General features: G+C 47.3%; 1 protein-coding gene across 2 annotated transcripts; it reads left to right on the plus strand.

Moving 5' to 3' along the window:
• Window positions 1–7530: 7530 nt before the first annotated feature.
• On the plus strand, window positions 7531–98767 carry wnt3a (wingless-type MMTV integration site family, member 3A). 2 transcript variants are annotated; one of them, XM_038808871.1, is made up of 4 exons: window positions 7531–7763; window positions 82267–82508; window positions 90856–91121; window positions 94896–98767. In XM_038808871.1, the coding sequence occupies exons 1-4, from the start codon at window positions 7687–7689 to the stop codon at window positions 95373–95375; spliced, it is 1065 nt and encodes a 354-aa protein (XP_038664799.1). In that variant the 5' UTR covers window positions 7531–7686; the 3' UTR covers window positions 95376–98767. The 2 variants fall into 2 exon arrangements, with proteins under 2 accessions (XP_038664799.1, XP_038664798.1); XM_038808870.1 differs by lacking the exon at window positions 7531–7763 and adding an exon at window positions 8044–8143.
• The last annotated feature ends 45412 nt before the right edge of the window (window positions 98768–144179 follow it).

The raw sequence follows: 144179 nt of genomic DNA on the forward strand, positions 1-144179 counted from the left end.
CTCAAGAAGTTAAAAATGGTACGAGATTACAAGAAGAGGCTTATAGGGTTGCAAAGAATAGTAGCAAGTCTGAAGTTTTGGAGTGTTATAGAAACCAACAAAAGGCCACCAAAATGTTGATAGAAAGGGAAAAAATGGAATGCACGCAAATTAGCCAGGAGTATAAAAGTATTGTAAGTGCTCTTACATGGATGTAAAGAGGAAGAGAATAGCAAAATAAAACATTGGTCCTTTAGAAACAGAGACAAGATAAATTATAATAGAGAATGAGGAAATTGCAGAGAATTTGAACAAATATATTGTGCCTGTTGTATAACAAGTTGTATAAAAGAAATAGGAGGTTTCCCTTGGTGCTAAGCATGTAAGGAAATTAAGGAAATTAATATGTTATTATCCCAGTAACTTTAAAAAATAAGATTGATTTATTGGGAGGATCATAGAATATTAAAAATTTTAAGACTTTTATTTTTATTAACAAACTATATGGCAAATTTAACTAAATACTATTTTTTGTTAGCAACTTATACTATAAGCTGCAGAAATGTTTCCTCATTTACTTTCTAAAGTGACCAATAGTCCTCTGCTACCATTAAACTTCAGGCTGTCCCTTAAGTGGGGCAGCACAGTAGCACAGTGGTTAGCACTATTGCTTCACAGCTCCAGGATCCCAGGTTCAATTCCCACTTGGGTCACTGTCTGTGAGGAGTCTGCACGTTCTCCCCATGTGTGCGTGGGTTTCCTCCAGGTTCTTCGGTTTCCTCCCACAAGTCCCGAAAGACATGCTGTTAGGTGAACTGGACATTCTGAATTCTCCCTATGTGTACCCGAACAGGCGCCGGAATTTGGCGACTAGGAGCTTTTCACAGTAACTTCATTGCAGTGTTAATGTAAGCCTACTTGTGACACGAATAAATATTATTCTTATTATTATCATTAATATATATAGTGAATAGCTAGGTTCCCAGCACCGATCCCTGCAGTACCCCACTAGTCTCTGCCTGCCATTTGGAGAAAGACACTTTTATTCTCCTCTTTCTTTCCTGCCAATCAGTTTTCTATCCATCTCAATACACTACCCCAATCCCTTGCGCTATAATTTAACACGCTAATCTCTTATGTGGGACTTTGTCAAAAGCCTTGTGAAAGTCCCCTTCATCACACCCCCTCACTTGCCAAACTCCAACTTAAGCATTTTAATGCTGTGCAAAGCTGTATTGCCAGATGAATCCAGCAGGTTTCATGAGAATCACAAGATCAAAGTCCATTTTGTTCACCTTCTACCAACTCAGTAATAATTGTCCAATAATTTTGGAGCTGCTGACTAATCATAGCAATTACTCTGGAGATCCAAACATAATGGTTGGAATCTTACCATATTTTTTCAAAGTGTCAGTCTGAGACTGAAACATGACGTGTCAGCTCTCCAGCTGCACACACAAGTTTTCACTCCAGATCATGAGTCTCTCTGAGTAACAAAAAAATGATTGGGTGGGGTTTGCACCATCAGTCTGGTGAGGCAGAGCCTGATGGAGCCGGTCAGGCTGGCTCCAGGGTCAACAGGGCGCCATCTTTAAAGGGTCCCCCGATCAGCACGCAAACTGAACGGCTCACAGCTCTGCACAACCCCCCCCCCCCCCGCTTAAACATTATGATCGCTTTCACAAGCATCAGAATCTACCCCCTCCCATCACAGCAGAAGCAATGGGGCTCTCCCCCCCCCCCCACCTTTGCAGGCATTGGCGAGACTGCCCTCCCCCACCACCACCGATTATGGGGTACTCCCCCCCTCACAGGCATCAGTCCTCTGCAGCACACATAAGGGAGAACCCCCCCCCCCCCCAGGGAGCTGCCCTGAGGACCCACCCCAGGTACAGTGCCAACCTGGCAGTTCAAGCTGTGCTGCGGGCAGTGACAGGGTACTGCCCAGACATACCCCACTCCCCCGGTGCCTATACTTGCCAATGCACCCCTGGACTGAATCTCGTTTTTCAAAATCTGTTGTAAACTTGAGTATTCAGTGAGGAGGGGGGATTGTGGGGCGGGGGGGGGGGGGGGGGGCACTGGCTAATTATATTTAAATACAGACAAAACCATTAAAATGAGGTTATCAGCCTTTGTGGGCATAAACTTCATGACATCACCAGCAACGGCCATGGAAAATTGAGAATCAGGATCCCTCTGGAGAGAAGCACATTTCCCAATTCTCTGCGGATTTTCCACCTCCGTCTGCGATGCCCCACATAGCTTATGCAGGCTCAAAATTGCCCCAATGTGGGGAAAATCCCAGTTGTGAAAGGTTTTGGAAACCATCGGTCTTAAACCATCTGGTCCTCCCAAGCATGTTACACTGAACACATGTCATTCTGAAATTACTCTCACTGTGCATCCCAAAATGTTATTTTCTGAAAGGAATGTATCTAATTTGCATTTAAATGTATCAGCAGGAAATGCTTCCACTTTATGTCCAGGGGTTTTCCTTTGGTCCCAATTGACCAGATATATTGAACTCAGCTTCACAATTAGCCTCGGCGGTATTTGAACTGCCGACCCTGAGGCGTTGACTGTGGCTTGTTTTCCAGAGCATGCCTAAGATGACAAAGCATAGAAAACACAGGCTGGGCTTTGTTACGGAGTTCTGATTACAATCTTGGCTCAGGGGTCTTATAATACGATGTCTTGGCAAGGGCGTGGGTCAGGCAGAAAATAAGGTAGAAATAGGAAGACGGCAATAATATTATTCCTGAGTCAGTATCCAGGGCAACACTCCAGTGTGGTACTGAGGGAGTGTCACACTGGCAGAGTTGCCGTCTTTTGGATAATATGTGAAACTAAGGCCCCAACTGCTCTATCAGCTGAATGTGAAAGATCCCATGATACTATTTGAAGAGAAGGATAATTTTCCTCAGTGTCATGGCTGCAATTTTCCTTCAATTGCACCACAGGAAAAACAGTTATTTCTGATTTACCTCACTGCTGTTTGTGGGATTTTATTTTGAGCAAATTTGTTGCCATGTTTTCCAAATTACAAGTGACTAGACTTCAAAACTTAATTAGCTATGAAATATTTTGGGACGTTCTGAGGGCATGAAAGGTGCTATATAAATGCAGGTTCTTGCATTCATTGAAATGCATAGGGTTTGTTTGAATGATGAAAGGCTATTAGCATTAAGCAGGTAATAGCAGAGTGAAATGTTGCAAACCTGTAAAAAGAGTTTGAGAACGAAATTTGACTTCCTCAAAAGGTATATATTTAAAATTTGGGATTTTGTTTCTGAAAGCTCAGAAAAGGGAAGAAAAAGTGAAAACTCACAAGCTGCCAGGGGACCCGGGTTTGAGTCTGACCTGGGTGACTGTTTGTGTGGAGTTTGCATGTTCTCCCCGTGTGTGCGTGTGTTTCCTCCGAGTTCCGCGTTCCTCCCATAGTCCAAATATGTGCATGTTAGGTGGATTGGCCATGAAAAGTTGCACCTTAGTGTCCAAAAGGTGAGACAGAGTTACGAAGATAGGGTGCTCATTCGGAGCGTCGGTGCAGATTTGATGGACCGAATGGCCTTCTTCTGCACTGTAGGGATCCTATGATTGTGGATTGTGGATGAATTTTCACAGCCCAATGGAAATGGTATGGGGGGGTGGGTGTTGGGGGGGGGGTTGGGGGGAGACTTCGAAAAAATTGTGTTGGGCCAAATCCGCAATGTTTCCTCAGCTTCTTACGCTTTTCCTGGAGGCAGGTTTGCAGCAGCGAAGGCAGCCTTGCTGGCAGCAGCAAGAATCCAATTAAGGCATTTAATGAGCCAATTAACACTGATTTTAACCACAGCTATGCAATCTTCCAAGTAAGCAGGGAGCACCGCTGTATTAGAACACTAGCAACTTAGAGCAGGCAGCTGCACAGTGGGAAGTCAGAGCTGCGATTGATTTGAAGGGTTTTAAATGTGCACCTGCAAAATCTGGCAAGTATGGTGTCTTCCTAGCTCAGAGGCACCAGGATCTCCTGCAGACTGATATATCTGGTGGTGCTGTGACTGATACAGTGGCAGTCACTCCCTTGGCAGAAATAGAATATCTATTGAGCTCCTGCTGCTCGGCCCTGAAAAGTTTTCTTTTCTTTATTCTTTCATCAGATGTGGGTGTTACTGGCAAGGCCAAAATTTGTTGTCCAACCCTGATTGCCCTTGATCGGAGTGGTTTGCTAGCCTATTTCAGAGGGCAGTTTACAGTCAACCACATTGCTGTGGATCTGAAATCACATGTACATTGGACCAGGTAAGGACAGCAGATTTCCTTCCCTAAACAACATTAGTGAACCAGATGGGATTCTAATGGCATTCGATGATAGTTTCATGATTGTCATTAACAAGACTAGCTTTCAATTCCAATTTAATTCACTGAATTTAAATTCCACCAGCTGCCTTGGTGGGAATTGAACCCATGTCTCCAGAGCATTTGATTAAAGCAAATTACTGCGGATGGTGGAATCTGAAACCAAAAAGAAAATGCTGGAAAATCTCCGCACGTCTGGCAGCATCTGTCAGGAGAGAAGAGAGCTGACGTTTCGAGTCCAGATGACCCTTTGTCAAAGCTCTGACAAAGCTTTGACAAAGGGTCACCTGGACTCAAAATGGTAGCTCTTTTTTCTCCCTACAGATGCTGCCAGACCTGCTGAGATTTTCCAGCATTTTCTTTTTTGTTTCCACAGCATTCACCTGGGCCTCTGGATTCCTAGTTGAGTGACATTACTGTTAAGCCACCAGCTCCCCTTAAGTGTACTCTCAATGTTGAGACAGTGGAGGCTGCTGGTTGTCCTGACAATGTTGTGTGATGTGTCATTCACCCACCTCCGGAACCCACTCATTGTTCCAAATTGGATAGTAGAGGCAGCCCTGTTAATTGGCTGTCTCCTGTAATATTTCTCTGTGGGTGCACCACTACAAGAAGTAGGGTTGGGACCCAGAAATCAGAGAATCACAGCATTGTTATGGTGCAGAAGGAGGCCATTTGGCCCATTGTGTGTGCACCAGCTCCCCAAATAAGCATCATGACTTAATGCCATTCCCCTGCCTTTTCCCCATGTTGTGAACAGAGGCAAGGACTCCACAAGAGGACAGGATACAACTCTCTCTATTCACACACAGCAATCACTTCTCTCCACTCCCCCACAGGGTCACCTTCCTCAACCTGCTTCCAGGTCAGGGTTTATATCCTGTGAGAAGTTCCTCCAATTGGGAGAAAGCTCCACCCCCTATTCACCTGAGTGTACTCTGAGGAAGAGGAAGGGAATCGGATGCAATACAAGTTCTGTCCCCATTGGGTGTCATAATACCCCATACCCCTGCTCATTGTTTCTATTCAAAATCATCTAATGCCCTCTTGAATACCTCAATTGAACCACAATAATGTTTTTTCTCACATCACATTTTCTTCTTTTGCAAGTCACTTTAAATCTGTGTCCTCTCGTTCTTGATCCATTTAGGAACAGTTTCTCCCCATTTACCCTGTCCAGCCCCCTCATGGTTTTGAACATCTCTATCAAATCTCCTCTTAGCCTTCTTCACTCCAAGGAAAACTGTCCTAACCTTTCCAATCTATCCTCATAACTGACGTTTCTCATCCCTGAAACCATTCTTAGAATCCATAGATTCCCTACAGTGCAGAAGAAGGCCATTAGGCCCATCGATTCTTCACCAACTCTCTGAAAGAGCACTCTAACTAGGCCCACTCCCCTGCACTATCCCCGTAACCCCATGCACTGATCATGCCTATCCACCTAACCTGCACATCTTTGGACTGTGGGAGGAAACCGGAGCATCCAGAGGAACTCCACGGAGACATGGGGGAATGTGCAAACTCCAGACAGACAGTCACCCAAGATTGCAATCGAAACCGGGTTCCTGGTGCTTTGAGGCTGCAGTGCTAACTGCAGTGCCACTGTACCACCCCTATATTGTCTCGTCACATTCTTCCTAACAAAATGTATCACCTCATACTTCTCTGCATTGAGCTTCATGTCCCACCTATCTGCCCAATCCAACAACTTCCTTTTGAAGTTCTACACTGTCCTCTTCACACTTTACAAGACTTCCAAATGGTCCCAAAGGTTGAAATTTGCTAAGTGCCAAAGTTTACAGACTTGCACCTTTCCCATAGTGCTACAAATGTCTTGCCATCAAGTGTTTATCCAATTCCTTTTTGAAAGGTATTGCTGTACAGAATCTTCTTCCACCAGCAGTTCATTCCCGATCACAACTCGCTGCGGAAAACAATATCTCCAGATTTCACTCGGTTCTTTTGCCAGTTATATTAAGATGAAGAGAAATCAATTTAAGGGATGAATGCTCCCAGTGCTTCTGTTAAATGTCCTTTGCAGCTCCAGGCATGAGCTGCATGGCCCTCAGAGAAATGATATAAATGCTTTTTTCCAGGGCATCTGCAGCTCTTTTTGCTGAAGTTACGATGGTTGAGCACGAGGTTCCCTGAGAAAATCCACTCTCTCCTATGTTGTAATTACTTTATGAGAACTTCAACAATTCCACTGTCCACATTTATCATGGCAAATGTCGGTGTAAACCTCTGACACTGCATTTGCTTCATTGTGCCAGTGAAAACATTGGAGTGCCATCCCTAACAAATGGCTGCAATTATAAACGAGAGTCTTAATAGGCAAAGGAATTAACAAGAGTTAATATAATTAATACTTTTTTTCAATATAGAATAATAACTCCCTGGTGTATTCACTAATACAATGTCTGAACCAACCAGAGGTGACTTGTCAACCTATCAGTGCCCCTTTTCTCAGGCAGTATAAATTCTTGTTGCCTTTGAAATTTGGTATTCTTGCTTTTATCCTGAAGTGTTTTCAAAGTTGTCTCTTTTTCAGCAATTCTGATGTTCTGAACCACCAAATTACTATTAATAATAGAAATATAAATTTGATGCTAGAAAATAAAAGTTACTTTAATAATACAATCTGCATGCTCTGGTTTGATTATCCCTCCAATCTGAAGACGATTGATGCACTGTGTTATACCATGGGATGTCAACTAATATTATAAATATATATATGCCTGGTGAGGTGCCATTAGGACTTTAAGAGGGATATTCATGTTTGCTACATTTTGCAATTTTATAGGAGCTTTAGACTAATCAGTTTAGGGGCTGCCACCCAGGAGAGCGAAATATACAGGGGTACAGGATCGTCAAGCACAGAAACACTCCCGTTTTCCCATATGTACAAATGAACTCCCCTCTGTTCACTCCCGTTCACCACTCGGTAAAAACCCACCAATTTTACTCGAATACAGTTCAAACTGGTAGTAGCCCAGGACAGGCTGTAATGACTCTAAAGATATTTCTTTCCAGCTAGTTGTCTGGTAACGAGCTCCCTCCTGATTGACAGTTGCTGACTGTACAATCATCCTGTTCCCTGTGGCAATGGATCCTGATTGGACACCCTTCGTCAACTCTCCTTTTTTTGGGGAGTTAATATTTTGCTCTGGCATAATTTAGTCCCTATTGTTGTATTCTGTGCTTTGCGAATCACTGCCTATTTGGAATTGGGAATTTTTTTTTCCATAAATGTTGAATGGGATTTATTGAACGTTCACGAAAAGAAGACCAAATAAAACCACACATCAGCTCCGGTTGAAAGAGCTTTTATTTAAAGGAGACGATTTTAAAAGCTGACTAGTTATGGAAATGCGACTGTTTGGATATTACCTAGTTCTACTGAACTTGAAGCAAGTCATGGCAAGTTACCCAGTTTGGTGGTAAGTTGGGAAAAGTTTCTTAATGCTTTTGTTTAAACTGTTTTTACTTTGGGGTGTTTGCTCAGTTTTTCCTTGTAGATTTTCTATTGGATAATGTCAGTACAATATATATATACATGTAAAGAGAGAGAGAGCGCTTGTTCTTTAATTCTCAGCATCCTCCAGTTGTTTTGGTTACAGGAACAGTATCAGGTGTTTGAGCCGCACACCCCACTCTTTGTTGGGAAGCAGGAAGGGGAAGAGAGACGGGGGAGGCGGCAGATCCTGACACTTGGGGCTTTGAGGAGTCGCTCTTTTATGCGTGTGTCTGTCTCTCTCGTGTGTCAGTGTACTGGTTTGTCAGTTCTTACAACTATTTGCTTGGAGCAAATCGAAAGCAGGTAAGTTCAGATCTGACGCCCAGGTGGACCGAGAGCAAAAAGTTTTTGTTTTGAAGAAGGAAAGGGGCGAGGGCGGCAAATGGTGCAGTGACTTCACATCCATTGATCTGCAGTGTGAGGCCGGCCTGACCCTCCCCAGATAGCACATAGATTGAGAAACATATCGATTACACTTGGCTGGACAGACCAACTTGGAGTGATGCTGGGCTCGTTCTGTTTGTAGAACATGGACAATGCTGCTGGAAGGAGGGGATTTCGGAGATCAGGTTGGCTTGAACTGGGTTTGCAAACTGGGTTGAAAGAGGGTGGGGAATGTGAGCAGGTCTCTAAAGACGGGCTGAGTGCCAGAATATGGATATCCCTCTTACCCGCACTGTCCCTATAGAGACTCCCCCTCTCTCTCCAGATTGGTTACATATTCTCAATGCTGGGATATTTCCATGTTTTATTTCGGATTTCCGATCACATTCAATTATTCTACAACATGCTTTTGCGACATGCCTATGCAGCGCTGCCTATGTGTATGTGAGTTGTGTGCATTTCTCTGAGGTGTAAAGGGGAATAAAGCACAGGGCCAAGCTTTAGACCATTCTCTCTGTCCCTCGCACTTATTCTCGTCCCCTCAGTTGTCCGGGTCCCTCTCCAACCCTATTCCCTAATTTCCCTCTGGATGGCTATTCGTTCATTTCCCCTCCTCGCCAATGTCTATTTATTGTCTGTGTGCTTGTATCTTCTTTTCAACGTTGACTCCCCGCGCTCTCTATATTTCCGCGCTATCTGTAAGTCCCTCCTTTCACTATCCCCTCCTATCCCCTCCGGGCGCCCAGTCTATTTAAATTTCCACTTTGTTTGGGCAGTGTTGCATTTTCAGTGTGAGCTTGAAGGACACGTTTCCCTTCAGCACAGCGAGTAACCAGCTAGTGTTCCCTGAGGGGAGGGAGAGAGACAGTGAGAGAATGAATGAAAGATCAGGGTGAGATTGAGATACAGAGAGAGAGAGAGACTGGGAGAGAGACTCCGGTACACAGCCATGGTAAGAGTCACAGGGCGAACGGGAGAGCCACACAGATGATGCAGACAGAGAGAGACAGGCAGTGAGATACCGAGAGACAGGAATCAGCGAGGGTGAGGTGGGCAGAGATACCGAGAGACACAGAGATGTGGCTATCGCACACACAGGCTAACAACACCTACCGCAACCCAGACACAGAAACGCAAACATCAGGTGCACAGGAAGACACTCAAGAGGCACATCTGAGTGTCTAAGCGCATTTGAAGGCACAATTCTATTTATACCCAGACATGCACAGACACACAGAACTGAATTCTGAAACATGGGCCAGATTCTCCAATTCTGAGGCTAAGTGCAGAGGATCCGTGGCGTTTTACGTGGAACAAATCGGCGGCGCCCCCTCACCGATTCTGCGACCGGTGAGGGGCTAGCAGCCACGGCACTGCAAAATGCCCATCCTCCAAGAAATAAACGTCCGAATAATTGCCGGGCCCATGGCCGTGCATGCGTATGGCAACGACCTGCAGTGGTCGTGCCGTACAATATGGTGCCGGCCGTGCCTGACCCAACCAGCCAGACAGTGCACCCCTGGACTCTCCCTTGCCACCCCCCACCAGTCCCCCCAGCCCTCGCAGAAGCCCCCCCCCCCACCCAACCAGCAGCATGGCTCCTGCCTGATGCAGTCCGCAGCCGAAACACCGGGTTCCCGCACGGCTGGGACCACACGACCCCCATGGCATCGTGAATTCGGCCCTTCGAAAGTGGAGCATCGGGAGTGGGCATTTAGGTGACGTCCTGAGGGCGTCCCAATGGTGTGCTGTGTGTGTGCTGCGCGCTGCGATGGCATAAAACAGATGCCACCCCCTATTCCATCGTAAAAAGAGATTATCGATCTGATCACCAATTACAAAATCAGAGTCGGGAAATGGAGAATCTCGCCCCATGTGTCTGAACTCAGACAGATGTACAGAATGGCCCACACCCACAAATACACAGACATAGATTATCATAGAATTTACAGTGCAGAAGGAGGCCATTCAGCCCATCGAGTCTGCACCGGCTCTTGGAAAGAGCACCCTACGCAAGGTCAACACCTCCACCCTATCCCCATAAGCCAGTAACCCCACCCAACACTAAGGGCAATTTATCATGGCCAATCCACCTAACCTGCACATCTTTGGACTGTGGGATGAAACCGGAGCACCCGGAGGAAACCCACGCACACACACGGAGGATGTGCAGACTCCGCACAGACAGTGACCCAAGCCGGAATCGAACCTGGGACCCTGTAGCTGTGAAGCAATTGTGCTATCCAAAATGCTACCGTGCTGCCCACTGTTAATGATGTTTCAGTTTTACACATGGGGGTTCGATCCCACATAGTGTACTGCTTTCTCGTTTGGACACTTCACCCCAGGAAGACTGTGGCCTTGAAGAGGGAGAATTGCACATTCACTAAAATGATAACAAAGCTTAAATGTTATTGCTGCATTGGTGTATTCTCTTGACATTAAGTGAGGGACAATTTAACTGGGGTGTTTAAAACTTCGGTCGGGGTATGCGGCGAATCTCTGGCATGGGCTGGCGCACCGATTCTCCGGCCCGAATGGGCCGAGCGTCGCAGGCGCCGTTCTAACATCCTCTGAGTAGGCTGGAATTCGGCATTGAAGGGTCCGGGGGGTAGGTGGGGATCCGACCCTGGGGGGGGATGGCCTCGTAGTGGCCTGGCCCGCGATCGGGGCCCACCTTTCAGCGTGCCAGCTTCTCTGCCACCCGACCTCCTTTCTTCCGCACCGGCTCCTGTCACCCTGCACCATTTGGCATCGGGGCCGGTGCGGGGAAAAAGGCCACTGCACATGTGCTAGTTGGCGCCGGCCCAACTGCGCATGCGCGGACCCCGCGACACTGGGATCGGCAGCTGGAGCGGCATAGGCCGCTCCAGGCCGTCCTAGCTCCCTGTGGGCCGCAGAATGGGGTCCCGGAACGGCCGCCAACGCCGGAGTAAAACACTCCCGTTTTTACTCCGGCGTCGGCACTTAGCCGCCCATTGGGAGAATCCCCACATTTTTAGTGTGGAAACAACTAATTTTCAACTCCAAGGGACTGCCTAAGAAGAAGACATGGATTCAATAGGGTAGATAGAAGCTATTTTCTCTACTAGGGAAGGGGGAGGGGAAATTTCCAGAATAAAGTGTATACAATTTAACATGAGGGCAAGGCTATTTAGGTACAAACTTTGGTTGTACCTTTCTCACAAAGGGTAGTAAAAATTTGAAACTACCTCCCTCAAAAGACAACGTGCGGATGCTGCTTTGAAGACTGAGTTCAAAAGATTTTTGTTGGGTGATGATATCAAGGGACATGATGTTTAAATTAAGTTGAGGGACATTTACCATCATCTGATGGAATAGTGGACCAGGAACAAGAAACACAGTGGTTAGCTTCACAGCGCCAGGGCCCGAGGTTCTATTCTGGCTTGGGTCACTGTCTGTGCGGAGTCTGCACGTTCTCCTCGTGTCTGCGTGGGTTTTCACTGGGTTCTCCGGTTTCCTCCCACAAGTCCCGAAAGACATGCTGTTAGGTAACTTGGACCTTCTGAATTCTCCCTCAATGTACCCAAACAGGTGCCAGAATGTGGCGACTAGGGGCTTTTCACAGTAACTTCATTGCAGTGTTAATGTATGCCTACTTGTGACAATAAAGATTATTATTATGTGTACTGCCATACAAAAATGGTGAAACACAATGACCCAGTAATTTTCTGGCTTATTATTCATATCCCAACATAACTGTGCCATGCAAATGATAACGCAAATAAATGTCTGTTCTCAGCTGCTGACACTATTGCTAGTGGGTTTATAGGGTGCACGGTAAGCAATCAGTCTGTTCTTTGACATTCGGTGTTCCTGGAAAATCTCTCTTTAAAGCTTAAAGCGGGGATTTAAGTTGTAGGAGAGAACAGTGGAGGGAAGATGTGTCCAAGGTTAATGTTACAATGGTCCAGGTTGACATCCTGTGGTATTGTTTCTGGAAAGTTAGAGGAAAGTTTTGTAATATGGAGAACGGGGTTGTTCAATCTGATGGATAATGTATTATTGCTACTTAGTTCAATTCAAATGCTGACTTGAAAAAGCAAGAAATGAATATACCATAATTGAAATTAAATAAAATATAATTGAAAATTGAGACAAAGTTACGCATTAGCTGTTCTCTTTGTAAGTAGACAGAGTGCTGGTTTAGCACAGGTTATTTAGCTGGCTTTTAAAGCACCAAGGCAGGCCAGCAGCACGGTTCAATTCCTGCACCGGCCTCCCCGAACAGGCGCCGGAATGTGGCAACTAGGGGCTTTTCCCAGTAACTTAATTTGAAGCCTACTTGTGACAAGACGCGATTTTCATTTTTTTTCAGATTGAGGAATATGGAATAAGATATAAATGAAAAAAATGTGAAAGCTATATAATTACACATTCTAATATATTTACAAATATATACTAGCAACTCTTCAGTACTCATGCTGAGTCAGGGACATACTGTCTTACAACAATAGGAAGCTGTGGTATGTCATATATGATGAGGAATCAGGGCCATTGATTAATAGGGACTCAATTTCAAATTAGATTTATTTTAGAAGTGATATGTGGTATACTTCCTCCTATTTAGAATAAAATTCCATGGTTCAGACCAGTATTCTCTGAAACCCATATATTAGTGACCTATCTTTTTTCATGTAGAATCCTTATTAAAAAAAAAATGTTGAAAGCTTATCCCAGTTTTTAAGCCAAGGACAGGTAGCAAGATTATTTGGAAAGTACCAGATTGGAGATTAATACCGGAAAGTATCAGAGGCAGTGAGGGTTTAGCAACTTTGGTATAACTGAGGTGGGGGTCCTTGAATTTTGTATTACTGTGGTTGAAGTTGTCAGGCTTGGCAAAATGGAGAGTACTTCTGCAGGTTGACACAAGTGCAAGGGCAACATAGAGTTTGGCAGAACCAAGGGTAAGAATTTGGGTTTGACTGACTGGTGGATTCTTGGCTTTTGTCAACAGTCGGGTGGAGCAGGGTGTGGACCTGACAACATGGCTTTGCAAGATTCAAAGAGATTTCTGCGGGCACTGACTGAAATGTTTTGGTTACTGGAAAATAAGTAATTACTGTTTTCCTGTAAAAAATAAATGCTCTATCTGCGTAAATAAATATACAGATTACAGTCTGTTTCTGTCTGTCCAAAACCGTAAATAAACACAGGACTGGAGAATCACTTACTCCTAGAATTTTGCAGCACCCATTTGCCCCATGATGACTTTGCTAGCTCCCTGATGATCTGTATATTTAGTTGTTTTCCTCTGCTCACTGCATAAGCATTCATTTTACAAATGGCTGTCCATTTCTCTTTGAAAAGCCACTTGTCAATCGCTTATGACTTTGCACACGGCTGGTCATCTCCTGTTTTTCCCTCTTTCTCTCCTCTTACACTTTATGCCTCACTCTTCTGCTCCTCTACCCTCAACTCTTCTGTTTGCTTCTTGCTGTACTTTCCTTCCTGGTAGCATTGTAGTGTGGTGGAAAATAAACCACTAGATTGCTACTGTGGTGCTGAATTTGTGCTGAAGTTTATAAGGAAAATGTGGCCCGTGGCATTTTCCTTTCTTTCCATTCTCCCAATCACTCATTTGTTCACACAGCCCTTACTTCCATTGAATAGCAATGGTGCCCTGGGCTTCCCCCTTTTTTTTTTGACACAAATGTACCCTTGGGACCATTCGGTGTCAAGACTTGACATTCATGCTATTCCCCTTCGTAACTGGGATTGTCTGCAAGGAGGATAGGTGTTCTGATTCTCTTAACTGTAGTATCACAGCACTGGAACATTAGCGCCCACAGGCGGTTAGCAAAGGACGTGTGTGTCCCCTTTCTTTTGCCTGCATTTAGACCTTCTCTCAGGTCCTCTCTACTGTATCCCATTGCCATTAGTATGGCCATTTTAATTCCCTTGAGTGTTCCCCCTGGATCTAGTAATACTGAGCAAACAGTCAAATCTAGACACATCAGCAAACGTTTCCTCTCCTCATCTGCATCTAAACCGTGAAGAACCCTCCAATGATGGACGTAATTAAAGAACTCCTGAGGATCTGCAGATGGTTCATATACAGGGATCTTTTTTGCTATTTCTGCTAACAAAGTCACTGTGTTAGGCGTGTCATACTCCATGACCCGGTCTGTGTTATTGTGACGGGATTCATGGGAATTGGTTGCGGAGTGATGGGGCTAGGACGTTCAGACCGAGGAGGAGAAGATTCAGGCCTCTGAACATCCTCCCGCTCACTGTATTTTTGCGTGGCTTCATCCAGTACATCCCAATCTACCTCACCTCCCTCTGTACTCTTTGATTCTACAGCCCCAAAGGTGAACATCAGATCCCTCCGGATCTGGAGTTGTGATTTCGACTTATCAATCTTATGCTGACATCTATGGTTAGTGGTTTGATGCCGAAAGGTTTTACTTGTTTGATGCAATGCTTTTACAGTTGCCTGTAAATTAGCACTTCTCTTATTCAACCTGGGCTGAGCTTTATTCACTGACAGCTCGCTCCTTTTCCAGATAAGCTTTCACAATTTTCATTTGGAATTGGCTCATATGTACCAAATTCATTTGATTCTCTTGCACCTCTGTGCATATATATCTGATTTTGCAGCTTTCAATTGATTTTTTTAAAGTTTCTATCTCCATGTTTTTATTATGTCTCAATTTTTCCATCTTACTTTCTTTTAACTCTCGCAAGCAATTAAGTATAGCTATAGCTGTCTCATATTTAGTGTTTTCCTAACTGTAAGTCAACTTCTTCCCACTGACTCTATCCAACACGTCCCAGACCCAACTTTTGACCAAAGCTGTCTATCCACTTGACTATTTACAGTTTAGGTACTCCCTGAGTGTCTTTTCCCATTCTGACTGAGATTCAGCCATTTCTCAATTCAGTTAATCGACACGCTAATTGCCCATTTTGGGGGTCCAGCGCTGACTTTTTGCAGAGAGGAAGAGAAGAGAATGTGTCTCTTTAATGGTTTAAACTCCTTTCCAGATATCCTTGCCTCTAACTTCTCATCCAATCTCTCCTCGTCTACTCACTTGAGGTTTGCTGAACACCCCTCAAGGCTGATTATTAGAGTTTACTTGTGCTATTAACTGTTAGCCACTCTAATATTTTATCTCGAACAATTTTGTCTGCAACATCTGTAGTTCAAACACGCCCTCAGAGCCAATCGGCTACCCAGTTCTTTGTCTATGCTCCCTTTACCCACTTAATCCTGAGCATTATGTGGGGCTACTGCCCTCTTAATTCAGGCTCAGTCTGGGTGGTTGAGATGTTTTGACTGAGAACCGGATCACCAATCACCTATAAACTTAGACATGTTCCATCTGGGGTGCCAAAATGTTGGTGCCTCAACTGTCGAATGCAGACAGAATTGAATACTCACTGTCAGTTGAATTAATACAAGTTTATTAGTTTATTAAAGCTATGAAATCATTTAAACAGTTACATAAATTTCACAACTTCACAACACAAACTCACAACTTTAATCAAAGATAAATTACCCGATTAGAGAAAATTTGGTCAGGTTCACTCTGAAGGGTGCATGTTGATGAACCTTTAAATTTGACCTTATGTCTTGCGAATGTGGTTCCGTGGGGTTATCACTGTTGTATCTTGGATGCCGTTGTGTTTTATAATGTTTCAATTAAACGATACATTCAGCTTCTAGACACCATTTAAGTCTTGTCCCCAATATTCCGAAACCAAAAGTGTTATCAGTGAAATGTCCAGCTGTAAGTCGTCGCTCTGTCTGTTCCCATAAAATGCATTTTGCCGCAACCTGCAGTATTCTCTGTTTGCCTGTTTAATGTTAGCCACTGTCCTCTTTTCCCATCTTGCCTTACAGTGCAATATTACCCATTGTCCTCTTTTACCATCATGCCTTACACTTAATGTTGGCAATTGCCTCACTCAGCATCATTCAATGACATTCATCCTCTCCCTCCAGAAGCCACTAGCCCTCAGTTCTGCCCAACACCCTCATTTCCTCACGTTTAGTTCAAAAATATGTTATTTCCTTTCAAAAAAGAAAGCAAAATAATAGGGTAGGGAAGGACATTCATCGTGATAAGATAGAGAAATACAGCACAGAACAGGCCCTTCGGCCCACGATGTTGTGCAGAACTTTTATCCTAGGTTAATCATAGAATTTTGGACACTAAGGGCAATTTATCATGGTCAATCCGCCCAACCTGCACATCTTTGGACTGTGGGAGGAAACCGGAGCACCCGGAGGAAACCCACGCACACACGGGGAGGATGTGCAGACTCCACACAGACAGTGACCCAAGTCGAAATCGAACCTGGGACCCTGGAGCTGTGAAGCAATTGTGCTATCCACAATGCTACCGTGCTGCCCTTAATAAGTGATGTAATCCAGAGAAAGTGGGGTCCCCGAATCCCACCATGCCATTTGAAAATTTGAATTAAGTTGGTGCACATAAAAATGATCAAAAGCTGTTAGATTATCACAAAGATCTAAATAATTTGGAGAAACTGTTGTTGCAAACCTGGGTCAATGTTTGACTCTAGTCACAAATCAACCTAGTTGCTTCTTACCTTTCTTCTGACATGACCTCCTAAGTAGTTGTATGCACCAGTTCAAGATCATTATCTTCTCAACACGACGAAGGTTTGGCAATAAATGCCAGCCTTGATAGTGACACCCGCATCCCGAAAGTGAATTTCAAAAAAAGAATGAGAGTAAAGTGTTCATCTTTTTCTCAATTTGTATCTGTCCCTTCTTCCCCCTTTGTCAGGAGGCAAAGAGTAGAAGCAGGTCTGTTCCTCCTGGCTCCTTAGGAAGGGTATATTTAACAATAAATAGACTTTTAGATGGCAGTCACTGCTTTGACTTCAGAGTGTTGAAGAATCCTGAGTAGTGAAGGCCCAGAGCTTGTTTCCCTCATCAATATCTAATTAATCAGAGTGGGCTGAAATCCAACGAGGAAAGTATGATGTCCAAGGTTAAATGTTAGAATGGTTGTGGTTGGTTTCCTGTGGTATTGATCCTGGAAAATAGGTGGCAGGTTTTAGAATATGGCGAGTGAGATTATCCAATGTGATGGAGAATGTATTATTGTTCTTGAGTTCAATTCTAATACTGACTTCAAGAAATAAATACATCATACAGTAAACGATAAAGAGACATTAAAATTAAAAATGGAGATGAAGTTGTACATTAGATGTTCTCTACATACATAGTTGTTAGGCTCTTCATTGACAGTTTTAAGAGGCCTAACATCTGTTTTAGCCTATTGCCAAGAATGGCAAAAAATGATCTGACCCAATATTGGAACAATCATCTTACATTTGTCCTTGGGACTCTCTTGGGTATTAAAAGAAATAAGGGAAGAAATTGCAGGTGTACACTCATTATTAAGAAGGATGAGTAGAACACCACAAATAGAAAAAGCATGTCCATCAGTCAGATGTGGACAGCGAAGTAAAGGCAATTACAAGGGTACAAAAACAAAGTTGGCAACAGCGAACCGGGGGAATAGGTTAAAAAGTAAGACAGTAGAGATGAAGTGGCAGGCACTTATATTTCACGATTCTCAGCAAAGATATATTCCATTGAGAAAGGAAGACTCTAGTATCATCTGTGGCTAGTTAAGGAAGTTAAGGATAGTTTCAAATTGAAAGGAAAAGCATACAATATTGCAAAGATTAGTGCTAGGTTAGAAGATTGGTCAGATTTTAGAAAGCTGAATTTAATGACTAAAAAGAAAGAAAGTCTTGCATCCTCGAGTCTTAAAACAAGTGACTGCAGAGACAGTGGATGCATTGATTGTGATCTTCCAAAACATTCTAGTTTCGAGAACGGTCCTGGCGATTGCAAAATCATTATGGACACTTTTATTCAAGAAAAGAGAGTGACAGAAAGAAAGAAACTATAGACCAGTTAGCCTGTCATTTGGAAAGTGCTAGAATCCGTTATTCAGGAGCTAATGGCAGGACATTTAGAAAATCATGGTGCAATCAGGCAGGGTCAAAATGGTTTGGTGAAAGGAAATTATGTTTGACTAATTTATTAGAATTCTTTGAGGAGTTGCAAGCAAGGTGGATAAAGGGGAGCCTGTAGATTAGGGAGGGATTGTCCAATCCCCAACCGCGTGTTTCTCAGTGCCGCTCTCTGCTATTAATGAGATTTCCCATTGAATCCACCCCCCCCCCCCCCCCCCCCCCCGCCACCAGGAAACCCAGGATAGGGGCTCGGTTGTCAGTGGGAATGGATGACCCCGCTGGCAGGAGCAGCTGGAAAATTTCCCCCTTCCCGCGGTGTATTTGGACTTCCGGACGGCATTCAACAACCTGCCGCATCAAAGGTTCTCTCACAAAATAAGAGCTCATGATGTAGGTGGTAACAAAGAGAGATAGGTGAGTGAGCAAAAAAGTGGCAGACGGAATAATCATGGAAAAATGTGAACTTGTCCACATTTGCAGGAAGAACAGAAAAGCAGTCTCTTATTTTCATGGAGAGAAATTGTGGAATTCTATGGAAATTGTGGAAATCGAGCCCGGGTCTCTGGTATCTGGATGTCCTTGTACATATCACAACAAGTTATTGTGCAGACGCAGCAAGCGGTTAGGGAGGAAAATGGAATGTTGGCATTTATTGCAAGGGAAATAGAGTATAAAAGTAGGGAAGCGTTCCTATGGCTCTATAGAGCCTTAGTGAAACCACATTGGAGCACTGTGTACAGTTTTGGTCTCCTTACTTGAGAAAGTATATAATTGCATTTGAAGCAGTTCAGGGAACGTTCAGTTGACTGATTCCCAGGATGAAGGGCTTATCTTCTGAGGAAATGTTGGACAGATTGGGCCAGTACCCATTGGAGTTTAGGAAAATGGAAGGTGATTATATTGGAGCATATAAGATCCTGAAGGGACTTGACAGGGTGGATGATGAGAGGATGTTTTCCCTTGTGAGAGAATCTGGAACTAGGGGACATTTATGACTGAGATGAGGCGATTATCATTTTTTCTCTCTGAGGGCTATTCATCTGTGGAATTATCTTCCCTGGAAAGCAGTGGAGCCTGGATTATTGAATATATTCAAGACTGAATTAGAAGTGGTGTGGGGGACAATTATGAAAGTGGAGTTGAGGCCACAATCAGTCAGCCATGATTTTATCAAATGGCTGAGCAGTCTCGAGGGGACGAATGGCCTATCCCTGCTTCTTGTGTTCTTTGACAGAATTCAACCTTTCCCAGAAAAAACAAACATCAGTGAAATACAAAGCAAACTCTAGAGGTAGATTTTTTGATACAAGGAAGCTTCTGACAAAATCTGTTAATGAAGCGCACTATTATTTCCAAGGTTATAAATATATTTAGCATTTTATCTTTACTGTGTTAGTAAGCTTAGTTTGAAGGTTAAATATATTTCCTGCAGAACAAAAGATGGCAGGTGAAACTATTAATTTTTTTTCAGTGACTTGATTGGTTGCATTCCTATTTCTATTTCAAATTGGCGGGTTTCCTAATTATAACCATAGAATCCTTACAGTGCAGAAGGAGGCCATTCGGCCCATCGGATCTGCCACAACCCTCTGAAAGAGCACCCCACTGAGGCCCACTCCCCCACCCAATTCCCCAAATCCCACTTATGTTTTGTATACTAAGAGACAATTTAGCATGGCCAGTCCACCTAACCTGAACATCATGGGACTGTAGAAGGAAACTGGAGCGCCTGGAGGAAACCCCTGCGGACACAGGGAGAATGTATAAACTCCATGCAGACAGTTGCCCAAAGTCGAAATCGAGCCCGGGTCTCTGGTGCTGTGAGGCAACAGTGCTAACTGTGTCACCCCAGTAACTGAGATTTGCCTTGATGCATCCAAAAGGAATTAAATAAAAATAGTCATGCAATCTACATAAATCTACATGAGGAGGCGGTGGCATAGTGGTATTGTCACTGGACTAGTAAACCAGAGACCCAGAGTAATGCTCAAATCCTACCACTGCAGATGGTGAAATTTGAATTCAGTAAAAAACAACTGGAATTAAAAGCCTCATGAAACTATTGTCAATTGTCATAAAGAAACATCTGGTTCACTAACATCCTTCAGTGAAGGAAATCTGCTGTCCTTACCTGGTCTGGTCTCCATGTGACTCCAAACCCACAGCAATGTGGTTGATTCTTAATTGCCCCCTCAAGGGCATTGAGGGACTGGCACTAAATGCTGGCCTGCGATTTCCACATCCCATGAACAAATAAAAAAATATATCTTAATTTCTTTATCAAGTGGCAAAAGATTGTGGCTGAAAAGAGTGACACTCACATGACAGGAAGTGTGCAAGCATGATAGAAATGCAGAGAGTTGTATAGACATAGGACGAGACACAAACTGATAATCAGATAATATTGCAAAACAAAAATCATACACGATATTGACAGAATATCACTCAGCCAAAGACTAATCTTATCCGTTTGGAATAATGAACCGTAATCTTGATTTTAAGACAATTGTGCGTTCCATGATGTACACACAGAATCGAGTGGCTGGCAAAAGAGGTTAAAGGTGAACTGTCACACACAACTGATTTCATGGACAAGAGGAACAGAGTTTTTGAAAGGAAAGTATGTAACTATGATGCCCAACTTGTCTGTTTAAACTGACTCTTAAAATACATAATAGGCTCTGCACTTCAGACCAAAGCATAGCTGTTTATAAATGAACTGGGAGTTTGTATGCTAACAATTGCAATGCCACAGTCAGTGGTATGAGACGAAGCTCCAGGCTCTTTGCTTTCAGGGAGTGCAGCACATTTTAATTTTTGAACTCCATTCTTAAAGTTACAAAGCCAATGTGCAGAGTAGACAGGTCTTAATCTTTGCTTGCTCCAAAATCCTATTCAAATTACCGTGCTCTCAATTTCACAGTCAATTCTAATCAGGATCAATTCAAGTGCTTCAATTAAGGGACGCCTTAAAGAGAAGGAAAAGTTGCCACATTCAATTGGTCTGAATTCTATAGCTGTTTTTTTAATGTCCTGAAGCTACCTAGTGGACAATTCAAAACCTTCCCAACCTCACCCGCATCAGCTGGAATATGGTGGACTGTTCTGGGCACCACACTATAGGAAGGAGGTGAACGCATTCGCGAGAGTGCAGAAGAGGTTTACAATAATGGCTCCAGGGAAGAGAAACATCAGTTATGAGGATAGATTGGAGAGTTTGGGACTGTTCTCCTTGGAGAGAAGAAAGCTAAGAGGAGTTTTGATAGAGGTGTTCAAAATTATGAGGGAGCTGGACAGAGCAGATAGGAACACGCGGAAAAACAATCAAAAATGAGAGGACACAGAGTTAAAGTGATTTTCAAAAGAAGCTACTGTGATGTGAGAAAAAACCTTTATCACACAAGTCGTTGGTGTCTAGAATGCACTGCCTTGCCGTGTGGTGGAGGCAGGTTCAATTGAGGTATTGGAGAGGGCACTAAATGATTACTCAAATAGAAGCAATGTGGAGGAGTACGGGGAAAAAGGCAGGAGAATGGCACAAAATCATGATGCTTGTTTGGAGAGTCGGTACAAACACAATGGGCCAAATGGTCTCTTTCTGCACTGTAACAATTCTGTGATCGCAAGAAGAACGGTTTAAAAAAATAATATGATGTGGAGATGCCGCACTGGACTGGGGTGGACACAGTAAGAAGTCTTACGACACCAGGTTAAAGTCCAACTGGTTTATTTGAAATCACTAGCTTTCGGAGCACTGCTCCTTCATCAGGTGAAGCAGCATTCCAAAAGCTTGGTGTTTAACTTTATGTTGTGAAAAAAAAATGAGTTTGAAATTCTAATTAGCATTCTTTGTATAGGATACTAATTAATATACTTATGCAAGTAACAGAAAAAACACCAGATTTCTGGTGCGGTGCACCCCCGGGATTCTCCGTCTCGCCAGCTGGCCAATGGGGTTTCCCATTGTGTGCAGCCCCACGCCGTCGGGAAATCCCCGGACTACTGGCAAAATGGAGAATCTCAACAGCGGGGAATCCAGCCCATTGCACTTATACAGCATATTTTGCCACTTGAGGCAGTCGCAACATACTGTTGTATTATCAGAGAACGCAACTACCGATTTACTCAGAGTTACATCCCACAAATGACCAGATTATCTGTTTTAGATGTTGGCTGGAATTCTCCGTTTGTTGGGAATCACTTTTCCAACTGGGAGCGCACCCCACCTTGCGGGTTTCGTGGTGGTGTGGGCTGGTTACACTGGGAAATTCCATTGACAAGCGACGGGAAGATAGAATCTCGCTGCCAGTGAATGGTGCATGGCTGAGAAATGCGCGGCTGGGGTCCAGGGAATCCTGCACATTGTTTGAGGCCGGAATGTTGGCTAGGAGAAGGGAAAATCACCTGAGCGTCTTTGAATAGTGCCAAGGAATCTCTAGTTTCTTTCCAATCTCACCTCAGGCCCTTTCCAAACGATATTGTCCATGAGACCCAACTTTTGCCGCCTTCCCACTAAACTGCTAAACAATCAACTTTTCTTTCTGATCCTTGAGCTTGCAAATATTGCAAATGCTTCCCTTCCCTCAGCTGGAGTCCACCTCACTTTCAAATCTGCTGTTACCACTCCTCAAAAATTCTGCCTTTGACAGTTGAGTCTTTACAGTCTGCCCTGCCCCACCCCCTCTCTTAAATTTTCACAGCTGCTGTCAAACCTGCTGAGTTTTCTCAGCACTTTCTGTTCTTCTTCTATCTGATGCAAATTGTTGTTTTATTGCGTTGAAATATCTGCCAACATTGTGTGCTCAAGTCTCTGGAGTTAGGCTTGAACCAATATCCTCCGAACTTCGAGATGACATTAATAAGCCAAGGCAGATTCCTAAACATTTCTTCAGTGCATTGAAACTGACCAGAAAGGCCTATCTTAATCAGGCAAAGTATAATGTAATAGAATATCATGATCTGTTAATATACAGGTCTCTACAAGCAAGCCTTTTATTTCCTCTTCTCTTTCAATACCTTAGAGATGGGAGTCAGATTTTAAATTGAGAAAGCTTGATGCATGGCGCCATCGAAATGGACGAAAAGTTGGGAGAAATCAGCACAGAGGTGATCAGAGAATCTACTCCCGCTGAGGCAATGGTGTAAAATAAGGCTGGTTCCTTAAAAGAAACATCAATTATATACACAACAAGAAGCAATTGCCTTTTATTTCATTATTGAGATATCAAGGTGAATGGTCAAGGCCTATGTTGCAGGTGATGGAATTTAAACTCAATAAAATATCTGGAATTAAAAGTCAAATGATGACCATGAAACCATTGTCGATTGTTATAAAACCCATCTGGTTCACTAATGTCCTTTTGTGAAGGAAATCTATCATCCTTACCTGGTCTGGCCTACATGTGACTCCAGACCCACAGCAGTGTGGTTAGCTCTTAAATCCCTCTGCAATGGCCTAGCAAGCCACTCAGTTGTATTCAACTGCAAGGAAAACACAAAAAAGGAATGAAACCGAATGGACCACCCGGCATCGACTCAGGCACCGGAAACGACAACGGCAAACCCAGCCTTGCTGACCCTGCAAAGTCCTCCTTACCAACATCTGGGGGCTTGTGCCAAAATTGGGAGAGCTGTTGAGAGTCCACCCCGATGCTGCTGCTAGCGAGGACGGAGAATTTGACCTCGCCATTTGCTGGCTGCGGGATTCTCTCCTCCTGCCACTTGTTAATGGGATTTTGCATTGAAGTCACCCCAAGCCACCGGGTGGAAACCCATGGGTGGGGGTACATTGCTGGTGAGACCAGAGAATCCCGCCGCCAGTTAATGGCTGGAGGTCCGGCCCTATATCTGTATTGCAGTGAATGCCTGGCTATAGTGGTGTAAGACTAAACAAATAACATTTTCATTGCATCTTTCATTATTTCAGGATTTCCCAAAGCATTTTAAAACCAATGAAATATCATTGAAGTGAAGGTACTTTTGGAATGTAGGAAATAGGCAGCCACGTTGCACATAGCAACATCCCACAACAGCAATGGGATAATGACCAGATTATCTTACCTTTAGTGATGTTATCTGAAAGTTAGACATTCACCAGGACACACAGGTGAACATCCCTTCCTCTTAGAATAGTGCCTTGGGAGATTTTATATCCACCCGAGAGGGCAGACATGCCCTCAATTTAACATCACATTTGAGCTTCCTCAGTCCTGCACTGTAGTGTCAGTTTTGATTTTCCTTTAAGGCTCTGGGTTTGGACTTGAATTCATACATCTGACTCAGAGACTATCCCCGAGCTATGGCTAACATGAGTAATCTCCACAAAATCAGTCAATCAGGTTTGTTTATTATATCTGTGGGTGAAAGTGCAATTCAGTGAAAGTGTGACACAGTGAATTGGTAGCCTGTTTTACACCATGCCTAATCTTGATCTCTGTCAAAGTTGGGTTGCCAATTTGCTATTGCCCATTCCATGTTTTTACCAAAGACCAACATCACACTCTGCTTTTCTTTGCATTTTACAGTTTTCAGTTTATGGGATATTGGTGTTGAGGAAGGGAACACTTGCCCTGCCACACATCCAGTGTCAGCACCAAGCACACCCAGGTCAGGTGTATCACCATCTGTTTTATTAGGACATAGAACGATACAGCGCAGTACAGGCCCTTCGGCCCACGATGTTGCACCGACATGGGAAGTCAAAAACTAAAGGCTCTTCCATCCCCCTATCCAAGCTCTTGGTAAGGCTCTTCAAGCTCAGGTACAGTAGCATCAGGTGCAGAGTACATTCCTTCTACACCAACTAACATCATGCTTCAGGTAAAATCTCCAAGGAGAACCTGTTCCATAACCTGTGACACCATATTCTATGTTAGCCATGTGCTCTCTCTCTCTCTCTCCCTCTCCCTCTCTCTCTCCACACCCTCTCTATCTCTCTCACAGTGAGACTGTCAAATGCCAATTCTGTCAATGAAGGATTAGGATCAACATGGCCAACCCTGTCCAAACCCACTTCATGTAGAATCTTCACAGCAAGCAGAAACTTTCATCCATTACTCGGAGCTAGATGTGATCCCAGGTCCCTGATGTGAAAAGTCAGTGCGTAACATACTTGGGCTGTCCTGGCTGCCCATAGACTGCAGTTATGTCCAATTTATTTTATCTTTAAACCCTCCAGGCCCCTTGAATAGATTTAAACCTGGACCTCACTTTCAGATATTCCTAATTCTATATATAAATCATCTGGGCATTTTGAATGGATTTTGGCATTTAACCCCTGGTTTCCCATTATTTAGGGAGTGTTTAGTTAATTCATGGTACTGTATAATAGTGCTACTGTAACTTATATTTTCTCAGTTGAGTCACTGCATTGGTTTTACATTCCTGTAAATCAGGTTTATGAGTGTTAAAGAGAATTGAGGAGTTATCTGATCTGACATAAACAAAGTAATAAGGTTCTGATACAAATAAAATACTGCAGATGCTGGAAATCTGAAATAAAAACATAAAATGTTGGAAAAACCCAGCAAGTCTGGCAGCGTCTATGTAGAGGGAATCAAAGTTAACATTTCCAATCTATATGACCCTTTTACAGAATGGAAGAGGGCGAGAAATGTAATGAATTTTATAATTGGATAGGGGGATGGAAGAGGAGCAGGAGAATATGTCAGGGATAGGTTGTCTAAACTCAGGAGGGATTGACAAAGATTGACACACTACCGTTAATTAACTGTTACTAAATGCTCACTAAACAGTGGGAAACCAGGAATTGTCACTGAAATCCAATCGATATGCCCAGATGGTTTATAAATAGAACGATAAATACCTGCAAGTGAGATACAGGTTAAAATCTATTTGAGGGGTTTGGAGAGTTTAAAGATAGAATAAAGTGCCGTCTATATGAAGGCAATAACACCATTAACACCCCTTTGTCTCAATCCTATGACAGCTGTGTCAATCTCTCCTTAACTCCAACCTTTGCCTGAACTTCTAATCTGCCCCACCACCTCCAGCCCCCTTCTGCAACCTTAACTCTGTTTCTCTCTCCACAGATGCTGCCAGACCTGCTGAGTTTATCCATATATAGTAAAAAGGCTCATCTGCTGTCAGTCAGTTTGAAGGGGGCATTCAAAAATCAAGCTGTGTGCATCTGCATTGGGGGGGTGGGGGTGGGGGTGGGGGTGGGGGGGGTGGCGATCGTATGTGTATAACATCTGCATTCTAAACATTCTCTTTCACCGATGGGGGGACATGAATGTGCATCCAAGGATTTTGAATGCGATTGGTTGGGGGAGAGAGAGCCAGCAGGCCAAACAAGAACTTAAAGTTCTGCTCATCACCTCATCTAGAATTTTTATTTAAATTATACTAAGGTTTTTGGCTCTGCTACTATACCGACGACTCTGAGACATAAAGCTTCCTTGCATCTGTCCTACATTAACGCTAAATTTGGTCTGAACGTGTGTCTCCTTATCCTCCCCTTATGGCCCAATTTGGTTTAGAGATTGAGCACTATGCATATTAAACATGACTTACTCAAAGGTAATAGTGATTAAATGTGGAACTTTAATTTCACTCAGTTTAAATTCAGTGCCTCTGAATTGGTTTGAGTAACGCAGGAGTGATGGGCATGATAATCCGAGGTTGCAGCAGTTTCCCAGAAGCAGGTAGGAAGCACTGAAATGAATGCCCCAGGACAACCTAGAAATTGTCTTTCCGCCATTACTCTGCATCACTTCAACGGAATGAAGAAAGGAGGTAGAAATTCAAAGGAATAGTATACTTGTTGAGACTGAACCATGTGAATTCCCCCTCCCTACCTTAATGACATGATAATGGGAAGGCTGGATTAATCAGGATTAAACATAGCATGCAATTGTGAATGTCTGTTAAAGGAGATTAAATGTTAAAGGAAAAAACTCAAGACATCCCAAGTGGTTCACAACCAATTACTACTACAATTCAGAAAAACGTCACGGCCAATTAATACACAGCAAGATCCCAGAAACAGCAATGAGATAAATGCCAATATCATCGGTTGATTCATGGTGCTATTTGAGGGATTTAAAAAAAAAAAAATTTAGAGTACTCAATAATTTATTTTTCCAATTAAGGGGCAATTTAACGTGGCCAATCCACCTGCACATCTTTAGGTTGTGGGGGTGAAACCCACAGACACGGTGAGAACGTGCAAACTCCACACGGTATTTGAGGGATTTTAATGCTGGACAGAGCATATACACTTCTTCAAATCATATTGTGTACTTTAGCGATCATTCGCCAACGAGTATAATTGCCCAGCTAAGAAACTCTGTGTTACTGGTCATGGATTGTGTGTGTTCTTACATGGCTGATGAGCCCGACCCTAGAGCCGCATCATCAACCGCACACTAGGTGGGTGTTTCAGTGAGGTGGGATCAGATCTTGGACTCTAGATCACTGGTATTCCTTTCTTGGGCTCCTACTCCAGGCCTCCTTTTTGCCGTTGGGCGTTCTTGAGGAATTATGGGCACGATTTAACCAAAGCATTTGTCATTTTGGAAAAGTTTGGTTGGGTGTTTCTCGTCGGCTTTTTGGGTGAGACCCACAATAATATATTCACCCACAATAATAATATTCACCCACAATTAAGGCTTGATGGAACGGCCCTGTCGCGCCCGACTTTGTAGCGCTATCAGGCCATTAAATGATTTGCAATGCCTGGGACGCCTCGAAAGTTCTAACGGGATCCGACGAGATGCCATGATATGGATCCCGGTCTCGCTGGGTGGTATCCAGATTTGCATATTTAAGTGAACAGTTAGCTCAACTAGTCAGTGTAGGAACAGATCGGGGTGCCATTTTTAAATGCCGCTCTGAAATCCCGAACTCCCACAGACACCATACCACAGCCTCCGAAACTCCCCACAGTCCCAACTTACCTTTTAGGGGTCCTCGAGGGCCTGGAGGTTTCCAATGACCTTGGAGACCCCCCCCCCCCCCCCCCCCCCACACCACCAGGTGCTATTATGTCTGGTTCACCTTTGTATGGACCAGTGCCAAGATGAGGGTCGCCGAGGTGCAGGCATTAGTTCCTGGGTCTTGGGGGAATCAAGTGTCAACATATTTAAATTAGCCTCATAGTTCACTTGAATATGTTCATCTGGATATCACCAGCAAAACAGATCACAATGTCTCACAAGACCCTGTTAGATGCCGCAAGGAGTTCCAAGTATCACAAATACAGTGAGAATCCTCTCGCGAGAATTAACGCCCTTTTTGCGTCACTTAGTTGGGCATAACGACACTGTTCCATTGTGCCCTAGGTCTCATTTGATCAAAGGTCTCCCAGCTGTTGACGTCTATATTGCATTTCATGAGGGAAGCCTTCAGGGTGTGTCTGAAGCACTTTTTTTGTCCTCCTCTTGGCTGGATGGCTTCCTTGAGCTGGGCAAAGATTTTCTTTAGCAGCCGGGACTCTGACATCCTAAGCACATGGCCAGCCCGGTGGAGTTGGTTTTGGATGATCATGGCCTCAATGCTGGTGCTTTTGGTTCCTTCAAGGGCACTGACGTAGGTACGCCTGTCCCCCAAGGTGATGTGGAGAATCGGTCTCAGACAGCGTTGGTGATACCTGTCCAGGCCCTCGAGGTGTCTATATAATCTAAGTTTCTGGGCTGTATGGAAGAGTTGTAGTGAACTCATGTTGTAGACCCTTCTGTGTTCACTGTAGAGGGCACCTATGACATTGCAGCACTCTTTCAGCACCAGCCTTGAAAGTTTTGTTGTGTTTCTTTTGTTGTAATGACAATGGGTAATGTGTAAGACAATTAAAACATTACCTCAGATTTAAGGTCACTGCACCGCATAACTTTGTCAGATGCCTGGCATCACACTTGGAAATAGAATTTCCCCAACACATCCCCAGTAAAGATTTAGCAACACAGTGGCAGAAGGTCCAATGAAATTCGGAGCTCTAGTGTGTAGAATTGATTATGATAATTCCCGTATTATCATTACACATCAGGCTCAACCTCCTTAAAGACATTTTTTTATCGTCATTATATGTTAATTCTCCCTTACTTCCAGAAGTTCAGTTGAAACATTGGCGATAAGATGGAAGGGGACATTTCTGTCTATCAATTGAATATGGTGTATATTGATAATATGGAATATTTATTAAATTATCTTGGAGGAAATTTTAAACAAGAATCTCCCTGAGCCTGAAGTACTGCCCCTAAACATTGTTCAAATTCAACTACCCATGTAAATTTAGTTGATCGTGTTAAACTTCACAGCAGTGAAATTGTTAATAATGTAGGTGGGGCAAATATATGCTTCAATTCATAATACAATAGAACATAGTGAAAGGTAGTCCCTGGGATTATTTTGACTGCACTATAAATGAGCTTCTCAAACATTGAGGATTAATGCTGCAAAACATTGGCTTTGTGCCAAAACATGAAGAAGCCTGCTTGACAGCAAAAAGCTCAAGCACTCCCACAAGATGAGAAACAGTTTCCTTCAATCAAATTACTTCAAAATCATTTGAAGCTGCATTGTTCAGATAGTTAATACGGTTGGTAGCTGAGTCATAAAAATGGAGAAGGTCCCAAGTTTGACCTCAGGTCTATGGTGAGTTTGTTGAACCTCGTTACCATTGACCCCAGCATCTCAGAATAAAAATGTAGAGGAAAGACACTAGCATCCCTACTGTTGATCATGACAATAAGAGAAGCTTGAATTTATTTACACTGTTAACAGAGTAAAGAGGTTCACAATACTACACAGGAGCAGAATCGGATAAAACTTGACACTGATTCAAAGATGGAGACATTAGGGGCGTGATTCTCCCCCCCACACACCGGCTGGGAGAATCGCGGGGGTGCCGGGTGAGTCCCACCACGCCCTCCCGGCACCTGCACACGATTCTCCTTCCCCCCCCCCCCTTCCTCCCGGCACCCACACACGATTCTCCTTCCCCCCCCCCCCGCCCGCCCAAAACAGAGCGACAAGATTTACGGCAGGCCGCTTGTTTGTAACGGGCGAGCGGCGATTCTCCGGCCCGAATGGGCCGAGCGGCCTGCCCAACACGATGTGTTCACGCCGGCGCCAACCACACCTGGTCGCTGCCGGCGTGAACATCGTGCAAACGCTGCGGGGGCGGCCTGTGGGGGGGGGGGGGGGGGGGAAGGGAGGATCGAGCACGGGGGGGCGCTCAGAAGGGGTCTGGCTCGCGATCGGTGCCCACCTATCGGCGGGCCGGCGTCTCTGATGGACACACTCCTTTCCTCCGCCGCTCCGCAAGATCACTCCTCCATTTCTTGCGGGGCGCCTGCGCGGAGGATGGCAACCGTGCATGCGCGGCTTGGCGCCGGCCAACCTGCGCATGCGCGGGTGATGTCATTTACGCAGCGCCGGCCGCGTAATTTACGCGGTGCCGCTTTTACGCGGCGCCAAGTCCCGGCGTGGGTAAATGACGCGGCTCCGCCCTTAGCCCCCCGGGGGTGGGAGAATAGGGGGCAAGGAGCGGCCTCCGACGCCGGAGTGAAACACTCCAGTTTTCACTCCGGCGTCGGCACTTAGTCTCCCGATGGGGGAATCCCGCCCCAGGTCAGTTGGCCAAATTGTTGGTCAATGCGTTCGGCTTCAAGAAACAAGGAGGGAGACAGGTGAAGAGGTTTCTGACAGATTTTCAGATGTTAGTGCTCAGGCAGCTGAAGGCCATTAATAGTGAGGCGAAGGGAGTGCACAAGTAATTGATAAACATCTCACACTTGGTGTATTGTGACTATATGAGGAAACATGGCTGGTTCATTGTTTCCTATTGTTATTCAAAGAGAAGTTGCATTGATTCAATTAAACCTGCCCAAAAGAAGCATGATATGTTCATTAGCTTTTAAATATTAATGATTTGTATCTGACCTCATTTTACTAAGTGTTATTTTGACCTGCCTTCAACAAGGCAGAGTAGAGAGCATGCAAAAGGTATGAATACCCAGATCAGATCAATAGGGTCACTGTCCATTTCCACCCAACCTTCCAGAGATATCAGCAATGCTGGTATGTCCTTGAAACTTAATACCACTTATGAGAGTAATTAGAACTGCTATTACTCTTGAAGGTGTTGCACAGAATGATACCATGGAGAGACCTCAGGTAAGTGAAGAGATGGTAGATGCTTTGATTTCTCTCCTCAAAACAGAGATGTAAGTTAAGGGAAGATTTAATAGACAGATTTTGAGTAAATGAGGGTACAAATGTTTCCACTGGCACATGATTTGCTAACCAGAGGACACAAATAATTGACAAATCAACCAGGGGTGGAATTCTCAGACCCCCCGCAGGGTCGGGGAATCGCCCGGGGCTGGCGTAAATCCCGCCCCCGCCGTGGCCGGAATTCTCCGCCACCCGGGAATCGGCAGGAGCGGGAATCACGCCGCGCCGATCGGCGGGCCCCCCGCGGCGATTCTCCGCGATGGGCCGAAGTCCCGCCGCTGACAGGCCTCTCCCGCCGGCGGGAATTGGAGCACCTCTGGTGCCGGCGGGATTGGCGGTGCGAGCGGTCCCCGGGGTCCTGGGGGGGGTGCGGGACGATCGGACCCCGGGGGGTGCCCCCATGGTGGCCTGGCTCGCGATTGGGGCCCACCGATCGGCGGGCGGGCCAGTGCCGGGGCACTCTTTTTCTTCCGCCGCCGCCACGGCCTCCACCATGGCAGAGGCGGAAGAGACCCCCCTCTACCGCACATGCGCCGGTGGTGACGTCAGCGGTCGCTGACGCACAGGCGCATGCGCAAACCGGCGAAAGCCTTTCGGCCAGCTCCAACGCCGGCCCGGCGTCAAAGGCCATGGCGCCGGTTTTGGCGCCAGTCGGCGTGGCGCCAACCACTCCGGCGTGGGCCTAGCCCCTAAAGGTGCGGAGAATTCAGCACCTTTGGGGAGGCCTGACGCCAGAGCGGATGGTGCCACTCCGCTTCACCGGGTAAGGGAGAATCCAGGCCCAGAAGAGAGATTAAGTGATTTTTATTCCAGGCAGCAAGTTATTCTGGAATACACTGCAGGAAAAGTATATGGAAGCAAATTTCATATGGGAATTGGATGTAAACTCTGCAAAGAAACGGTTGCAGAGCTATGGAATTAATTGGATGGCTCAGATCACAATATACATTAATGATCTGGACAAAGGTAATGAAGGCACTGTTGCTAAGTTTGCAGATGATTTAAAGATCTGTAGAGGGACAGGTAGTATTGAGGAAGCAATGGGGCTACAGAAGGATTTGGACAAGCTAGGAGAGTGGGCAATGAAGTGGCAAATGAAATACAATGTGGAAAAGTGTGAGGTTATGCACTTTGGAAGGAGGAATTTAGAGATAGACTATTTTCTAAATGGGGAAATGCTTAGGAAAGCAGAAGCAGAAAGGGACTTGGGAGTTCTTGTTCATGATTCTCTTAAGGTTAATGTGCAGGTTCAGTCGGCAGTTAAAAAGGCAAATGCAAAGCATGCATGTCAAGAGGGCTTGAATACAAGACCAGGAATGTACTTCTGAGGTCAGACCCCATTTGGAGTATTGTGAGCAGTTTTGGGCCGCGTATCTAAGGAAGGGTGTGCTGGCCTTGGAAAGAATCCAGAGGAGGTTCACAAGAATGATCTCTGGAATTAAGAATTTGTCGTATGAGGAACGTTTGAGGACTCTGGGTCTGTACTCGTTGGAGTTTAGAAGGATGAGAGGGGATCTTATTGAAACTTACAGGATACTGCGAGGCCTGGATAGAGTGGACGTGGAGAGGGTGTTTCAACTTGTAGGAAAAACTGGAACCAGAGGACACCATCTCAGACTAAAGGGACGATCCTTTAAAACAGAGATGAGGAGGAATTTCTTCAGCCAGAGAGTGGTGAATCTGTGGAACTCTTTGCCACAGAAGGCTGTGGAGGTCAAATCACTGAGTGTCTTTAAGACAGAGATAGATAGGTTCTTAATTAATAAAGGGATCAGGGGTTATGGAGAGAAGGCAGGAGAAAATATCTGCCATGAGCAGACTCGATGGGCCGAGTGGCCTAATTCTGTTCCTATGTCTTATGGACCTGATGGACCAATTGGCCCCCTTCTGTACTTATAGGTTTCCATACGGTGTGGTTGTGTGCCACAGTTCACTCAGGGAGTCCAAGTTGCAGTGGAAACATACACTTTTACATATATTTGGTAGTCTGGAGCTATGGATAGTGATGGTCGAGGCTCCAATTTCTTTCCATCACATGGCTGATCAGGAATATCTCCCATTTGTATCGCCCGCCATTGACATATATTGGAAGGAATTGTAGGTTGATATTTGTTATTTTCTTTGTTATAGCCACAAAGAGAAAGAATCAGAGGTCGCCCACGTCGGGTTATTATAACACAATACATGGGTATACTTACAAGATGCTTCTCAAACAGGGTACATTGGTGAACTCCAGAAAAGCCAGCTAAATACTCCGATTATGTCATTGCGTAACACCTGACATTACACCAGCAAACAATACTCAACCTGTTTGGTCGCATTATGAATGCACCTTCCTTGGCCATCAAGTTGTAGGGTATAACCTGGAGCTTCTAGTTCAGAGGCAGGGACACTACCCACTGTGCCACAAGACACCCCCCCCCCCCCCTTCCTTAAAGGTATACTTTGAAAATATGTCAGGCAATAATATCTAAGGCATTTCCAAACTTGTACTGCTGAGATATTTTGTTTTATCTTGTTGATGCATTTTATTTTTATTATGCTGATAGTACTTTTTTTATTGTTTGTTTATTAAACTTTTAAATTTTTTCATGGAATGTGGGCATTGCCGATTTATTACTCATCCCTAATTGCCTTTGAGAGGTGGTGGTGAACTGCCTTCTTAAACTGCTGCAGTCCATGTTTTGTTGGATCATGCACACTTCCATTCGGAAGAAAATCCCAGGATTTAAATTGAGTGAAGGAATGGCAACACAATTCTAAGATATGATGGTGTGTGACCTGGAAGGGACCTTTCAGGTGTTGGTGTTCCCATGTGTCTGCTGCCCTTGTCCTTCCAGTTGGTAACGTCCCCAGGCTTAGAATTTGCTGCTAAAGTAATCCTGGTGAGCTGCTGTGGTGCATCTTATAAATGGTACACACAATCTAAGGGGAGCTGCTGCCCTTGTCCTCATAGGGGTAGAGGTTTGGAAGGTGCTGTTGAAGGACTTGGTGAGCTACTTCAGTGAATCTTGCAGATGGTACACACTGCTGCCAATGTGCATCAGTGGTGGAGTAAGTGAATATTTAAGGTTGTGGATGGGGTGCCAATCAAGCCAATGGTAACCTGGGAGTTATGGAATGAACTAACAACAACAAGATCTTGAGTTTGAATTCCAACAGCGTAACTTGTGAAGTTGAGTCCATTATTGAGACTTAATGAGTCATTTAATGTGAACCTCAGAGTGCCAGCTGTGGATTTAATACCAATGGAATGTAGGTCCCACTCAGTATTCTTAACATGTAATTGATAGATTGCACGAGAGGCGAACCAAATGAACCGCAAGAAGAGGAGGGCTTCAGAATAAAGTAGAATGAAGCTGAATACGGAACAATGCCCCAAGGCATGAATCTCCACTGGCTGCAAAACAATATATTACGCTCTAGAATGTTCCAATCCGCCCCCACAGGAAACACACCTTGTTTCCTGCTGGAGACCACACTTTGACATTTTGTGGGAAATGTATGCCTAATATTTATCACATGATTTACAGATCATTCATCAAAACTTTGTTCTCTCCTCTCCAATATGTCCATCTCAATTCTGTTTGTGTACTTACATTTTTACTTTACCCATTGGTTTATTGAACTTGCTAAAGATGCCTGTTTTATTTATTTTCTTCATCCTTACACCCTCTCTGAAATATTTTCTGCTCAGAAATATGGTGATAAAGAATGTTTTTCGGACCTTTACTTCCCACCTTATATTTGGCAGTTCTTGCTAAAAGGGAGGCTGAAAAGAGGAGTTAAGGGCACAATTGTATCAGCAATGATCTTATTGGATGGCAGAGCGGGCTTGATGGGTTGAATGACTTACTTCTATCCCTGTTCCTCATGATCTTATACATGATCGGTTCTCTAAACGGCACAAAAAAAATCCAACAAGCAACACTGGAGTTAAGAACTCTTACTTAAACTCTGTGAAACAGTTATCACCCACCCTTTGACATTTTGCCATTGTTTGTGATTTTCTCATGTGACACCATTTCTCTGGTGTGCTCTGGGTACTGTAGTTCCACCTAGGGTAAAGACAACCCCCATGATGCATCTCTCTCTCACATACAGAATTTATCCACAGAAGCTTGAATTCCCCAGCACCCAAGGTTCAGGTGAAATTTCCAACTCTGGGACTGAAGCAAAACTCAAGCCCTAGGCCACAGAAAAAGGGGCAAACCTCTGCGGAGGAACCATCTAACAGGGATTTCTAACTTAAGTGATTAATTGTATTGGTAAGTTTAATTATTTCCCTGTGAATTATTTACTCTTATTTTGAAGTAATAATTAATGTTGCAAAATGTTAATTTTTACAATTAAATATTTAGCTGGGTCAGCAATTCTAAGTAGCAATGGAAACAGTTCTGACAAAGCAAATTCGATTGAAGAATGTGATTTTATGTGCAGTCTTGGTCTGGGTCTCTTAAATCAAAAATCATTATGGTAAACTGTTCCATTTGATGGTATCAGAAAAGTGCATCCCCTGATTTTTAATCTTTATCCTTATTCCATGTACCAACTCAGATTCATATGATCTGCCTAATTAAACACTTTTTAAACATGTGTTTTAGGTGTTCTTTCAATGTTGATGAGCTCCTGGTCTATTTTAATATTGGTTTGTTGCTGGTACAATTTAATTTAGTTATGTCCCTAGTGCAGCAGTGGGCAAGCTGGGCTAGTGAGTGGGCTGCATGAGTGGCCCTTCTTCATCTCCATGATTCAAATCAGGTTTGTTCATTAACCATGGCCCCATGAATAAAATTAAATCAATTTAAAGCACGCTAGAGTTTGATTTTGAGACCACAGTGTCCGGGATCTGGGGCACCAGAGCTGTGTCTGGGATTGGCGACGCAGGTGGAAAATTCGAGTGAATCGAGTTTCCTGATTTTCCCCGCCCCACGAAGGGCGGGAACTTCATTTAAATAGATTTTACTGAATTTAAATAATATGATTAGGTCCTTGCCACATGATCCCCACCCGCCAAACAAAATATTGATTCTGTTTGGCCAAACCTGTTTTAGCGAGGTTTACAACAGGTTTGGCCAAACAAAATTAGTCGAAGGGATCCCTCTGGGGATGCAGAGCTAAGTATAGCCCCTCCAGAGGGGGGAGAGAGGCATCCCAACCTGACAGTGCCAACATGTGCGGGGTGGGCCTCTCTGGCGCCGAGGAGTGGCTGGCCGGTGCGGAAGGGGCTTGGAGTGTGCTGGCGTCGTCCCAGCGCATGCGCAGGGGGGTTCATCTCTGCGCCGGCCATTGCGGACTGTTACAGTGGCTTGCGCAGAGGAATAGAGTGCCCCCACGGCACAGGCCCGCCCGCGGATCGGTTAGCCCCGATTGCGGGCCAGGCCACCATGGGGGCACCCCCCCGGGGCCAGATCCCCCGGCGCCCCCCAAGGACCCCGGAGGCCGCATGCAGAGTCAGGTCCCGCCGGTAAGTACCTGTCGTAACATACGCCGGCGGGACCTTGCCGAAAACGGCCACTCGGCTCATTGAGGGTCGGAGGATCGCCGGGGGGGGGGGGGGGGGGGGGGGGGGGGCGCTGCCAAATTTCCAGTCCCACAGAATTAAGCAGCCGGCGACGGCGGGATTCACCCTTGTTTCATATCTGCAGAAAAAAAATCTACATGGACAGAAATCAGTGAAATGTGGCAACGTGGGAAATTATCACAAAATGTCTTGTGACCCGCACTCAAAACCCCCCCCCCCCCCCCCCGAGGACTCCGGTAGACGGCCTACCAGCCAGGTCCCGCCATGGTGGACCATGTCCATTTCACGCTGGCGGGCCTGGCCGAAAACGGGTGGCCGCTCGGCCCATCAGGGCCCGGAGAATTGCCGGGGGTGCCGCTGCCAAAGGCCCCCAACCGGTGCGGCGTGAACCCCGCCCCCGCCCAAAACCGGCTCCGGAGAATTCCCCCGGTGGGGGGTCGGAGAAGCCCGCCCAATGAGGGTGGTTAGATTTTGGAATTCTCTTTCCCAGAGAGCAGCGCCAGCTGGGTCCTTGAATATATTCAATGCTGAAATAGACAGATTTTTGATTGACAGAATCTTAAAGATTATGGCAGGAAAGTGAAGTTAAGACCACAATCAGATCAACTAATTTCTTACCAAATTGTGGAGCTGGCTCAAGGGGCTGAATGAAGTACTATATTTTTTGTTCTTTATGTCGCTGGTGGACATGATTATAGCAGAGAACGAGGCCAATTAGGCCACTGCATCAGTGGTTTCCAAAACTAATCCGAATGACCTGCTCTTATCATTATTCCCTATCTCCGACAAAAGCATTTTTCCCATAAAGGTAAAATGGCCTCTGCCTCAAATCGCTTATTGTCACGAGTAGGCTTCAATGAAGTTTCTGTGAAAAGCCCCTAGTCGCCACATTCTGCCGCCTGTTCGGGGAGGCCGGTACGGGAATTGAACCCGCGCTGCTGGCATTGTTCTCCATTGTGCTAAACCAGCCTCAAGTACTCACTGTCGCAAACTCCATTCACCAATAACCCCCTGTATAATGACATTTCTCCTAATTCTTCTCTTCATTCTCTCAGACACACTTGGAATTTATGACCTCATCACCGACACACCATCATCGGAAATAGTTTTCATCCATCTTTATAATGTTAAACTCCTGTTTTGGACTTCTCTGTTCCTGTGGAAATAATCACAGTAAATCCATTATTCTACATAATCAAAATTTAATCCCTTTTTTGTTAAATTCATTTTGTACAGCACGTGTCACTGGCTGGGCCAGCGTTTATTCCCCGTCCCTAACTGTCGTCCATTTCATAGAGCATTTAAGAGTCAACCACATTGCTGTGGGTCTGGAGTCAAATGTAGGCCAGACTTGTTCAGGGTGGCAAATTTCCTTCTCTAAAGGACATAGTGAGTTTTTATGACAATTGACAATGTTTTCATGGTCATCATTAAACTTAAATTTCCAGGAATTTATTGAATTCAAATTTCACCATCTGCCGTGGCAGGATTTGAACCCGGTGCCAACATTCTTTCATCTTCATCCATGAGTAAATTCTGTCCTTCCAGCAGAATTGATGGAGAAGAAACAGTAGGGCACATCAGGGGGGTCATTCCGACCCTGAAAGTCCTCAGCATTGAACCCAGCACCTCCCCACCCACAGTGTCATGGTTTCAAGTCAACCATGGCCAAGGAAACCTCTTGCTGATTGCCACCTATCCCAAACATATATCAGTAAACTTCCATGCTGAGTATCACTTGCAGAAGGCACGAAAGAAGCAACGGAACAGAAGTAGGGGGGGCTTCATTCCTGACTTGATGCTATGTCCACTGAATAAGCTTCTAAATCATGAAAGACATACCAGCCAGACCTGCCTACTATTGCGGCATTTGGGAACCAACATAGGAGAGTGACTCACATGACTCATCCTTACTAATGTGCACGTCACCATCACGTGTGCCTAAAGTAACATTGATAAGTATAGCCACAAGATAATCCATGCAAAGCTGTATCTCCGTGGTAAGGGTGTGCTGTATCATTGAATTGGTACCTGAGTTAAATGTGTCAGACTAAGAACAAACCTGACAGTGCAGTACTGGGTATCAGGAGGTACAGTGAGCAATCAGCAGCTGGCCTATCCCTATTCTGTTATTGCCAACAAGGGCGAGACTAATTCTGGCTCAACTGGATCATATAATGATGTGCTAGGAAAAGCAGGAACCTTCCAACAAAGTAACAATCCAGTGAGATCCATCATAGGGCTCGTCCATGGTAAATACCAAACAAACTTTGCAATAAACAACTAAGTTATCCCACAACTAACCGATCAGCATAAAGCTCTGTACCCATACCCTATCCAGTACACAATAGTGGGGGACAATCTGGCAACCTGCAGGAAGGAGGAGGAGGCTCCATAAAACATCTCTATTCTCAGTCACAGTCTATTGGTAATTTTAGCTAAGAGGCTTGCAAATATTTCACCTTCTTTTGCATTTACACTCATGCATTGGGCCTCCTAAGCTTCCTATTCTTTCTCTCAGTTACGTTGTTGGAAGAGAAAAAACTAATGTACTTGCAAGTACCTTTTATAAAAAAGTACCAAGTTAGTTATCCTACTTGATCAGCTCTCCATGTCCAAACAACTATGGATGACATTAGGCAGCACCGTGGCGCAGTGGGATAGCCCTGCTGCCTCATGGCGCCGAGGTCCCAGGTTCGATCCCAGCTCTGGGTCACTGTCCGTGTGGAGTTTGCACATTCTCCCTGTGTTTGCGTGGTTTTGCCCCCACAACCCAAAGATGTGCAAGTTAGGTGGATTGGCCACAGTAAATTGCCCCTTAATTGGAAAAAATGAATTGGGTACTCTAAGGGCGCGATTCTCCGCAAATGCGGCGAGTCGTAAAGGCTGCCATGAAACTGGCCGTGTTTCACGGCAGCCTCTGCGCCCCCTCCCTGGACCCGATTCTCCCCCCAGGGCGGGGCTAGCAGTGGGGCCCCGTGAAGCACGGCATCGCGGGCTTAGCGACCGTCGCTAAGTCCGCGCACCAAGCGTCATGCCGGCTGACATGCACGATGACGTCAGCCGCCCATGCGCGGGTTGGACGGCTCCAACCCGCGCATGCGTGGATGACGTCATCACGCAGACGCGTCAAACCCACGCATGCGCGGGCCGTCATTCCCCTCAGCCGCCCCGCGGACTGATCCTGCGGGGCGGCGGAAGAACAAATAGTGCGCGGGTATCGGACCCGCTGCCCGTGATCGGTGCCCACCGATCGCAGGCCCATGCCACCCTTGGCACGGCCGTGGTGCGGCCGTGCCAATCGGTGCCATGGTTGTCCGGGACGGCACTTTGCGGCCGTTTTCACGAACGGTGAGAGCAGGTGTGATCGCGTTCATGAAAACGGCCGTAAAGGCCTGGGAACTTGGCCCATCGGCCTGGGGAGAATCACTGTTCGCCGTAAAAAACGGGGAGCAGCGATTCGTGTCGTGGGGCGGCCGTGGTGGGGGGGGGGGGGGGGGGGGGAGAATAGCGGGAGGGCGTTAAAATTGTCGGGTAGCCCCTCCCGCTATTCTCCGACCCTGTAGTGGGCAGCGGAGAATCGCGCCCTACATTTTTTTTTAAAACTATGGATGACATTGGTTAGTCAAATTGTTTTATTCTTCATAATAGGAAACAGTTGATTACATTAGACAAGATTATGGATCTTGACAATATCCAGGCTACAGTGTAGAAAGATCTGAACATCAGTTCTAATCATGCATTTAGCCAGGCTCTTCCAATACAACTATGGCATAGAAACGTGGAAAATGCTTCTGTTAACAAAAACTGGATAACCTGGCCAATTACTGCCCTTCTAATTAGCAACAATAATGAATAGATACTATTGGACCAATCACCTTAACATAAATTATGGTTCAATGTTTAGTATTCATAATGTAGCATAAAATTAATGTGTACTTTGGAATATATGAGTCTTAGGACAGTGAACATGGACTTTTGAAAGGCATGTTATACCTGAGATTTTTGATTAAATAATACACACCTAAATTCTCAAAAAGCCTATGATGCCACGTGGGAGGCTTCATGATCAATTTAAGGCATATAATATTAAAGAAAGGAAGTTTAATAAGAAACAGCACAGAGAGTAGTGACTAATTGATCTTTTTCAACTATTTATGCAGAAGATGGTATTTAATGGAAGCGACAGTGATCTTGCCCATTGGGTAGAGAGCTGGCCAGTGCCCACTTGCCTCTTTTCAGGAGGGCCTGCTGAATTAATTACCAATCAGGCACTAAGCAGCAATCAGGCACTAAGCAGGCAGTGGTAGACCTCTCCCAGGATCAACAACACCAGGGACGGGTGTCCTGCCTGCCAGGAGCTGCTGGGAGCTACTTTGCTTGGCTGTTCCACCAGGGGGGCAATGGCTGCTGCAGGTATTATGTCTACATAAAGCCTGGAAGTGGCGTGGACATAGGCACAGCAATGATGGATGGCGATCACAAGGTGTGAGCCACTGGAAAGCACGATCACCAGGAAGGCCTGGGAATGGCTATTAGCTAATGACTGCTCCCTCAATCAAGTACGGAGTACCACTGAAGAAGGGAAGTTTGCTGGAAGCCTGCTAACAACCCTGACAGGGTTTGCTTTTCGGGCTTCTTGCATGGTCAGTTCCCTGCCCACCACTGAACACTTGTGGCAGTAGGATGAGGTCCTTAAGTGAGCATCAATTGCCCTCTTAAGGGATACAATTGACTTTGAAGTGGGAAGGTCACCATGAACCTTCCCACATTGACCAGGTGGGGGTACTGGTTACGGGGATAGGGTGAAAGTGTGGGGCTTAAGTATAGTGCTCCTTCCAAGGGCTGGTGCAGACTCGATGGGCTGAATGGCCTCCATCTACTCTGTAAATTCTATGTTTCTATGATTTAATCGGGGCAGTGGTGGGAAGGCAATGGGGTTCCCATGTGCCACACCTCCACCCGATCAAATACCCCACAACACCAAACTCGTCACTGGGGAGGGGATAAACTCTGTCCAGTGAGTTGCTGTGACCCGAAATGCACCACCTGGAAGTGCAGTGGAAGTATATTCAACAACATCCAAAGGATACTTGTTTAACACAGGGCTAAATTGTTAGCTTTGAAAGCAGACCAAGGCAGGCCAGCAGCACGGTTCATTTCCCGTACCAGCCTCCCCAAACAGGCGCCGGAATGTGGTGACTCGGGGCTTTTCACAGTGACTTCATTTGAAGCCTACTTGTGACAATAAGCAATTTTCATTTCATTTCATTTCATATTGGGTAAGTACTTGAAAGGTACAAAATGACAGGCTCTGTGAAGAAAATGCAGGGAAATAGTTCTCATTGGATAGCTATTTCAAGGAACTAGCAGATGGGTGATGGACCAAGTGATCTCCTTCTGGCCTACATTATTCTGTGATTTTCTCAACTGGAGGACTGTAAACTCCAGGGCAATTGCTGGGATTAAAATACTATTCACATATAAAGACTTGAATCTAGAGGGAATATTCTCTGGCCTCCCCAAGGCACGTTTCTTGGTGGGGGTGGCGGGGGGGGGGGTGGCCTGTTGTCGGCAGGTGACGGGATCTTCTGGTCCCACTGCTGTTAATGGGATTTCCCTTGAATCCATTCCACATCGCTGGGAAACCTGTGACGGGGGGGGACCGGCAGTGGGGGGGGGGGGGGGGGGGGGGGCACCGACGGTGGGATGCGAAGACCCTGCTGGTGTAAATAGCCGGAAGATCTCACAAATATCCATGATGATATCAACATTCGGAATTGACACAAAATTCTGAAAATCATTATGTGGATTTCAAGGCAACGCAAGTTAGTAGGTTGGGTAGATAACTGCCTTGTGAAATTTATTCAGGAAAATGCAAAATAGTTAAGCCTGAGAGAAAGAATAGGAGGCTTAGGCACTCAGATACACCACTCTTTAACAGTGGGGTGAACATGTGGACAAAGTTATAAATGAAGACATATGTATTCTACACTTTACAATTAGTGCAATGTCTGCCAGTGCGTTGTCAGATGGGCTTTTTTTTCTGTTGGACAAATTGGCCTGCTTTCCTTTTCTTTTATTTGCTCTCAGAAAAATCAGAAAGATCTGGGCGGGATTCTCCGTTCCGCCATACCTGGGGCGGGATTCTCTGCGAACCGGCGGGGCGGGCCACTCTGATGCCGAGGAGAGGCGTGAACCACTCCGGCATCGGGCTGCCTCGAAGGTGCGGAATCCTCCGCATCTTCAGGGGCCGGGCTGGCGCCGGAGTATTTGCTGCCGCGCCAGCTGGCACGGAAAGGCTTGGCATCACGCCAACCGGCGCTGAAGGGCCTCCGCTGGCTGGCACAAGTTGGCGCATGCACGCGAGTGGCAGCGTGTTCTGGTGTCATCCCAGCGCATGCGCAGGGGGGGTTCTTCTCCACACCGGCCATGGTGGAGGTTGACAGCGGCCGGTGCGGGGGGAAAGAGTGCACCCACAGCACAGGCCCGCCCACGGATCGGTGGGCCCCGATCGCGGGCCAGGTCATTGTAGGGGCACCCCCTGGGCCAGATTCCCCCGACCCCCCCCCCCCCGCCCCGAGGACTCTGCAGGCTGCCTGTGGAGTCAGCTCCCGCCGGTAAGGACACATTGTGATTTACGCCGGCAAGACCCGCCGGAAATGGGCGGCCACTCGGCCCATCGTGGGCCGGAGAATTGCCGGAGGGGCCACTGCCAGTGGCCGCCGACCAGCGCGGCGCGATTCCCACCCCCGCCAAAATCCCGACGCCGGAGAATAGGGCAGCTGCCGGGGGCGGGATTCACGCTGCCCCCTGCCGATTCTCTGACCCAGCGGGTGGTCAGAGAATCCCGCCCCTGTTTTCTAGCGTGGCGCGCCGCTGCCGGCAGCGTCATTCTCCGTCCAGGCAGCTGGCCAATATGGTTTCCCATTGTGGGCACGCCCACGCCGTCGGGAAATCCACGGACGTGAGTGTACAACCGGTGAAATGGAGGATCCTGCCAATGTAAAATCCAGCCCCATGTTGGTTACCCATCCCTAGCCGACCTGAGGAGGTGATAACAGGCCTTGGGCAGGATTCCCCGTTGGCCGACGCCAAAATCGGGAACAGCGATCGGGTGGAGAATAGCGCCTAATGCCGAAATCACGGCGTGCACCGGTTTGATGCCGAATCGTGATGCACCAGCCCCTCCAAAACAGCGTCATGGAAACGCACGGCACGCGTAGTTGCAATCGCGCTCGCATCTCGTTATTGGGCCCACCCACGATGCTCCGCTACCAGTGGGCGGAGTTCCCGACGGCGCGGTCCGCGTGTGCTCTCAATAGTAGTGAACCTGGCGTGGTGGCTGCGGAGAGAGAGAGAGCGTACGGACAGTGTTCAGCTCCGCCATACTTCGCTGACAGTCGTGCTGCTGGCTGGGGGCTTCTGCCAGGGCATGGGGGCATAGTGGGAGGTCGGACTGGATTGGAGCACAGTTAAGCACAACCGGTACCATCTTTTTAGGCACGATCGGTTGTGTGTTTGTGTGGGGTGTAAAGTGTGTGCACGGCTGCAGGTTGTCAGCCCTGCGCGTGTCTATCACAGACCTGCCGATTTCCGCACCGTTTTTCATCCGTTCTTCGGGTGTTCCACGTGGCGCCGGTGTGTTAGTCCCTCACCGGTAGTGGAATCAGTGCGAGCGTGGCGCTGATTTTTCTGACTTGGAATGCCACAGATCCTCCATTGGCTCCAGCACTTAGACGCAGGAACGGAGAATCCAGCCCCTTGTCTTTGAACAACAATTAGATTCACTAGAGTTTAATGGGTTAAATTTGAAGGGCAGGTTGGATAAGCTTACGTATTGTATCAGAATTAAGATATTTTGACTACCTTGAAAGACTGGGCATGCTGGGGATTTTGTCCAGTACATGGGATTCTCAAACTTTTTTAGTTGAAGGACCATTTTACAAATGGATTAATAATCACACCCCCCTCCATATTTAAAAAGAAAATATTAATTTACGGGATGTGGGCGCCATTGGTTAGTCCATCCCCAGTTGCCCTTCAGAAGGAGGTGTTGAGTTGCTTTTGCCCTAGCAACAGTGAAGAAACGGCCATATATTTCCAAGTCATGGTGATGAGTGACCTGAAGTGGAACCTCCAGGTGGTGGGGTTCCCAGGTATCTGTTCCTGTTGTCCGTTTAGATGGTAGTGATCGTGGGTTTGGAAGGTGCTGCCTAAGGAACCTTGGCGAGTTACTGCAGTGCATCTTTTAGATGGTACACACGACTGCCACTGTTGGTCGGTCGTGGAGGGTTTGAATGTTTGTGGAAGGAGGAGATATTAAGCGGGCTGCTTTATCCTGGATGGTGTCAAGCTTCTTGAGTGTTGTTGGAGCTGCACTCATCCAGGCAGGTGGAGAGTATTCCATTACACCCCTGACTTGTGCGTTTTAGATGATGGACAGGCTTTGGGGGTCAGGAGGTGAGTTACTCGCCGCAGATTCCTAGCCTCTGAACTGCTCTGGTAGCTACAGTGTTAATATGGTTCGTCCAGTTCAGTTTCTGATCAATGGTCACTCCCAGGATATTGATTGTAAAATTATAAATTCCAAACTATGGAAGTGCTGCAGGTAAAATGTGAAAAGATATTTAATTACAGATATTGGACAGATAGGTCTGCCTGATTCTCACTGCAGTCTGTCTAACCTTGGCAGGAGTGTGAAGACAGCACAGAGGGAGACAGGGAAGTCAGGAGCAATGGGGAAGCTCTCCACATTGAGAGCAGGAGCCCTGAGATCCAGCAGCATGGACAAAACACGAGAGGACTGGGGGGAGTGAAAGAGCATAAGGGGAACAGAGTGTCACCACTGCTCCCTTGCTTACCCTTGACCAAGACACCCTGTGTTATCACCCAAATCACCCAGCCTTGAGCTGATCCTGCACTGTGGATCCCGGAATGTTCCCAAACCCTTAGTTTGGGAGCCACTGATCTAAAAAAGGAAAGGCTGAGGTGTTGCTTTAGAACATAGAACATAGAACAGTACAGCACAGAACAGGCCCTTCAGCCCTTGATGTTGTGCCGAGCAATGATCACCCCACTTAAACCCACGTAACCCGTATACCCGTAACCCAACAATCCCCCCATTAACCTTACACTACGGGCAATTTAGCATGGCCAATCCACCTAACCTGCACATCTTTGGACTGTGGGAGGAAACCGGAGCACCCGGAGGAAACCCACGCACACACGGGGAGGACGTGCAGACTCCACACAGACAGTGACCCAGCCGGGAATCGAACCTGGGACCCTGGAGCTGTGAAGCATTGATGCTAACCACCATGCTACCGTGAGGCATTTACCGTTAGTTATTTAAGTAACTAAAGGGTTTGATAGATCGGTGCAGAGCGTTGGGGGTGATTTTGAGCCCTCCGGCTGGATTGGCTTTTGGAATCTTATCCCATCCCCTTGCTAATGGAGTAGTGTGAATGGTGCAATGCGAACTCAGGAACCTCGTTTTAATACATTAGCATGTCATTAATGAGCACTCTCTCCAGACCCTCACCCCTCACGGAATCTTAACCTTCCGCCGGCGTGACATCACGCCAGTGTCACTTATACCAAGTCTGGCCAAGCGTGAGGTAGTCGAGGGCATTCCTCTGGGGACACAGAGGTAAGTGTAGCTTCCAGGGGGTAGAGGGACATGCCCGAACAGGGCTCAGGCACTGCCCCGGGCACAGGCTGGCACTGCCAAGTTGGACGTGCTGACCTGTGCCGGGGGCAGTGCCAGGGCAGGACCCTAGTGGGAACCCCATTGGAAGGGATGCCTATATGTGTGGTGGGGTGTTCTGTCAGCAGGGACTGTTGGTGGGGAGGTTGGCGGGTTTCTTCTGGCAGTGATAGTCAGGGATAGGGTGGGGGTGAGGGATCTGCCAGCGGTGAGTGTCGGGGGTGGGGGGTGCAATCTGCCAACGGTCGGTTGAGGCCGGGTAGGGGATGATCTTCTAGTGGTGACTGTTGTGGGGTTGGGGATGGATCTGCTGGCAATGCCTGCTGGGGGCGGGGGTGGGGCGGGAGCTCCGAGATTGCAGCCTGGGTACTGTTTGGCTGAAGCGCTGCTCAGGACAGACTTTAAAGATGGCTGCCCGGTCTGTTTGAAGCTGGTTCTCGGCACTGAGAGTCACCGCCTCACCAGGATCGTTTTCACTATGCCCACTCACTTATATATTTTCTAAGAAGCTCAAGATTCCATGAGAAACAATAGGATTCACACACTTTTTTCTCACTGGGACTGAGACTTTACTATTTTTTGATAAGATTCCACCTTATATTTGCACTTCTAGGGGAGTACAAAACAAAGGATTATTAATGTAAGACATTCACTAATAAATCAATTAAGGGCTTCGGAAGAAACCACTTTACCCGGGGCAGTTACAGAATAAGCTCACTACCACATGATGAGTGGACTGTCATAGATCTATTTAAGGCGGATCGATTTACCAAACTCCAGCTCCTCTTTCTTATGTTAAAACAATTTTGATTAAGTAGGCACACAGAAGCTATGGGCTGAATGTTCCCCGGTTGGTCGTGGTCCTGACGTTGGCCTCAATTCGAGGTTAGCGATGTTGGACACGGTCTTCCAGGAGGCAGCCAAATAAGAAGCTGCTTCTGGGAACCCTCCCCAACTCGGGGGACAGTCTGATTCCAGCATTGCGATGTTCTTCAGTGTATCCCATGGGTAGGGCCAGCTGCACTTCAGTGTGGGTGCGACTAAGGGGACAGCAGCAGGAGTGCCAGTGGTACATGGAGGTGCCAAGAGCTACATTATAGAACAGTACAGCACAGAACAGGCCCTTCGGCCCTCAATGTTGTGCCGAGCCATGATCACCCTACTCAAACCCACGTATCCACCCTATACCCGTAACCCAACAACCCCCCCCCCCCCCCTTAACCTTACTTTTATTAGCACACTACGGGCAATTTAGCATGGCCAATCCACCTAACCCGCACATCTTTGGACTGTGGGAGGAAACCGGAGCACCCGGAGGAAACCCACACACACACGGGGAGGACGTGCAGACTCCACACAGACAGTGACCCAGCTGGGAATCGAACCTGGGACCCTGGAGCTGTGAAGCATTTATGCTAACCACCATGCTACCCTGCTATAACAGAGATATCAGACTCCATGAAGCAGCTGCAAAGATGTGACTTATGCTTGAGGAGGCCTGAGCTCTTTAATTTAAAACCAACAACTTAATTAAGTTTTGACGAGCTGTCATCCAGACTCGAAACATTAGCTCCCTTTTCTCTCCACAGATGCTGTCAGACCTGCTGAGATTGTCCAGTACTTTATGTTTTTGTTTGAACTTAATTAAGTGTCTCTTTTGGTTTTGGAGTTCCAGCCCCTCTGTGAAGTCACCAACCCTCAATTTCCTTGCTCCTGACCCAGCAAAGGGATTGTGCGGCAACAGGAAAATCATGTTCCCACAGTCATGGTTAATTACCACAGTAAGTATCATAACAGGCTACCACTGCTACAAGTAGGAGAGCGAGCCTGACAACAGGAGTCAATTTCCATTTGTTCACCTGCTGTCTCCAATGCTGGTTCTTCAGGGCTTGCAAAGTTCAGCCCCGTATCTTCTTGGGCAGTATTCTGCAACAAAATGGCATAACATTAAAATTTGAGCTAGACCTTTAAGAATGAAATAAGGAAGCACTTTTTCATAAGGGTTGTATAAAAATCTGGACGGGTCGGTAGCCGAGTTGGTCAGAAGGTGCTTAATACTGTATCACCTCTTCTACCTGCCCCACTGTAACATCATGGCTTCATGGAGATGATGGAGATAGAGATGTCGAGTCATGATTAGCAATGCTCAGACCACTGAAGGTACCCCATTAAGTGAGAGGCAGAGAGCAAATGTGTGTGTGTGTGTGAAAGTCTGGTATTCACTCCCTCAAAAGGCTCAGTTGATATCTTCAAGGCTTGAAGTTGATCAATTCTTGCTGGGGAATGGTATAAAGAGATGATAATCTAAGGTGGGTAAACTGAGCTAAGGAATGGGTCAAACCATGATGTAATTGAGTGGAAGAACAGGTTTGTAGGCCGGATTGGCTGCTCCTGTTCCTCTGGGTTGAATTTTGGTGCTAATGATGAAGTCCTGCTGTCTTGGACCAACAGCAGGAGCCAATCCCGCTTTAGGCAGTGGTGTGAATAGGAAAGGCAAGTTACTGCCGATGGCAAAGATAAAGGCTATTGCCAGGGCCATCATCCCATAAAGGGTGGCAGCCATCCCTAAGAGCTGCTAGCCCAATCAGAGCGTCAGCAGCTCGGCTGCCTGGGCAACGTCACTGTCAGCAATACCCAGGGGCTGAAACACCAGGGTGTCTCGTTGGCAGGATGCTCACAGAGAGGCAAGCACGGTTGAGGGAAGCTGGGTCAGGCAAGCAGGGCCTGGCTATTGGGAGGGAGGGTCCCGGGACCTCGGTGACACTGCTGGAGTTCCCAGAACGGAAGCCCCCCCCCCCCCCCCCCCCAACCCTGAAAGCTGCTGTGAGGCCAGCAGGCAGTTTCCTCACATGGGTGCCAGGGGACGGTGGGGGTTAAGATATGGTCCCACCTCCAAGCCTGCCACCATTGGGTCGGGACAATTCAGCCGCATGTTTCTATGTTTGGCCTAACAATTGCATTATTCAGAATAATGTGTCACTTGGATAGGGACCCAGAGATAATGTTGTTCCTCTCTTCTTGTTGCTACTCATTTTTCACGGGTATAAATGGAAGATTGCGTTGTTCAAAGTTCAGCAGACCTGGGGCGCAATTTACCGCCCTCTTCATGCCTGACCTGGTGACGTGCCGAGGCTGGTGAATCTCGCGAGAGGCGACCCCTGAGACCTTTCACAAGATTCAGATTAACATATTTAAGTGAGCCGTCTGGCTCATTTAAATTTGAACGCAACAAATTCTTTCGATGCCTGAGAACTGGCCTCCCCAGTAATACCTAGACCAGGTGCTGTTTAATACTGGTACACACAAACATGGACCAGGCCTAACAAAACCTGAGGGGGTTTCCCAGGCCATTGGAGATCTCTGGGTGGTAAGGCACAGGGAAGGGTGGCACCCTGACTCTATGGCACCCTGGCACCTTGGCACTGCTGGCCTGGCACCTTGGCACTGGTATCCTGACACTGCCAAGGTGCATAGGTAGAGCTGGCAGGAACCCTGCCAGGGTGGCCATGTCAGATGCCAGAGTGGCACTGCCAAGGGTGAGGGCCTGAGGGAGGCCATGCCCTTGAAAGGGGGGAACAGGGGGTAATGGGGAGGGGTGAAGGGTGAGTATGAAGGGACTTTATAAAGTTTGGGGTGTTTAAGGGTGGTGGTCCTGAAACGGGGGGCGGGGGGGGGGGGGGCGAAAGGGGGTGTGGGGAGGTCTGCAAAATCGGGGGGGGGGGGGGGGGGGGGATGGTTCTGAGGTAATGCCCATGTGTGCAGGTGGTGACATTTGCCGTGGTTGGATGGTGTTGGGTCTCAAGCTCGCTTGGAGATTGGGGCACCATTTCAAAATGACAGCCCGATCTCTGAGGAGCCGATTTACCCATTGCTGAAAAATTTCTAAATGTGGGCAAGACGAGGGAGAAACTCCCTAAGGCCCAAAAAAATGACTGTGGGCACGATTTAATGGCTGCATTGCACTTGAGTGAGAGCGCGACGCGGTCGTTAGATCGCAGGAGAGGCCAAAATCGAGAACCGCATCTAACAGGGCAGCTCCCATTGGCGAAATCAGGATCCCTCTGTAGTGTGGTGAGAAACCAATAATCACCAAGGTCAGTCTGCATCCAATTAACGGGTGCTATCTAGCAGCCTCCTGTGATCTAACCGCTTCTCCAGCAAGTGGTCACGCAGGCAGGCACCGATTTGTACACCTTTTTAAAAACGTGAAGCTGGGGGATTGGTTGCTGCGAGGACCCAAGGAGGTGAGTAGCCACCTTTGCTCCCAAGCAATGAGCCCAGGGGCATTGGGATTGCTGCCATTGCCATTCCACAGGGTGGCTTCGGAATGGCACCAAGCGCCCCCTCCTTCCGATCGGTACCCATTGGCCCTGGGGTTCACTTTGCGACGGAGTGGCAACTGGTTCGAGACCCAGCTGCCCCTGTGTTATCTGGCTCTGCCAGCCCTGGTCGCTCCCCAATGTCTGCAGCATGGTGTCGACGCCCTTGGTGATGCTCCTCACTGACTGGGACATGCCCCGCAGCAATACCCACCTGAGACTGTGACACCTCTGCCAGTGACCGGGACCTGCTCTGGATGGCTTCGGCAATGATGGACTGGGACATGCTCCGCAGTGCCTCATCAAGGTCTGCCTGGGACTGGGACCCATCCCCAGAGACTGGTACATGCTGTCGAGGCACACCTCACTGACTTGGACACCTCCACTCATGCTGGTGATGTTGTGCACCAGGCTGTCCACTACAGTCACCACCCTAGCAGTGTTGGCCTCAGTGCTACGCATTGCTGAAGCTATATCCTGCGCACGTAGCCTCTGGGACTCCTCCATTTGGCTACGGACCTGCTGGAGAGTCGCTAATACCCCCCTCTGAATATCACAGCTGCACCCTATTGACTGATCAGCTGCGGGTAAACCTGATCCAAAGGCTCAGTATCTGATTGGGACCCAGCTGGGTCTGGGGATCCAATCAATCTTCGACTACTGTCTCACCTGGCCGTTCGTTCCTCCACCTGATGTTCATCAGCTGCTGTAGGGTGCTCACCAGAATGTGACCCAGAAACCTGACCACTACTGTCACCCACCAAGGTGTGTGTCTCTGTGCTGGTGGAGGATGGGGATGACAGCTGTGCTGCAAATATGGTAGATTGCTCGGAGTTCCCCTCCGAGGTGTTCTCATGGGAGGTGGTGGGGGGTGGTGGGGGGGGGGTGCGGAGGTGGAGAGTGAAACCACCTCAGATGGGCCGGTGGAACCACCCCGGATGGGCTGGCAATGTCGGATGGAGATCCTGAGGATAGAACAGAATTGTCATCAGTGGGAGAGATGGATCATTCTGTATGGGACTAACAACTCATGTGTGACAGGTCATCTCGGTGATGCCCAATTGATCCTCACCTATGTGGCGTATGCCAGCTTCTATGCCAGTGACAGATCTGTCCGTGGTCACACCTACGACCTCCAGGGCCCATTCCTCATGGGGGTGAGTACTCTGATGTCTGGCACCCCACCACCCGTCTGAGCCCTCTCCCATCTGTTGTGGATCAGCGTCTCTTGCGGGGACACAGAGGGGGCATCGTGAGCCGCATGTGCCGTTCATCGTGGGGGTGGGTGGATTGCAGGAGGCGGGGGTTGGGGAGTATGGGGGGGTTGGGGAGTATGGGAGGGGATAGGAAATGAAGAGTATGGGGATGATGGGGGGGCAACATGGGTGGGCTGAGGCACAGTATGGTGCCAGGCGAGGATGGTGTCAGGTGCATGCTTGGGGGGTGGACCGGTGCCAACCCACCCATGCCTTATAGCACTGGCTGCGACCCTCCTGGTGATACTCCCTGAGCTGCCAGTTCCTCCCAGGTGGCATTGACTGCCCTGTGGCTGACCCTCGGAGCCCCCAAGGGGAACAGGGCACACCGTTTGATCTTGACCACGTCCAACAATCTGGTCAAGTCGGCATCTCTGAATCGTGGAGCTGGTCTGTGCGGTGGCGTGGCTGCATGCTGAATGGGGTTTGCTCTGCAAGATCAGTTTAAGTGCTGCTCTCTCTTGTCAGCGGGGAGCTAGTGGGCGCTGTCCCGGCGAATTAGCCGGTGGGACCATAATTTGCGGCGTGAAGTCCATGGGGCCTTGTTAATTGTCCAATTAACATTTGATACCGGTGACTGCCTCGCCAGGCCAGTGTCAGGTAGCTTGCGCCAATTTCAGCTCGCTACCAGACATAGGGCGTGATTTAATAGGAAAGTATATAAGTGTGGTTCAATACCGGTGTGGATCTCACCCAAAAAGCCAACAAGAAACAACCCACCAACCTCGCTCAGAATGACACTCATGGTGGGATTCTTCGGCCTTGCCTATCGACCGACCGGAAATTCCTGCCCGAGGTTAATAACAGAACTGTAGCACAGTGGTCAGCACAGTTGCTTCACAGCTCTGGGGTCCCAGGTTCGATTCCCGGCTTGGGTCACTGTCTGTGCGGAGTCTGCACAGTCTCCCCGTGTCTGCTTGGGATTCCTCTGGGTGCTCCGGTTTCCTCCCACAAGTCCTGAAAGACGTGCTGTTAGGTGAATAGGACATTCTGAATTCTCCCTCTGTGTACCCAAACAGCCGCCGAAATGTGGCGACAAGGGGTTTCTCGCAGTCGCCTCTTGCAATGTTAACGTAAGCTTACTTGTGACAATGAGGATTATTATAATGGACCTTTACATGGTCCCCGTCCCGTCCATGGCGATCTTGCTGCAGGTGTGGCCAAAGTAGCCAGCCCTTAGAAATATTTTTGCTGAATCGTGCCCCAAACCTCGAGGTAGTTCTGGGCCAGTGGTCGTGTTTCAATCACCAAAGTCAGATTAACTGATCATTTGTCTCTTGGTTGGATTTTGTTTTGTGTACCTTTTGTAGCTACACAAAACAACAGTAATTGCACTTCATAAAAGTTCATTGGCTGTGAAGTGCTTTGGGACATCCTGACGCGTGAAAGGTGCAGTATAAATACAAATCTGCATGCTAATGCTTTGTTTATATATGGCACTAATGATGTTGCTATATCTCTGGAAAGTTGATATGTGACTGGTACATTTAATGTTCACATTTTCTTAACACATACAAAAAAGAAAATATACTGAGCATGATTTTACTAAACGGGAACAACGTCCCGTAGCGAACATGTTTAGCCACATGATTTCCGCCACGCGCAGCGCTGAGAAACACAGGGATATAAAATGCGACTCGCATTTGATAAGGGGCCTCAAAGCGGAATGCACAGCCGAGGGTGCACATAGTCCCGTTTTGTACACCGAGGCACTCCGCTCACCGGAACTCCTTTTTAAATGGCATCCCGATCCCCGAGACCCCAGAAGCAAAACTTCTCCCACCCCTCCCTCCCACATCACCCCCTAAGAGCCATGCAGATCATACCCGACCTGACCGCACCTGCACAAAACATGGCAGCTGGTAGCGTCACCGAGACACCTTGGCAGTGCCAGGCTGGCACCCAGGTCACACTGCCAGGATGCCAGTGCCAGGGTTACCAGATGGCACCAGCAGTCCCAGGATGCCACCCTTCCCAAATTGAATGCACCTGGGGGCCTCCGACCCTCTGGGAGATCCCCACAAGTGCCATTCCTTCTGATCCACATTCCTGAAGACCAGTACGGAACAGCGTTCATCCAAAGGCTCCCAGGCTGTGATGTTCTTTGTGATTCTGTTATCAGGATGGGTGTTGTAGTGTTCACAAAGACCACAAAAGCAGAGTTCAAGAACAAAGCTAACATTTATTACACTACTTATTAAAGCTCGACCACTTACTCCTATAGCAAGCAATAATCTAGTAATCTACAATCTACACTCTACTAACACTAGTCTCTACATTCTATCTATAACTGTACTGTGCACTCTCTCGACCTCTCCTCTGCACTCTCTCCAGCCCTTTCCCCGAAGTCTGAGAGTCAGTGCTTTATATAGTTCTGTATCTAGCTCCATCTAGTAGTCAATTATGATATTACATTAACCCTTTATATTCTGGACATTCTACATAATGTCACATAGGAGGGCAGCACGGTGGCCTAGTGGTTAGCACAGCTGCCTCACGGCGCTGAGGTCCCAGGTTCGATCCCGGCTCTGGGTCACTGTCCGTGTGGAGTTTGCACATTCTCCCCGTGTCTGCGTTGGTTTCGCCCCCACAACCCAAAAATGTGCAGAGTAGGTGGATTGGCCAAGCTAAATTGCCCCCTTAATTGGAAAAAATAATTGAATAATCTAAATTTATAAAAAAAAATAAAAAAAATAATGTCACATAGGTGAAGGAGATTGATTCCCACCTTTCGGGTAACTCAAGAATCTACATATTACAGTGAGACTAGCTGCCTGGCTTCAATATGCAGATTTACTCAAAAGTGGGCGGGATTTACATAGCAACGTCTCCTGAGATCATGTTAGATCTCGCGAGGCATTGCAAGCCAGTTAGAGAGCGGGGTCTCCCGGCTTCTATTAGCCATGCTGCGCCACGGTGAGGCGCAACGTGGCCATTAAATCTCACCCACTGTATTTGAAGTATTTTATTGATTTATCTCAATAGATTGGCTGTTGTATTTGGCTGTTGATGCTGTGGCAATACTTCAAACTAGAATATTGCTCGTACTTTTTATGGTACGTTTAGCGTTTGTGGGCAGCATGGTAGCATTGTGGATAGCACAATCGCTTCACAGCTCCAGGGTCCCAGGTTCGATTCCGGCTTGGGTCACTGTCTGTGCGGAGTCTGCACATCCCCCCCGTGTGTGCGTGGGTTTCCTCCGGGTGCTCCGGTTTCCTCCCACAGTCCAAAGATGTGCAAGTTAGGTGGATTGGACATGATAAATTGCCCTTAGTATCCAAAATTGCCCTTAGTGTTGGGTGGGGTACTGGGTTATGGGGATAGGGTGGAGGTGTTAACCTTGGGTAGGGTGCTCTTTCCAGGAGCCGGTGCAGACTCGATGGGCTGAATGGCCTCCTTCTGCACTGTAAATACCATGATCTATGATATATTTTTACATGTTGGTATATTCTACAGTATTGATATATTACTAATATTTTATGTTCATTTTGGTGCGTTATTGCATATTTTTCAGTTTAATGTTTCACATGCGTGTTAATCATGAATTGTTGACTTATTTAATGTTCGTCCTGCAGATAAATTTTAGTGTTGGTTTACTCCTGGTACTTGCAATCCCAAACATCCTATTTGATTGACAAGTATGACCCATGTTGCTCACCAGAACATCCGTAACTCACTTCCTGCTTAAAGTGCTGCTGTATTCAGTTTTCCCAGTGTGACAGTAGCCAGTCAGACTATGATAAGTTCCTGGTTAGGTCTGTTGCACGTTTTACTTGAGTGTATTACGCGTTTATTGGAGTGTATTAACACGCCTCCGTTTAAAGGCCGTGTGCTTAACACTGCTACAGCTCTGTGTGTGTATTTTCAGCTCGGAGTCGCCAGGTGCCGTATATAGACACCTCACAAGTATTTCAAGGTCAGGTTCAAAGTAATAAAACTATACACCGATTAGTAAGTTCCAACGATCAATATTTATTATACAAATATAATAAATACGCATGCACACGCTAAAGACTAATACCTATTTCTACTATTAAACGACTAAATACTTATCTAAGTAGGAACCAGCAAGGTCAGGGGACAAGGCCTTTGTTCCTTTCTGGGCTGCACCTTCTGTTCATTACTAGTCGATTAATGTATAGGCAATGCTGGGTTCACGTAGCGAGCGTCGTTTTGGCACTTACTGAACGATGGCTGGTGCTCAACGGCTGGTGATGGAAGACAGGATCAACGGCTGGAGTCGGAGTCAGGATACAACAGCAACGGAGTCAACAGCGGAGCCGGAGCAAGAACAGACAGGACCATGTGCTATCTTTATAGTGGCCCCCAATGTCCGTGCCTTTTCGGGGCGGGCTTTACCTGCCATGCATCGATTGGATCATTTCCCAATCGATGCCTCACAAATCCCCCAATCTGAGGGTCTCTTCTCGATGGGTGGGGCGGTCTCTAGGGTCTTTTGTGATGGATACTTCTGGTGCCGTTTCGTCTGGGCGTCCACTCAAAGTATCCATTCAAAACAAAATGTTGCTATTGTGTGTGCCCAGATCTGGATTGCCTCATTACTATGCAAAGCGTTTTTCCATTTGCACCTTTGGTTGAGATCTTCCACCTGGCCATAAACTAGTTTTGCTACGTGCAGAATGCTAATTAGTCTTTGCAGACTGCTTGTCTTGGCTAAAACTGCTTTCTCCCTGCAGTCTTAGCAGTTCTCCATTTTGTTAGCCCAGTGTCCATCTTAGGTGGCTACAGGTCTCTGCCTGGGATAGGGGATTTGAATTGGCAGATGTTTTCTAAAAGTTTTGAGAAGAGGGTAGCGTACTTGATTGGCCAGAGTCTTCTGCAACTGGAGGCTTGTGGTTAGAGATGTGCTCTTGCAAATTTCAGTTGGCAGCCCACAGATAGCGTTCAGTTAGCGGCGTCATTGTTTAAAACTGGCTATGCAGGAACATAGCCGACATCCTTCCTTCTACCAGCGACGATGCACTCATGACAAATAAATCCATTTCAAATGGGGTGTTTTCATATGCCACGTCTTTTGTTGATGGTTGAAGAGACCAATCCTTGAAGGACAGGGTTTGCCAAATCTCGCAAGCAATCTCGCAGGCCGGATCTCGAATAACGACGAGACCGAATACAGGAGGGAGATAGAGAACCTAGTGGAGTGGTGCAGCGACAACAATCTCTCCCTTAATGCCAGCAAAACTAAAGAGCTGGTCATCGACTTCAGGAAGCAAAGTACTGTACACACCCCCGTCAGCATCAACGGAGCCGAGGTAGAGATGGTGAGCAGTTTCAAATTCCTAGGGGTGCACATCACCAAAAATCTATCCTGGTCCACTCACGTCGACGCTATCACCAAGAAAGCACAACAGCGCATATACTTCCTCAGGAAACTAAGGAAATTCGGCATGTCCACATTAACCCTTACCAACTTTTACAGATGCACTATAGAGAGCATCCTATCTGGCTGCATCACAGCCTGGTATGGCAACTGCTCGGCCCAGGACCGCAAGGAACTTCAGAGAGTCGTGAATACCGCCCAGTCCATCACACGAACCTGCCTCCCATCCATTGATTCCATCTACACCTCCCGCTGCCGGGGGAAAGCGGGCAGCATAATCAAGGATCCCTCCCACCTGGCTTACTCACTTTTCCAACTTCTTCCATCGGGCAGGAGATTCAGAAGTCTGAGAACACGCACGAACAGACTCAAAAACAGCTTCTTCCCCATTGTCACCAGACTCCTAAATGACCCTCTTATGGACTGACCTCATTAACACTACACCCATGTCTGCTTCATCCGATGCCAATGCTTATGTAGTTACATTGTATATCTTGTGTTGCCCTATTATGTATTCTCATGTATTTTCTTGAATTCTGTTTAATTCCCTTTTCTTCCCATGTACTGAATGATCTGTTGAGCTGCTTGCAGAAAAATACTTTTCACTGTACCTCGGTACACGTGACAATAAACAAATCCAATCCAATCCAATCCAATCCAAAACTGACACACTTGAGGCTGCCAGGTGTCAGTGGGGGTTGTTGTTTTCAGATTTGCCATCTCTTGTCAAGCCACCATAGCCCCTGGTCATGCGCAACAGTCCACAGGAAGTGTTCTCCTTTACCACTTCTAGCACCATAGTAACATAGAAAATAGGAGCAGGAAGAGGCCATTCAGCCCTTCGAGCCTGCTCTGCCATTCATTATGATCATGGCTGATCATCCAATTCAATAGCCTAATCCGGCTTTCCCTCATATCCTTTGATCCCCTTTGCCCTAAGTGCTATATCTAACTGCTTCTTGAAAACATACAATGATTTAGCCTCAACTACTTCTTGTGGTAACGAATTCCACAGGCCGACAACTCTCTGGGTGGAGAAATTTCTCCTCATCTCTATCCTAAATGGTCTACCCCGTATCCTCAAAGTGTGTTCCCTGGTTCTGGAACCCCACATCAGGAACATTCATCCTGCATCTACCATGTCCTGTTGTTAGAATTTTATAGGTTTCTCTGTGATCTATGCTTGGGGCAGCACGGTAGGACAGTGGTTAGCACTGTGGCTTCACAGCGCCAGGGTCCCAGGTTCGCTTTCCTGCTTGGTCACTGTCTGTGCCGAGTCTGGACGTTCTCCCCATGTGTGCTCCGGTTTCCTCTGCGTGCTCCGGTTTCCTCCCACGGTCCAAAGACATGCGGTTAGGTGGATTGGACATGCTAAATTGCCCTTAGTGTCCAAAAAAGTTAGGAGGGCTTATTGGGTTTACGGGGATAGGGTGGAAGTGAGGGCTTAAAGTGGGTCGGTGCAGACTTGATGGGCCGAATGGCCTCCTTGTGCACTGTATGTTCTATGATTTCCCCCCCTCATTCTTTTGAACACCAGCAAATACAATCCTAACTGACTCAATCTCTCCTCATACCTTAGTCATTCCCGAAATTAGTCTGGTAAACCTTCACTGCACTCCCTCCAGAGCAAGAAGAACTTTCCTCAGATTAGGAAACATAACTGCTCTGAATATTCCAGGTGTGGCCTCACCACGGCTCTGTATAATTGCAGCAAGACTTTCCTGCTCTTGTACTCGAATCCTCTCACAATGAAGGCCAGCATACCATTTGCCTTCTTTACCACCTGCTATACCTGCATGCTTACCTTCAGACTGGTGTACGAGGACACCCAGGTCCCATTGCACATTACCCTCTCATAATTTATGACCATTTAGATAATAGCCTGCCTTCTTGTTTTTGCTACCAAAGTGGATAGCCTCGCATTTCTCCAAATTAAATTGCATCTACTATTCATTCGACCACTCTTCAACCACTCTTCAACATTTCCAAATCACACTGAAAAATCCCTGCACCCTCCTAACAACTCACCCTCACAACCTGGTGTCAACTGCAAATTTGGAGATATTACATTTTATTCCCTCATCTAAATCATTCATATATATTGTGAATAGCTGGGGCCCTAGCACCCATCCCTGCGGTACTACAATAGTCACTGCCTGCCAATTTGAAATAGACCCATTAATTCTTACTCTTTGTTTCCTGTCTGCCAACCAGTTTTCAATCTATCTCAATACACTACCTCTAATCCCATGTGCTTTAATTTTACACACTAATCACTTATGTGGGACTTTGTCAAAAGTCTTCTGAAAGTTCAATTATACCACATCCCTGGTTCCCCTTCATCAACTCTACTGGTTACATCCTCAAAGAATTCCTGTAGATTTTGTCAAGCATGATTTCCCCTTCAGAAATCCATGCTGAATCTGTCTGATTCTGCCAATGTTTTCTCAAGTGCTTGGGTATGTAGGGCGGGATTCTCTGATCCTGAGGCTTAGTGTTGACACCGTCGTAAGCGATACCGGCTTCAAATGTGCGCCGCGGGTCTGCGCATGCGCGCTGTGACCGGTGCGAATGCGCGCATGCACACTGTGGCCGGTGTGAATGCACACATGCGCGGTAGCTCTCTTCTCCACGCCAGCCCTGACGCAACATGGTGTAGGGCTACAGGAGCCGGCGCAGAGCAAAAGAGGCCCCTATCGCGGACCTGGGTACAGCACAGGCCCCCTCCGGGGTACTCTGAGATGTAGCAGGTCTTGGGGATTCATCAACCTTCAATACCATCAATTTCCCCAACACCGTTTATCTACTAATATTGATCTCCTTCAGTTCTTACCTCTCTCTAAACCTTGCATTCCCCAACATTTCTGGTATCTGATTTGTGTCCTCATTTGTGAAGATAGAACCAAAGTATGTATTTAGTTGCTCAGCCTTTCTTTGCCCGCTATTATACATTCTCCTGTTTCTGACTGTAATGGACCTATATTTGTCTTCACCAAACTGTTTCTCTTCATCAACCTACAGAAACATTTACAGTCAGTTTTTATGTCCGCTGCAAGGTTACTCTCATACCCTAGTTTCCCTTTCTTAATAAGTCTCTTGGTCCTTCTTTGCTGAATTCTAAACTGCTCCCAGTCCTCAGACCTGTAGTTTCTCTTGGCCAATTTGTATGCTCCTTCCTTAGAATGGAATACTGTCTCTAATTTTCTTTTGTAAGCTATGGATTGGTCACCTTTCCCATTTTACTTTTGTGCCAGACAGGAATAAACAATTGTTGCAGTTCCCCCATGCGCTCTTTGAATATTTGCCATTGCCTATCCGCTATCAACCCTTAAAGTTCCCCAATCAATCAAAACCAACTCCTGCCTCAGATCATCACAGTTTATTTTATTAAGATTCAGGGCCCTCGGCTCAGAATCAACTACTTCACTCTCCATCTTGATGAAAAATTCTATCGTTATGGCCGCTCAATCCCAAGGGGTCTCACACAACTAGATTGGCAATGATTCTGTTCTCATTACACAGTATCCAGTCTAGGGTGGTCTTTTTTCTAGTTAGTCCCTCAACATATTGATTCAGAAAACCATCCCATATACACTCTAGGAATTCCTCCTCTATGGTATTGTGGCTAATTGATTTGCCCGATCTATATACAGATTAAAATCACCCATAATTATGGCTGTTGCTTCATCGCATGTGTCTCTAATTTCCTGTTTAATGCCATTCCCAACATCACCACTAGAATTTGGGGTTCACTAACATTTTTTCCCCCCCTTTGTGTTTCTCAGCTCCACCCATACAGATTCCACATTGTCAGAGTGTGCTAAACCACTGTTACACCTGTATTAGGTGATTTAAGGTAGGACCTGTACTACAGGTTCGCCAGTAGCCCCTGCCTGCTGGCTCCAGGAGTATAAATATGCGTGTCCTCTATTCAGCAGCCATTTTGCCAGCTGCTGTGGGAGGCCACACATCTTATTGCAATAAAGCCACAGTTGTATCCAACCTTAGTCTTTGTACAATTGATCGTGCATCAATTTATTGCAGTAAGATGTGTGGCCTCTCACAGCAGCTGGCGAAAATCTTACTGCAATAAATTGATGCACGATCTGAGCCTCCGTCGGAGGAGTGGTCGCTGAGTTGATATAGGCCTGGACTTCCAGTGCAATCGCCAGAGCCTTACCCTCAAATTCGGCGGGCCCCTACCATCCCTCACTGTGTGCGGCCTCGCAACCCTAAAGGTCGACCCACCCTTCCTCTTTGCCAATCTAACTCCGGATTGCAAACCCGTTGCCACCAGGAGCAGACGGTACAGCACCCAGGACAAGACCTTCATCAGGTCCGAGGTCCAGCAGTTGCTTCGGGAAGGCATCATCGAGGCCAGCAACAGCCCCTGGAGAGCCCAAGTGGTAGTCATTAAAACGGGGGAGAAACACAGAATGGTTGTGGACTACAGCCAGACCTTCAATCGGTACACGCAGCTCGACGCGTATCACTCCCATGCATATCTGATAAGGTCAATCAGATTGCGCAGTACCGGGTCTTCTCAACGATAGACCTCAAATCCGCCTACCACCAGCTCCACATTCGTAAATTGGACCGTCCATACACTGCTTTCGAGGCGGACAGTCGTCTCTATCACTTCCTCAGGGTTCCCTTCGGCCAAAGGGAGATGGACCGAATGGTCGACCGGTACGGTTTGCGGGCCACCTTCCCGTACCTAGACAATGTCACCATCTGCGGCCACAATCAGTAGGACCACAGCCAACCTGGCCAAATTCCTCCACACCGCCACCCTCCTCAACCTCGCCTACAACAAGGAGAAGTGCATGTTCAGCACAACCCGCTTAGCCATCCTCGACTATGTGATCCCGACCGCATGCACCCCATCATGAAGCTTCCCCTCCCCCACTGCCCCAAGGCCCTCAAACGCTGCCTGGGGTTCTTCTCCTACTACGCCCAGTGGGTCCCAAACTATGCGGACAAGGCCCGCCCACTCATTCAGTCCATCCGCTTTCCCCTTACGGCCGAGGCACAACAGGCCTTCGCCCATATCAGAGCTGATATAGCCAAGGCCGGGTTGCACGCAGTAGACGAGACACTGCCCTTCCAATTAGACAGCGACGCATCAGACATCACACTTGCCGCCACCCTCAATCAGGCACCTGCCTAGACCCGTGGCATTCTTTTCCCGCACCCTTCATGCCTCAGAAATTCAGCACTCGTCCGTCGAAAAAGAGGCCCAAGCTATCGTTGAAGCTGTGTGGCATTGGAGGCATTACCTGGCCGGCAGGAGATTCACTCTCCTCACTGAACAACGGTCGGTAGCCTTCATGTTTAACAACACGCAGCGGGGCAAGATTAAAAACGATAAAATCTTGCGTTGGAGAATCGAGCTCTCCACCTACAATTACGAGATTTTGTATCGCCCCAGCAAACTCAACAAGCCCCCAGACGCCCTGTCCCGAGGTACATGTGCCAGCGCAAGTAGACCGACTCCGGGCCCTACAAGGCAACCTTTGTCACTCAGGGGTCACACGATTGTACCATCTTGTCAAGGCTCGCAATCTGCTGTACTCTGTCGAGGAAGTACGGACAGTCACCAGGGACTGCCAGGTCCGTGCGGAGTGCAAGCCGCACTTCTACCGGCCGGACCGTGTGCGCCTGGTGAAGTCCTCCCGCCCCTTTGAACGCCTCAGTGTGGATTTTAAAGGGCCCCTCCCCTCCACCGACCGAAACACGTATATTCTCAGTGTGGTCGATGAGTACTCCATCGCCATCCCATGCCCCAATATGATGTCTGCCACCGTCATCAAAGCCCGAAACACAATCTTCGCTCTGTTCGGTTTCCCCGCCTACATGCACAGTGACAGGGGATCCTCATTCATGAGTGATGAGCTGCGTCAGTTCCTGCTTAGCAGGGGTATCGCATCCAGCAGGACGCCCAGCTATAATCCTCAGGGAAACGGGCAGGTAGAGAGGGAGAACGGGACGGTATGGAGGGTCGTCCAACTGGCCCTACGGTCCAGGAACCTCCCAGCCTCTCACTGGCAGGAGGTCCTCCCTGATGCACGACACTCCATCCGGTGACTATTGTGCACTGCTACGAATAACACACCCCATGAGCGTCTTTTTGCCTTCCCCAGGAAGTCCACATCCAGGATGTCACTCCCCACTTGGCTCGCAGCTCCAGGACCGGTCTTGCTCCGTAGGCACATCCGACTCTACAAGGCGGACCCGTTGGTGGATAGGGTGCACTTGCTCCATGCCAATCCCCAGTATGCCTATGTGGCGTACCCCGACGGCCGCCAAGATGCTGTCTCCCTCCGGGACCTGGCACCAGCAGGTTCCACTCATGCACACTTCTCCGGCCCGGCGCTACCCTCCCCTTCCCCGGTGCCCCCACCAGGACCATCCCTCCTTCCCCTGCCCACGCCAGAGGATGAAGAGGATTTTAGCACACTCCTGGAGTGATCCAACATCAGGCCAGCATCGACATTGCCAGCATCGACTTCACCGCCACCGCTACGTCGCTCCCAGCGGAACGTCAAGGCACCAGACCGGTTGAATCTCTAACTGGCACCGGACTTGCAAAGGACATTTTTTTTTCTCCCTGATAAAACACTGCACATAAATTGACTACTGTATATAGTTCTGCACCACCCCCGCCGGACTCATTTTTAACAGGGGGTGAATGTGGTAAACCACTGTTACACCTGTATTGGGTGATGTAAGGTAGGACCTGTACTACAGGTTCGCCGGTAGCCCCTGCCTGCTGGCTCCAGGAGTATAAATATGCGTGACCTCTATTCAGCAGCCATTTCGCCAGCTGCTGTGGGAGGCCACACATCTTACTGCAATAAAGCCACAGTTGTATCCAACCTTAGTCTTTATACAATTGATCGTGCATCACAGAGCTAATACCCTTTCAATACTATTGCTTTAATTTCTTCTTTAAACAGCAATGCCACTCCACCACCTTTTTCATTTTACCTGTCCTTCCTAAATACTGAAAACCCCTGGACATTCTGTTCCCATCCCTGGCCACCCTGCAGCTATGTCGATACCCGTGTATGTCTATTTGCACGATGAATTCATCTACTTTATTGCGAATGCTCCACGCTTAAGGCACAAAGCCTTTAAGCTTGTCTTTTTAACATTTCCTGTCTCGCTCCCTGTTTCACTGTGGCACTCTTTGAATTTGGCCCTTAGCTTCCCTGCCTATCACTTTTCACATTCCCCTTTCCGTCGTTTGATTTTAGAGAAATCCTAGAATCTATTAGAGACACTTGCGATAAGGGAAAATCTGGAATAATGGGTGATTGTGATCTGCATATTGAGTTGGCTGATCAGCCATGATCATCATGATTGGTGGAACAGGCCCGAAGGACTGACTGGCCTCCGCCTGCTCCTATTTTCTATATTTCTGTTTAATACACTCAGTGACTTGGTGTCCACAGCCTCCTGCGGCAGCGAGTTCCACAAATTCACCATTCTCTGGCTAAAAACAGTCCTCATCTCAGTTTTAAAGGATCATCCCTTCAGTCTGAGGCTGTGCCCTCTGGTTCTAGTCTCTCCTACTACCGCTCCACATCCACTCTATCTTGGCCCCTCAGTATTTGGTAAGTTTCAATGAGAACCCTCCCTAATCCTTCTAAACTCCATCCAGTAGAGACCCAGAGTCCTCAACCGCTCCTCGTATGACAAGCCCTTCATTCCCCGGATCATTCTTGTGAACTTCCTCTGGACCCACTCCAGGGCCAGCGCATCCTTCCTTAGACACTGGGCGCCAAACTGCTCATAATGTTCCAAATGCTAAGTGTTCTTTACTACCAGTTACTGAACTATCAGGTACTGAAAATTAAACTATTAGAAGTGTGGTGTCTCGTCACCCCATGTTTAATTATTCCAAGAGAGTTGAAAAATGTATCATTTTGAATTTTGTTTTTAGAAGTATGTTTATTGAAGTTTTACGTAGCAAAATAATAAAATAAAAATCAAGCAACAAAAATGCAGGAATGCAAAAACAAACATTACAAACATTAAAACAAAAAAATATAATGAAACTTAAATACTGTAACTAAGCCCCTTAACAGCTGACAATTTCTAGATCCTTAAAAGAGGAAATAAATGGTCACCATCTCGGGTAGAACTTCTCCACTGAGCCCCTGATGGTGAATTTAATTTTCTCTACGTGTAGGAATGACATTAAATCGTGCACTGGGCAGAACAGGGGACCTCCAACTAAGCAATATTCATCTCCGGGCTATCAATGAGGAAAAGGTGACAACGTCTGCCCTTCCTCTACCCAAGAGTGAAACACTGGTGAATCCAAAACCCCAAATATGGCTACCAATGGACATGGATTTAAATCCACCTGGAGTATCTCTGACACAGTGCTAAAACAGGAAGCACAGAAGCTGGCGAATTTGGGGCAGGACCAAAGTATATGCGTATGGTTAGCTGGGAGATGTGAACAGCGATCAGATCTGTCTTCCACGTTTGGCAAAAACCCACTTATCCTTGTCTTGGTTAAGTGTGTCCTGTGTAACAGCTTGAACTGTAGGTTCAACTGGGCACATGAGGACGTGAAGTTGATCCTGTAAAATCTTTTAATAATTTTTATTGTCACAAGTAGGCTAACATTAACGCTGCAATGAAGTTATTGTGAAAAGCTCCTAGTCGCCACATTCCGCCGCCTGTTTGAGTACACGGAGGGAGAATTCAGAATGTTCAATTCACCAAACAGCACGGGCGCGATCCTCCGACCCACCGCCGGGTCAGAGAATGGGCGGGGGGGGGCAGCGTCAATCCCACCCCGCCGGCTGCCAAATTCTCCGGCGCTGGGAATTTGGCAGGGGTAGGAATTACGCCGTGCCGGTCAGGTGCTGTTGGCAGCGGCCCCCGGCGATTCTCCGGCCCGCGATGGACCGAGTGGCCGCCCGTTTTCGGCCGGTCCCGCCGGCGTATGTTATGACAGGTACTTACCAGCAGACCTGGCTCCGTTGGGGGGGGGGGGGTGCCAATGGTGGCCTGGCCCGCGATCAGAGCCCACCGATCCACAGGCGGGCCTGTGCCGTGGGGACACTCTCTTCCACCGCGTCGGTTGCTGTAACAGTCCGCGATGGCCGACGAGGAATTGAACGCCCTGCGCATGCGCTGGGATGATGTCAGCACACTCTGGCGCTCCCGCGCATGTGCCGGCCAGAGAAGGCCCTTCACCGGCAGTTGGCGTGGCGCCAAGCCTCTTCCGCACCGGCTGGCATGGTGCAAACCACTCCGGCGCCGGCCTAGCCCCTGAAGGTGCGGAGGACTCCGCACCCTCGGGGCGGCCCAACACCAGAATGGTTCACGCCAGTCCTTCGCGCCGGAGTTGCCCATCCTCCGGTTCCTGGAGAATCCCGCCCTACGTCTTTCGGGACTTGTGCGAGGAAACCAGAGCACCTGGAGGAAACCCACGCAGACATGAGGAGAACGTGCAAAATCTGCACAAACAGTGACCCAAGCTGGGAATCGAAACTGGGACCCCAGTGCTGTGAAGCAACAGTGCTAACCACTGTGCTACCATGCCACCCCTGTGCTACCGTGCCACTCCTCCAAGCCTCACTAGTAAGTATAGAACTCTTGAAAGGATGCAGAGGAGATTTACCAGGAAGTTGCCTGGGCTGGAGAGCTTTAGCTATGAAGAGAAATTAGATAGAGTGGGTTGTTTTCCTTGAAGCAGAGGAGATTGAAAGAGGACATGGTTGATGTCTAAAATTATGTCGACAGGAAGAAACCTTTCCCTTTGGTGGAGGGATCAATGACCAGGGGACATAGATTTAAGCCGGGGGAGGTTACAAGGGGATGTGAGGAAAGAGTTTTTCACCCATAGTGTGGTGGGAGTCTGGAATTCACTGCCTGAAAGGATGTTGGAGGCAGGGACCCTCACAACATTTAAGAAGTATTTAGATGTGCACTTGCGATGCCAAGGCACACAAGGCTATGAGCCACATATTGGAAAATGGGATTAGAATAGTAAGGTGGTTGTTTTGGAATGGCGCAGATGCGATGGACTGAAGGACTTTTCCTATGCTGTAGACCTCTATGACTGTATGACATACGTTGACCCAGTTTTATTTGCACAGTATCTCTCTATCTTTTTCATGATTTGGAGATGCTGGCGTTGGACTGGGTGAGCACAGTACGAAGTCTTACAACACCAGGTTAAAGTCCAACAAGTTTGTTTCAAATCACTAGCTTTCGGAGCACTGCTCCTTCCTCAGGTGAATGAGGCGGTAGGTTCCAGAAACATATATATAGACAAAGTCAAAGATGCAAGACGATATTTTGAATGCGAGCATTTGTTCGCAGTGCTCTGAAATCTAGTGATTTGAAACAAACTTGTTGGACTTTAACCTGGTGTTGTAAGACTTCTTACTATCTTTTTCACAGTTGTCTTGGCTATTTTCAGGTTGTGCAGTTTTTTTGGCTGTTGGGTTTATGTTGTGCTCCATATAGACTTTGCTTTTGCATCAATGACAGATGACATCTCAGCTGAGGAGGTCTAAAAACAGTCCTTGTTGCAGGTTATGCCTTTCCCAAATGATTCTTCTGCTGTTTAATAAATGATTGGGCTTAATGACTTCCAGCTTCACTGATACCAGTATTGACACTGCCTGGTGAATCTTTGTGAGTAGCAGTTGTTCGAGCAACAGTGTGAAGTGCTGGTATTGGGCTTCATTACATGTGCAAGAGATGCCAATGAGTGGTGGGCTGTTGTGTTTGGAACTGCAATAGTTTCAGGGCTGCCCCTTCACTCTACCGCTGACAAGAGAGTGGACAGTGTCTCAATCTACACTGTGGTATGTGCAGATATGGAGAACACTGGGCAGATCCCACGATTACCTGGTCTAATTGGTGTCAATGTTCAAACCTTGAGTGATGCCATGATACCTTGTTATATTATCATTATAACAATATTCTTAGTGGTTAATGAGGGGTGACCTAATTGAACCATAAAAATGCTTAAGGAATCATGACTTAAATGACTCGTGTAGTTGCTGAGATACGTTTCCCCTGGTTGCTGAATCTAGAACAGAGGATTCACAGTCTTATGGAATTACAGAAGATCAGCCATGATCGTATTGAATGGTAGAGCAAGCTCAAAGGGCCAAAAACCCTACTCCTGTTCCTGTTTCTTTAGGTGTTCTTTATGGTTTTAATGTTCTGGCACAAAGCTCAAGAATGCCTTGTCTGTCATCATTGATCCTGCCCCCCCCCCCCCCCCCCCCTCTCCCCAATGCCAGCCAAGGCAAAATGGCCGTGAATCACTCTCTGCCCCAACACATGCATTGAAGTCACCATTCTCTCGCCATTCAGAATATTGGTGAGTGCGTCAACAAGGGAGTTGTAAAAATGCTCTTTGTCAGAGATGCTGCAATACAGAATTGGTGTGTAGGTGCAATTGCCACTGATGACTCAATTGACTGTGTCAACCAGATGCTGGCTGCAAAACCTATAAGATGCTCACGGTGAGCTTCAGCACTCTTTCCATGCTAGTAGAAGATGTAATTCGCCTCACAAATAAAACCTGTGTTGTCTAACCTGGCTTCCCATAGAGCAGCAATGTTAACACTAAACTTGTGTAGATCACAATCAATGAGGATTACTACTGTGTACATATACTGTGAATTGTTTGTCATGCTTCATGCCAGAACTTTCCAGGTTCAAAGCAGGGAGGCAATGGTGTACTTGCAACATCACTGGATTTATATTCCAGAGACCCAGGCTAATGCTCTGGAAGTATGGGTCCAAACCCCACCATGGCAACTCTTTGAATTCAGTTGATAAAATCTGGTGGTCCAGTGATTGGGAGTTGTGGGGGGGGGGGGGGGGGGGGGGGGTAGGGATTAATGTAATTGTCATGAAACTAGCATTGATTGTCATTTTAAAAAACCATCTGGTTCATTAATGTTCTTTTGGGAAGGAAACTTGCCGTCCTTATCTGGTCTGGTTTAAGTGTGACTCCAGACACACAGCAGTGTGATCGGGCGACACGATGGCACAGTGGTTAGCACTGCTGCCTCACACAGCCAGGGACCCAGGTTCGATTCCGGCCTTGGGTCACTGTCTGTGTGGAGTTTGCACTTTCTCCCCGTGTCTGCGTGGGTTTGCTCCGGGTGCTCCGGTTTCCTCCCACAGGCCAAAGATGTGCAGGTTAGGTGGGTTGGCCATGATAAAGTGTCCCCTAGTGTCCAAAAGGTTTGGTGGGGTTATGGGGTTGTAGGGATAGGGTGGGGGAGTGGGTCTAGGTAGTGGGGGAGTGGGTCTGGGTAGTGTGCTCTTTCAGAGAGTTGGTGCCGACTCAATGGGCCGAATGGCCTCCTTCTGCACTGTGGGGATTATATGATTCTGAGACTCTTGACTGCCCTCTGAATTGGCCTCGCAAACCACTTCATTCCAGCATAATTAGGAATGGGCCGCAAACGCTGACCTAGCCAACAATGCCCAATCCCCTTCAATGAATGAAGCTGAAAGAATACCTTTGTTTGCTGCATAGCTGAAGAATGGTTTGTGCTGGCGCAAACTTCCCTGGTATCCATGGCCCCTTTTACACCTCATCAGCTAGAATCCAGAGGAAGGATGAAGTCTATGGGTGGGATTATCTGGACTCCCAGCTGCTTGTTTCTCAGCGTGCCATTCACTGGCGGCGGGATTCACCTCTACTGCCGCTGTCAATGGGAAGTCACCACGCCGCCAGGAAACCCACGGGTGGGGGTGCGCTGCTGGTGGGACCAGCGAATCCCACCACCAGCATTCAGCCAGAGAATTGTGTCCTATATATCTGGGGCCTAATTGGTTGCGGGACTTGAGGGTAATACCAATCCTTACTGGGACTCTAGGCCAAATTATGTGTCAGTAAACCTTTAACTCTTGATGCTCAGTGGAGTCCGCTCTTCAACAAATTAAATTGTTAAATTTAGCCCCCTCACCCCTCAGAAAAGTCCATACCTAAACACTAAACAACCTCAGTAAGTCTCTTTTACAGTACTAAATACTCCTATCAGCTCCCATCGTACCACGCCAAGAAAAAGCCCATCTAAAATCAACCACCTCCATCCCGGCCCGACTTGATGGCCTTGAGGAATAGCGTTATAGCAATTCCCCGAGTGAACAGTGATTGCCTAAGACGGCAGGTGACCAACACAGCAGTAAATCTTTGGAGGTATCCACGTGGGAGGCAAGTAGTGCAGGAATTTCCTGTGGCCATTCCCCTGCAGAACAGATATACCGTTTTGGATACTGTTGAGCGGAATGGCCTCTCAGGGGAAAACAGCAACAGCCAAACTCGTGGCACCATGGTTGGTTCTGCTGCAAAAGGGAGGGGTAATAAGTGTGACAGTGAAATAGTTATAGGGGATTCAATTGTAAGGGGAATAGACAGGTGTTTCTGTGGCCGCAAATGAGACTCCAGGATGGTATGTTGCCTCTCTGGTGCTAGGGTCAAGGGTGTCTCTGAGCGGGTACAGGACATTCTGGAGGGGGAGGGTGAACAACCAGTGATCGTAGTGCACATCGGTACAAATGACATAGGTAAAAAAACGGGATGAGGTCCTAAAAGCAGAATACAGGGAGCTAGGAAGGAAGTTAAGAAATCGGACCTCGAAGGTAGTGATCTCAGGATTACTACCAGTGCCACGTGCTAGTCAGAGTAGAAATGAGAGGATATATAGGATGAATACATGGCTGAAGGGATGGTGTCAGGGGGAGGGTTTCAGATTCCTGGGGCATTGGGACCGGTTCTGGGGGAGGTGGGACCTGTACAAACTGGACGGGTTACACCTGGGCAGGACTGGAACTGATGTCCTGGAGGGGTATTTGCTAGAGCAGTTGGGGAGTGTTTAAACTAATGTGGCAGAGGGATGTGAACCGATGCAGGAAGTCGGAAGGTAGTAAAACAGGGACAGAAATAAAAGGAAGTAAGGGGGAAAGTGTAAGGCAGAGAAGCCAGAGTCAAAAGGCTATGTCAAAATCAAAAAGGGCGACAGTACAAGGTACAGTGACTGAGGGGAGCTCAGAGAATAGGCCCAGTAATACTAAAAGAAATAAAATGGGAAGTAAAAACATAAATGGAAAGCAACGTGGCAGGTTGTTACATGATTCAACGGCAAGGAAAATCAGGAGAAAAGTTAATAGGAAAAATAACTTAGGAGAGGTTACTGATCAAGGTGTTAAGATTCAAAACAGAGTTATAAAAGCCAACATAAGTGTACTTTACCTGAATGCTCGTAGTATTCAGAATAAAGTAAATGAGCTGATGGCACAAATCATTGTGAATGACTATGATTTAGTGGCCATTACTGAATTATGGTTAAAGGATGGTCACAACTGAGAGTTAAATATCCAAGGGTATCAAACTATTCGGAAGGTCAGAGTGGATGGTAAGGGAGGTGGTGTAGCTCTGTTATTTAAGGATGACATCCGGGCAATAGTAAGGGATGACAGCTGTGCTATGGAGGATAAGGTTGAAATTGAAAATGAAATGGAAATCGCTTATTGTCACAAGTAGGCTTCAAATGAAGTTACTGTGAAAAGCCCCTTGTCGCCACATTCTGGCACCTATTCGGGGAGGCTGGTACGGGAATTGAATCGTGCTGTTGGCCTGCTTTCAAAGACAGCGATTTAGCCCTGTGCGAAACCAGGCCCTGGTTGAATCCATTTAGGTGGAAATCAGGAATAGTAAGGCAAAAAAGTCACTGATAGGAGTAGTCTATAGGCCACCAAATAGTGACATTATGGTGGGGCAGGCAATAAACAAAGAAATAACTGATGCATGTAGAAATGGTACAGCAGTTATCATGGGGGATTTTAATCTACATGTCGATTGTCTAATCAGGTTGGTCAAGGCAGCCTTTAGGAGGAATGTATAGAATGTATCTGCAATAGTTTCCGAGAACAGTATGTAATGGAACCCACGAGGGAACAAGCGGTTTTAGATCTGGTCCTGTGTAATGAGACAGCATTGATTAATGATCTCATAGTTAGGGATCCTCTCGGAAGGAGCGATCACAATATAGTGGAATTTAAAATACAGATGGAGGGTGAGAAGGTAAAATCAAACACTAGTGTTTTGCGCTTAAACAAAGGAGATTGAAATGGGATGAGAGAAAAGCTAGCTGAGGTAGACTGGGAGCAAAGACTTTATGATGAAACAGTTGAGGGACAGTGGAGAACCTTCCAAGTGTTTTTCACAGTGCTCAGCAAAGGTTGATACCAACAAAAAGGAAGGATGGTAGAAAGAGGGAAAATCGACCATGGATATCTAAGGAGATAAGGGAGAGTATCAAATTGAAGGAAAAAGCATACAAAGTGGCAAAGATTAGTCGGAGACTAGAGGACTGGGAAATCTTTAGAGGGCAACAGAAAGCTACTAAAAAAAGCTATAAAGAAGAGTAAGATACATTATGAGAGTAAACTTGCTCAGAATATAAAAACAGACAGTAAAAGTTTCTACAAATATATAAAACAAAAAGAGCGGGAAGGTAAATATTGCTCCTTTAGAGGCTAAGGAGCATAGCCTCAAAATAAGGGGAAGTAGATTTAGGACTGAGCTCAGGAGGAACTTCTTCATCCAAAGGGTTGTGACTCTATGGAATTCCTTACCCAGTGAAGCAGTTGATGCTCCTTCATTAAATGTTTTTAAGATAAAGATAGATAGTTTTTTGAAGAATAAAGGGATTAAGGGTTATGGTGTTCAGGCCGGAAAGTGGAGCTGAGTCCACAAAAGTTCAGCCATGATCTCATTGAATGGCGGAGCAGGCTCAAGGGGCCAGACGGCCTACTCCTGCTCCTAGTTCTTATGTGACCCACACTTTGAAAAATCCTCACATAGACTATTGTGTTCAAGAAGGCAATTTGTCTCCTTCACAAGGTTAATTAGGAATGAGCATTGAATCCTAAACTTGCCAGTGATGCTCCTATCTCATTTATTATTACCAAATTGCAGGTATATTTTATAATTGGTGTGTTCTTGACTATATATTTATATTTGTTAATGTGCTTTGATGTTGGTGTGTGGCTTGTATATCTTCTTGTTGGTTTCTGGCTTATTGCCATGTTTTATGGATCTTTGATTATCAAGTTTGCTGTACTTCATAAAATAATGAAACATTACATTCAAGAAAAACATATGGGTCGTAATTCTTCGGCTGGTGTTCCCGCCGGCAGCACTCCCTCCATCTGCAGGTTTCCCGGCGACATCGGATGTTTTCAATGGGACATTGGATGTCTTCATGGGACTAGAGAATCCCACCTATGATGAAGGATTTTTTTGTGTTTGCGGAGTCTGGCATTCCCAGCCATCCCAAGTCTGACTCCTACTTTAATGTGGGCAGGGAAAGTGTCAGGCAGTCCACCAACCCTAAATGGCCACTGCCTCATTCCTCCTTCATTGGTATTTTACCCATATGGCAGAGGTAGCCTGGCAGGTTTTGCTGTGCAGGCTGGTGTTGGACAAGATGGCAGACCTTTTGGGGGTTCTCCTGTACCCATTGGACTCCCAAGGACATTCCTTTTAACACTTCCCTGCCAACCAGCCTCTTCATTCTGGCCCCCACCTCTTCTTCCCCCTCACTAGAGTCAACCTCCCAGCCCCTGACGATCCTTAACTTGAAGTGTGGCTCCAATAACCTCCTTGTTTGTCCTGTAATCCAGCAGTGGCCAGACCTCGAATCTGTCGTTGCTGGGACTACGGAGCTACCAGCCAGTCGGATTGTCTGACAGTTCTCTAAAGCAAGACGTCCTTCCGCAATTTCACTCTGAGACAATTAACGCTACTCCCAGTGTAAAATATTTGGGGGGGGGGGGGGTGGCTGTTTTCTGGTGGGCAGGCTCCTTACTGACTTTTTCCTGGGGGAGGGGACAATGAACACACCGCTTCACAAAATCCAGTCCCACGTGTCTCTTTATTTTCTTGAGTCTGAACAAAAGGTTAGATGAAAAAATTAGGAGGATTGCCCCTTAAAGGGTCACTCTTCCAAAAAACTAATTCCAAAGGGAACTTACAAAAATTACATTAAAATGTCATTACCTGCTCAAGTGGAACCCTAAGTAATGCCCTCTATTTGTATATAATTAAATATAATAGTTATACAATTACCAATACAAAGTAAATTTGCAGTGATATTCCAATTGCCACAGCTACTAATGGAGGCTGTAGGGGGATGATGGGCATTAAATCGCGACAAATTGTGAATGGTGTTTCTATCTCCAGCTTGAGCCATTGGAAACCAACCTAACGCCATATACCCACCTATTCCCCAAATCTTTAAAACCCTTGGTTAACAAAAAATCTATCAATATTGCATTAAGATTAACAAGTGATGTAGCATTCTTTGCCATCAGTGCAAGAAAGTTCCGAAGTTCTACCACCTTTTGCCTGCTTCCAATTATCACTTTAATTTATAGACTATACTCCTTGGTCCGAGACTCCCCCACCAGCGAAAATAATTTCTCTCTATATACCCTCTCTGTTCACCTTTAATATCTTGAAAGTTTTGATCAAATCTCTCCATAACTTTCTCACTATCAGAAAATACAACTCTAGTTTGTGTAATCATTCCTCTTAATTCTTGGAATCCAGATGTCATTCAGGTAAATTTAGGTTGTACTCCCTCCCACTGAAGTGCTCATATAACCCCAAGTGTGGTCTAACCTGACCACATAGTGAAACATGAATTCTACCCCCTTGGCATTCTTGGTACTGGGGGTGCCATGCCCTTAAGAGGTGGGATGAGGGAGGCTACTAGAGGAGGGGGGGGGGGGTTTGAAAAGTCGGTGAGGCATTTAAAAGTGGCGCCCTGATCTCTTCCTGCACTGGCGAGCAGGAAGTGAGGTAAGTGCAGCCTCGGCAGTGTATCCCAAAAGAGGACAGAAAAAAAACAAAGTTGTGTTTGATAGCAGGGTCATTTTTGGCGCTGCATGTGCCTATAAACACCCCACTATATGGACTGGTGTTAAATATGGCGATAGGACCTTTGAACCTGCCAGTTGACGGTGGGAAGATGAATCAGCTTCTCGCCTGCTAGAATATTCGGAGGGGAACTCACCTGTGCATATTAATGAGGTTCTAAACTGCCATTCATGCCAGAGCCACCTGCCACCGCACTTCGTCTCAAAAACTCAGAATTCCGCCTAGTATATTGGGGAAAGCACAATTACAGCAATAAATAAAAGTGTTGATTTTTTTAATTTGCCACTAATTAAACCATATACTATTGCAGCAGATTAGTTTGATATTTTGTGGTTTTATATTTCCTGTTTGGCCAACTGGAGAGGATGATTTGTGGGTGATAGTGGGGGAGGGGGTGCGCGGGGAGACCAAGGAAGCAGGTGGACAGAGAGTAAGAGGAAAGGCAAATTGTGCCGATCTGTGGGGAGTGAGGGTTTGGGATGCAGATTGAAAGATTCAGAATGGGCAATGCTAGAGTGAATAGAAGAATTGGTGAGGGAAAGATTGACTACAGGTGATAAGGCTACTGATTAAGTCAGTGAGAATGAGAGTGATTCATAAATGCAGTGACAACAATGATAGATGAGATGTACAGAGACAGGATGGGGATCAAGGGAGATGCAGAAACTGAGATCCCCGAACTAGGAAAAGGACAGACACACCCCGATTGCTTATTCTCCTCTTCTAAATCCAGAACCACGAGCAACATTTTTCTCAGCCTGAATATGGGCCAATCCACTGATCATTAAATGATGGTGTGCCATTATCCTAACCACAAATGACTACTGAGAACCCAGTATAGCAGGTGAGCGTGTGTAATGTGGGCTGCAAGTGTGTAACCTGACCCTTTGTGGGAACATTCACCGACACAGGAACCTAGATCAAAGAAGTCAGCAATATAAAAAGCAGCAGGAAAAGGGAGCGAGTCTGTTTTTGTGCTGATTTGTGAAGTCTCATGTATTTCTGATTTTTTTTTTGCTTTTGTTTTTTAAACAATTGACTGAAATGGTTTTACCATGTTTGACATTGACAGTTTGGAAGACCGTTACTGGCCAAGATAAATACAGAAAGAAATGTGCCCTACGTTGGCCTATCAAACACCACAAAGTGCAGCATAGGTTAGATACAAATTAAAGATCCCTCAACCCTGGATCAACTTTAACTCACAGCAGGAGTAGGGTGAATTCCAAACTCATTTGGTGGCCTGTGTTTGAGATCCAAGATGTCTTGCCTCCCACGCCTCATTGCATGGATATAGTACTAGGAAGAGTAAGTGGAGAGGGAACATGTATAGTAGTATGAGAAGGAGAATCAACAAGAGAAGGTAGGGGCAGGAGGAGGAGACTTGGGTGAACTGGGTGAAGGAGGGCTGTCAGTATTCTCAAGGTGAGGGCAACACAGTACAGTCCTTGCTGGGAGAGCTAACCACACCAGGCCCTGCTTTGGGCTGGCTTCTATGTTTGTTTGTAATGAGTTCCAGCTGGGTGGCCTCCACCCCTTATCTGGATGCTCGTACTCCATGAGTCCTACGGGAAGATCAACAATGGTTTCCTCATGGTCATTGTGGGGGTTATGACAATGTCAAAGGAGGGAACCTCATTACAATATTTAAATAACCAACACAGATGCTGCAAGTGAGGTGCACGTAATTGTTACCACCTTTGTTAATGCCAGAAGTGGGGAGTTCAAGGTAGATTTGGATTCCCGTTTCAGATTTTTCAATTCTAACCTCTGATGGGTTAGACTGACTTATCCATTTTGGGAGTTAAGTATCAAACTGAAGAATCAGATGTTTTTGCACTTCCATCTGGTGCCAGTCTAGAAGTTACTAAGTTTTTTATGAAATTAAGTTTCAGAACTTGCCATGGCAACATCTGGGTTGCTAATCCATAATTGAGGGTTTACTGTACCTATAACATTTGTGACAGAAGGAAAGAGCTTTGTTGTAGAAGTATTTATATATTGCCTTTTACATTCCCAGCATGTCCTAAAGTGCTTCATGGCTAATGAATTAACTTCTGAAGTGCAGCTATATGGAAACATGATGGGCAATTTGCACACAACAAGATCTATGATGTTACTACTGAGCCAAGGCTAAAGAGCTGGATGGAATTTATTGGGCGAGATTTTAACTCATTCAAAACCTCTCCATTTGCATAGAGTTAAAAATCAGGCCCATTGTCTCTGGCCCTTGAATGGTTGTATGTCGGAGAGTGACTGTTGACTGATGGCCTGGTTGGTCTTTTGAAAATTCCAATGTCACTTTTTTCATGTCAAAAATCTTTTAAAATTAATTATGAAGTATAACATGGTTTCAAATGCAAAAGAAGGGCATCCTCAATGTGTCAACCTTTGTGCAGTGGTAGCACTCTGTCCTCCGAGTTAGAAGATTATTGGTTTGCGTTCCGCTCTGGTCTTCAGCCCATAATTCATCTCTCATGTGGATATAAAAATCTCAGAACTATTCAAAGATGAGCCCGAGTATACCGGCCAATGTTTATCCATTAACTATCGGCGCTAACCTAGTTTAACTTGTCATTGTCACATTGGTGTTTTTGGGCTATGCAGGCAAATTTTCTGCTTTGTTTCTTGCATTACAAACACTTCAAAAGTACTTTATTGGAACTTTGTACAGTTCATGGGAGCTGTTACAAACACAAGGGGTTGAATTCTGCATGTTCCTCGGTGGCATGCCGTCGTTGGCAGCCGGATTCTCCGTTCCCACCGCCCGCCAATGGGATGTCCTGTTGTAGCCACCCCACGCCGCCAGGGTACCAGTGGTTGAGGGCGCGCTCCTGGCAGAACGGAGAATTCACCCCAAGGCCTTTCCTTTACTTCGAAAATTTTGAAATTTTCCAGAGAAACATGTCCAGATGTATCACTAATTCTGTCCCTTCAACATTTCACCTCCCTTATCTTTATGGGTTTTTTTCCTTTCAGCAAACCCCACGAATGTTGCGCACGTTTGTCTCGGCCATTCTTGAGCTGACAGTTTGTTTGAATTTCTTGGTCAGCTTTTGCATGTTTTCTAGGTTGGTTTCTAAAGGTGCTGAATAACAGGTGACTAGAATGCTAAATCAAGGATAACTGAGAGCTTCTTGTGCATCATTTGTTGCAAAATGTGAAGTATGTTACAGGGCTGGTCAGCCAGCAGCCTATAGTTCAACAGTTTACTTTCAATAATATGTTAATAAAGATTAATTTCTTACTACATGTGCACAATGGAAGAGTTATTGTTGAGAAAAAGGATGAGCTGCATTTACCTCAACCTACATCTCTTAGAACATCTGAAAAAACTTTGCAGTGAATTATTTTGAAGTACGTTGGCTCTGTTGCAGGCAACATGGCAGCCATTTGTCTTTGGCAGAGTATGATTTCAAAGAAAAAAAAAACTGTGTAATGAATGCCCAGTTAATTTGGTCATTCTTGGTGGTGAAGGCTGAGGAAGGAGCAGTGGCCAGAATACTGGCTCTTCAGCTAGTGCTACTGGCAGTGAAAAAGAGAGGGGGACAATGGATGGCATTGGGATTGAGAGCGGGGGGGGGGGGGGGGGGGCAGGTGGAAGGAGAGATTAAATAACATTATATTATTTCTAAATCGGCTGCTGATAATGTGGAAGGTTTCTATCACTGGCTGCCTGAAGCACTGTCTGTCTCAGATGGTAGGCCCCTTTTTAATGAGGAAATTAAAATCCTTGAATCCTGATTGCCATTGTTGAACAGAACTGAATGGAATGTGCATTGAAAGGAGAGCTGAAAGGGCATGAGAAAGGTAAATTCAGAATTATTTTTTGGGTGAGGTAACCATATTAATCTGGGCCATATTCATAATTGTGATTTGCTCCCTCCACCTGTAGTTACATTTTTCCTGTTTAGTGTCCCACAGAGGTATTGCTCTCTTGTCCAAAGCAGGGAGAATTCTGACACGATTGCTCCCGAATAGCCTACATCCTGCGGCTGAGGAAATCTCCCAGAAACATTGTGGCTTCAGACTTTCCACAGGAGCCTCCAAAATTATCTTCTTTTGCCTGCTAAACCTAAGAAAAATGTTGAGAACAACACCAGTAACTCTTCATTGCATTCAACAACCCGACCAAAGCATCAGTAAATCGCAAGGCTACGTTGATTGTGCTCCAAAAATTTACATGTGTAAGAGACTTCGCCATCATCATGTAATTGCTCCATGATGATCTAACTGTAACTGTGTGGAGTGGGAGACTTGAAATAGGCACCTTCAAAATCTGGATCAGGGTCAAGCAAAGTCATATTATTTACAATCTACCTGACCGTGGCTATTCGCTTCATCAAGGATCTACTCCCCTCTGGTCAGTATTAAATACCCCTTCGATGGAAAACTCTGAACATCAATCACCTCTGTGCCAAAACTAAACTGACCATAATTGGCGTACATGATCTACAGTTTGCAGATCACTGCAGCGTCATTGCTCACTCATGCAAAGAAGAAACTCGGCCCATTCTTGAATGTTGCCAACATTGAAAATATCGGTCAAACCACACCTGGTTGCCAAATATTCCATCTCCCATATATATTGAAGGAAAGACTCTGGAATATGTTGAACACTTCCCATACCTTGGCAGCCACCACTCTCAAAAGGCCTCCTTTGTTGAGGGGATCCAAAACCGGACCAGTTGAATCAGCTCATCCTTTTACAAAACATGGCAGCGAGTGCTTGACAACAATAGACCTTTGCACGTCAGCAAAAGTCCTAGTACACCGAGAAGTTGTTGTAACCACACTCCTGTAGCGCAGTGAGACTTGTACTGTGTATCAGTGATGCAAGAGCATGAGAAACATTTGTTAGCAATAGCTCTGCCACATCCTACATTATGATGGACATTTGAAACTCTTACAGCTTCTCGTGATAAGCAATACCTTGTCAGTGTGGCCCACATACCAAAAATAATCTAGCCTTGCGTGTTGGCAGGCTATTCAACCGAGGAGAGGTAACACACCACCCTACTTCTATTGCTTCTCTATCGGTGCACAGATATTTTATGACATTGGAACATTGGCAAGTGATCATGGTTTTCTCCTTTGTCTTATGATAGCTAGTATTGAGGTGCTGAGGCAAACTGTAGGACCTGGGGTTGTTCTGGTCTGTTAGATTAAATACCACCGACAAGCAGACTGTTCACCAACTTTAGAGATGAGGAATTAACTGGAGAAGGTTGAAGGGGCGGGGGGGGGGGGGGGGGGGGGGGAGAAAAATAGTTAAATGATTGTTCATTGTAGATCTTTTATGTTGAGTTTTAAGCTCTTGGAGTCGGTCCCAAATACATTGAATTAAATCTGAACAAAGGATCGGAGGAGAGAATGAGATACTCACATGGTAACAATGAACAGTATTCACTTCAGGTGGCTAGGCAAAGATGATACAGCTGTCAGTGTCACAGGTAAAGAATAGAGGTATGTAAAGCAATGCTAAAGAATCCTACTTAAGCATCAAAGAGCATGGGTGTGTAAGGCAAGATGTCAAGTGCAATGTAATTTGGAGAGCTGGAGAAAGATATTGATGGGGGGAGGACAAAAAGATGCTCATTCTGCGTTACACACCTGTGGATGGAGGAAATTCTATGGAGGTGAAGGATGTTCAGCTGCTACTTGGGGAACAGACGAGAGACTCCCTCTAGGAAGGCCAAAGGACAAGACAGTCAGGCAATTTCATGGGATCAGCACCCTGGGGTGGGAAGCCCCGTCCACCAAAAGCAGTCAGACAGAAGCTGGCAGCTTGTTTGCTCAATAGCGCCACCAGGGAGTCAGTGGCTGTTGCCAGAATGACATTGACCTGAGGCCCAGGATTGCAGAGGGACCCAGGCCAGAGATAAGTGATGGCAGGAATGGCATCAGGAGATGGGGATTAGTGGAGAGAACTTTACAGCAAGAGCAGGAGATGACTCCCCTCTCCTGATGCTGGGCTCCTCAATGAAGTACTGAGTACTGCTGAACAAAGCCCCCCCACGCCCACCACCACCTAGATGATGAATGGGCGATGAGTTTCAGAGAGACTTTGTTTTAAAGTCAAACCTAGTGGCCTGATCCCACAGCTACATGGTGCCAATTGGCTCGGCAATATTGAATGGTAAATGTTGACATATCAATACTACCAATGGCAAAAGTTAACAAGAAGCCTATGAAAAACAACTGGGATAATGGGAAATAAAGTTTATGAACACGAAAATGCTCAAGCGAGTGTTTGGGGTATTTTTACTCTGTACAGGGAGGGAGTCCAGAACTGGGGCAAAACAGTCACGTGTTACAACAATGCTGCCATAGGATCTCCGCACTGTGTTAATGCAGGGACCACCTTTCGGATGAAAAACATACTACTGTATGCTGGCCAACATTGATCCCTCAACAGTCAACACTTTGTTTTAAAAAAAGATAGATGATCATCAGGCTATCACCCCGTTTGGTCTGTGGGAGCTCACTGTGTGAAAATTGGCTGCTGTGGTTCCTACATTATATATCCTGTGATTGTGAAAGGTTCTGTGTCAATGTAGGGTTGTCCTTTTACTTTGGAATATTTGTACCAAAGTTGGTGCTGCTGATTTCCTGGGTAGATATTGACCCATGTTCACACGTTTTCATCGTGGATTTTGTTCAGCTAAAAAGAATTTAAACAAAAGTTTTGAAAACGCTATCTGCTCCGATCTCACAATCTCTGATTAATGAGGTTTTCCTTCCCTTTTATTGAAGGTCTTTGGCGGTTGGCCATCAGTACTCAATATTGGCGACTCAGCCCATACTGTGTGGGAGTATCCCTGGCCTTGTACCAAAGCAGCTTCGGTTTTGTCGGAATTACATGGAGATTATGCCAAGCGTGGCGGAAGGAGTAAAAATTGGGATTCAGGAATGCCAGCATCAGTTTCGAGGAAGGAGATGGAACTGCACAACTGTTGAAGATAACTTGGCAATCTTTGGACCTGTGTTGGATAAAGGTAATTAAATGATGTCAATGTCTCAGGAAAGGATATCTCCTCTCTATTACAATGGGGCAGTAGAAACCAGTGGTATCCTATTGTTGAATATCATAATAAGTCACTCTGTGACCCTGCACTCTCTCCCACCTCCTGGGGGAGAAGATCGGAATATTAAGGCACGCTGCAAATTATATTCCAATATATGGCTGTGGAGTTTCAGTAGTACAAAATTGGAAACTGACCTCTGTAATGCCAAGCTGTATTTTGACTGATGCTCCTCGACAATGATTCCTCATGCGACAGCAGTTTATTAGCAGTTTATTAGCGCAGTAACAAGAGATTTTCCCCTGGGATCTGTGCTAGGGCCTCCACCTTTCACGAAGCTTATTAATGACTTGGATGAAGCAATAGAGAGTCGTAAATCCAAGTTTGCGGATGACATACAATTGGGAGAAACAATAAGTAGTCCGAAAAGAGGTGCATAAGTAGATTGTGTGGAATTTTTACCTGCAAAGGGGGTGGATTCTGGTGAGTAAGAGGGACTCGAACAGCATATTATACCAGCGTGTTGAGAACCCTATGTGATCTCACTAACTTCTGCATTTGACTGGTGCACATCTGGGGGCACATGGGTAGCACAGCATCGAGTTGGTAACTCTGCCAAGTGAACATCCTGGCTTTAACGGAAGGCAAATTGGCTTTTCGAACAGGTTGAAACTTGCCAGGGTCAACATGGCAAAAGCACAGTGGGGATTGACTGGACTGTGAAATTGACAGGTTGGAAAGCCTTTAAATACTGACCAAGGACAGTTGCTCCCCTCCAAGTGAAGGGCTTTTGCTTACAGAATTTGTTCTGAGAGTGTGCTTTCACTGCTTTGGCGTGATTTTCAATACATTTCTGTTAGCTTGGACTGTTTATTTACTTTGATCTGCACTTTGCAGCTGTCAGCCTTCTCAGCAAGATGGGGGCAGCTTCTGCAGCAACACCAAAACAGCTGTAGCAGCAGCTCCTACTCCGTGACATCCTGCTCCACAGGGCAGAAGGGATGGACAAGTGATAGCACCTCAGGAGTGCCAGGGTTTCTTGAAGTAGCTGCTGGTGTCTGCAGCCTCTTGGAACAAGATCCCCTTCCAAGCAGTCCAGTGGCCATGCATTTCCCGGGGCTGTTAAGGTTACCGTCGCCCTGCCTTTCTTCACCTCCAGCTCCTTCCAGAGATCTGATGGTGATACTTGGCAGGATTTTACAATTTTTTGCACATCTGTATCACACAGATGATCAATGTTTTGTTGACAGGGCTGCCGATTGCAATCATATTGCTACTGATGTGTCCAGTCAGAGTGAGAAGGTACTCTGACTTGTAGCAGTGCCTGGATTCTCACAGGTACAGGGAGTCATAGTGAGAAGGTTCTCTGAATTTAATAATTGTAATAATCTCTATTAGTGTTAGAAATAGGCTTACATTAACATTGCAATGAAGTTTCTGTGAAAATCTCCTAGTCGCCACACTCGGGCGCCTGTTTGGCTACACTGATGGAGAATTCAGAATATCCAATTCACCTCAGTGCCTGGATACTCACAGGACCGAGAGTCATAGGCTGCACACATGGCAGTCAAGGTGCTCTGAGATCAACCAGTAGTATGTGTCAGTCAAAAGAAATTCCACTCCAAAGTTCAGCTGGCCTTTGACCACTGGCAGATTTTCATGCAAGTCAGTGCAAGATATCCTGAAATGCACCACATCAGCCAAAGTTCCCAAAGGTCTTTACACCTCCAAACAGAGACAGTGGATGGATCTTCAAAGATCAGGTCTACCGTCTAAGGACATGGCTGACGACACTTGTGAGAACCTTTCATCTGATAAACAGGAAAGGTACAACTGGAACCACATGAGGGCAAGAATGGTCATTGAGCAAGCTGTTGGGTTGCTGACAATGTGATGCAGGTGCATGGATAGATCTGGGTGCACTTTTCATATGCACCAGTAAAACAGTTTCCGGTGTGGTCGTGGTCTGCTTGTGCACATCACTACGCTGCAGAGAGGAGTGAAGCTTCAATAGGAGGGTGATGATCAATCTGCATCCTCTGAGGAGGAAGGGGAGTCTTCTGTCACAGCCACTAATCCAGCTGCTAGAAAAGCCTGTACGAGACTCAAAAATGCATGATTAAGCCGGCGCATTAATGCTGAACCCACTGCCCTTGTCCTTCCTCACCCCCACTACCATCACACAAGTACAAGGTCAATAATCCTTCCACGTCATTTGTACCCTCTGCTCATTTTCTGCTCTGGACATAGCATTTTCCTCAAATATGATGGCTATTCGTCAGGCAGGAGGCAATAATGGAGATGACTGGAAAATAGGACTTGAAATAAAGTTTATTTAACATTTGCAATAAAATTGATAGTGGCATACTTGTAAACACCCAAGTGGTTCCCCTTTTGAAACTGCTTGGCCTTTTTCATGATTACTTCTACATTGCGCTCCTATGGTTTCAGCAAAGTCATTCCGTGCTCTGACATCGGAGTTGCCAGTGGAGGATGTCGACTAGTTTTAAGACCTGTGAGGAACCTACCAAAGACCTCCCCACTTGTACTTGTTTAGGGGCAAGCTGAGCCATTAAGAATTAGACAACATTTAGGGCTCTGACTAAGGGCTGGAGGGCAAAGGGATAAAGAGTGATAGTGCTTGAGCAGAGTCCCCATTTCTATGTGCCATTCCTCCATCTTTCCTCTTATGACCCATTACACCTCCCTGCTAGCCAATAACTGCAGAGCGCTTTGCTGCACTTCAGTGAGATGCTAAATGGCCAAGTGTGCTGTTTGTGTCTAAAGTTTATGCTTTTCTAAAAGGACACATGTAGAGTGTGCTGGGGTGGAGTCCCTGAGGTATATCTCTTTTGTGTAGAAGAGACCTTCCTGTTTTGGTCGGCAGTTCAGTTCAGATGCAGAAGTGTATGTGTTTGCGTTAAATGTCTAGAAGTGACAAAACAATTCAAATGAGGATGAGATTATTAGAGGTTTTGATCCAGCTACAATGGACTTTGTAATTTCTGGAAAGCAAATGGAGCAGCTTTTTGTTGCAAATGAGATAGAGGAAAAGCAACATGCCTCATGTTTCTTACAATCATCGGAATGAAAAACTTCATCTTACTGAGAAATCTCATTGCCCCTGACAAGCCAGCAGGTAAAAGCTTTAAAAATCTTGTGGACATTTTGACAGCAAGAGATTCCTAGTTCCTGGCTGAGTTGAGAAAATTGGTGGAACATTGTGATTTTAAACATTACCTGGAGGATGCTTTGCACGATTGCTTGGTTTGTGGACTAAGAAATTAAAGAATTTGGTGTAGATTGTTAGCAGCACAAGAAATAATCCTGAAGAAACAGTTTGAGATTGTGGAAAACATATAAAGGGCAGAGAAACAAGCTGGAGATTTGAAAGCACATTCTAACAATGCTGAAGTTAAAGTGGTAAAGTAATAATCTTTATTAGTGTCACAAGTAGGCTTGCATTAACACTGCAATGAAGTTACTGTGAAAGTCAGGGAATACTCGCTTCCAATTCTGTTACCGCCATAATGGAAAAGGGAATAATGCAGAAGCCTGCAAGGGGAAAATCGCTGAATGCCACTATTGTGGGGAAAAAAAGGACACATATAGGGTGAGATTCTGTGATCCTGAGGCTAAATGTTGACGCCGTTGGAAACGCCGTTGCGTTTCCCGATGGCGTCAACAAGGCCTCAGGATCAGCAACTGGAGCGACCAATGCTGTTCCAGCTGCTGACCCCAGCATCAACTGGGCACCGCGGGATCTGCGCATGCGCAGTGGCACCTTCTCCAACGCGTGCATGCACAGTGGCACCGGTGCCAACGTGGGCATGCGCAGTGGCTCCCTTCTCTGCGCCGGCCCCAACTCCAAATGGTGTAGGGCTATAGGACCGACGCGGAAGATTGGTGGGCCCTGATCGCGGGCCAGGCCACAACGGAGACCCCCGGGGTCGATACCCCCCCACAGGCCGTCCCTGGACCCTTCCACGCCGAGGTCCCACCGGCTGAGAACAGATTAGAACGGGCCGGCAGGATTCGGGTTTTTTGTGATGGTCGCTTGGCCCATCCTGGACCGAAAATTGGCGGGGGGGGCTGCGTAGAACAGCCCTCGACCGGCGCCGCGCCGACCATGCTGGCGGCAATGGTGTGGAGAATCGCATCCCAGCGTCGGGGCGGCATGGCGCAATTCGCCCCGGTCGTGGGGATTCTCCTGCAAGGCCCTGTACTGAGAGACTGCCGCCCATGGTGTGCATGTAGATCAAAGGCTGATCACAGTAAAGCATTAGCACCATGAAAATGGCATCGCAAAGAACATACCGAGAAATCACCCATGAAAATAAATAGGTAGTTAAAAAGACACTTTACCTGGGAACAAAATACAAAAGTAATGCCAGTCCAGACGAGACAGAAAGTGAAATTAACAGCAACAGTGCAGGAGAGCAATTGTACTAAATTCAGTGTGATCTGAAATTTGATGAAGGACTAAACGTTAACATTGCCTTAACATGGTTAAGTGGTTGATATGGAGGTTGATACTGGAGCAACTGTTTTTATTGCTTCAGAGAAGACATGGTCAAAAATTTTCAAGAAATACCTTTTGGAGAAAATGCTCCTCCAATGTAATATCTAAACTGGTCAGCCTGTGGAAAATATCAGTTTCAGCCAAATATGGAGATCAGACAGCAAAGTTGCCACTTACCACAGTGAAAGGGATCGGCCATCACTTATGGGCATAAACTGGCTGAAAGAAATTTGGCTGGATAGGAACAAAATAAATAAAGTGCATGGCAACCCCATGTTGCAGTTTTTGTTAGCCAATCATGCTGATGTCTTCGAAAAAGGTCTCGGAATAATTAAAGATATTGAAGGAAGACTTGCCCCCTAAAGGCCGAAGCTTCTCCAAGGTTCTTCCAGGCATTTTCAGTTCCCTATTCAATGCGACAGAAAATTGAGCAGGAACTAGAACAACCTGAACATTTTCAGACAATGGAGAAAATTGATTATACTGAATGATCAGCTCCCAGTAGTGAAGGATGACCGGTCTATCAGAATATTTTGTGTAGAAAGGAACAAGATGAGCCCTCCTGTTTTGGGAAGTTCGGAAGTACAGGTGTGTGTTTGTGCTTGTCTCCTTAATTTTTTTTCATTTCCTTTCATTTTTCATTTCAAGCTCTCACCAAGGAAAGACCTCCTTCCGTCCTATTCAAACTAGCAGATCGAATTTACAGGCCATTGCGGAGGGCAAATAAGCAATCATTTCTGATACTTCATTCTTTAAATGGAGGTGGACCTCTGTGCAAAGATTTACTACAGATTTAAGCTAACCAGCCTATAGTTACCCGTATTTTGCCCACCTCTTTTTTTTAAACTGTGGCGCCACATTTGCTGTTTTCCAATCTGCCAGAACCACCCCAGAGTCCAGCAAATTGTGGTAAATTACCACATGCGCATTTGCTAATTCCCCCGTCATCTTTTTTAGTACCCTGGGATACATTTCATCAGGACCAAGAGACTTGTCTACCTTTAGCCCCATTAGCTTGCCCAACACTACCTCCTGAGTGATAAAAATATGATGGTCAAGTGAAGTGCCAACTTCTTAACTATGTTTTCTTTTCTGGTCATAGACATTGGATGCGATTTAACGGGACAAAAAAGCCAGTTCTGGGCGTGAATTGCAGGGAGTTTCTCGGCGGCTGCAGCGTCGAGAAAAACCTCGCTATCAAACGGGACTTTAGTTGTTTGGAGCCTCGGTGAGGAATGCCACGCCAAGGCCAAACTTTCCTGCACTGACTAGCTCAGCTCACCAGTGCAGGAAGAGATCGGGGTGCTATTTTGAAATGCCGCCCTGATCTCTTGACCCCCTGAGCCCCCCCCAACTCACCTCTTATGGGATCTTCGAGCACCCCCCTCACCACAGCTCTTAAGGGCAGGTGAACCCTGGGCCAGATCCCTGGCAAGGGCAATGTGGCACCTGGGCACCTTGGCACTGTCAGCCTGGCACCCTGGCAGTGTCCCTTCCAGCCTGGCAGTGCCACCTGGATTCCCTGGTGGAGCCAGAGTGGCATCACCAGGATGCCCAGGTGGCACTGCTAGAGTGCCAGGTTGGCACTGTCATGGTGCCAGGCTGTAAGTACCTGGGTGCCAGCAGGAGTGCCTGGGTACCACCCCATCACCGTGGCCCCCTCCCCGTCACCATGGGGCCCCCACATACCACCCAGGCATGCGGGTGACCCGGCTCTACACCCATTTATCCTCGTAGACATCGGGGCACCAGCACACGCCCCTCCCTCCCAAGTGAGCATACACTACTATGGGGCTACTCTCCCTTTCACGCCCCCCCCCCCCCCCCTCCCGCCTTTCAGGTCTCTCCTTCACCTCCCTCCACCTTTCATAACCCCTCCTCCTACTCCTCCTTCACCACATCCACTTTTCATGCCTCCCAGGTATAAGGGTGACCGGGCCCTGCACCAATCCATTCTCGTAGACGTTGGGCACTGCCCCATTCTCTCTCTCACCCCCCCCCCCCTCCCCCGCCCACACCACCTCAAGTGAGCATACCCCACTATGAGGTCACTGAGGGCATACCCCACTATGGGACTGCTGAGGACCCCCCCTTTCAGCCCCCCTTCCACCTTTCACAACCCCCCTCATGAGCATGGCCACCTCAGGCACTGCCCTGGGGCACCCAGACACTGCCCTGGCACTACCAGGGTGCCAGGTTGGCATTGCCTGGGTACCAGGTTGGCATTGCCTGGGTACCAGGTTGGCATTGCCTGGGTACCAGGCTGGCACTGTCCTGCCCTGTACCCGCCCATCCAAGAGCTTCAATGACATCTTGAGTTCTCTAGCATGGCCATCACGTCTGGTGTCTGTATTTGGAGACCAGTACTAATTTGTGCTGGCGTGCAACCTGGCCGGTGCAGCTGGTGAAGGGAGCCACAGACTTCAGCCTCAATTGGTTTGTACATATTTCAATGTATCATTTAAATATGATTTTGTGGATTATGTCAAGCAAGGGCCTAGTGCATTGGGTGCATCATGCGAGGCTCGTGCCCGGCACGAACCCATTTTTGGCTTCTCCCGCTATGCACCTGGCACAACGTGATCAAAGCTGGGCATAACATGGTGGGAAAATCACACCCATTGTCACATGGTTTGACATCTTTAACGTTGACAATACTCATCATACTGTCACCTGTAGGAGTAATTTAAAAAAATAATAAATTTAGAGTACCCAATTCATTTTTTCCAATTAAGGGGCAATCCACCTTCCCTGCTCATCTTTGAGTTGTGGGGGCGAAACCCACGCAAACACGGACAGAATGTGCAAACTTCACATGGACAGTGACCCAGAGCCGGGACCTCGGCGCCGTGAGGCAGCTCTGCTAACCACTACACCACTGTGCTGGATTGGATTGGATTGGATTGGATTTGTTTATTGTCATGTGTACCGAGGTACAGTGAAAAGTATTTTTCTGCAAGCAGCTCAACAGATCATTCAGTACATGGAAGAAAAGAGAATTAAACAATTCAAGAAAATACATGAGAATACATAATAGGGCAACACAAGATATGCAATGTAACTACATAAGCATTGGCATCGGTTGAAACATACAGGGTGTAGTGTTAATGAGGTCAGTCCATAAGAGGGTCATTTAGGAGTCTGGTGACAGTGGGGAAGAAGCTGTTTTTGAGTCTGTTCGTGCGTGTTCTCAGACTTCTGAATCTCCTGCCCGATGGAAGAAGTTGGAAAAGTGAGTAAGCCGGGTGGGAGGGATCCTTGATTATGCTGCCTGCTTTCCCCCGGCAGCGGGAGGTGTAGATGGAATCAATGGATGGGAGGCAGGTACATGTGATGGACTGGGCGGTATTCACAACTCTCTAAAGTTCCTTGCGGTCCTGGGCCGAGCAGTTGCCATACCAGGCTGTGATGCAGCCCGAGAGGATGCTTTCTATAGTGCATCTGTAAAAGTTGGTAAGGGTTAATGTGGACATGCGAATTTCCTTAGTTTCCTGAGGAAGTATAGGCGCTGTTGTGCTTTCTTGGTGATAGCGTCGACGTGAGTGGACCAGGATAGATTTTTGGTGATGTGCACCCCTAGGAATTTGAAACTGCTAACCATCTCCACCTCTGCTGTAGGAGTAATATGTACCACAGGCACCAGTTATGAGTGTTCAGTGATACTTATGCACCACACATTAAATTTAACATTGGATGAATATTTTTTCTGTCCTTTTCTATCCAGCCTTGGTGTGGCTTTGAACTATAGGCCTTAGTTTGCAGTTTTCTGAAAGCCATATTTTGTGTGTCTGATTGCAGCGACAAGGGAATCTGCTTTTGTTCATGCCATCGCTTCGGCAGGTGTCGCATTTGCCATTACCCGCTCATGTGCCGAAGGTACGGCAAACATCTGTGGCTGTGACACCCGACACAAAGGCAAACCGGGAGAAGGTTGGAAGTGGGGAGGCTGCAGTGAAGATGTCGAGTTTGGGAGCATGGTGTCTCGAGAGTTTGCAGATGCCCGAGAGAACAGACCAGACGCTCGCTCCGCCATGAATCGGCATAACAATGAAGCCGGCCGAATGGTCAGTATACGATAAGCTTGGGAATGGGAAAACACGGCAAACTCAGGATAAACGAGCACGACCATGATGTGATTGGGAAGATAATGGTGCACAAAATCAGGAATACCCAACAATTAGACTCCTTCAAAGAAAGAAGTAACTTGCATTTATGTAGCAAATCCATCCTGAGGTATGATACTGAGCTATAAAAAACCAGCAAAATCTGAGGTTGTATCCCTGATCTCTGAATTAGCTGTTCTGAGGGAGGGCAGTTTATGGGATCTTGTGAGATATGCTTGATGGCTTTCATTTTTCTCTAGATTTTTTCCTATCTTACCCCATTCCCTCTTCATGCTCATCTTATCCCCAATTCCCTCTCCAATGTCATCTTATCCATCAGACCTGATCCCATGTTTGAATTCCTCCAATCAGGTCTCTGCCCCTGCCACATCAGAACTGCTCTTGTCAAAGTCTCAAAAGACGTCCTGTGTGACTGTAACAAAAGTAAACTTTCTCTTCTCATCCATCTTGACCATTTATACAGACTTTATTCTGGTTGACCGCATGATCTTCCAACGCTTCAGCACCAATACAGCTGGGTGGGACTACTCTCAATTCTTATCTATCCAATCATTGTCCGGCTATCACTTCAAATTGTTTATTTTCCTCCTCCCGCAACATTGCCTCTGGTGTCCCTCAAGGATCCATCCTTGGCCTCCTCCTATTTATCATCTGCATGCTCCCCCGCGGCAACATCTTCAAACAGCACAGTAATCGTTCTCACATGTACCCAGCTCTATCTCCCAATCATCTCGTGCCACTCCTCCACTGGTAGTAAATTATTTGATTGCTTGCCTGACGTTCAGTTCTGGATGAGGATAGATGTCCTACTATTAAACATTGGGAAGACTAAAGCCATTGTCCTCGGTCCTTGCTACAAACTCCGTTCCCCTCCATCCTTCTCTTTGTCAACTATCTGAGAATTAAATAGGCTGTTCGCAATCTCGGTGTCATTTCAACCTGAAGATAAACTCCCAACCACATAATAATCTTTATTAGTGTCACAAGTAGGCTTACATTAACACAACAATCAAGTTACTGTGAAAATGCCCTCGTCGCCACACTGCAGTGCCTGTTTGGGTACACTGAGGGCGAATTCAGAATGTCCAGTTTACGGGCAGCACAGTAACACAGTGGTTAGCACTGTGGCTTCACAGCGCCAGGGTCCCACTTTCGATTTCCCGCTGGGTCACTGTCTGTGCGGAGTCTGCACGTTCTCCCCATGTCTGCATGGGATTCCGCCGGGTGCTCCGGTTTCTTCCCACAGTCCAAAGACGTGCAGGTTAGGTGGATTGGTCATGATAAATTGTCCTTAGTAACCAAAAAGGTTGGGAGGGGTTATTGGGTTACGGGATAGGGTGGAAGTGAGGGCTTAAGTGGTTCGGTGCAGACTCGATGGGCCGAATGGTGTCCTTCTGCACTGTATGTTCTATGTTCCATGTTCACCTAGTAAGCACGTCTTTCGGGACTTGCGGGAAGAAACCGGAGCACCCGGAGGAAATGCACACAGCCACAGGGAGAACGCTCAGACTCTGCACAGACAGTGACCCAAGCCGGGAATCGAACCCGGGTCCCTAGAGCTGTGAAGAACCAGTGCTAACCACTGTGCTACTGTTCTGCCCCGTGCACCTCGTGCGTCTCTAATTCTATCCTCCATTAACTTGACGCCATTAAAAACTCATGCCAACTCCCATTGACAACCATCTCTGTGCTTTCTAACATGCATTGGCTCCTGGTTGAGCAGTCCCTCAAGCCCCACACCCCTCTGAGCCATCTGCGCTCCTCTAATTCCGGTCTCTTCCATATTCCCTATTAATTTATTTTTATTGTTGCACAGGATGTGGCTGATGAGGTCAGCATTTATTGACCATCTATAATTGCCCCTAAGAAGGAGGTGGTGAGCTACCTCCTTGACCCGCTGCAGGCCATGTTGCGTAGGTGCATCCACACAGCAGTTAGGAAGGTTATTCCAGGATTTTGGCCCAGTGATAGTGAAGGAATGGAGATTATATTTCCAATTATGGATGGGGTATGATTTGGAGAGGAATATTGCTCCACAATTAGCTTAGCCTTCAGTTGCCTCAATCCTAAGTCCCTCCCTAAATCTCTCTATCTCTCACCTCTCTTTCCTACTTGAAGATTCTTCTTGGAATTTATCTCTGTGACCACGCTTTTGGCCACTTACTCTAACATATCCCCAGAGTCCAATTTTGCTGTGTAATGTCCCTTCCTTGGGTTGTTTTGTTACACGAGAGGTATTACTTAAATACAAATTGTCATTTTTGTTTATTCCCCCCTCCCTAGTTGCCCTCAGGGTATTAAGAGCCAATCATGTAATGTGAGCTGTAGTTGCAAAGAAAGTGCAGCATCACATCTCATGGAATTGATGGGTGTGCATTAGTTTGCTCTGGCCATGGACATGATGCAAAGACTGATTGAACCTTCCCCGATGCACCCCAACCCTGACGGACCCTAACCCTGACGGACCCTAACCCTGACGGACCCTACCTCTGATGGACCCTAACCATGACAGACCCTAACCCTGACGGACCCTACCTCTGACGGACCCTACCTCTGACGGACCCTACCTCTGACGGACCCTAACTGTGACGGACCCTAACCCTGACGGACCCTACCTCTGACGGACCCTACCTCTGACGGACCCTAACCCTGAAGGACCCTAACCCTGAAGGACCCTAACCCTGACAGACCCTAACCCTGACGGACCCTAACCCTGACGGACCCTAACCCTGACGGACCCTAACCTTAAGGACCCTACCCCTGAAGGACCCTAACCTTAAGGACCCTGATGTGGAGATGCCGGCGTTGGACTGGGGTGAGCACAGTAAGAAGTCTTACAACACCAGGTTAAAGTCCAACAGGTTTGTTTCAAACACGAGCTTTCGGAGCGCAGCTCCTTCTTCAAGTAACTGAAGAACCCTAACCGTGACAGACCCTAACCCTGACAGACCCTACCACTGACGGACTCTACCACTGACGGACCCTACCACTGACGGACCCTACCTCTGACGGACCCTACCTCTGACGGACCCTACCTCTGACGGACCCTACCTCTGACGGACCCTACCTCTGACGGACCCTACCTCTGACGGACCCAACCTCTGACGGACCCTACCTCTGACGGACCCTACCTCTGACGGACCCTACCTCTGATGGACCCTACCTCTGACGGACCTTACCTCTGACGGACCCAAACTCTAACGGACCCTAACTCTGACGGACCCTTATGGTTATCAAAGGTAGATGGGAATGTAGATCTTGAAATACAAACAAATCAGCCATAATCTTACCAAAGGGCAGAGCATGCTGAAAGGGTCAAATCGGTCTACTTCTGCTCCAAGTTTGTATGTTCTATGTATCGACATGAGTGAACCAGGTGGTTAGCCTGATGCCTGCCCTCAAAACATCCGATTAATTAGTTCAATTTCCCAACTTGCCTTGGTTTGACTTTTGGCTTTGGCTACTAGCCGATACAGATTGTTATCTTTGGATGAGGTGACCTGTGTGTGAATACTTTTGGTAGAAGGAGGGAAAACACTTGGAGAATCATTTTTCTCCCTCAAACTTTTCCTTCCCTTCACTGGGGTCAACGTCGCAACTTGAAATGTAGCATTAAGGCCATCGTTTTCTAGGTAATGGGAATCAGATGTGTTTTGATTAGTTTGTGTGGGATGACCGCAATGACCTGATTGAACTGTTCCATTTCCTTCTCAGGCCATTTTGGATCACATGCACCTGAAGTGCAAGTGCCATGGACTATCGGGGAGTTGTGAGGTGAAGACATGCTGGTGGTCACAGCCTGACTTCCGTGTGATTGGAGATTACTTAAAAGACAAGTATGACAGTTCCTCGGAGATGATTGTGGAGAAACATCGAGAGTCTAGAGGTTGGGTGGAGACCCTTACCCCCAAGTACACCTTATTCAAAGCACCGACAGAGAGAGATTTGGTCTACTATGATCCTTCACCAAATTTCTGCAACCCGAACCCTGCAACCGGCTCATTTGGCACACGACACCGAAAGTGCAACATCACATCGCATGGAATTGATGGGTGTGAGCTGCTTTGCTGTGGACGTGGACATGATACAAGGACTGAAAAACGGAGGGAAAAGTGTCATTGCATCTTCCATTGGTGTTGTCATGTGAGCTGCCAAGAATGCACACGAATCTACAGTGTTCACACCTGCAAATAGGGAGGAAGAGACTTTCTGGGAAATTGGTGATGGTCCTGAGCTGAAATATCTTGCCACATGTAGAAGATCAAGATCTTAAGTCAAGGCTCATCTTTGCGCCGGTGAATTAACCTTACCCTGGAGACAATGCCTTTTTAATACTCGTACAGAAAAAACAGCGTTGACCAAACCTTCACACAGTTTGACCTTCAGACCCGATTGCCTAGGATAGAAACAGGATCGTAATCCTTGTAACATTGGAAAACCTTCAAGAGATGGGCATCTAACACAAATAAGCTGTGTCTGAAAGAACAAGGTGGATCTTAAGTTCTGCCATTTAACATTTAAGTCAAAGCAATAACTTTGCTTGAGATCTGAAAGGGAATTTGAGAAGAGGGAGATAGGCTTTTCAATGAACATTCTGAAGATGAAAAGATAGATCAGAATGACGAGGCCCAATGGGTAGATGCAGTAGTGTAATCATTGTGAAACTATTAAAGTTGTTTTGAATAAATTCTAACATAATAGGCTATTTAGGAATTTCTGTTGCTACCAGCATCTATTTACTCATGTTTCCTGATGCAGTTGTTCAAGAGCATCATCAAACTGAATGAAACGTTTACTCCTGTTGCCCATTGTGTGAAATATTTATTCAGTTGCTTGGTTATCGGGTGGTCCTCATTTATGAAGTCTGGCAAGTTTACAGTGAGAACATCCATGAAGATCTGCTACTGGAGTTGTGATGTCCAACCACTTGGTAATGCAGGGGCTTTTCATTTAAAATTTGTGAATCGAAGCCTCACCCATTTCTGTGACATACTAACCACCCATTGTCCTTAGCAGCAGGTTTTCCAGGCCTTGGAAAGTGTGAAAATTTACCGTGGCAAAAAAAAAGTCTAAAATGGAGAACAAGGTGGGGTTTAGCTGCTCGACTCACTTTCTAACGCAACCGAGCTGATCAAAGCAGCTTGTCGATATGATTAACCATCAGACCAATTTATATTTTTTATCGTTAGATGGAAAGTTAAATATTTCACATGTAAAATCATTACAAGGAATGGTGGACACCAGCAAGTCTTTTCCACTTATATTCTGTGGCCTGAATTTTACCACAAGCTTTGCGACACTGATGTCAGGTTAAAAAGCAAACTCCAGGCCCGCAATTGCTGACAGCAGGATTGCTTCAGCAATTTTACTACAGGCCTGCAGGCAATTAATGAGGGGAGACAGGCTCCTAATGCTGTTGGCCCAGTCAGAGAGCCAGGAATCCTGAAGCTTCAGTAACATCATTGGAAGAGGTGGTCACAGGTTAGGAATGCGGCAGACTTCAGGAGTTGGGCCAGGTAAGTAAAAAAAGAGGGGTCGAGAATCAGAGGAGGAAACCCTTCCGGGGAAACCATTGGGACCAAGGGGACAGCCTTCTCTGACCAGGGCCCCTTGTTTATGTCATCAAGCCTGTGGCCGCTTGGGCTACCTCAGGGAGGAAACCTCCGTTTACCTGGTGGACTCACCAAGCAGCATGGCTCAACTTTCCATTGGAAAAATGCTCTCAACCCTGTAAAATAACCCATCAGAGGGCCTTTAATTATGCTAATTGGCCTTTGAGGTAGTAGCCTCTCCGCATCTGACCCACTACTGGCAAAATGCCCTGGTGGCAGGGCCATGTTGGCTTCCTATGATTTTCCCAGTGCCCGCCTGCCAAGGGGCAGTAAAATCCTTGCCCATGAACCTAATATTGTTAGATTTATTTGCCATGGATTCCTGATATCATAAGCCTAGATCTGACTGTTCGGTGCACATAGATGACTGACCTCTCCCCATTTTACATACCCACAGCATTGATCCTGCAGGAGACTATGGACCATATTCTTTCCCTTTCATGAGATTTATTCAAAAAAAAATTTCATGGGATGCAGGCATCACTGGATAAGCCAGCATTTTTAATTGCAGAGATAAAGCTATAACCAAAGGTTTAGGGATAAAAATGAACCTTATTTTGGGTGTTTTTGAAGAAACCTTGCTGAGTTGCTGTAGTGTGCATCCTATAAACAGTACAAATTGCAGGCGGGGTGCCTCTGTGCTGGAGGAAGTAGATGTGTAAGGTAGTGGATAGGCTGCTACTGAAGCAGATTGTTTTATCCAGGATGGTGTTGAGCTCGAGTGTTGTTCTTCCACCATCTTGGTAGTCGCATGACAAAGTTCTTGGCTGATCATTACCAATAAATACTGCTGGTACCTTCACTGGCTGGCTGCCCATCCGACTGGGAGCCCAACATTTGGCAAGGGGGGAGCAGCCTAATAATTAAAGCTCCGCAGCATGTGGGGGGAGCCTCAAATTGTGGCTTAACCTCATCTGTCTGACCACCCCAATCCTGCGGATCAGGTCGCTTAAAAACTCTTTCCAATATTTCAGTCGGCAAGTGATCATCCGATGGAATAGACTCCCAAGGGAACTGCAATGTTAATGTTTATTCATTTAGATGCAAAGCAGATGCATTTCTTTCAGAAATTAATGTTTTGCGATAATACTAAACAATTTGAGACATATCATGCTCAGTGTAGCATATTCAAAGGAACAACTGTCTTTGAACTATTACCTGAATGCGTCCTACTGCCGAGGGTTTCCAGGTAGCATTTTGCGGCCTGTTGTGAGTTGATGGCTCGAAATGGTATAAATTACATTATTGCTGTATCATGCAACAGTTCTTATGGTTCTGTTTTCTTTTTCTGGTTGGAGATTCCACGCCCTAAAATCCTCTGTGTAAATAAACTAAAACACCAAACACCTCATTCTTTTGTTGACGAATGCATATGAATCACAAAAGGCTAGCATGAATCACGGGTGCAGCAAGTTCTTAGAAAGCGAATACAACCTTGTTGATCATTGCGGAGGGAATTCATTACAAAAATAGGGAGACGAGGAGAATTATTTTTTCTCTGAGGGTCATTACTCTCTTCCTCATAAGACAGTGGAAGTGGAATCTTTGAATATTTTTAAAGCAGAGCTCGATAGATTCTTGATTAACAAGGGGGTGAAAGGTTATCGTGGGTAGGCAGGAATATGGAACTGAGGTTTCAATCAGATCAGTTATGATCTTATTGAATGGCGGAGCAGGTTCGAGAGACTGAATGGCTTACTCCTGCTCTTATTACAGATGTTTATTCGTATATTTATCCCATCTGTTGTTACCAACTCAGTGCCTGGTTGAATATTTTCTCTCAATTTACCGCATTAAAAAGCTTTGCATAGTTTTGAACCATTGCCCTCTTTGTTCTGCGAAAGGAATCTCCAGCTTTGCTAAAGTCTTCTTAGTTTGACAAGTGGGACATTCTTTAGAATTAACCAGCTAAATGTTTGGTTCAAACCATGGTCTAAAGTGTTGAATGCCAGAGGTGAGGTGAGAGTGGCTGCTCTTGACATCAAGGCAACATTTGACCGAGTATGGCATCAAGGAGCCCAGCTAAACTGGAGTCAATGAGAATCAGGGGGAAAACTCTCCCCTGGTTGGAGCCATATTTGACACAAAGGAAGATGGTTGTGGTGGTTGGTGGTCAATCATCTCCAGGACATCACTGCAGGAGTTCCTAGGCTCAACCATCTTCGGCTGCTTCATCATAAGGTGAAAATTGTGGATGTTTGCGGATGACTGCACAATGTTCAGCAGCATTTGTGACTCCTCAGATAATGAAGCACTCCATGCCCAAATGCAGCAAGACTTAGATAATATCCAGGCTTGGGCTGACAAGTGGCAAGTTACACTCATGCCACACAAGTGCCAGGCAATGACCATCTCCTACAAGAGAGGATCTAACCATTGACATTCAATGGCATTACCATCGCTGAATCCCCCACAATCAACATCCTGGGGATTGCCATTGATCAGAAACTGAACTGGACTAGCCATATTTATACTGTGGCTACTAGGGCAGGTCAAAGGCTAGGAATCGTACGGCACGTAACCTAGTTCCTGATCCCCTAAAGCCTGTCCACCATCCACAAGGCACAAGTTAGGAGTGTAATGACATACTCTCCACTTGCCTGGATGAGTGCAGCCCCAACAACACTCAAGAAGTTCAACACCATCCAGGACAAAACAGCCTGCCTGATTGCTTTCCTCTTTCACAAACATTCAAATCCTCCACAACCGATGAACTGTGGCAGCCGTGTGTACCATCTAAAAGATGGGCTGCAGTAACTCGCCAAGGTTCCTTAGACTGCACTTTCCAAACCCATGATCACTATCATCTAGAAGGACAAGAGCAGAAGGTACCAGGGAGCCCCACCACCTGGAGCTTCCCCTCCATGTCACTCACCACCCTGACCTGCAAATATATTGCCGCTCCTTCACTGTCGTTGGGGCAACATCCTGGAACTCCCTCCCTATCAGCATAGTGGGTGTACCTTCAGCTCAAGGACATTTAACATTACAGCACGGTACGGGCCCTTCGGCCTTCAATGTTGCGCCGACCCGTGAAACCATCTGAAGCCTATCTGACCTACACTATTCCATTTTCATCCATATGTCTATCCAGTGACCACTTAAATGCCCTTAAATTTGGCGAGTCTGCTACTGTTGCAGGCAGGGCGTTCCACTCCCCTACTACTCTCTGAGTAAAGAAACTGCCTCTGACATCTGTCCTATATCTACCACCCCTCAATTTAAAGCTGTGTCCCCTCGTGTTGGTCATCACCAACCGAGGAAAAAGACTCTCACTGTCCACCCTATCTAACCCTCTGACTATCTTATATGTCTCTATTAAGTCACCTCTCATAGAACATAGAACAGGACTGCAACAGTTCAAGAAGGCAACTCACCACCACCTTCTGCAGGGCAACTAGTGATGGGCATTAAATGCTGGCTTAACCAGCGAAGTTCGCATCCCGTAAGTGAATTTTTTAAAAATTACACAATAGAATCAATTGCCTTACCCTCCCTATTTCTGTACTGTCCTTGGGTCTTACAATCTTCCAAGAACTGTATTCCTCCATAACCGACCTCCTAGTCCAACTTCCTTCAACCTACTAGGACCCAGAAACTAAACTTCCCTGATTAAGCTTCTCCACATCTCTGCTCCCCTTTCCTCCTTCAAAATCCTCCTTCACACCTAAACCTTTGATCAAGCTTTTAGTTACCCTTTCAAATGTCTTCTTTGGTTCAGTGTCTATTTTGCTCTGAAAACAATGTTTTCCTACGATATAAATGCAACTTACTGTTGAATGACTAATTGGGTGAGATAATGGAGTGCACCTATGTTACTATAGCTCAATAAGACAGCGTCTTCTGCAATGCATACGGGGAAAATGGGAATCTTTTGAAGCCCCTGCCATTCAGACTTTTAATTCCCAATTTTTGGATAATGTACTTCTGAATTTTGCATTTAAAAATCAATTTTTTAATTTATTTCAGAAAAAAATGTATATATTAGTAATTATGAATATATATTTTGTTGGGACAATTTGTTTTTGCTTTGTCTGTAGACCTCAGACAACTGTTAATACTTTTTCACTGACGACTTCGGAATATGTTCTCCGTGATGGGCAGTGTTACAGTGCTACATGTTAACACAATTTCTAAATAAAGACATTTATTTCTCAACCAACAGGGGCTGGTTTATTCTTGTTCAATTCTTGAGCTTTAATCTGCGGATGTGTGTGTGAGAGTTGGATTTTCGATGAGTCGGAATGGTTCGGGAGCCCTTTTAAAAATGGAGCTGGGTACCAACTCCAGGATTCCCGACCTTATTCTTAAGGTTGCCTTCTTTAGATTCGTGCTGTGTGAGGTTGCAAGGCCGCACCTTGCGCTCCTGACCTGGCTGGCTCTATTGCGGTGATAGACATGGAATCATCGAATTTACAGTGCAGAAGTAGGCCATTCGGCCCTTCGAGCCTGCACCGGTCCGTGCAAAGAGCACCCTACCCAAGCCCACACCTCCACCCCATTCCTGTAACCTCGTAACTCCACCCACCTTTTGGACACTTAAGGGCAATTTATCATGGCCAATCCACCTGACCTGCACATCTTTGGACTGTGGGAGGGAACCGGAGCACCTGTATGAAACCCATGCAGACACGGGGAGAACGCGCAGACCCCACACAAACAGTGACCCAACCTGGAATCGAACCTGGCACCCTGGAGCCGTGAAACAACTATCCTAGTCCTGCGCAATTTTCATGGAGTCAGGCTAGCTTCTCAAAGAGTTGTGGTTCGTGACACCTCAAGAGGTTGTGAACAAGAGGGAAGAGGGAATCTTTGAAAGACAAGTTCAAAAAGTCCTCCTCATACCACCCATGCCAAGCTATGAGACCTCCCTGACCTTTCCATACTATATATGACATAGATGCAAGTTTACTTAGACTATATATAATACCAGGAAAAGAGTGGGTTGTCTTATGAGAAAAGGTTAGAGTGGTTAGGTTTGTATCCAGTAGAGCTTTGAAGAGTAAGAGGCAAATTGATCAAAACATTTAAGATCCTGAGGGGTATTGACAGACTGGATGTGGAGAGGATGTTTTCTCTTGTCAAATAATCTAGAACTAGTGGTCAGTTTTTAAAATAAGACATCACTCATTCAAGATGGAGACTTGAAGAAAGCTTTGCTCTCAGAGGGTCATGAGTCTCTAGTACTCTCTTCCTCAAAAGGCATTGTAAGAAGTCTTACAACACCAGGTTAAAGTCTAACATGTGTGTTTCAAACACTAGCTTTCGGAGCACTGCTCCTTCCTCAGGTGAATGAAGAGGTCACCTGGTGTTGTAAGACTTCTCACTGTGCTCACCCCAGTCCAATGCCGGCATCTCCACATCAAAAGGCATTTGAAGCAGAATCTTTGAATATTTTTAAAGCAGAGCTCAATAGGTTCTTGATTAACAAGGGGGTGAAAGATTATCAGGGGTAGGCAGAATGTGGGGTTGAAGTTACAATCAAATCATCCATGATCTTATTGCATGGCGGTGCGGGCTTAAGGGGCTAAGTAGGCTATTCCTGCTCCCACTTTGTATGTTCATATGTTCCTATGAACTGTATAATGACAATAGGATTTTTCTAAAGCTTTAAAACAAAATTAATTGATAACCTCCCACTTTATTTAGCAAACCTTTTTTCCTAAAGGCCAAAAAATGTCAATCATCCAGATACTTTGAAGTGCCAATAGGAGAAACTGCAAGCACTTGTACTCTATTTATCTTGTGTAAATAAACATAGCAAAATTGACAGCATAGATCAGAACTAGAGCTGTCAATCAAGCAATGTTTCCCTAGGAACTCAGGTATTTCAATAGGCTGATGGATTTCTAGGCTCTCAGCTTGACACTTTTATTGGGCTGTAGTAGAAAGGAAGTAAAAGTGAAAAAATATCAATGAACAATGCCTTTTAAACAGCTGCCTCTACCCTTGGCAGTCCCTGTGGATACCTCTGAATTTTTTCCCAGGCTGGCTAGCTCGACTGCAGCCTTGCATGTTTCACTATGTATTAGCATAAGTGCTGGTGTACAGTGAGATTAAAAATTACTTTGAATCCAACCTTTTCCTCTGAGTCAGAAGGTTGTAGGCCCCACTTGAAACCACTTGAAAGACTCAAGCACATAATCAAAGCTGGCACTTCATGCTAAAGGTGTCTAGCACTGTTAGATGTATCGTCTTTTGCACGCGATTAAACTGAAGCCACATCTACTTTCTCAAGTAAATTATCCCGTTAATTCAAAAAATGATCAATGTCCCTCACAATCTTTGTCCCAGAGTCAAAACCTAAGCAGATGATTTGGTTTGTTGGTGTTTCTGGGGGTTTTCTGTGTGAAAATTAGTTGACGCGATTCTTACATTTCAACAGTGACTATGCTTCAAAATAATTTGATTGGCTTTGAGGTGCTCTGGGTCATGCTGATGTTGGGGAGGCAGCATGTGGCGCAGTGGTTAGCAATGGGACAGCGGCATTGAGGACCCGGGTTTGAATCCCGACCCTGGGTCACTCTCCGTGTGGAGTTTGCACATTCTCCCCATGTCTGTGTGGTTTCACCCCCACAACCTAAAGATGTGCAGGTTAGGTGGATTCGCCACACTAAATTGTCCCTTAATTGGGGGAAAAAAATAATTGGGTACTCTAAATTATTATTTTTTTTAAATGCTAATGTTGGAGAATGGGTGTTAGAAAAGCACAGTTAAATAGGGAAAGTTATTGACGGGAATGGGAAATTAGTTGCGGACTCGGCAGGGGTGAGTAAGTCATTCAGGGTCAGTCAGTAAGTCATCCTACAGCAGGTTGCACAGGTCGGAGCCCCCTGCGGGACCGGAGGGGATGAGGCACTCCCTGGAGGGGCTGACTTTCCCAAAGGTGGACGGGGAACTGGTAGAAGGACTGGGGGCCCTGATCGGGTTGGGAGAGATAGTGGAGGGCTTGAAGGCCATGCAGTTGGGTAAGGCCAAGGGACCAGACAGGTACCCAGTAGAGTTCTATAAAAAGTTCTCTGGGATATTGGGACCAGTGATGATGAAGGTGTTTAGTGAGGCAAGGGAAAGAGGGGTTCTGCCCCTGATGATATCACAGGCCACGATTTAGCTTATCCTGAAACGGGACAAGAACCCGGAGCTATGTGGGTCTTACAGGCCGATTTCCCTGTTGAACGTAGACGCCAAACTGTTGGCCAAAATTTTGCCCGCCAGGATTGAGGATTGTGTACCGAACGTCTTTGTGGAGGATCAGATGAGGGTTCGTTAAGGGCAGGCAGCTGGTAGCCAATGTAAGAAGGCTGTTAAACGTGATTATGATGCCCCCGGAAAGTAGGGAGGTGGAGGTAGTGGTCGCGATGGATGCTGAAAAGCATTTGACCGGGTTGAGTGGGATTATTTATGGGAGGTTCTGGGGCGGTTCGGATTTGGGATGGGATGGGCTTTATTGACTGGGTCAGGTTGCTGTATCAGGCTCCTGTGGCAAGTGTACGGATGAACAGGACAACTTCAGACTACTTTAGACTGCACCGGGGGACGAGACAGGGATGCCTCTCTCCCCACTGCTGTTTGCGCTGGCTATAGAGCCGCTGGCAATTGCTCTGAGGGCCTCGAGGGGCTGGAAGGGGCTGGTCCAGGGGAGGGGGGGGGGGGGGGTGAAGCACGGAGAGCACAGAGTCTCGCTGTATGCGGATGACCTGCTCCTGTATGTTTCAATTGAGGGGATGGAAGAAATTATGGGAATCCTGTGGGAATTTGGCCGGTTCTCGGTGTATAAGCTACATAAATTAAACTTGGCCCGTTTGGTGGATCAGATGAAAGATGATTTCCGGAGATGGGATGCGCTCCCGTTGTCTCTCGCTGGTAGAGTCCAAACAGTGAAAATGACGGTTCTCCGGAGATTCCTGTTTGTTAGTCAATGTCCCCCCATCTTCATTCCGTGGTCATTTTTAAAGCGGGTCAATAAAGTTATAGCGGGCTTTGTTTGGGGGGCAAGTCCCTGCGATTGAGGAGGGCGATGCTGGAGCGGCGTCAGGGAGAGGGAGGGCTGGCGCTGCCGAACTTTAGCAATCATTACTGGGCGGCTAACATAGCCATGCTTAGGAAGTGGCTGCTGGGGGGCGGGGGGGGGGGGGGGGGGGGGGGGGGGGGAGGCATGGATGCATATGGAGGCGGCTTCTTGCAAGGGCACAAGTTTGGGGGCGTTGGTAACTGCGCCTCTGCCGTTCCCACCGGCGTGGTACTCCACCAGCCCCGTGGTGGTGGTGGCGGCCTTGAGAGCCTGGGGGCAATGGAGGAGTTTTGTGGGAGCAGTGGGAGCATCGGTCTGGTCCCCAATCTGCGATAATCACCAGTTTGCCCCGGGGAGGATGGGGGGTGGGGGTACCGAGTATGGCAGAGAGCGGGGATTGAGAGGATGGGGGACTTGTTTATAGAGGGGAGCTTTCCGAATATGAGGGCGCTTGAGGAAAAGTTTACATTGGCGGGGGGAAATGAATTTCGATATCTGCAGGTGCGGGACTTTCTGCGTAGACAGGTACCAACCTTCCCACTCCTGCCACTAAGGGGGATTCAGGACAGGGTAGTTTCCAGAGGATGGATAAGGGAGGGGAGCGTTTCTGACATTTATAAGGACCTTATGGGATCAGAGGAGACGCAGACTGAGGAGCTGAAGCGAAAGTGGGAGGAGGAGCTGGGGGAAGAGATCGAGGACGGCCTTTGGGCGGACGCGTTGAGTAGAGTCAACGCGACCGCAACTTGTGCCAGACTCAGCCTGATTCAATTTAAGGTTGTTCACCGGGCTCACATGACAGTGGCCCGGATCAGCAGATTCTTTGGGGTGGAAGATAGGTGCGCAAAATGTGCGGGAGGACCAACGAACCATGACCACATGTTCTGGGCATGTCCAAAGCTGAGGGGATTTTGGCAGGGATTTGCTGACATCATATCCAAGGTCTTAAAAACAAGGATGGCAATGAGTCCAGAGGTGGCGATTTTCGGGGTGTCGCAGGATCCGGGAATCCAGGAGGAGAGAGGCAGGCGTTCTGGCCTTTGCATTCCTGGTAGCCCTGAGGCAGATATTACTAGCATGGAGGGACTCGAAGCCCCCGAAGTAGAAGACCTGGCTATCGGACATGACTAGCTTTCTCTGTCTGGAGAAAATTAAGTTTGCCTTGAGAGGTCACTGTTAGGTTTCGCCCGGAGGTGGCAACCATTCATCGAATTCTTAGCGGAGAATTAATCGTCAGCAGAGGGTGGGGGGGAGAGGGGGGCGGTGGGGGGGGGGGGGGGGGGGGGGAGAGGGGGTAGGTCAGCGTAGATCAGGGGGTGGTATTTGCACTATGTTTATATTTTCATGTACATTGTTTATATTGCTGCTGTTACAATGCCACAAAATACCTCAATAAAATGTTTATTAAAAAAAAAGAGACGCACAGGGCGCGATTCTCCGCTGCCCACGATGGGTCGGAGAATAGCGGGAGGGCCTTCCCGACATTTTCCCCGACCTCCCGCTATTCTCCCCCCTCCCCCCCCCCCCCCCCACGGCCACCCCACGACACGAATCGCTGCTCGCTGTTTTTTACGGCGAACAGCGATTCTCCCCAGGCCGATGGGCCGAGTTCCCAGGCCTTTACGACCATTTTCACGAACGCAAACACATCTGCTCTCCCCGTTTGTGAAAACGGCCGCAAAGTGCCGTCCCGGACAACCATGGCACCGATTGGCACGGCCGTAGGGTGGCATGGGCCTGCGATTGGTGGGCACCGATCGCGGGCAGCGGGTCCGATACCCGCGCACTCTTTGTTCCTCCGCCGCCCCACAGGATCAGTCCACGGGGCGGCTGAGGGGCATGACGGCCCGCGCATGCGCGGGTTTGACTCATATGCGTGACGACGTCACCCGCGCATGCGCGGCTGACGTCATCGTGCGTGTCAGCCGCCGTGACGCTTGGCGCACGGGCTTAGCGACGGTCGCTAAGCCCGCGATGCCGTGCTTCACGGGGCCGCGCTGCTAGCCCCGCCCGGGGGGAGAATCGGGTCCCGGGAGGGGGCGCGGAGGCTGCCGTGAAACACGGCCAGTTTCAGGGCAGCCTTTTCGACTCTCCGCATTTGCGGAGAATCGCGCCCACAGTTCTTTCTATCTTTCTAACATGATTAGGTGTGGGATATAACTCCAGCTACTCTATACCTGAATGACCTGCACCCAACCCTTTAGTGTCCCCTCTAAGTCAATTAATGTGAGATGTCCTTTCAACAAAGTCCGGGATACCCGGAAGGATCTTTAGCTCTTTGAGGGGGTTTAATTGGTGACTCTTCAAAAAAGAAACCGGAGAAATCATGACCTAGATCCCCATAGGCCTGGAACCCACAGCCTTCCAACTATGAGTAAGACTGCTACCAGGATATACCTTAGCAAATAGGCTGACACCTTGACCCAAAAATAGTAATGAAATAAATGACCAAATCTTTTTTGTGATATGAGGAGAGGTAAATTTTATGCCGAACATTATTTGTCCAACAGCAGGATAGTTTTTCTAGTGTCATCATGGGATATCTTCTATCAATCTGCACGAACAGACAGGGCCTCAGTTTAAGAACCTATCTGAACAACAGCATTAGATTCTGTGATTGAGTGGCTAAGATGGAGTTTGAACCCACAACTTTCTAACTCAGTGGCAAGAGTGTTACCACTTAGTTAAGGCTGATGATGTCAATGAAAAATTCCTTCTTCAAGTGTTTTTTTATTATCAGTTTCTTTCATTAAAACGCTGCTTTGGCAGATTTTGTTTCCAGCATCAAAGGGTAACTGGATTCTGCCACTGTGTGCCGGACAGGCGTGTTTCATTTTTGTGTTGCGTACTTGATCTCAGCCAAGTTAATGAAAATCTTGTATTGTTGGTCTTGCTACCCTTGAGAGGTGGACAGTTGGAGAAAATAATCAGCCTGGATCCTGAACCATGATAGAAGATATCCCATGACACTAGAAAAACCATGTGAGAACGTTTCAGAGCATGAGCTGGATTTCTCGTCAATGAATAGCCCATTCAGCCCATTGAGTTTTGAGATTTTCTACCTACTTAGCTTTAATAGATTTTTGGCGGAGGGTTTAAGATTTCCACTCTGCATCCTGACATTGCTCTGAAACAGTCTACTTTCTCATTTTAAGGTTATGTCCTCGTGTTCTTGACACTCCTTATCAACTCCTGATTAATCGTATTAAACACCTCAATTAGATCACCACTTAATCTTGTTAAACCCAAGGGAGCACATGCTCCCTTCATAATCTACCTTCATAACAACCATTTTAGCCAAGTATCATTCATGATTAATTAAATCTAGTCTTGCCGGGGTGACATCATTGAGTTTTCTATGATTGCCCCCAAGTCACATTTTAGACCTGCACTCGATGCTATCATATTTCAACACAAGCAATATATGCAGCAGAAATGGCCAAAAGAACTTGGGTGGAATTCTCCGACCCCCCGCAGGGTCGGGGAATCGCCTGGGGCCGGCATAAATCCCGCCCCCACCGTGGCCGGAATTTTCCGCCACCCGGGAATCGGCTGGAGCGGGAATCACGCCTCGCCGTTCGGCGTGCCCCCCGCGGCGATTCTCCAGCCCACGATGGGCCGAAGTCCCACTGCTGACAGGCCAAACCTGCCGACGTGGTTTAAACCACCTTTGTGCCGGCGGGATTGGCGGCGCGAGCAGCCCCCGGGTCCTGGGGAGGGCGCGGGGTGATCGGACCCCGGGGGTGCCCCCACGGTGGCCTGGCCTGCGATCGGGGCCCACCGATCGGCGGGCGGGCCTGTGCCGTGGGGGCACTCTTTTTCTTCCGCCGCCATCACGGCCTCCACCATGGCGGAGGCGGAAGAGAATCCCCTACTGCGCATGTGCCGGTGGTGACGTCAGTGGCCGCCTCCGCTCTGGCGCATGCGCGGACTCACGTCGGCCGGCGAAGGCCTTTCGGCCAACCCCGACGCCGGCCGGCATAGCATCAAAGGCCGTTGGCACCAGTCGGCAGAGCGGGAGCCTCTCCGCCGCGGGCCTAGCCCCTAAAGGTGTGGAGAATTTCGCACCTTTGGGGAGGCCTGACGCCAGAGTGGTTGGAGCCACTCCGCTATGCCGGGACCCCCCGCCCCACCAGGTAGGAGAGAATTCCGCCCCTTAGGCAGGATTCTCCCCTAACCGGTGAGGCCGGCGCGAGTTGGCGCATGTGCAGGAGCGTCAACATGTACTGGCGTCATCCCCGCGCATGCGCAGGGGCGTTCTTCTCCGCGTCGGCCATGTGGACCGTTACAGTTGCTGGTGCGTAGGGAAAGATTGGCCCCACGGCACAGGCCCGCCCGTGGATTGGTGGGCCCCGATCACGGGCCAGGCCACCGTGGGGGGCCCCCGTGGGCCAGATCTCCCCGCGCCGCCCTCCCCTGAGGACTCCGCAGGCCACCCGTAGAGCCAGGTCCCGCTGGTACGGACCTGGTTTTGATTTACGCCGGTGGGACCTCTCGAAAACGGGGGCCACTCAGCCCATCACGGAGCAGAGAATCACCGGGGGGGGGGGGGGGGGGGGGGGGGGGGGGGGCTGCCAACGACCCCCGACTGGCGTGGCGCGATTCCCACCCTGCCAAAAATCTGGCACCGGAGAATCCGGTAGCTGGTGTCGGGGCAGCGGGATTCACGCCACCCCCTGCCGATTCTCCGGCCCGGCGTGGGGTCTGAGAATCCCGCCCCTTTATTTTTATTGCATATGATAACCACAAATTGAGCAAATACTGATCCGTACAACACCATAATTCTTGAAAATTTCACACCCGATTTGTCTATCAGGTTGTTGTCGCGCAAGATAATACGATTAGGCAGTGTTAAATCACAATGTTAACAAAGGAAGAACTTTTATATATACAGAACAACACTTCTACATAGGTCTAGTTCCACCAACTCCAGGGCTTACTCTAATGATCCCCTGCTACCCCGGCCTGCACCCCATGGGCCCAGGTTTGCGTGTTCTGTCCCCATAGGTTCTGGGAGGGTCACGTGGCCTATTAAGGATCGCCCCTTAAAGGGGCCACGCTATCACGCAGGTCATTTGGACTGAAAGGGTGGCTACTTCGATACATTCTCTGATCTGTCTATGTTTCTCCTGTATTGTTTTAGCCATTGGCAAGGCAGCGTTCGACCAAGGCCTTGACCTCATTAGTATGCTGAACTTGGGTACCTCATAAAATAATATATTTCTCAAAGAGTAAAGAGTTTGACAAAGCACTCAGACATCAAAAGCAGGCAATGTGGTGGGTAGGATTGGCAGAGCCTCACTCACGCTTTGGTGTGAGTCCTGGTTGAGGCCTTGGAAAATAGGTTTTGTTTTCTTTTGCAATTTATTCACAGGATATGACCAATTTTGCATCTTTAATTTACCCTTGAGCAAGTGACGATGAGCCACCTACTTCCACCACTGTAATATTTACAAACATCACCTCACCAATCATTCCAGCAGATCGGCAAACGAGGCAGTGATCCCCAACTGTACAGCACTGCCTCTGTAATGCACTAAAGTGTCAAATTCGAAGATTATTTGCTCAAGACTCTTAGCGTGGAGCTCCAAATCTAAGTGAGAGTTGTACCAGTGAGAGTTGTACCACTCTTAGATCAGTGTTAACTAGGAAAGTTACTGACTAGCTACAGATGGCTACAGGAACCCATGCACTAGCTGGTAGAAAAAGACTTACAATGAATGTATTTTACATAAATATATACCACCCTTCATTAACTAAGGAAGTTTACAAGATCAGAAAACACACACTGCTTTTCATCTTGCTTTTTCATCAACAAAAGAACAAAACATTTAAAATGACAATCATACATTTTGAGATCACATGTTCCATTACTCCTTTTTAATTACTAAGCAGTGCTAAAAGTGGCCACATCTGGATTCTTAATTGACCACATGTGGTTAGGGACTAATGTATTGGGCAACACCTCTCAGTGTTAATACTGACCGTTGATGGGGCAGCAGGTTGGCGCAGTGGTTAGCATTGCTGCCTCACGACGCCGAGGTCCCAGGTTCGATCCCTGCTCTGGGTCACTGTCTGTGTGGAGTTTGCACATTCACCCCTTGCTTGCGTGGGTTTTTCCCCCACAACCCAAAGAGGTGCAGAGTAGGATTGGCCACGCTAAATTGCCCCTTAATTGGAAAAAATGAATTGGGCACTCTAAATTTATTTTAAAAATACTGACTGTTGATACTATTCATTTCTGATAGTCATCATTGACAGTATTTGATTGTGAATTTTTGCTGTTGATAATATTCATCATTGATACTACAAACCACTGATAGCATTTTAGCTGATAATACTAACCAAACAATAGTATTTATCATTGATAGCAGTATTCATTGGTAGTAATTACTATTAATAACATTCAAGATTACTTGTACTCCGTCGAATTACCTTTTTCTTTAAATTAATATGGTTATTTACTGAGAACTCTGGGCGGGATTCTCTAATCCCGCGGCAGAGTGTCCACGACGTCATAAACGCCGTCGCGTTTTACGACGGCATGAACGGGCCGCTGCCAGGTTTAATTCTGGCCCCTACTGGGGGCCAGCATGGCGCTGGAGCGGTTTGCGCCACTCCAGGTGCCGATCCCGGCACGAACTGTGCGACGCAGATCCGCGCAGTGGCCTCCTTCAACACGCTGGCCCCGACACAACATGGCGCAGGGCTACAGGGACCGGTGCATAGGAAAGGAGGCCCCCAGCTAGAGAGGCTAGACCGCTGATCGGTGGGCCCCAATCACGGGCCAGACCACATCGGAGACCCCCCTCCCCTCCCTCAGGCCGCCATCCGAACCTTTAACACCGAGGTCCCGCCAGCTCAGCGCAGGTTAGAATGGCGCCGGCGGGACTTGTTTTTTTTGTCACGGCCGCTCAGCCCATCCAGGTCGGAGAATCGCGAGGGGGAGGGACGCGTAGAGCGGTCCACGACCGGCGCCACGCCAACCACGCCGTTGCCAATAGCGCCGATTCTCCGCTCTGCTGTGTCGTCAGGGCGGCGAGGCCCGGTCTCGGGGATTCTCCGGCCCGGCCCAGGGCTTGGAGAATCCTGCCCTCTATTTTACAAATCCATAGAATCCCTACAATGCAGAAGGTGGCCATTCTGTCCATCGAGTCTGCACTAACACTCCCCCGCCCTATTCCTGTAAACCCACCTAACCTGCACATCTTTGGACTGTGGGAGGAAATTCACACAGACACGGGGAGATTGTGCAAACTCCACACAGTCACCCAAGCTTAGAAATGAACCCGGGTCCCTGACGTTGTGCCCAATAAAATCTTAAACTTAGCTTTTCGGCCAAGTCTTTGGTCAACCACCCTAATATCTCTTTAGGCGGCTATGTGTAAAACTCTGTCCGAGAATGCTCTTGTGAGGTGTCTTGAGACAGTTTTCCACATTAAAGGCACTAAATAAATTGAAGATGTTGTTGACTGTGTTAATGCACTGTGGCATGTTTGCTGGCCATCCATCTCAAATCTAGATTAAATCTTTAAAGTAACAACGCATGTTGAATAAAAGTAAAAGGGTTGATGAAACAGTGACATCATCTTTGGAAAAGGAATTAAATCAATTCAGCAAACTCAAGTTGTTTCTGACTATTTTGCTATCAGCAGGTGAAGGGACCCTGAGCAAAGTTACCCAGTAACTGTAATATAATTTACCTATGACTCTCATCAAAAGGATTTTTCTCTCCAAATTTGAGACATTGAGTCACAATTACAGAGCACCTCTCACTCCCACAACTTGCCAAACCTTGTAGTATACCTAATAACTTTGATGAAGGCTAAAATTTACTTTAATTGTCAAAGGTTTGACCTCCCATTCTTTGTTTCCCTCTCTTATGTATCGACTTTTAACTAAATGCATCTATTTGTCACTGGTTTTAGCCATTGATTACACGGAGCAGCCTACTAATTAGATACAGCTGGATAGGCTGCCTTAATTCTTTGAAGTAAACTTGAGGGCTTTTCATCTTGCCCCATTTCCAAAGTCCAAGGTGGAAAGAAGGACCATTAGATAATTCACCTTCAAAGCATTGATCCGAATGTTAGAACAGCTCATGAAAAGGCATTACCTCCCATAACACTCAGTACAAGCACAAATACATTCTCATGATTACATTATTGAATTGTTGCTTTTTCCCTTCTCCTGGCCAGCATTCCATCCTCTACCCTCAAAATTCTGAGTTAATTCAGAACTCTGCTTCCAAGTCCTGTTCACGCATCTTGCTAATCTATCTTGTTTCCCAGTCCATCAACACTCTAATTTTAAAATTCCCACCTTTGTGCTGAAATCCATCCATGGCTGTCTTCCCGATCTCTGTGGACTCCTCCAGCTGTACGGCATTCCCAGAACTCGGTGCTCCTCAGATTCAGGCCTCTCGTGCATCCTCCACTCCCTTTGCTATATGAATAGCAGGTGTGCCTTCAACCACCTGCTCTGAAATCCCATCTCTGAACCTCTCCATCTTTCTGTCTTCCTTTAATAGCATCCTACCCAGGATTACTGGTCCCTCTGTCTCCTTTGGCTCAGTGTTAATTATGGTCAAACTGTGCTCCTGTGAAATGCCTTGGATGTTTTCCTACATTAAATGTGTTTCATAAAATTTAATTTCTCAACCTCAGGAAATCCCAAAGATGCTTTGCAGCCAATTAAAAGATTTTTGAAATTCGGCCTACGTTGTAACATCGGAAATATGGCCACTAATTTACATGCAGAGAAGTCTCACAAAAGACAATGAGATGAAAGCTACATTATCTGTTCTCAATGTTTTAGAGCGATCAATGTTGGTCAGGTCACTAGGAGAATTCCTCTGCCCCTCTTCACATCGAGCCTTTTACACCAACCGAGGAGGCAGATGGGGCAAAAGTGTGACCGAGACTGCATCTTTCAATTTTGCTTTTCACAGAAGAAAAGTACAAATTGCGAATCACGCAACAAAACCAAATTTAACCTATTCTGTAACTATTAATTGGCAGTCACAGGGCTATGTTCAAGGTTGTTTTTGAGTTCAAATAAAAGGAACCTACTGCAGCAGCTGGAAATCGGAAAAAGAAACACTAGGGGAATGATTCTCCCAAAAGGATACAGAGTCCCATAGCAAGCGTGTTTAGCTGTGTTTCCCGGCGATCGCACTACTGAGAAACACACTGCTATTCAACGTGACTCGCGTTGTATAAGGGGCCTGAACAGGGAATGCACGGCTAAGGCCACACAAACGGGGCACACATAGCCCTGTTTTGTACAATGGACTGCTCCTTTTGCCGGAAGTCCAACGTGTAACAAGAGATCGGAGCGCCTTCTTAAATGGCTTCCCGATCTCCGAGGCCCCCAAAGCGGCCCCCGACAGCCTGGATGCACTAGGGAGGGTTCACAATGGGTGGGATTTCCATCGCAATGTCTCACAAGATCATGTTGGATCATGCAAAGCATTGTGAGCAGGGTAGATCACGGGAGTGGCGGTGAGCTGCTTTTCCAGCAGAGCGTGGCCATTGGATTGGGCCCAAAGTGCTGGAAATAGCAGGTCTGGCAGCATCTGTGAAACAGAGTTAATGTTTCGAGTTGAGCCTGACTCTTTTTAAAAATAAATTTAGTGTGCCCAATTAATTTTTTCCAATTAAGGGGCAAGTTAGCGTGGCCAATTCACCTACCCTGCACATCTTTGGGTTGTGGGGGTGAAACCCACATGGGCCCAATGTGCAAACTCCACATGGACAGTGACCCAGAGCCGGGATCGAACCTGAGATCTCGGCGTTGTGAGGCAGCTGTGCTAACTACTACGTCACTATGCTGGTTCAACGTGACTCTTGCCTTTCTCCACAGATACTACCAGATCTGCTGCTTCATTTGTCTGCTTTTTGTGGCATGGTAGCACAGTGGTTAGGGCCGTTGCTTCACAGCGCCGGGTCCCAGGTTCGACTCCCGGCTTGGGTCACTGTCTGTGCGGATTCTGCATGTTCTCCCGTGTCTGTGTGAGTTTCCTCCGGGTGCTTCGGTTTCCTCCCACAAGTCCTGAAAGATGTGCTGTTAGGTGATTTGGACATTCTGAATTCTCCCACTGTGTACCCGAACAGGCGCCGGAATGTGGCGACTTGGGGTTTTTCACAGTAACTTCATTGCAGTGTTAATGTAGGCCTACGTGTGACACTGATAAAGATTATTATTATTATTTTAAAGCTTTTTGGCAACCAGTTTGGATTTTTTTTGTTCTGGATTCAAGATTAGTGCCCTCAGAAGAGAAGCAATATTAAAAGAAGAAGCAAAATTAGATTGTGTCTTACGGCCCTTCATCTTGGATCATTTCAGGCTTTCTAGGTCAAACTACCTTGCTGTTCACTGAGTTAAGAACTCTCACCCCTTCCATGCATATTATTGGCTGCAATGTCAAACAGGATCGATGTGGTGGAGGAGTAAAAGGAGTTAACAAGTGCCTGTGAATGGGAATTTGAAACAGGACAGTGGAATGGGTTAATTCAGGAAACAAATGAAAGGTTATCACCCAGCCAGCTCCTAACAGGTATCATTAGCAGAACATAGAGCTACTTTGGTAGACACAGTAATTATTACACAAAAGGGAGGCTTTACATTCCTTTCCCACACAATACTTGTACGCTGAGATTCCAGTTCCTTTCAGCCCCAGGAGGATGCCACAGTGACCATCTGAGCTGTCCCTTATCCATTTTACAGCCTCATTACTCTGCATAGCGCCCTCTTCACTGAGCTGTAAGTTAATTTTTAGAGCCATTTACTGCCCTGTTTCCAGAGGTGCAGTTAAAGTTGTGATACTTTGAAATGTTCTCAAGTGGAGGATTGAGCTGCAATTAGCCCAAATGATTATTTTGTAATGTTGGTGTTGAGGCATTGAGTATCAAATCACTGAAGTAACTTTCTGAAGGAATTCCAGAAGATTCTTTCCTGTCTTCCCTCCAACTACACTTGGTTGATGTTCTGATTTATATGCCACCTGACTCTGACGATGTATTATAAACCACAGACCCTTGTCCATGAAAAATTGATTGGCGCTGCATTGCATTAGTGATTTGCCCCCATTCTTGCAGTTAATACATCAGTATAGACCTTTCCTACTACAGTGTGGGTCTTAGCCCTTCCCTTCTCTATGCCCCTTAGCCCATCTATGCCATATGGCCATTCCCTGCACGACAGAACTTAATCCTTCCTTGGACTTTAGGCTTTGGTCCTTCTTACACTTTGCTTCAACTAAAGACTGTCACTAATTTGCACTATGGGCCCTGACTCTTCCTTGCAATATATACCTCAACCCACCTCTGCAATATCAGTCTCAGTTCTTCAACCGTGTTCAACAAATTTTTAAAAATCAATTTAAATTATTTTTTTAGCTAAAGAAGCTGACTCGTGCTTTTGTGGAATTCCATTGCTTCTTGCTCAAATGGCCATTCCTTTTGCATGAACTTATGAGTGTTGACCAACTGTTCGACAGTAAAGGCATCAAAGCAAGTACTGTCCTCAACTTTTTTTTATAAATTTAGGGCACCCAATTATTTTTTTCCATTATTTAAGGAGCAATTTAGCGTGCCCAATCCACCTACCCTGCACATCTTTGGGTTGTGGGGGCGAAACCCACGCAAACACGGGAAGAATGTGCAAACTCCACACAGAATCCTGTCCTCACCAGACAACCACATCAGGGGAACATGATCAGGAGCAGGAACTGCCTTCCATCTGCTGCTGCCAACGTGCGTAACTTTTCATCCCAACTGAGATAAGAATCGCAGAAAAGGGAGGCCAGCATTCAAACATGGCCAGGAACTGCAAACAGCCAGTATGAGGCCCAGCACAATAAATGAGAAACCATTGCCCGATATATGTGGGGTGGGTGAGTTTAGCTGAGTTGGCTGGACAGCTAGTTTGTGATGCAGAGCAAGGTCAACACCACGGGGGTGAAGAACCTGGGAGGGGGGGCTGGGCATCATAGGTCGGGGGTCACCCCTAGGCTGGGAGGTGAGGGGCATTGCATCTGCGGGGCGTACAAGCCACCCCCCAATATTGTCTGCACCCATAACAGGGACAACATAGCTGCTGCCCTTTATTCCGCCAAGCATGTCCAGGAGAGAGCCCTGTTCTTGGTTAAATACTGAAGGTCACTTTAACTCCCTTTGACTGTGAGCAACCCTTAACTTCACAAACTGAAGGCTATTGCTGATACACAATTGGCATTGTTAGTTATGTGAGCACTTCACAGCTGAAAAGTGTATTCTTGTGGGTACACGTGCCATGTTTAAGACAAGAGTTATTGCCTCGCATTCCAATCAAACTGTGAGGCCTGGACACTTTACCTGAACCATGGAGGTGTCAGCATCACAGAGGCAGAAGCCAATAATCAAGCACTCAAGAGATGGGCTTCAGCACTGGGGATATCCCCCCAACCAGAAGGCATGTGTGAATCGGGGGAAGGGGTGGGGAGGGCACCGAAGAACGGTCTCCCTAATGTTCCCGGCAGGGGTCTGGGGTCTAGTGTCTAAGTGTTCCTGCTGTGGCTGGGATTAAGTGCGCAGAGTGGGATTTGCCAGCACAACTGGCTTGGTGGGAGGCACTCTGAGAGAAGGTGGGACCCATAAGGGTGGGGCTACTTGAGTGATTTGAGGATCCCGGGGTGCAGCTCTAACTGATCGTCGGACTCGCTTCTTCTCCAGTTCCTGCAGAAGCCACAATGGATGGTGCTGTTGACCCTGCAGCAGCAGCAGCCCTTGGGTGCTGGTGGCAGCCTAGGTGGTCAGACGCATGAGAAAGCGGCAGCAGCGATGACGCAGGCTGGAGGTGGCACTCCATGTGCAGGGGGCAACTTACTGGTATCACTGGCATCGCCGTTCCACTCTGTACTGCTAGCTGACCTTGAGGCGCATCGGTGTCAGGAGGGGAGGTGATTCTGGTGAAGTGGAGCCTGCCAATCACAGACCACTTCTAGAAAGCTATGCCTTGGAGCTCATGGGTATGTGCGAATCAGGCACAGCTGTTCGTCTTCCAGGAATCGACACCTGGAGCTTCAAGGTAAGTGTCACAGCTGTAATCCCACTCACTGCCCGGGTCTGGTCTGCTCCCTAGCTTCCAGACAGGGCATCTATTCTTGGGGTGGGGGCATCTGTGCTGGGCCGTGGGTCCCTTTAGGCAGGGGTCCCTGGTTTGGATCCCCCTATTACACTGGACCCTGCGGTGGAGAGGGGGGGGGGGGGGTCCCCACCATTACAGGGGTCACGCGGCAGGGGGGGGTGCAAAGAGGGGGTTGGGCAGGTAGTGCATCGTGGGTGAGGGCGGCCCTCGGTTGAGCTTGTATGGTCTCGACCAGCGTGGCCCAGGTGTGGTGGACCTTGCGGGGTCCAAGGTGGTAACTCCTTGGGGGAGGGGCTACACCTGTGGCCCACCACAAGGTCCACCATGCCAGGGCCACCCTCGTAGAGACCACAAGTGATCCGGGCCCACATAATTCCCAGCCTCGGGGTCTAGAAAATCACCGAGGGCTGGAGCCCGCTAAATGGGTGCAAATTGGTCATTAAGATGTATTTATATTCATTTACATGCTCCCACGTGGACTTTGATTCCAGGGGTCCGAGCATTGAGTTCGGGTCAGCACCTGGCATTGATCCCGATTTTGTCCCAATGCCCAATTCTCCCTCCCATCGGGGAATGCGATCCGGGAGTCCCAGGATGGAGAATCCCGACTAAAGTCCCTGTTGCTTTTTTTGCGGAGTCAGCTGTGTTTGTTGTCAAAGAGCAGAATTTGTATCGTTGTCCCACTGAACCCACCAATGAGAGGTTTTGTATATCACTCTCCTGGACAACTCTCTCTGGTTTCCAGAGAGTTCTATAGCTGGAAAAACCTGTACAGGAATTTTGTCTACATTTAGTTTTGGAGATTCAACCCACTGCTGTAAATGATGTTGTCTTATCGTATTACACCATCACAATTACCCCATTATCTACAGAGGAGCAGCCTTTCACTGAAGCAAGTACAGGAATGTTACCCTCAAATACAAGGAGAATACTGCAGATGCTGGAAATCTTAAATAAAACCAGCAGATGCTGAATAAACTCTGGCTGGCTGCATCTGTGGGGAGAAACAGAGTTAATGTTTTGAATCTAAATGATCCTTCTACAGAACTGAAGCAAGATAGACACGTACAGAATTATATAGTTTGAGAGGGGGCGGAGGAGGTGGGACAGAATAGAAGAAGAGGTTGGGGAAAGGAGATATAGGCAGCTTTGTCAAGGACTAGAGACAAAGGGGTGTGTTAATGGTGCCATTAAAGGATGAAGATTACCAATTGTTGCAAAAGGTGAGATAGCAGAATATGTTAACGGGAGCAACTGAGCAGCCAGAGACAAGTGGCCAAGTGGGAGAGGCGAGGGAGCCAAAAGACAACTGCCGAATCCTGTTCTTAATTACACACACACTTCCTTCGCTCCTACAATAGATAGAAAACTCAGCATGGATGTACTCAATACCAGGTGAATTGAATCCATTTGGAAAACTTAGTTCTAACCTATTCTAGTTATCCAGAGCTTTAAGCAGCCCTAGAATGATGTGTAACCAAAGAGAAAATGCTGGAAAATCTCAGCAGGTCTGGCAGCATTGTAGGGAGAGGAAAGAGTTAACATTTCAAGTCCAGATAACCCTTTGTCAAAGCTAAAATACAGAGAAAATGAGAAATACTTATACTGTGGGGTGAGAGAATAAATGTTGAGCCATAGCCACAGAAACAAAGGGAACAGGGTGCTAATGGCAGTCCCCAGCGAGAGCAAAAGGTGTGAAAGGCCAAATAGCAGAGAAGCTAACATCAGAGGGTAAACTGTGACAGATGCAGATGTGGGGGGAAGGGAAGGGGAAGCAAAGGGGGAAAAGGTAAGGAAAGGGGAATAAGGTAGAGGGGCTTAAGGGAACATTTAAGGGGCATCTGGACAAATACATGAATAGGATGGGAATAGAGGGATACGGACCCAGGAAGTGTAGAAGATTTTAGTTTAGACGGGCAGCATGGTCGGCACTGGGCCCCCTACCTTATTCCCCTCTCCTTACCTTTTCCCCCTTTGCTTCCCCTTCCCTTCCCCGCACATCTGCATCTGTCACAGTTTACCCTCTGATGTTAGCTTCTCTGCTATTTGGCCTTTCACACCTTTTGCTCTCGCTGGGGACTGCCATTAGCACCCTGTTCCCTTTGTTTCTGTGGCTATGGCTCAACATTTATTCTCTCACCCCACAGTATAAATATTTCTCATTTTCTCTGTATTTTAGCTTTGACAAAGGGTTATTTGACCTGACCTTCCCGTTGCTTGCCATTTCAACACAAAATCCTGCTCCCATGTCCACATGTCTGTCCTTGGCCTGCTGTAATGTTCCAGTGAAGCTCAACGCAAACTGGAGGAACAACATCTCATCTTCCGGTTAGGCACACTACAGCCTTCCGGTCTCAACATTGAATTCAACAACTTCAGATGATTAGCTCTACCCCACCTCGCCCCCTTTGTTTTCATCCCATTTTATTTTAACTGTCTTTTACCATTTCTTTCTTTCTTGTCTTTCTTTATATATATTTAACCACCCCTCCCCCCATCTTATCTCCCTTTCCTTAACTTTTCTCCCCTTTGCTTCCCCCTTCCCTTCCCCCCACATCTACATCTGTCACAGTTTACCCTCTGATGTCAGCTTCTCTGCTGTTTGGCCTTTCACACCTTTTTCTTCCCTCTAGGAACTGCCATTAGCACTCTTTCCCTTGGTTTCTGTGGCTATTAGCACACTGTTCATTTGGTTTCTGTGGCAATGACTCATCTTTCGTTCACACACTCCACAGTATAAATATTTCCCACTTTCGCTGTATTTTAGCTTTGACAAAGGATCATCTGGACTCGAAACGTTAGCTCTTTTCTCTCCCTCCAGATGCAGCCAGACCTGCTGAGATTTTCCAGCATTTTCCCTTTGGTTTCAGATTCCAGCATCTGCAGTAATTTGCTTTTATCTAGAATGATGTGTGCCTTGCTCAGTCATTTAATGTGCTTGAGACGTCAAGAGTATTTGACCGTAGGAGCTCAGTGTCCCTATGACTTATTGGTGCCAAACCTGAAAGAGAGGCAAAGGCCCATGTTCAACCACTGCTAAGTGCTGAGTCAGCTGGTTTGAGGCAGAGCATCAATTTGGCGGGTAGGTTTCCATTACTGTTGGAAGGGGAAAAGAGGAAAGGAATCAACATCCAGTTAGAAAGTGTATGCATGGTTTTAGTTGCCATGCAGGCCACATGTTCTCAAGTCATCCTGCAGCTGGGTTAATACTATTTTAGGGTCGACGAATTAAACTAAATTAAACAGACTAAGGGAAAAATTGAAAGAGCAGACCCTTAAAGGGATACTGCATCAAACAAAACCTAATTGCAAAGGAAACTTAAAAGATGAAACCAAAATGTGATTAACGGGGTCGCTAACAAACCCCAGTCCCCTTGGTGCCCACCGAGCATGGAAGGTCTTAGTGGTGCTGCAGCTGGGTTAATACAGATAGCAGCAAGGTAAGGCCCTTAAATGGTCACTAATTGCCACTTAAGGGCCTCAATTGGCTTGAGAGTGGGAAGGTTGATTATGGAACATACTGCAAAGAATTTAATTCTGGCAGAGGTGGGATGATGGCAGGGTTCAGATACACCACCATCCTGCCTCATTCAATACCATTCCCAGGTATTAGCATGGTAGCATAGTGGTTAGCACAATTGCTTCACAGCTCCAGGGTCCCAGGTTCGATTCCCGGCTTGGGTCACTGTCTGTGCTGAGTCTGCACGTTCTCCCCGTGTGTGCGTGAGTTTCCTCCGGGTGCTCCGGTTTCCTCCCACAGTCCAAAGATGTGCAGGTTAGGTGGATTGGCCATGATAAATTGCCCTTAGTGTCCAAAATTGCCTTTAGTGTTGAGTGGGGTTACTGGGTTATGGGGATAGAGTGGAGGTGTGGGGTTGGGTAGGGTGCTCTTTCCAAGAGCCGGTGCAGACTCGATGGGCCGAATGGCGGCCTCCTGCACTGTAAATTCTATCTATAACGCAGCTTCGTTACTTTGGGGGCCTCACGGTAGCATGGTGGTTAGCATCACTGCTTCACAGCTCCAGGGTCCCAGGTTCGATTCCCGGCTGGGTCACTGTCTGTGTGGAGTCTGCACGTCCTCCCCGTGTGCGCGTGGGTTTCCTCCGGGTGCTCCGGTTTCCTCCCACAGTCCAAAGATGTGCGGGTTAGGTGGATTGGCCATGCTAAATTGCCCGTAGTGTAAGGTTAATGGGGGGATTGTTGGGTTACGGGTATACGGGTTACGTGGGTTTAAGTGGGGTGATCATTGTTCGGCACAACATCGAGGGCCGAAGGGCCTGTTCTGTGCTGTACTGTTCTATGTTCTATTCCCATTTCCAAACTAATGACCAGAGAGAGCAGAAAATTCTGCCCTGTGTCTATGCTTGCATATGTGTCCAAGCATATTTTTGAACATGCACATGCATGTCTAAGTATATGTACATGTGACTGTGCTTGTGTGCATGTGTAACTTTGTATGTCTGTGCATGTGTGGCTATGCTTGTGTGTGAGCCTGTATATATTTGTCTGTGCGTGTGTGTATGTATCTGTGCGTAGTTATGTATGACTGTGCCTGGATGTGAAGTGCGCATGCATGCGTCTATGGCTATAGCAACAAAAGAATTTTACTGGCCCCCTTGCGCCACCCATTCATGATCCACCTGCTGCCAGTCATTGTTGAGGCTTACACTCAAATAATGTCCCCTTGCATGATGTAACAGGGTAGAAGCATACTTCAAACTGAGTCTGCAGCTTAATGAGAGAGGGAAAGAGGAGGAAACAGAGGGGAGCTGGTTGGCAGCTGTAGATCACAGAGCTGGTTCAGCTCAGCATAACTGGCAGTTGGCCTGATCTGCATTTTGCCCCAAGGTAGACAGGTGTGATGTAGGAGGATTTCTCGCAAGGCTTTACTGTCAAAACAGCTGTACCAGCAAGTTTCTATCAAAGGAAAAACTAATTTGAAAAGTGCATGCAGCAGCTAAACACTAACATGTCACTCCTGTCTGATACTGCGTGGCCTGCTTGTGTTTCGGTGTCAGCTCCTGTAAATTGATGGTACTTTGGGGGCAAAAGAAACAATTTGCCCCCAAATTGGTGGATTAAGATGAATCCCAAAGCTTTTTATTCACAAGTAAAAAGCAAGAGGGTGGCCAGGGAAAAGATGGGCCCACTTAAAGACAGTGGGGGGAATCTATGTGTTGAGCCAGAGGAAATGGGCGAGGTACAAAATGAGTACTTTGCATCAGTGTTCACCAAAGATAGGGACTTTGTGGAAGATGATTCTTGGGTAGGGTGTATTGACAGTCTGGATCATGTTAACATAGAAAAGGAGGAAGTATTTGGTCTTTTAAAAGATATTGGGCGTGATTCTCCGCACCCTCGAGAAATCGTGAGGCTGGCGTCAAAAACGGGCGGGTTTGACGCCAGCCTCCGCCCCCCCGACCGGGAACCGATTCTGCTCCCCGGTCGGGGCTAGCATCGCGCGGCTGTGAACTCCGGCATCGCGGGCTTAACGAATTTCGTTAAGCCCGCTAGCCAGAGTTAGCGACAGCTGACGCGTCAGATGACGTCAGCCGCGCATGCGCAGATTGGACGACTCCAACCCGCGTATGCGCGGATGACGTCATCACGCATATGCATGAAACCCGCGCATGCGCGGGCCGGTATGCCCCTCAGCCGCCCCGCGAATGGATACAGCGGGGCGGCGGAAGGAAAAAGAGTGCGCGGGGTAAGTACCTGCTGCCCGCGATCGGTGGGCACCGATCGCAGGCCCATGGCACCCTTGGCACGGCCGTGGTACTGCTGTGCCAATCGGTGCCATGGTTCCCCAGATCGGGACTTTACAGAAGTTTTTACGAACGGTCAGACCAGGTGTGATTTACGTTCATAAAAACGGTCGTAAAGGCCTTGGAAATCGGCCCATCGGCCAGGGGAGAATCGCTGCTCGCCGTAAAAAAACGGCGGGCAACGATTCGTGTCGGGGGGCGGGTGTGGGGGGGGGGAGAATAGCGGGAGGGCGTCGGACCAGCGTGGCCATAAAAATTTACGACGTCCGCTATTCTCCGCCCCGTCGTGAGTGCGGAGAATTCCGCCCATTAAGGTAGATAAGTCTCCTGGACCTGATGGGATTTACCCCAGAAAATTGAGAGAAGCAAGGGAGGAAATTGCGGGGGCCTTGACTGACATCTTTGTATCCTCATTGGCTACTGGTGAGATCCCAGAGGACTGGAGAATAGCTAATGTGGTACCGCTGTTTAAGAAAGGTAGCAGGGATAATCCCGGAAACTATAGGCCGGTGAGCCTCACATTGTTAGTAGATAAATTATTGGATAGAATTCTCAGGGACAGGATTTATACCCATTTGGAAACAAATGGACTCATAAGCGATAGACAGAATAGTTTTGTGAAGGGGAGGTTGTGCCTCACTAACTTGATCGAGTTTTTTGAGGAGGTGACAAAGATGACTGATGAGGAGAGGGTGGTGGATGTTGTTTACATGGACTTCAGTAAAGCCTTTGACAAGGTGCCTCATAGCAGATACAAAAGGTGAAGTTACACAGGATCAGGGCCGGGATTCTCCCCTACCTGGCGGGGCGGGGGGTCCCGGCATAGCGGAGTGGTGCCAACCACTCCGGCATCGGGCCTCCCCAAAGGTGCGGAATTCTCCACACCTTTAGGGGCTAGACCCGCGCCGGAGTGGTTGGCGCCACGCTGACTGGCGCCATCGGCTTTTGACGCCCGCTGGCCAGTGTCGGGGCTGGCCGAAAGGCCTTCACCGGTTCATGCATGCGCCGGTGTGTCAACGGCTGCTGACATCACCACCGGCGCATGCGCAGTGGTGGGGGTCTCTTCCACCTCCGCCATGGTGGCGCCCGTGGCGGCGGCGGAAGAAAAAGAATGCCCCCACGGCAATGGCTCGCCCACCGATTGGTAGGCGCCGATCGCGGGCCAGGCCACCGTGGGGCCACCCCTCGGGGCCTGATCACCCTGCGCCCCCCCGGGACCTTGGGGGCCCGCTTGCGCCGCCAATCCCGCCGCCACCAGAGGTGGTTGAAACCACGTCGGCGGGAGAGGCCTGTCAGCGGCGGGACTTCGGCCCAATGCGGGCCGGAGAATTGCCGCGGGGGGCACGCCGATCGGCGCGGTGCGATTCCTGCTCCCGCCGATTCCCGGATGGCAGAGAATTCCAGTCACGGCAGGGGCGGGATTTACGCCGGCCCCGGGCGATTCTCCAACCCTGGGGGGGGGGGGGGGGGGGGGGGGGGGGGATCGGAGAATTCCGCCCCAGAGGTGAGGTAGTAAGGTCGATACAGAACTGGCCCGGTCACAGAAGGTAAAGGGTAGCAGTATAAGGGAGTTTGTCTGAATGGAAGGTTGTGACTAGTGGTGTTCCACAGGGATCTGTGCTTGGGCCTCTGTTGTTTGTAGTGTCCATAAATTATTTGATGAAAAATGTAGCCAGTCTGATTAGTAAGTTCGCGGATGACACCAAGGTTGGTAGAGTGGCAAATAGTGTTGAAGATTGTCAGAAGATACAGCAGGACATAGATAGTTTGGAGACTTGGGAAGACAAATGGCAAATGGAGTTTAAGCCAGACATATGTGAAGTAATGCATTTTGGTGGGTCTAATATAGAGGGGAAATATGCCATAAATGACAAAACTCTTAGGAAAATAGAAAGTCAGAAAGATCTGGGTGTGCATGTCCACAGATCTTTGAAGGTGGCAACACAAGTGGACAAGGTAGTCAAGAAAGCATACAGAATTCTTGCCTTCATTGGATGGGGCATGAGTATTAAAACTTTCAAGACATGCTACAGTTGTATAGAAACTTGGTACGGCCGCACTTGGATTATTGCGTACAATTCTGGTCGCCACATTACCAGAACGATGTGGAGGCTTTGGAGAAGGTGCAGAGGAGGTTTACCAGGATGTTGCCTGGTCTGGAGGGTGTTAGCCCCAGGCTGAATAGACTCAGACTGTTTTTGTTAGAAAGAAGGAGGTTGAGGAGTGACCTGGTTGAGATCTACAAGATTATGAAGGGCATGGATTGAGTGGATGGGCAGGCACTCTTTCCCAGGATGGAGGGGCCAGTTACCAAGGAGCATAGGGCTAAGGTCCGTGGGGCAAAGTTTAGAGGAGATTTGCGAGGCAGGACTTTTATGCAGAGGGTGGTGAGTGCCTGGAACGCGTTGCCAGGGCAGGTTTTGGAAGCCGATACATTATCGGCGTTCAAAAGGCATCTTCAATGGGCAGCACGGTAGCACAAGTGTATAGCGCTGTGGCTTCACAGCGTCAGGGTCCTATGTTCGATTCCCAAGGTCACTGTATGTGCGGAGCCTACACGTCCTCCCCGTGTGTGCGTGGGTTTCCTCCGGGTGCTCTGGTTTCCTCCCACAGTCCAAAGACGTGCAGGTTAGGTGGATTGGCCATTCTAAATTGCCCTTAGTGTCCAAAAAGGATAGGAGGGGTTATTGGGTTATGGGGATAGAGTAGAAGTGAGGGCTTAAGTGGGTCGGTGCAGACTCGATGGGCCGAATGGCCTCCTTCTGCAATGTCCTATGTTCTATGTTGACAAACACATGGATAGGATAGGATGGGTATAGAAGGATATGACACAAGGAAGTGCTGAGGGTTTTGGCAAAACTTGGTATCATGACCGGTAGAGGTTTGGAGGGCCGAATGGCCTGACCTGTGCTGTATTGTTCTTTGTTCTTTGTTTAATTCATGCCCGCCTGGCATTGTGTGGTCAGTGTGAGTCTCTCTAACAGCTCCTGTATATGCACAGTATGTTACGGGTTCACAGATTACAGTGTGTCTATTGCAGTATCTTTATTGAATTGAATTTATCATGGCTACACCCAGACATTCCTTCATGGTAGAGGTCACATGACTATGGCAAGCCAGGTAGGACACTTAGTAATGATTGCATTTCAATATCCCAAAATCCCCCTTTCCCTAAAGAACAATGGACATATCTGCATACAAAGTTTCCAAAGTTACCCACCATAACAGTCTTCATGCATTAAGAAGCCATTAGTTATTCTTGTTAGTCTCTGTAAATGCATTGCATATGTTGTTGTTAAATCATGAAAGTCTCTTAATAGTACACATGTGATTGTCATTGGCTGTTCACTGGATGATGTTCCTTCTCCGGATGTGTCGTTCACGTGGCACTTGTTGCCGTGGTAACATGTTGTTGTTCCATTTCCATTGCTGGGGACCGGTGGACCTCTGGGAGTGATTGCCGTTCTGTACACTGTGCCATGAGGTCCCATCTTCCTGATCGACCACCTACAGCGAAGGAACTGCTTCTCTTGTTCATATATGCCTGGGGTTGTGGCGGTATATTTGGTCGTTCACATCCACTGCGTATATTCGAGTTGACAACTGCTCTACACAACTGCTCTCATGTTGCCGCATGGACTGACTCCCTATTGAGTTTTATAACCTGACTGGCTCTCCAGTGCTCAACACTGGAAAAGGTTTAGCAATGTTGTCCAAGTGAAATTAGGCTTTCTACATTCCACCTTGATTTTTTTCACTCACGCCTGTTACTTCAACAAAGTAGTTTGGGTGTGAGATGACACTGGTCTTTGGACTGAACTACTCTTCATACTTTTCACGCTTGATCGGTGCATTTTTCCACGCGAGGGTTGCCTCGTACTAGATTTTGCTCGATTCCTTTGGTGAATTGCCACCTCAGCCTTTCCATTTGACTGGTGATAGTTTGGAGATGATGGGTGGGATTTTCTGGCCATTCCCGGCAGAAGGATCCTCCAGCCCTGCTGACAGCAAGCCCCTGTCTAAGGTTCCTCAGTGCTGGAGGATGCGAACAATGGGAAACACCATTGACAGTAACGGGACAGGAAGATCCTGCCGCCGGCCAAATGGTAATCTGCCTCCGCCACCACAAAACATACCGCCGGCTGCAGGAAATCCTGCCCATAAATGTACAGCATTCATAAGTCACGTTCACTTGGGGTTCAAAGCATGCCTCCAAGGCTTTCAAAATCTCTGCCATTTAAAAAAAAATTCTTTTGATAGATTTTGGATGGAATGCAATTTGCATTAGTGTTAAAAGTGTTGCTGCTTGTTATCAGCTGCGGCTTTACTGTGGGCGGCACGGTAGCACAGTGGGTAGCACTGTTGCTTCACAGCGCCAGGGTCCCAGGTTCGATTCCCAGCTTGGGTCACTGTCTGTGCTGAGTCTCCACGTTCTCCTCTTGGGCGAAATTCACCGTGGACCTACGTGACGCCCATTTCCGGCGGGCAAAAGCGGCGCCGGTGACTCCGACGTCGCGGGCTGCTTTTAGGCCCTAAATCTCCGTTTCCGAAAGGGCCAGCAGCGGACTGACGCTGTACGCGTCAGTTTCACCCGCTGCGGAAGTGTGGGGGGGGAGAGTACCGGCGTTTGTGTGTGTGTGGGGGGGGGGAGAGTACCGGCGTTTGTGGGGTGGTGGTGGGGGACAGAGTACCGGCGTTTGTGGGGTGGTGGTGGTGGGGGGGGAAGAGAGTACCGGCGTTTGTGGGGTGGGGGTGGGAGAGAGTACCGGCGTTTGTGGGGTGGGGGGTGGGAGAGAGTACCGGCGTTTGTGGGGTGGTGGGGGGGAGAGGAGTACCGGCGTTTGTGGGGTGGTGGGGTGGGGGGGGAGAGAGTACCGGCGTTTGTGGGGTGGTGGGGGGGAGAGAGTACCGGCGTTTGTGGGGTGGTGGGGTGGGGGGGGAGAGAGTACCGGCGTTTGTGGGGTGGTGGGGTGGGGGGGGGAGAGAGTACCGGCGTTTGTGGGTGGGGGGGAGAGAGTACCGGCGTTTGTGGGGTGGTGGGGGGGAGAGAGTACCGGCGTTTGTGGGGTGGTGGGGTGGGGGGGGGAGAGAGTACCGGCGTTTGTGTGTGTGTGTGGGGGGGGGGGGGAGTACCGGCGTTTGTGGGGTGGTGGGGGGGGAGAGAGTACCGGCGTTGTGGGGGTGGTGGGTGGGGGGGGGAGAGTTACCGGCGTTTGTGTGTGTGTGGGGGGGGGGGGAGAGTACAGGCGTTTGTGGGGTGGTGGTGGGGGACAGAGTACCGGTCGTTTGTGGGTGGTGGTGGTGGGGGGGAAGAGAGTACCGGCGTTTGTGGGTGGGGGTGGGAGAGAGTACGGCGTTTGTGGGGTGGGGGTGGGAGAGAGTACCGGCGTTTGTGGGTGGTGGTGGGGGAGAGAGTACCGGCGTTTGTGGGGTGGTGGGGTGGGGGGGGGAGAGAGTACCGGCGTTTGTGGGGTGGTGGGGGGGGAGAGAGTACCGGCGTTTGGTGGGGTGGTGGGGTGGGGGGGGAGAGAGTACCGGCGTTTGTGGGGTGGTGGGGTGGGGGGGGGAGAGAGTACCGGCGTTTGTGGGGTGGGGGGGAGAGAGTACCGGCGTTTGTGGGGTGGTGGGGGGAGAGAGTACCGGCGTTTGTGGGGTGGTGGGGTGGGGGGGGGAGAGAGTACCGGCGTTTGTGGGGTGGGGGTGGGAGAGAGTACCGGCGTTGTGGGGTGGTGGGGGGGGAGAGAGAGTACCGGCGTTTGTGGGGTGTGGGGTGGGGGGGGGGGAGAGAGTACCGGCGTTTGTGGGGTGGGGGTGGGAGAGAGTACCGGCGTTTGTGGGGTGGTGGTGGTGGGGGGGGGGGGAGAGAGGGGGGGAGAGAGTACCGGCATTTGTGGGGTGGTGGGGGGAGAGAGTACCGGCGTTTGTGGGGTGGTGGTGGTGGGGGGGGGGGAGAGAGTACCGGCGTTTGTGGGGTGGTGGTGGGGGACAGAGTACCGGCATTTGTGGGGTGGTGGTGGTGGGGGGGGAAGAGAGTACCGGCGTTTGTGGGGTGGTGGTGGTGGTGGGGGGAAGAGAGTACCGGCGTTTGTGGGGTGGTGGGGGGGAGAGAGTACCGGCGTTTGTGGGGGGGTGGGGTGGGGGTGGAGAGAGTACGGCGTTTGTGGGGTGGTGGTGGTGGGGGGGGGAGAGAGTACCGGCGTTTGTGGGGTGGTGGTGGGGGGGGGGGGGGAGAGAGGGGGGAGAGAGTACCGGCATTTGTGGGGTGGTGGGGGGAGAGAGTACCGGCGTTTGTGGGGTGGTGGGGGGGGGGGGAGAGAGTACCGGCGTTTGTGGGGGGGGGGTGGGGGAGAGAGAGTACCGGCGTTTGTGGGGGGGGGAGAGTACCGGCGTTTGTGGGGGGGGAGAGAGTACCGGCGTTTGTGGGGTGGTGGTGGGGGGGTAGGGGTAGGGGAGGGGGTGTGGGGGGGTAGGGGTGGGGTGGTGTGGGGGGTTTGGGGGGGTGGGGGGTAGGGGTGGGGGGTGTGGGGGGGTGGTGGGGTAGGGGTGGGGGGTAGGGGTAGGGGGGTAGGGGTGGGGGGGTAGGGGTAGGGGTGGGTGGTAGGGGTGGGTGGGGGGGTAGGGGTAGGGGTGGGTGGTAGGGGTGGGTGGGGGGGTAGGGGTGGGAGGTAGGGGTGGGTGGGGGGTAGGGGTGGGGGGGTGGGGTGGGGGGTCGGGGGTCGGGGTAGGGTGCAGTGGCGTGCAGAGGGGGGGGGGGCGACGGTGCGTTGGCCCCGGGCATCCATTGGATGGGGGCATCAGCAGATCTTCCTCAAGGCTCCCCTTCCTCCCAGCTGCCTTGTCTTTGTTTGAGAGAGAGAGAGAGAGAGAGAGGGAGATTGTGGGGACAGACAGAGAGAGAGAGGCAGAGAGAGGGAGTCCCGTCCATCCTCTGGCTGAGAGCAGGGCTTTGGTGAGTATATTGCAATCTGCCTAAACCCAGGAATATTGCCTGGTTAGAATGCAGAGGGAAATGCTGGGATCCCGGGGTGGGAAATGTGTCTGGATTTGTCTATTTCTGCTTCAGCCTCTGCGATTTCAGGTCAGTTTCACAACAACAGGAAAAACGCGCGGAGAGAGAGGGAAAAACTTTTGGCAAAGTTTCTGGGTTCTGCCTTTATAATTCACAGCGCAGAAAGGGTTCTACCCTGTGAATTATCAAGGCACCTTTTCTAATCCTGGGGAGAAACAACCTTTTGAAGAGTCTGAGGAAATAAGCAGGAATTTGGATTAATTCTGCTTCCCCCACCCCCGGGCCTCTTTCTCCTCCTTTCCCCTCCCTCCCCCTTTCTTCTCCCTCCCCCTTTCTCCTCCCTTCCCCTTTCTCCTCCCTCCCCCTTTCTCCTCCCTCCCCCTTTCTCCTCTCTCACTCTCTCACATTCTCTTCATCCTGCCCTTTGTTCCAGAGCTATTTGATCCCCCGTGCACTGGCACAGATTTACAGAGCGGTTTATGTTCTTTGTTTACCCAGGTGTGGGGGCGGGGAAAAGAGGGATGGATGAGGTTAGATGGAGGATGATTCGGGAGGGGGGTGGGGGTGGTTCAATGCAGTGCCCCTGAGGAATGCCAAACCCTTCCTCCCACCTACCCCCCCCCCCCCACCACCACCCCACAAACGCCGGTACTCCCTCCCCCCCTCACCACCACCCCACAAACGGCGGTACTCTCTCCCCCCCACCACCCCACAAACGCCGGTACTCTCTCTCCCCCCCCCCCCCACAAACGCCGGTACTCTCTCCTCCCCCCCCCACACAAACGCCGGTACTCTCCTCCTCCCCCGCACTCGATGTAGGTAACTGAACGGCGTCAACCATCATTAATGGTTGACGCCGTTATAAACCTACTGTGATTTTCGCCGACGTGACCCGTGGCCACGTCGGCGGGACTTCGGCCCATCCGGGCCGGAGATTTGTTGACAGTAAAAATTAAATGACATCCCGCTGGCGCCAGCTGTTCTCAGAGGCTGCCGGCGGGATTTGCACAACGCCGGTTTTTGGCCGCACGGAAAATTCAAAACCCGGCGGGAGCGGGAATAACGCCACCGCCGGCCGATTCTCCGACCCTGCGTGGGGTCGGTGAATTTCGCCCCTTGTCTGTGTGGGTATCCTCCGGGTGCTCCGGTTTCATCCCACAGTCCAACGACGTGCAGGTTAGGTGGATTGGCCATGATAAATTGTCCTTAGTGTCCAAAGGGGTTGGGTGGGGTTGCTGGGATACAGGTATGGGGTGGAGGTGTGGCCTTAAGTGGGGTGCTCTTTTCAAGGGCCGGTGCAGACTCGATGGACCAAATGGCCTCCTTCTGCACTGTAAATTCTATGTTTATGTCTTATATTAAATCTATCGCAATCCCGTGATTCTACCATTGCAAGTGGAAAAATTGCTAGTTTCACACTTCCCCTTTCATTTCAACAGGAGCAGGGAGCAGAGAATTTCCAGCCATTTGTGTCTCACAGCATTCGATTTGTGTTACTTTTCCTTGTCTGTGTTTTCTTCAGCAACTTTCCACCAGTTGGAACATTTTAGTGCTCTTCTTTCAGTGGCTTTGGCTTCTCTTCCAGCTTTCCAAAACCCAACCTCAACTCTATTCTGACAACATGTTATGAATTCAAGGCTACAGTGTGTCTAGTGTAGTGCCTTTATTGAACTGAATGTATTAATTGGGTGCACTAAATTTTTAAAAAAAATTGTTGAACTGAATGTATCATGGCTGCCTTCAGACATTCCCTCATGTTCGAGGTCACGTGACTTTGGCAATACCTCGAACCCACCAGCCTCCACTACCCTCTCAGGACACTTCTTCCCGACTCCAACCACTCTCTGGGTGAAAACGTTTTCCTCACATCACTTTTACTTCTTTTGCCAATCAGTTTAAATCTGTGCCCTCTAATTGAGGTTGAATCAATCATGTACAGCTTGGTATTGCATACAATACACAATGGCGAACAGGGAACAATTCATTCCTACCTGGTACTTTGTGGCTTGTATAAGCCAACGTTTTTCTCTCAGTGCAGATATTTCATCCACCCCCTCCTGAACCCATTCCCTCACTTTCAATATTCATCCCTGTCTCCCTCCTCTTCCTGTCTTCAGTGATTGATGCTTGCTGAGGAAACGTGCTTTTGAGAAGTTATTGGGAGGATGTACCTGTCATCGGGGAGGCGGTGGTGTAGTGGTATTGTTACTGGACTCGTAAACCAGAATCCCAGGGTAATGCTCTGGGGCTCCGGGTTTGAATCCCAGAATCCCAGGGTAATGCTCTGGGACTCCGGGTTTGAATCCCAGAATCCCAGGGTAATGCTCTGGGGCTCCGGGTTTGAATCCCAGAATCCCAGGGTAATGCTCTGGGGCTCCGGGTTTGAATCCCAGAATCCCAGGGTAATGCTCTGGGGCTACGGGTTTGAACCCCAGAATCCCAGGGTAATGCTCTGGGGCTCTGGGTTTGAATCCCAGAATCCCAGGGTAATGCTCTGGGGCTCCGGGTTTGAATCCCGCCACGGCAGTTGGTGAAATTTGAATTCAATAAAAATCTGGAATTAAAAGTCTAACTGTGACTATGAAACCATTGCCAATTGTTGTAAAAGCCCACCTGGTTCACGAATATCCTTTAGGGAAGGAAATCTGCTGTCCTTGCCTGCTCTGGCCTACATGTGACTCCAGACTCACATCCATGAGTGATTCTTAACTGCCCTTAGGGATGGGCAATAAAATGCTGAACAAGCCAGCGACGCCCATATCCCATGAACGAATAAAAACAAACTGATATTCCACTTGTGTATCTATTTTGTAATAGTATTGGGATGCCTGAGTTGCATGGAGTAGACAGCAGCTACTGCTGCACTGATTGTAGATGTCTGCAATGTCACCACTGAGTCAGCAGGCTGTGGGTTTAAGCATCATTCCAGAAACTTGAGAACACCGGTTAGGTCGATGCTCCAGTGTAGTCCTGGGCACTTGGAGGTGCCGTCTTTCAGATGAGGCATTAAACAAATGCCCTGTTTGTCTTCTTAGATAGATGTAAAATGTACCATGCGCTATCGGAGGAAGAACTGAGAAGTTCTTTCCGGTGTTCTGACCAATTTCTCAATAAACGCCAAAGATAAATTATTTGGTTTCATCTCAGTGTTGTTTTTGAGACCTTCCTGTGCGCAAATTAACAATCACATTTCTCACATTACAACACTTCAAAACGACTACACTTCAAGAATCTTTTTCTGTAAGATGCTTGAGGAGGCACTAAGATCACGTGACAGGAGAAGGGGTAGGGGGCTAATTTGATAAACATGAGACAAATCAGGGAACCACAGCCTGCTGCATGTGAACATCAATTTTAGTCATATTAATGGATGCCGAATCATGTAGAATGCCTGTTATCACCCGATACTAATAGCCAGCTGTCAGGCTCTCTAACCACCTACAGCTTTAAGACCTTCCCATGGATCGTAATCATTCAGCTGTCATAATTCTCAGTTTAATATCTTATTCAATGACAATAATTTCACACAAATGTCCCATTCTGCTGGGTGGTAAATTAACAACCTGCTTTATGATACTGTAGTTGGGCGTTAACAGAGAGAGAACAATGGATTAGCACAATTGTTTGACAATTGCGTGATCTGGCCTTTCAGATCCTGAAATTGCCTCCTACCACAACAATACTTATTGGCAGCATGCCATCTAAAAGGAGCTTGAGGGTAACTGGCATTTGAGAAGGTACCTACAGTACCTTTTGGTGATCCAAGCTATCTCCTTTGATGTGGTTGGCTCTTACCATGTATTGCAGTAACATCAGTGACAATGCAATGTGAGTGCAGTAGGCTTTATGAAAGGCAAATGCACCTCATGAATATTGTGGTTCAGTGCGGCTGTATTCTTTACTGGATTGCCAGGAAATGGAGAGTCACACATCATGAATCCTGGTCTGTCGATGGCAATGCATTTTAGTCACATATTTGAACAAATAGTTCACAGAAGTGAGTTCAAATCCCACCACGGAAGTTTGAGAATTTGAAATCTGATTTTAACAGTCTACGGTTAAAAAGCTGGTTTATGTAAAAGTGACATTGAAGCTGTCAAATTGTTGTAAAAACCTAGCTGGTTCATTCATGACCTTAAGGGAAAAAAACCGACTATCCTTACGCTTTCCGACCTGTATGTAACTAGAGTCCCACATCAATGTGGGTAACTCTTCATTGCTCTCTAATGTTAGAACAAGCTGTTTCTTTATTATCTCATTACCATTCATTTTTGCCATGCACCATATCCCTTTACTCATTTAAACAATCGTGCCCTCCCCTATCATGGACCTACTTTCTTCTTCTTTCACGTTCCCCAGCAGCATTTTCCTCTGTTTCTACTCTTACTTGTAAACTGTTATATTTCTTAACTTCATTCAATTCTGATAAAAGGGGCAGCATGGTGGCATAGTGGTTAGCATGATGCTTTAGTGCCAGGGATCCGGGTTCAATTCCGACCTCCGGTGACTGTCTGTGTGGAGTTTACCGTTTCTGCGTGGGTTTCCTCCGGGTGCTCCAGTTTCCTCCCACAGTCTAAAGATGTGTAGGTCAGGCGGATTGGCCATGCTAAAATTGCCTATGTGTCCAATAGGTTAAGTGGGGTTAGGGAGACAGGATGGGACATGGCTCAGGTAGGGTGCTCTTTCCAAGAGTCGGTGCAGACTCGATCGGCTGAATGGCCTTCTTTTGCGCTGTAGGGATTCTATGATTCTATGAAGGGTTATCAATCTGAAATGGTAACTAGGGGCGGGATTCTTCCATCGGGCGGCTAAGTGTTGCGCTGACATAAAAACGGGAGTGTTTTACTCCGGCGTCGGTGCCCGTTCCGGGACCCATTCTCCAGCCCACAGGGGGCTAGCACAGTGCTGGAGTGGCCCACGCCGCTCCAGCTTCCAAGCCCAGTGTGAACCCGGCGCTGCGGGGTCCGCGCATGTGCAGTTGGGCCTGCGCTAACTAACGCATGCGCAGTGGCCTTCTTCCCTGCGCCAGCCCCGACACCAAATGGTGCAGGGCTACAGGAGGAAAGGAGGCCCCCAGCCAGAGAGGCCAGCCGCCGATCGGTGGGCCCCAACCGTGGGCCAGGCCACTATGGAGCCCCCCCCCCAGGCCAGAAACCCCCCTCCCCCCACACGGGCCGCCCCCGGACGCTTCAACGCCGAGGTCCCGCCAGCTCAGAGGATGTTAGAACAGCGCCAGCGTCTCGGATTTTCATCCAGGCTAGAGAATCGGCGTGCTGGCCCATGTCGGCCCAGGCCGGAGAGCGGAGAATTTCATCCTGGCGTTGGGATGTCATGGCGCAATTCGCACAGCACCGCGCCGATTCTCCAACCCGCCGGGGGGTGTCGGAGAATTCCACCCTATGTTCCTCTCTCCAGTAAGATACTGCCAGACTAGCCAATGTTTCCAGTATTTTCTGTTTTTATTGCCACAGAACTACATCCTTCATCAGCACTGCACAAGTGAAGTGGGTGTTTAGATGTAGCCGAGGTGATCTGGGTCTAATCATGTCACCCTCAGGCAGTGGAGACATCAAACGAAGAGCAAAATAAAAATGAAGCATCCATGTTAAAAATAGGCCTTCCCATGCACCCATGAAATTGCACGTTTGCCGCCCCACCAATCCTCCGCCCCCTTCCACGTTGCTCAGGTCTCATTTCCATATTAATATTGAACCCACTATTTTGTACTCAGGAGCTGGTTTTCCTCCTCACCAACTAGGCAGTGGCCTGGTTGAGCAGATTGCTCATCTGCTGTAGAACCCATCCAATGTCCGTTTGAATGGGACCATGGCCAGGCAATCCAGTCAGCTAGATTCCTTTGCAGAAAGGAAGGGTGAATGTTTATCAAGTAAATACCCACTTCCATTTTGAAAGTTACTATTGAATCTGCTTCCACCACACCTTTAGGCAGTGCATCTAAATCACAATTGGAATGTGTTACTTTCAGCAATTATCTCTGTTCCTCCCGCCGGCTCTGGTTTGTGGTATGAGGAACGGTTGAGGACACTGGGTCTGTACTCGTTGGAGTTTAGAAGGATGAGGAGAGATCTTATTGAAACTTACAGGATACTGTGAGGCCTGGATAGAGTGGACGTGGAGAGAATGTTTCCACTTGTAGGTAAAACTAGAACCAGAGGGAACAACCTCAGACTAAACGGACGATCCTTTAAAACAGAGATGAGGACAAATTTCTTCAGCCAGAGGGTGGTAAATCTATGGAACTCTTTGCCGCAGAAGGCTGTGGAGGCCAAATCACTGAGTGTCCTTAAGACAGAGATAGATTCATTTCATTTCATTCGATAGGTTTTTGATTAATAAGGGGATCAGGGGTTATGGGGAGAAGGCAGTAGAATGGGGATGAGAAAATATCAGGCATGATTGAATGGCGGAGCAGACTCGTTTGGCCGAGTGGCCTAATTCTGCTCCTATGTCTTATGGTCTTATTATGGTCCTAGGGTTTGACCCACCCAGCAGCAGTAATAGTTCCCTCTTATTTACTTAATCAAATCCTCTCATGCTCTGTATCTGGCCATATTATAGATCTGGCCATGCTATCACATGTCTGAAGTCTTCCGTTCCCCAATATTAATATCCCTGAAACAAAAGAAACACATTAATACATAGCCTCAACGATATGGGTATTGTCGCGGTTTCCAACATGGGAACAGTCGCTTCTCAAAGAATACTTGACCCTTCCAGTACACAAGGATTTCTGAAGTAGTACATTTATTAACAGAGCAAATTTAATGATAATTTTATTAACAGGGATGCCTGACACAGAAATCATGACTGTCGCTTTGTCGAATGTCACTATACTGAACAGTATCAAAGGCCCGTTCGGACCTGATCTATCTATCCATGACCCAGTTTTGCTGGATAATACTTTAATGAGATCCAGTAGCAAAGAAACAATACACAATCAAAATAGACAGTTGATGTTTTTCTGAAATATTGCAAAATTGCAACGTCAATCAAGGATATGAAGTACAAACCAGATGCATATTGTGCATTGCAAGACCTTGTGAGATACATTAAAGCCTGCATTGTTTCATTTGTAAATTAGATATTTTGGGGGAAGAAGAGGATCGTCATGGAAGGTTCTAGGCTTTGTGTGTCCTTTCAAGAGATGAGAGCTTTGCGTACACCAGACTCAGGATCATAAGTGGATAATTGGACAGTTTGAAATGCTGCACAGATCAGCCGATTGTCACTGAGGCACTCAGCCCTTGGGGGATAACAAAACTTAACTAAACAGATCAAAGCCTATTTGATCTGTTTAGCATCGGCTGCATAGCTCCTACTTGAGTGCCTTAACCCCATAGCCACCAAGTACTCACATATGTATATGCACACAAATATACTCATGCACATACTTACACACACAAGCATGCACTCACCTACACACATACACATTCAAGTACATATTCAGGCAGCCTCACACATTTGAAGGCAAAATAGAGAAGATGGGGAACAGGGAAAAGGAAGTGAGGGAAAGCTTGAATGTTGACAGTGAACAAAGAAATGGTCACCTCCCAAAGGGCAAGAAAAAGATAAGGACAGGCTTAAATTGTATGTAGGTAAATGCACGGAGTATAGTGATCAAAATTGGGGAACTGGAAACAGAAATTGCTCTCAGGGGATATAACAAAGTAGTATTAACAGGAACATGGCTCAAGCCACAACAAGACTGGATACTTGACATCCCGGATTATAAAGTTTTTAGTAGAAGAAGGGTGGGTAAAAAGGGAGGAGGTGTAGCAGTCTTGGTCAAAGATAGTATCAAAGCCCTTGAACGAGATGCAGTTCCTGAATTAGAATCTATATGGTTGGAGGTGAGAAGGGAACGGTTACCTTGTTGGGTATTTATTATAGATCTCCAAATAGTGGGGAGGAAATAGAAGAGAGCATTGGTAGGCACATTATGGAAATCTGCAGGACAAGAAGGGGTTTGATAGCTGGGGATTTCAATTACCCTAAGGTAGACTGGGGGGCACAGAAGGGGCAAAATTCCTGCAGAGTGTGCAGGAGTACTTTCTGGATTAGTACAATTCCAGTCCTACCAGGGAGCAAGCTGTGCTGGATCTGGTCCTCGGAAATGAGGCAGAACAGGTGGAGAACGTCAGAGTGGGGAGCAGTCGGGAAATAGCGATCAAAATATAAGAAGGTTCAATATTAAGTTGGAAAAGGATAAAAATCAATTACACATTACGATCGCAGACTGAAAATGGACAAATTTTAGGGGTCTAAAACTTGAACTGGAACAGGTTGATTGGAAAAGCATTTTGGTGAATAAAACAGTGGAAGAGAAATTGGAGACTTTCAGAGGAGAGATGAATAGGGTACTAGCTAGATATATAGACATTTAGAAGGATGAGGGGGGGATCTTATTGAAACTTACAGGATACTTTGAGGCCCGGAGAGAGTGGACATGGAGAGGATGTTTCCACTTATAAGAAAAACTAGAAGCAGAGGACACAATCTCAGACGAAAGGGATGATCCTCTAATACAGAGATAAGAAAGAATTTCTTCAGCCAGAGGGTGGTGAATCTGTGGAACGCTTTGCCACAGAAGGCTGTGGAGGCCAAATCACTAAGTGTCTTTAAGACAGAGATAGGTAGGTTCTTGATTAACGAGGGGATCAGGGGTTATGGGGAGAGGGCAGGAGAATGGGGATGAGAAAAACATCAGCCATGATTGAATGGCGGAGTGGACTCGATGGGCCAAGTGGCCTAATTCTGCTCCTATGTCTTATGGTCTTATACCCATCAGAAATAAAGAAGGGGTATCGAAAACTAGGTACCTTGGATGATAAAGGTTATTGAGGATAAAATAAGGAAGAAAAAAGAAGCATTTGATACATGCCAGAATAATAACAGTAATATAAATCAGGAGGATAATCACAAATGCAGGAGAGAGCCTAAGGCTGAAATAAGGAAGGCTAAGAGGCAGCATGGGGAAAGGATGGCAGGCTGTGCTAAAACAAATGGTGAAATGTTCTTCAAATATATTATGTCATGTGAGAGTACCTTTAAGAAATGGGTGTTTATAAATGGGTATGTATATTCATATCTGTAGTGAGAGTACCTTTAAGAAATGGGTGTTTATAAATGGGTATGTATATTCATATCTGTAGTGACAGTACCTTTAAGAAATAGGTGTTTATTACTACAGTGATGTCAGAGAGTGGGTGGAGCTGGGCTGTCTGTCAGCTTTTTACTTTTGTTTTAGGTTGTTTGCTGCATGGTGTATTTTAGTTTCGTTTTCAGAACTGGATAGCTGCAGTCACAGCCAGAAGGTCTGTTAGAGTCTCTCTCTGTAACCTAAAGACTGTAAATCGATTCTGGTGATTTAAACCTAATAACAGTAGTGACTTCAACCTGATATACTTCTGGTAAAAGGTGTTTTAAGTCTTCTGGATTTTAAAAGGACAGCTTACGGATTACTTAGTGTTGTATTCTTTGGGGGTTGTATTTGAATTAATGGTTGCTAAGTTGTTCACTGTTTGTTTTAAAAAGATTAACTTGAATTCATAGAATAAATATTGTTTTGCTTTAAAAAATACTTTTCCATTTCTGCTGTACCACACCTGTAGAGTGGGCCGTGTGCTCCTCATACATAAGAACATAAGAACTAGGAGCAGGAGTAGGCCATCTGGTCCCTCGAGCCTGCTCCACCATTCAATGAGATCATGGCTGATCTTTTGTGGACTCAGCTCCACTTTCCGGCCCAAACACCATAACCCTTAATCCCTTTATTCTTCAAAAAACAATCTATCTTTACCTTAAAAACATTTAATGAAGGAGCCTCAGCTGCTTCACTGGGCAAGGAATTCCATAGATTCACAACCCTTTGGGTGAAGAAGTTCCTCCTAAACTCAGTCCTAAATCTACTTCCCCTTATTTTGAGGCTATGCCATCTAGTTCTGCTTTCACCCGCCAGTGGAAACAACCTGCCCGCATCTATCCTATCTATTCCCTTCAGAATTTTATATGTTTCTATAAGATCCCCCCTCATCCTTCTAAATTCCAACGAGTACAGTCCCAGTCTACTCAACCTCTCCTCATAATCCAACCCCTTCAGATCTGGGATTAACCTAGTGAATCTCCTCTGCACAATCTATTAAAAATTGTGGGTCAGGTGAACTCCATGATACACTTCGGTGTTCTCTAAACCCTGGCCCATAACAATTAATAATAAAAGATTAGTGAAGGATAGAGTGGGGCCCATAAGGGACAAGCAGGGGAAGCTTCTCACTGAAGTGGTGGGTATGGCAGTGATAGTAACTGGGTACTTTGCTTCTCTCTTTACCAAAATAGAAGATGGTGACAATGGCCCAGTTGAAAATGTGAGTGTTGAGCAACTGAGCAGTGTAATGATAGATAAAGAAGAAGTGCTAATAAGCTGGCAGCACTCCGATAGTGAAGTCACCAGGCCTGGAAGAGATGCATCCTATTGAGAGAGGTAAGGGAGTAAATTGCGAAGCCATTGACAGAAATTCTTCAGGCTTCTCTGAATACAGAATTAGTTCCGGGGACTACAGGATTACAAATGTGACACAGTTGTTTATGAAAGGGGCAAAGGATAATGCAGGACCTGGTATCTTGACATCAATATTGGGAAAACTGATAGTAGGCCATAATACAGGATAAGATAAATATATACTTAGAGAAAAATAAGTTAATACTGGACAGTCAACATGGCTTTGTCAAGGGCAGTCATCTCTGAGATTCAATTGGAGTTTGCACTTTCTCTCCGTGTCTGAGGGGGTTTTCTCCGGGTGACACCTCTTTGACGAGGTGACACAGGCAATGGATAAAAGTATTGCTGTGGATGTTGTATATTTGAACCTTCAGAAAGCATTTGATATGTTGCCACATGAAAGGTTGGTTAGAAAATTTGAAATGTTCGGGATTGATGGGATCTCGGCAGCATGGATTCGAAGTTGGCTAAGGGATAGGAAACAGGATATGTATGGATGGACAATTCTCAGACTAGAGATGAGTTGAAAGTGGTGTTCCCCAGGGCTCAGTGTTGGGACCCTTCCCTTTTCTGATTTACATAAATAATTTAGAAGTGGATGTTGAGGGAAAAATCTCTAAATTTGCAGATGATACTAAGCTAGGGAGAATAGTGAATTGTGAGGACGACACTGAGAGACTTCAGAGGAACATTGACAAGTTGGCCAAATGGACAGACAGCTGGCAGATGTATTTCAATGCAGAGAAATGTGAGGTAATGCATTTTGGAAAGAGAAACATGGGGAGACAATAGAGGCTCAATGGTACAATTTTCAGGGGAGTACAGGACCAGAGAGATTTTGAGGTTCAAGTGCATAATTCTCTGAAGGTGGCAGGCAAGATCAAAGAGTTGTTAAGAAGGCTAATAGGATCCTTGGATTTATGAATAGAAGCATAGAGTATAAAAGCAAGAAAGTGATGCTACACCCCTACAAATCATTGATCAGATCGCATTTGAAATATTGTGCCCCGCTCTGGGCACCTTAATTAAGAAAGGGTGTTAAAGCCTCAGAGAGAGTGCAGAGGAGATTCATTACTATCATAGAATTCCTACAGTGCAGGAGGAGGCCATTCAGCCCATCGAATCTGCACAAACCCTCCGAAAGAGCACCCTATCCAGGTCCACACCTCTGCCCAGTTCCTGTAACCCCACGTAACCTGCACATCTTTGGACACTAAGGGACAATTTAGCACGGTCAATTCACCGAACCTACACATCTTTGGAATGTGAGAGGAAACCGGAGCACCCGGAGAAAACCCACTCAGACATGGAGAGAAAGTGCGAACTCCACACAGGCAGTCACTCAAGCCGGAATTGAACCCAGGTCTCTGGTGCTGTGAGGCAGCAGTGCTAACCACTGTGCTACCGTGCCGTGATACCAGGAATGAGGAATTTGAGATACAAATAAAGATGAGAGAAATTGGTTTGTTCTCCTTAGAGCAGAGAAGATTAAGAGGTGATCTTATTTAGGTGTTCAAAATTCTGAACAATTTTTACAGGGTAAAGAAGTATTATGGGCCAGCATTTAGAGAACCCCAAAGTGTATCATGGAGTTCACCTGACCCACAACATTTAATAGATTGTGGTATGGGGAGCACACGGCCCACTCTACAGGTGTGGTACAGCAGAAATGGAAAAGTATTTTTTAAAGCAAAACAATGTTTATTCTATGAACTCAAGTTAACCTTTTTAAAACACACAGTGAACACCTTAGCAACTATAATTCAAATACAACCCCCAAAGAATACAACACTAAGTAATCCGTAAGCTGACCTTTTAACATCCAGAAGACTTAAGAAACCCCTTTTAAAAGAAGCACATTAGGTTTACATTCACTACTGAGAACATTTATAATTCTGAATTCACCAAATGATCAAGAGATAGTCTTTTGATGGCAGAGAGATCAATAGTACATCTGCTCTGTCTGGCTTCAGCTCCAACAATGAAAACAAAACTAAAACACACCCTGCAGCCTGCTCAAAAACAAAAGTAAAACGCTGACAGACAGCCCAGCTAGCTCCACCCACTCTCTGACATCACTGCAGTAGTAAACACCCATTTCGTAAAGATACTCTCACTACAGATATTGATATACACACCCATTTATAAACACCCATTTCTTAAAGGTACTCTCACATGACAGAAGGATATTCTGTTTCAATTAGTTGGTATGTCAGTGACTATGAGTCACAATTTTCAGATGGTCAGCAAGAGGGCTAAGAGTGAGATGAGGAGAAATGTCTGTAGTCAGAGAGTTGCTGGGGTCTTGAATGCGCTGCCTGGGAGAGTGGTGGCGGCGGATTCTACAGGAAATTTCATAGGAGAGCTGGATATATATATAAAAGTGATGAATTTAGAGGGCTGTGGAGATAGGACTGGGGAATGGGACTAGCCAGGTAGCTCTTTCGGAAGTGGTACAGACATGATGAGCCAAATGGCCTCCTTCTGTTCTGTAAAATTCTTTGATCCTATAGATGCACCTGGCACGCATATGGTCAAATAATGCACTCAAATATACGCTGAAACAGTTGCAAAAGTAGCCATGCGTACAGGCATCTGCATGCATAAGTCTGTGGACATGCATGACAAACACACAAATGCCTTGATATATTCCATGAGTACAAACAGTAACTATAGTTCTAAAGTTAAAAAAACAGAAAATACTGGACAACCTCAGCAGGTCTGACAGTGCCTGTAGTGAAAGAAGAGAGATATGTTTTGGGTCTGGTTTATTCTTTGTCAAAGCTGGAGAAAATCTGAAATAGGATCAGATTTATGCTGTTGCTGGTGGGGGGTGGGGCTGGATAGAGGGTCAGAGATGGGAACCCTCACAACATTAAAGAAGTATTTTGATGAGCCCTTGAACTGGCAGAGCATACAAGGCTATGGGCCAAGTGCAGGAAAATGGGATTAGG

The sequence above is a fragment of the Scyliorhinus canicula genome, chromosome 10, assembly GCF_902713615.1.
Source record: "Scyliorhinus canicula chromosome 10, sScyCan1.1, whole genome shotgun sequence".
Classification (NCBI taxonomy): Eukaryota; Metazoa; Chordata; class Chondrichthyes; order Carcharhiniformes; family Scyliorhinidae; genus Scyliorhinus; species Scyliorhinus canicula.

Excerpts from the sequence above, each read along its gene's own strand:
- wnt3a (XM_038808870.1), top strand. The coding sequence starts at position 8,061 with ATGCGTGTGTCTGTCTCTCTCGTGTGTCAGTGTACTGGTTTGTCAGTT. Across the intron at positions 82,509-90,855 it reads TGGACCTGTGTTGGATAAAG|CGACAAGGGAATCTGCTTTT; the intron begins GTAATTAAATGA and ends GTCTGATTGCAG. Across the intron at positions 91,122-94,895 it reads ACAATGAAGCCGGCCGAATG|GCCATTTTGGATCACATGCA; the intron begins GTCAGTATACGA and ends TTTCCTTCTCAG.